Genomic DNA, 126,971 nt, shown 5'->3' with positions numbered 1-126,971 from the left:
GCTCCAGCTTCAACCATTTTTAAGGGTAACACACCTGTTAAAAATGGAGACAACTATTCATCCTTCAGGAGAACATCACTGCATGGAGACATCACTAGGAGACAGTGTTTGACAGCAGACATGTTTTTGTAATTTTTTTCTCAACCTAATTTTAAAGGCTCAGAGAGAGATGGTCTTTGGCTTTTCCCTACCACAGTAAATGAATTGTCTTCTCCTTCACAATTCTCTTTTTTAAGGCTGTGTCTACATGGAGCCATTTTAATGGGACAGTAGGGTTGCACTGAAGTCACAGAGTGCTCTCTGAAGGCCTGACAGATAAACAGATGGCAAAGAAAGGGAGTTCCTAGACACCAAGGAGCAGTAGTCAGCAGATACACCTCTGAGGAACAGCATGAAGTATGTCCTGAAGTACATGCAGCTACGTCCCGTTGACATTTCTCCTATATACACTGGAGAGAAATCTATTCTACTGAAAATTTTGCCTTTGACACTAAAACCGTCTGAACTCAGATCCTTAACTCTGGAGGAAAAAGGGTGCTTAAACATTGATATCAAATTAGGAGAAATCCAGCAAGAGAGACCTCTTTGGTTAATGATCTGTCTTTAAGAGACTCCCCATAGATTTCCAGAAAACATTCAGTAGATTCAGCTGCTTTCTTTCATTCTTGGGGGGGGGGGGTGTGTGCAAAAAAAAAAAAAAAGACATAGCTAGAGTTAGTGATCCCTCTTGTCTTTTTTTGTTAGGGTACAGCATATCTGTTTGCTTAGGACATTATTTTCCTTTCATCAAGAAGTATGGTTTTCACAGATACACTGTTTACATGGGCACAGGGGCAATCTCTGTGCATTTTCTTCCACCCCTACTCACAACAGAAAGAAAAGAAAATTGCATAATAACAGAATAGCTTTCACCACTACTTTTAGGGCTGATCCAATATTAGCATTTCTCTTTCAAGAATAACTCCTACTCTCAACATCACACAAGTAGAACTGCTCTTTATTCTTCATTAAACATCCAGAGGGCCAGATACCCTGCTGGAGTGCATTAGGGTAGTGGCCACTGAGCTCAGATAGAAAGAACTCATTCTTCACCATAGTTTCTTTCAGTTCATTGTTTTCCGCAGATGGAGCCTCAAATGCACCTGAAGAGGCAGATTCCTAAGCTTGAGAGGCAGTACCAGCTCCACATCCTTCATTTTCACACCTATTTCTTTAAACATTTATTCAGGATGACAAAGTCTTAAACTACTTGATGACTTTTTGTAAATCAAGAGCACTCCTGTTTGGTGACTATTCCATGGCAATATAAATTTGACCAAAAGGTTTGGTCAACAAGAGTACGTGAGGAGTCCCAGTGGTTTAGAGAAGGATGGAGAGCTCCAGCTGTAGACTTTGCGTCTTAAGGTTTGCTACAAATAAATTTATGCCATGTGAAGTTCCTTCTACTCCTTATATGGCATTTCAGGACATGTCCTATATCCACTTAAGATTTTCATTGATGTTCCTCAAATTTGTAATAGAAAGATTGCGCTGAACAGTGACACAATAGTTCAACCAGACTCCTCTGGTTCTTAACATTTCTGCAAAGACTGCACTCAACACAAATTTGGGAGCACTAGCTGTGATACACAGTGAGTGCAACCCACCAGTGGCCAGGCAGAGATAGCCAGCCTCTCTCTCCAAAATTATAGCAGTGGAGTCCTAGCTGCGCTTTCTCTCAGGTGTGTTATTCAGATCAGGGGTAGGAACAACCCATAATAACTGCCTGGTTCAGCTAATTTTACTGTAATCACATCCCACATCTTCTCTGACCTAACTGGGTACAAGCTGTCAGCAAAAATATGCTGGCTCCCTCTTGCAGTATTAATTCTGCAAGCCGTACAGATATTATTAAAAAAAAATGAAAACCTGTTAAAAAGAACATGTCTTTTGTCTCCATTAATAACAAAGGGTGGAATTCAATGTCATCTTGATGCATTTGTTGCCAGAAGAGTTTCCTTCTAAAGTATAAAAAGCCACTGAAAATCAATGTTTTTCATTGATACAGCACTGATACTAGAGAACTTTAAAACCTTTTGCCATGCTGCTTCTCATGTGGAGAAAGTGGCTAACTCTGTCCATATACACACACGGGTAAATGCATCAAGTTCCGTCCATAGCTTGTGCCTTGGGCTGCAGCAAACAAGCACTTCAATTTATAACAGACACTGGAGAATATGAATATTTTCTTTACTACTCAGCTCCAGGAAAGGATAATTACTGTAAGCAAAACCAGATGAAAATCTGAGAATATTTTATGATCCACTTTCATTAAAAAAAATCTCTATTAGCCTTAGAACAATGGGGCCAAATTCACACTTGGGGTAACATCACTGACATCAGTAGAATACTACAATTAATTTGGCCCATGGGATCTACTTGAAAATATAACATACTGTCACACGGATGACAGCCAAATGCTGTGGAGGAAATCTTTCTATACCGACTAATTTGGCTTTAAAAAGACAGCACAGCTGTACAAGCAGTAATCCAGTGGGCTGGATCTTCAAGTGCAACTCTGCTTACATCTGCAATATAAAGCTCAGTTGTAACTACCTGAGAATCTCTCCAAGTGCCTTTTCCAGACCAAATGGGAGATCACAGTATAAATATTATTCAGCACCAGAATGATTCTTATGTGACACTCAGAAAAATAAAGAGAAAGATACTGGGAGGTAGAATTTAAAAGCAACCAAGTAGCCAAAGATCTAAATGAAATGCTGATATCCCTTGCTAATCCTTTCTTATCCTGGCTCCTCTCTCTCCCACAAGCAGTCTCCTGAACCATATTAAGCTGCAGGGAGAATCAACAAGAAAAGCAGAAGGCTCTTTTGCTGTTTCTGTCATCATTTATTTATTTTTAAACAGAAAATTCTTGTCCGTTTCAGTGATGACATTTTAATGAATCCATCAATCACTGCAAACTCCAAACTAGAATCCTACATAAGGGAGACCTATTTGTAATACATGACCTAAGCTTATACCTAAGGAAATTAGTTCTCAGGGAGACAATGCAGGTCTTTCATTGCTGTCTCCATGGAATCGTAATGATTAAGCTGGACAGGGCCTTGTGGGTCCTCAAATCCAATCCCCTACACCTAGCATCACTTTATCCCTGCGTTGTTCCCTTGAGTGCATTATCTAATCCTTTGCTGACTGATTGTGACCTACCTTACAACTTCTCTTCCCTGGGCAAGTTTTCACTGTGTGTTGCCTAAGTAAGCTCTTGATCACCCTTAGAGGTCTTCAGTTCCCCTGTATCAATGATTTTTAGGGTGTTTGGATCCATGCTATCGCCTCTTCCCTTTATTATTTTAAGTCTTTCCAACACTGCCTTTTGCTTTTCTTGATTTCTCACTCCTTTGTCCTGTACATCTCAGTGCTGCAGGTTCTATTTCAAGGGTAGCCCAGCCAATGCTGCATCACACCTCTGCCACCATGTTGGGCTCCTCAGGGCACATTCATAGCCAAATCTTTGACTGGTTTTGCCACTGCCATATGCAGTAAATTCCCCAATTTCACTACATTATGACTCAATTCTTTGCTTCCCTTTTTATGACTAACAGACCCGTTACGAGTTGCTCTCATTACCTTTGCACCATTTCTCTCAGGTTGACATTTCATATTTCCCTTATGCCTCTGCTTTCTTACCACAGCACTGTTTTTCTTTGCTACTTGTCCTGTACCTACAGGATCTGAGCTTACTTCTTATACCCAGATTGAGAGGATTACTTAACCAGTTGGGTCGAGAGCATTCTCCCTACCAACTCCTCTTCCCCAAGACTCCCCCCAGTGACACCACTGAGATGCAAATCCCTAAGATGATTTTTAAAATAAAATTTGACTTAGAGAAGATCCTGACTCCACATTCAGAACTTCTGAGCTTTCCACTCTTCACTGACTGTTATTTTGGCTGCTGGTTTTAAACTTATGTAGATGATTTAAATGCATTCAGTGTGCTGCATCCATGGACAAATCCATGGACAAATATCCCTGCTGGCTTCAGAAGTATCAAAGAAAGCAGTTGCTGCTCCCTCGTGGTCATCAGCATCATCCCTGTTCTGAAAGTTACCATGGCCTAAACCTTGCTTCTATTTATGATCTTCTATCTACTGTCTGTCTACAGAGATACTTTTATCTATGCTTTTGGTTAAGTCAAAGTGAACCAAGGTAATGAGGACTCACTACTGAAACAGCTTAAATCAAGCCATGTCTGCAGCCTCACGTGATGACTCGACAAGACTCACATTGGGACGTTGTTACAAACAGCAGTTTCTAAAGCAACTGGGCAATCCTGAACTCCACATCCTTTTCCACTTTCTTTTTTACCACTTGGTAAAGTGTTTTCACTGACTACATCTCCTGTTAGTACTGTCTGGCACGACTATGAAACCATTTTAAAACTTAGGTGGCCCCTCAATTTTCAAAGAACAGAGACCAGAACACTTGTATACAATACAGAAATCAAAGCTTAGATGTTATTGCACAGCTGACTTCCTTCTGTGCTCACCATGGATGGCATCACACAGTAAATCTGCAATTACAATGTGAATGGCAATTTCAAAACCTTTAGAAAAAAATATCTTCATATATTGGGACCAGCACAGAATGAATACTTTGTTGTCAGTGTACCTTTAATCTTTTGAGGTCCCTTGACCCTTAGTATATTCATTACCAAGATATTTCTTTTCCCATCTGTTAAAACCCAGCATGAAAATCAGACAGGGCTTTTGTGCCCATTTCTCCCTGTTTTACACTTGAAGGCTGGCTTTACTCACTGTTGCCAATTTTAGTCCTGGAAGGCTAGTATAACAAGTGGCCAGATGGAGACCACCCTCCAAGAAGAATCTGCTTTAGCTGTTTGCCTCTCAGTGATCAAACGTGCCCAAATTTCCTTCACAGAGCTAGTTCTGAGGAAATATATCACTTTTTATTACCTTATCATTTTCCATTGGGACTGGAAGAGTTCTGTGGAAAAACTACCGGACCATCCGTATCTTAAAGCATTGTCCTCTCTCTGTTGGAGTTGTTCTTGACCTGTTTCTGCAGTATCACTCGTCCTGAATAGAAGACAATCCTTGTTCCCATCAGCTTTCCTTATTTTCTTTGCCACTGGTTCACATCTAACATTCCTAGTTATGGAAGAACAAGGCATCTCTCTGCTTTTTGGCTCCACATTGTTCCTCCCTTGTTCTAAACAACCAAGAGACCTGTCTGCTGTCATGGGCACCCATGTCATACTGGTGTGGTGGGATCTCCTCTTCTCTCCTGCTTGTCTGAAAATCAGTCTGTCTTTTCTTTCTCCCTTCATTCTCCTCTGGGGAGTCTCAATCCTGGCTGTCTCCACTGTCTTGTCATTTTGTCTTCGGGGGGTAGTTTCCTTTCCTTTCTTCTTTGCCTCTGAATTGTTTTCCTTCTCCAGTTGAACAAATTTGTTGTTCAGCTTCATCTCTCCTGCACTAGCTAATTTCATGCTCTCTCTTGCACTTGGGTAGGGTTCTCCCATGAATATCCTTTCCCACCTTTCTGTTCTCCAGGCCTTCTTCTTCTTCAGAAGGTGTTGTGCTCTAGTGTTGTTTCTGCTGTCTCCTCAGGATATTCCTCAATCACATCTTTGAATTCCTGTCTGAATTTCATGTTACCTCCACTTGCCTCTTTAGCACTCGCATAATTTCCTCCATGACTGTGGTCAAATTACATTTCATACATATGTACCTTCCATCATGTGCCACACTGCACTGATGTGCAACTGGGAGATTCTACAACCATCCATCATCTTTGTGAACCCTTTCCTCTTTTGTCCATTTCAAATTATTCTTCAGAAGAGCCTAACAGAGTTAGGTACCAAAATTCCACTGATGCTAGGTGCTAGGTGCATTGGTTTATAATACATGTTAGAGAAACAGGAGACTATCACAAGCTATTAAGCAATAAAAATCCCTGCAACATGATCTGTTGTGGTTGGACATTTTATTAAAATCCTGGATAGTCATTTGCAAAAAAGCTGACATGCAGAGTTTGGATTTAATCTTCACATTTCCACTCAAACTGTGGCATTGTTTGAACACAACAGCTTTGGGATCCTGGCAAAAGAGTAAAACTGTCCGAGCTGTTCCACTCTGGTTTGAATTATCTCTCTTTTTATTTATTTATTTATTTTTAGCTTTGAAATCTGTGTACTTTAAAAATCAATGAACATCATATTAACAAGCAGACACTAATTACATTTTAACAAACTGGAAAAGCTTGGCTACAAATCTTTGAAAAGATAAATTCACATTTTAAAAAGCTTCTTAATCCAACTGGCATCATTGTAGTAAGACACCGACAAAGCCTGCACAGAATGGAAATGTTAAAAGAATCTGTTTTCCAGAAATTTTTTCTATGATTTATAATTAGTCTTCATCATTGTGCTGTCTCATACACTAGGTCTGGTAAACAGAATACTCGTGACTTTTACAGGATTAATGGAGAAGTTCCGAGATGTAGAAATTAAAAGATCACTCAGATAATAACAACACTTAGCTCTTTTGTAGGTCTTCTCATCAGTTCAACTTAGTGTTTTACAAATAAATCAGGATCACTATCACAGTTTTACAGAGGGATAAAAATAAGGCAAAGAATGCTAAAGTCTCTCATCTGCAGCTACTTAGCAGAGCAGAGACAGATCAGAACTTGGGTGTCTTGCAACCAGTTTAGAGCTCTGGTCCATAGGTTACAGTGGTTTGCTGAGCAATTTTTAAAATACGGGTATTGGAGCATGCAGTGGGAGTCAGAGAGTTTGTATCAGGATGTTCTGCAGACTAGGAAATGCCAGAAGTGTAAATAGAAGGTCCAGGAACTATGAAAACTATCATGCCTCTTCTGACCACTCTGGCTGAGAGAGTAGCTGCATCCTTGGTGCTAGGGTTTTTTTGAAAAGCAGCTCCCACATGAAAGTAGGATCCCCAGCAACGTGCAAAACAGTTTCTGTACTGTGCAGAGAGCCAAGTCATCACGAGGGCTGTGTGGTAACAACAAGGGTAGAGTAGGACACACACAGGATACTTGTGTCAGAGCAAGCTCCAGGAAACACACAGGGGAAGCTATGCTTTTGAAATGTCCCCAGTGATTTCATCACTTCTGTGCAATTCCAAAACAGCTGCTGGAGAGGTCAACAGACGAGGAACCTGCTTCAGACGAGAGGCTATCTGCAGCACAGCAAAAGCCACCCGGTGCCAAGAAACACTTACTCACTGCAGTGCCATGAACCATTTAGGGTCATATTGGACCCAATAGGCTTAGCTGTCCACTTTATGGTGTGCTCTGAACTGGTAAGATAGACTTGCTGCTTGCTGTGCTGGGAGTGGAAATGGAGCTACCGAAGATAAGGACAATAGACATGACAGTACTTCATGGCATGAGAGATCAGTTCTATGCTCCAGGAACTGGAGTATACATATACATTGGCCCACTCACAGGATACTGGAGTCAGCTCACATTCATAGCAAATTCTCTGAGACCATTTCAACAGAGGTGATAGAAAAGCAAGCTTCACCCATCACATCTAGTACCATTGCTCCATGTCACACATACCAAAATTTCTCTGTCTGTTACTGCAAGTACTTGACTTGTGAGAATTGATTTTCTAGACTTCCTACAGTGTCCTGCTTTCATGGCTACACCTTCTGGTTGAGCTAATTTGCCAGAAAGAAACTCATCTGCTGGAGTGACCTACAGGCCATGTCCTTCTGTATCTGCAAAGAAGAGGACATATTGTCATGCCTGTCCTGGAGCCACATCAGTTACACCTGGCAGAGGAGCACAGGCAGTTGTCACCATACCACAGCCACTCCCAGCAGTGGCATCCCAGCAACGATGCCCAATGAGGGCATCACAGTTGTCAGTCATGCTGTGCACAGTTGTCACTAGAATGATGTCTGAACAATTTTCAGCATCAGCGCTGGTCTCTATAGATGGTGGCTCCAGCATTACTGCAAACCTGGTAACCCCTGCAGCACAAGTTTTTGAACTCAGGTATACTGATAACAATTAATACTTGTTGGCCTTGGCATAGCATCTGGCAGAAGTGTCTCTCCAAAAAAGATCTATGAAATGTAATAGAGTACCAAGTATCAGGGACATATGCTATGGCACCCTATCTACCCTGCCTTCTGTTCATAAACAAACTGGAGTAGCACTCATGGTGCAGTATTTCTCTTTGCCTGCTTCGCAGTCACTATTTTGATATTAAAGACCAAGTTTTCCACCTAGATGGTTAAAAAGATTTAATAACTCCCGTAACACTTGCACAAAAAAATTTCTTTGCACGTAACTGGATCTAGTCTAAGTCTCCAGGTCCACCATGTCTCTCCAGATCCTGTGCCTCTACATTACCCTTTTCATTTGATTAGCATGTGATATAAATGGATTTAACATTGCTCCCTTATGTCATTGTCACTGACATACTACGTATGTGGAAAGAAACCGCTCACCTCTTAGGTAGCTGCTGAGCAACCAGTCTGATTCAGACCCCAGACTCCTCTTCCGATGGTGCCGAATTATTATTTTGTGTGGTCAGTTGGGTGTGGTTTTGGGACCATCCTGATGGGTCTGAAGTTCTGTCTCACTAATGGATAGAGTGAGAATCTCATTATCTTGTGACTGGTCTGCAGTGAGCACAAAAAACACCGGATGTGTAAGTAAATGAGGGAAACACACAGATACTTTTTTTGAAGGCCTCTGGAGGCTCAAACGTTCAGCTGCCAATATTGGAATGACATCTGCCATTTTTCAGCTGGTGGTGTGGTTTCTTTAAAATTTGGTACTGATCTGTGTTTTAATTCGAAGAACAATTAAACTCTATGCACAAATAAAAAGCAGATCATATATTAGAGAATCTCTATTGGATTTTGAAGCAGGCTAGAAAGTACATAAACACCTTTAGTGTAGATTGCTTTTTTCACAGCATTACTTTGTTCCCTTTCTCAGCAGGACAGGAAAATATGTGATGCACCTTCAAACACACACATTTTTTGGAAAAAGAAAAAAAAAAAAGAAATAAAAGAAAATTGAAATCCTACCTTAAATAAATCCACTCACATATCTTGGTCTCCTGTGAAGAGCAGCAGCTGTGAAATAGTCCAGAGACATCAGCTTTCAAACCCCTCTGAAATAAATGCAGGCAGCTCACCTCACAGTGACAGGTTGCTCTCATGGTTGCACTCGTTTTAAACCAACAGTATTGTCTTCAAAGCAAGATTTAACCGGATCTACACTTGCATGAGTGATAGATCAAGCCCATTCTTCGTTCAACAGCTTGGCCAGTTCAGATTTGGTTCAGCTTAGAAATTTAGCACCATCAGTAGGAAACTTTTCTTTGAAAAGGAAAGATTGAAGTCTGCAGAAGCTGATGCGGATACCCGGAAAAGCAGGCAGAGTGAGGCAATGCCTAAAAAGCCAACTGTTACACTTCAGGTCCTCTGCAGCTGCCAGTGTGCTTTCCCCTAGACGCAGAGGACAGAAACAGAGAGAACAACATAGAGGCAAGAGAAGTGGATGGGGGAAACACCTTGACAAGTTTGATAAGCTCAGGAAAGGAATGCTTTCTAAAAGATGAGGTGGGATAAAGGTACAGGAAAGGGCAAACAATTCAGATACTCTGTCAAACAGACAACTCTTGAGTCTTCCCATAGCATGAAGGTTAATCAAGATTTTATGTACGATAACAAGATGCTGGAATTGCAGCCTGCTAACAAAAAGTTAGTGTATTCATACTTACATTTCCACTGGATTAAAATATGACAACTTGAGCAATTTTTATTTATTAAGGGCAGCTCTTCTTCAAAACCTTCTAAAACAATTACAGAGAACTCCATCTCCTGAGAACATGCATGCCTGAAGATGGAGTATATTCTAGGAAATATGTGATCCTTATGCTAGATGTACTAATTCCCTAATAAGTACTCCATCAGTTTTTTGATTAAGCTAGCTAAAATAGAGTCTCCAAGTGCTGATCAACTCTAAATCTATTAAAATTGATGTAAATCTGGAAGAACTCCACTGAAATTACACTGGTGGAAAAGCCAGTGCCAGACCATAACTAAGCCCCATGGGGAAAAATCTAAAAGTCTGAAGTTCCTGGGAGTTTATTATTACAGCAGTGGAGCAGGGATTTCTCCCTAACTGTTCCCCAAGCCCAGGGACAGTCAGCCTGTACTTTCTCTAATGTGTAAGGGATGGAAGAAATCAGAAGAGAGCATATAATAAATCAACTGACAGTCTCTGAAAAATAGCTGTCCTGTCTCCTTAATATGAGAGAGAGTAATGTTCTGAGGGCAGGAAGAATTTGGCTTTAGACAGAAAACATTCCCCTATAGGGGGACAAAAAGCGATCATTCTGTTGTTTAATCAATCTCAGGCCTCTCTCTGAGGGAAATAGCATGTTGCCTGCAACAGCACGTGTAATAATGTTTGCTGAAACATAAACTATGGCCGTATACCCCAAGATGGAAGGTCAGAAGTCAACTGAGGATCTGGCCGCAGATGTTCGACAAGAGAGATCAAAATGCAATATATCAAATTCAGTACTTTTCCTCGAGGAACAGGTTGCAGAAATTTCTCAACCTATCTCCTTCACAGTAAGTGCACTCACCCTGCATGTAACAAAGCTGTACATCACAAATTGCCAGGTTAGTCAAAGACAAAGTTCACTTATCCTAATTTCTCCTTGTCCTGTGCTTGAGTATTTTAGTATTTATACAGTGAGTTTGCTCTTATCCACAAACACAGCTCCCTTGAACCTCTGCAATGTTTTTCAAGTCCGTCTACCAAAGCGAAGAATCATATGACACCATTTAGTCCTCCCCCAGCCCTTGATATATGTTTCCTAAAGCCGACATTTGATATTATGGAATGTGTTGTAATCAATTCTTAAAGTTATAGCACCACTGGATTTTTATTAACTTGCACAACAACAACAAAAATCCAACAAAAAATGGGCCCTCATAACCAATCAGCCTTGTTATATCCTGAAAGCTGCTTTAACAAGGAGGGAGTAATATAGTGTAATTGGTATTCCACAATTTAATTGTTCTGTTCTTAAATCTAATATTGCAGCTGTGGGTTAAGTTTACACCACAGCTTTCAAGAGAACATGAAAGTGTGGTACATCTGTGCAACAGAAAGCTAAACATCTCTCATCTGATGTGTTTACAATGACATTTGATAGCGTGGAATGGTTTGGAGTTCATTCTTAAAGCTGCAGAACCACTTTTCAACGCTGCAGAAAAGGGAAAAAGCCTCCCATCTCCTTCAGACAACTCAGCCCACATAAGCCTGATGATAATGTTGCTGCAGGCATTGCAGGGAAGTTGCCAGCTGTAACAATTCCTTCAAGTATCTTTGAGCATTTGTCACTCAGGCAGTGGAAAAGGGGACAAGGACATCTTCCCCCTCAGATGACATAATCAATTATTTGAAAAACAAAGCACTCAAAAGTCTGCAACTAGCCAAGTAAAACAACCCTTGACATGCATAAACCAGACAAGAATATGTCAAGAAATGTTATTAGGTGGATGACTTTAGCACATTTAGAAATGGTGGAGTTTTCAATTTAACAGGTGGCAGAACTGCTTACGGCATCTTGATCTTCACATTCTGTATAACTAACAGCTTCAGAATTATGTACTTGTTAGTGAATTTATTAAGCCCATAAGTAGTTCAAGAAACTTAGGAATGGGCCCATAAATGTCATCTGCAGTTTGTGAACTGCAAGTATCTGACTGTTTTGATCAAGGTTTTTACGGGAAAGTTAAATGGTTATTAAAATTATTTACTACTGCTACACGAAAAGGGAGCAAGCCTGCTGAAGAGCTTACACCTTGATAAGATGTGATAGGCTGTGAGACAAATGCGTTAGCAGAAAAGCATTTCTGCTTATGTCTAAGCCCAAATTTTTGTACATTATGAAGCTTACAGTGTATTTAAATAGCTGAGAAAGGGTCTGAGGAGGGGAGGAGGCATTTTCCCTTTCCCATAATCTGCTGTCAGAAATACATGATCTGATCAGGCTACTTTTCTTGTTCTCACCATGAGCTGCCTTCTAATATTTTCTGTCCTTGGAGAAATGCATGATAGGGCAACTTAGTTAAAGAGGTTACTTTCTGCTTATTTGTCTATAGCAGTCCACACCAATGTCTTGATTTATGGTCTTTAACAGATAAAAGCAATCTCACTGATGAAGCTCAGCTATATTACCATACTACACTGGAATAAATTCAGTTTTTAAACTTTATTATTTCAGTCACAATTAAGACTATCTGAAGCCTCTTCATAAAAAGGGGCCATAACAAAAGCTGAACATTAGCAACTCGATCAACGGATGCATTCATTCTGCATCAAAAATACCATAAGAAGGACAGATCTCCTGGGGAGGCAAATCTGTATCAATATTTCAGTCTCTTGAATACAGAAATTTGATACAATAAAATGCAACACCTGAGCTTCCCCTCCTTTCAATTAACTGCGTAACAAAAATTGTCCTTAGAAGGGAAGAAATGCATTCGTGTTTTTTAGTTTTCGGGTTTTCCCCCTTTTCATAGCAACATAATGTTCTCTTCATGGGTGGAAAACTTAATCTTCAAGTTCAAGCCTAGTTTCTTCATACAGTTCAGGATGAGATGACTTGGAATGCCGGGAGTATTTCAGATGTAGAAAATCACCCAATTCATCCAGAGCATTCAAAACCTGTAAGACCATTATAGTGTGTCAATTCTCTTAGAAAAGAAATGAAGTTCTAGTAACCTCTACTTCACAGCAGAACAAGAAGATCATAAAAGCATCAATTAAAGAAAGTTTGAAGGGCAAACGGGCAAATTTTGCTTTCATTCTCCTGTAGTGAACATCAATGCAGTCATAGATGTACAATAGCATCTACAAGAACAGAAATTACTCCTTCAGTAGTTTATGGTTTATTAGTAGGTATATTAATTGAGCACAGATGAAAAAAAATGACCTTTTTCTAAAAGCACAGGGAGATAATAATCCAGATAAAAAGTTACCTTTGGTTGTGCAAAAGGGATGCGTAAGGCAAAACTTCAATATTTCCCTATAGATCCCAAAGACTCGAGTTGCCACTGCATTTTCTTAGATGAGACTCAGCCCACAGTGCTGATCAGAGTCATCATAAATAGTCTGAATAGTTTGAGATATTTTTAGTGCATTCCATTATCTTCTTGTATTAATATCACAGGCCTAATTAATAATGCATTAATATTGTAATGCAATTTGCTGAGCTGCGTCCCCAGCTCTCAGCAGATTCAAAAAGTAGCCAGGGAACACTACACCATAAAGAAGCAGCTCACTGTTTTGCAGCATCTGATCTACATTCAAAAGCAGACAACCTTTTGGCATCAAAGAAGAAAACGGCAATTTTGATTTTGAGCCTGTTTTTGTTAAGCCACTAAAATGAGCTCAAGAACAAAAAGGAGTAATTTAGCAATGGTTTATGCAGAGAGATAGCTTCAAGGTCATTAAGGAAGTTATTCTTGGGAGCTTGCCCTTTCATGGATTGTTCCTCTTTTTAGTTCCAGGCTGAGATTCAAAACAAATTTTGCCAAAGGGAAAAGTTTTCATTGTGCTTGTTACCTGTTGTTACCCTGGGTTTAGGCACATTCACAAAGTGTTTGTCCTAAATACTTTCCATCTGCAAGTAATTAAATTCAGGGCATTTCCATTCCCCCATACTGTAAGGACATTTAAAGAATGCCACAAATACTACGGCAATGATCCCACTTTCAAAGGCAAAAATACAGCATGTTCAAGAATGATGGCTGGGGAGTGTTTCAGATTTTCACTGCTACCGGGAAGCAGCAACGTGCAGGTAGCAGGAAGTGAAGATGCAATGATGGCCTCAAAATGTAATGGGCTTGACATTTGGGGGTGGGGGGAGAGGAAGAAAATCAAAGCAGTAACCTCGAGAGATTAGTCTGCAGATCAACTTCATTGCCTATTGCTAGTTACATAAGCCAAAATCTACACAAACAGAAAGCTGGCAATGACCAACACAAGTACATACCTATGCCCTGTTCCATGCAATATTATCTTTATGGTATTATACCTTGTTAAAAATTACTGCACCTTTAAGAGCAGCAGGAATTTTACACTGCACACATGTAAGGCAGATTTTTCCATGTTGCTTGAGAGGGGTCTGCACTGGCATGGGAACTGGTCAGCCGGGCAGGGCTCTGGCCTCAAGCTCCACATGAATCTCAGGATGCAAATGGAGAGCCAGGGGCTCTCTGCAGGCACAGGTGCTTGTCTGCATGAAGGAGTGGCATCTTTAACTCGAATGCCTTCCATGTTCATGGATTTTTTGCTTTGACCATCATACTTATGCAAAGAGAGGAAAAAGAAAGCCTGACATTTAATGTTAAGCCTCTGTGTTTCATGCCTCTAAGTTGGCTTATTCTGAGAATGAAAGAACGTATATCAAGCCAGGCCAAAAACACCTTCAGCAAGAAAGGGAGATGGAAAATTTCAAAGAGTTTATTTTAAACACATTTCTGACTGTGTTGGAATGGAGGTTTAAGATGGAAGTCTTAACATACTCTTAACAGTATTTCTGATATCAGAGAAAGATACAGAACTGAGACAGGCCAGACAGCACCAGTTAAACTTCATTAGGTTCAAACAGTTCCAAATACTGTTTGGTATTTCCACCTGTACCCCCAAGGCTGTCCCATATACTTCTGCAATTCAAGAAACACGTGGAAATATGGAATGAAAATAAGGTTATGGAAAACTCGATTTTCAATTATTTCCATATCATTGCAGGTTTCCTACTACTATGATAGTTTTGACCTAGCATTTAACTTTTGTCTTGCTGTGCTCTTCATGTAGGTCTCTATTAGTGTCGACAGATTTGGTCACTATTAGAAATAGAAGAACAAAACAAATTAACTGTCCCATAATTCATTTTAAAAAATAAAATATATAAGGCTAAAATGCCTTTAAAGATGAAGTGGCAAGGCCAGAAAAACAAATGTAAAAATGAATTACTGGGATTCAAAGTAACAGACACACAGCTTCTCCCAACCTCCTTTGCATCTGAAGTTAATTTCAGCAGGACATCTGCTGTGCTTACCGTGTCTAACATCTCCCGTGTATGTGCAGCTGACACACAAAACCGAGCTCTGGATTCTGTGATAGGAGTAGCTGGAAACCCAACCACAACCACCCCGATATTTTTTTCTAACATGCGTCTTGCAAAAGCCCTAAGGAGAGAAGAAGAAATAAAACAGAAGTAAATTATCTCCAATAAACTGACCACAGAGAGAAAACATTCAAGTATAATAAAACAATGGGTGAAATGCTGCCTCCAATTGAAGTGGATGGTAATATTCCCATTGAATTCAATAACAGCCAGAATTTTACCAGTAGGACTGAGATTCTTTGCTGTTTAACAGCTCATGAAGCCAAGTGGGTGTCAAATACTAGAAGCGTGATGGCAGAGAGAGTACTGTAGAACAGACATGATTCAATTATGTCAATGAAAGGCTCTGACTGCAAATCAAAATGTGTGGGCATTCACAGTCCCTAAGCACGGAAGTTGGGCTTCTGGAAGGTATGAGAGCTGGGTTCTTGCACATCAACAGGAATAAAACAATTTGTGTGATGGCTTCTTTGTTCTCGCAATTACTCTGCCAGTTTAGGAACCTTTTGCGTGGTATGTACTAGACCTAGAGAACATAGCCACCCTAATCTACTTGTAAATACTCCCTACAGCTCAACCCTTACCTTATGCTGCTACTGACTTCTGGTCTGCATGTCCAAGTCAGTGCACAAGTGCTGCTTGATAGGTACTGAATGGTAAAACATGCAAAGACCAGTCGAAGATCAGATAGGGAAAAAGAACATCCATCCAAAACAATTCATACATCAAAGACAATGTATCTCTGCTCATGATTACAAATTAAAAAAAAAAAAATCCAAATTCAAAATACTATCAAAAGTATTATTCCAGAGCAAGTTAAAAATGGATAGGAGAAATTTTAAAAATTCTGAATACTGGAACAGCTCAAAACTAAGTCCAGGGCCAAATTTAAAATAGAACATAACTAAATGATGAATTCACCTAATGGTGTATGTTTCTCTTGTGAAGCATCTACCACACATAACTACATTTTTCACAGTGTACACCAAATAACCTATGAACTTGGATAGTGTTTATTTTGCCAATAGTTTTTTTTTTTTCAGTACTTACCCTATCTTACCAGGCATATAAAGGAGTAATGGGACAACAGGAGAATCATCATTGCCATAAATGATGAAGCCCATTTCATGCAGTCGTCGTCTGAAGTATCTTGTGTTTTTCCCCAGCTGGCGCACTCTTTGGAGCCCTGCAATGAGTCAGTCAGGAGAACAGTCAGTGCAAAGATCATAACCAGAGTCTAGTAACGGGCAAGAAACAGGGCTGTGGGTAACAGTTCAAAACAGTTTGGCTGAAATGTATATGTTGCTATTTGATTCAGAAGAAAACCATGGAATGAGCTAAATGCAACTAAGTTGATTATTATGGCATTGTAGGACAGACGACTGATACTCCTGTACTTGTGAGGTGCTTTCCCACCAGCAGAAACAGTATGTCTTCTGGGGATAGATAGATGGACAATTCCCTTTATTGTATTGCGCTGAATAAAGCCTACTGAATGACATGCACCTATAGAGCAGTAGTTATATGTCTCTGTGGATACAGGACATGTAAATAGAGTATGGTCTTTTCAACATATTCACTATGAAGGGAAACAACCAATATCTACAGATGTTGATACAGCTGTCAGTATATGCATATCATTTCTCATTAACAATTTTCCACAGGGGTCCTCTTATATCTTAGCTAGTTCTGTGCATACACATTAGGGTTTTTTTAATTATTCTGTGACTGCAATAAAGCTTAAAGTAGAAAATACTACATTCTGGGTCAGCTCAAACTGATGCTTTTGTTGCAATTTTTTAGACAGAGGAAAAGCATGCAATAAACTTTGTTATTACACAAGGTTTGATCTTCTGCAGAGTGTTACCAACATTCAGCATAACTCCAGTTACTCTAATATGCACCTACATATGTAAACCCTTGTTCAGTTTCTCTGTCCTCTTATCTTGCTGTTATTACCTCAATATCATCATCTGACAACAGACTTTAGTCATTCAAGACTTTCAGACACAAGTTCTGTTCGCTGCATTGTCCCTGGCCTCATTCAGTCACGAATGCACTGATGTGTCACCCAGCAAAACTGACAGGAAAGTTGAAAACAATTATTTTTAATGAAGGAAAAAGACAAAAAACAGCAGAGAAAAAATGTGATTGAAAAGTCATCTCAGTCTTTTCTTTTGCAGTGTCACTAAGGAGGTGGTTTCTGACAAGTGCCGTTGCTTCCCCACCCATTGCATACAAAAGGGAAGAGCCACACTCAGCATCCCTGTAGGTAAGAGATATAGTATGTTCTTTCCCCATTCCACCTGCATTATATTTCATCAGCAAGCTGATATATGTGCTGCTCTTCCAATGCTGGAAGGTGCTGACAGGGATGGTGCCACCTACCCCATACCCACATGCTGCTCTTTCCCACTGCCTCCCCAGTACCAGTCCTAGGTTCACACAGCCACATGATGAATTAAGCCAGGTCCGTCATCTGCCTGACCTCGCCAGAAAGAAAACTGCCAAACCAATGTCAAACAGATCAGTTCTCTAAACCTAATCACTGTGCAGCTGCTTGCGCCAGCTCACCAGAGGTGGTGGGAACATGTGGTAAGACTGGGATTTAGCGGGACACATCTCAGCTATGCTCTTAACTTTCATTTTCCTGCCATTCATCAGCCCATACTTTCAATATCACTTACATTATGTCACCAGACATGAACACTGAAGCCTCCAGTACAACTCATTTCCTCTTTTTCTCTTTGCTTTTAAGGTGCCTTTGCACAGTTGTATTACATTTTCACTCTCCATTTACTTTTTCATCTTACTTTACTTTTCGTTCACTTCATTCTTCATTTGCTACTTTCTGCTGTCACCTTTCTCTGACTGGATGCCTGTTTCCTAATTTCCCATCTTCCTCCTTGTAACCACAGTGGCCAGTTAGGCACTTGTAGCTGCTACATACCACCTTTGGCAGATTTGTCCTCAGACCACATTCTGTCCCACTACCTGCTGTGGCTTTTCTTCCTATTCCCTCTTGGCTAAGGTGGGGATTGGCACACCTACATAAACCTCTTTTCCATTAATCATTTCTGAGCGCGCGTAGGTTTGAACAAGATCTACTGCTTCATCTGTTCTGTATCTTCCCGAGTCAAGGTTCTGTCAGTGTTCTGGCTGGGAAATTTATAGGGAAACTGGGACTTGCTTCACAGTGATCAGTGTTTTGCTGAACAAATTAAAAGATCTCATAAAACCAGTGTATTTGCAACTTTATGCACAGAACTGCCCACGCAGACAACCTGTTAGTTACAGTTTCAGTCATTCAGTTTAAAGCATTCAGTGGAAGAGATCTGCTGGGTTAGAAAAGGCCACAAATAGTTTAACCATCTCTCTAATGTTGCTAAAACAAAACCAGCTGTGCCAGAGCAAGGAACACAAATGAAACAAAAGCATCCTACTACAAAGCTTTCCAGTCACTAATAAAAACAATAGTCTGTGGTATTTCCAAAAATATTTTTGGTGTAGTAGATCTCAAAGAACCAGGAGGAAATATTGAGGAGGAGGAGGAGAAATGGGGGCAGGGGAGATGGCAAGGAAAGGGGGTTAGAGAAGAACCGCAGAATACTGTTTCTGAACTCTAAAGAGAGACTTTTTCCCTTGTTAGAATTTGTAAAGATGTTATTAGCACATCCTGAATGCCCAAATTACAAGGAGGAGGGTGGGAATTAACCTGAACTGGGGGATCAAAACCACTGCTGCTTCTTGCTATCTTAGCAGTCCCTGAGCTAGTTTCCAAACTCAGTCTACAGCATTTGAAACTACTAGATTTTCAATTAGGGAAAGTTTTCATAAATGCAGATGTTGTTGGCGAGTGCAGTTGAAGACTTGCTGCCTTCTCCTTTCTATTCAGCTCTTTACCACAAAGCTGGAAACAAAGTGTCAGCCATGCAAGATTCCAGGCCGCTCAGTATTTATCAAACCATATGCGCATGGCCCAGAGTTGATCAGTTTGTCTCTACTTATTTTAGGTACTGGAAAGTTAGACTCCAAGGCAAGAGGGGGAATCCAGCAGAGGAAACATTACAGCTGAAAGAGGAGTTTCAGGCAACCCCCCAAAAGTCGAACACCTCTTCCAATCTTCCCTCACTAGATCTATATCCTCAACAATTTTGCAATGGGACGGATCCCCTTTCGAGACTCGCTATGGAACTCATTTCAAGCCAGCCAGTGCAGATGCAAAAAAGCCACTTTAATGTTTTAGCAACATCCCAGAATAGTAATTTCATTTGCAGGGATGCATTAAAGAGCCAAATAAAAGATCAGAGCACTCACATATATCTGGAGGGAAAAAAAGCACATTAGGAGACGATTGCTACACACACTGTATTTGTGGGTGGCTGGCTGGGAGGAACCTATTTCTTTACCAAGTGTCAACACTTTCTTTTCTCATGTTAAGTTTTGTAGTCAAGGACCACATACATGCAACATATACACAGCCATCTTATATGCTGTCCTGAGAAGAGCAATAAAAAATCTTAAAGTTTGTAACTGTATTTCAACGCTCTTTTTCATTCCTTTACGGGATCCTCCAATGTCAGATAAGGAGGCAGATCTGAGCAAAATGTTTATTTTGGTCTCATTGGCCCAATTTTTCCCCCACACTGCAGATTAAACCAGTGTAAGAGTGATTAATTCACTTAGAATCAGATCTTAGTCCAAATTCACTGTGGTATGTTTAATCAAAGACACCGCATTTAAAAACTATTTTCTTTGATTCTTGAGGCTCTGATCTTGCATCCTTTACTATTTATTCAGTGAAAATCTCCAGAGTTGGACCCTTGAGGTAAAACGATAGAGCTGCATCTATCTGAGTATAAGAATTTACCTGTATGGCACTAACTAGAGGATCAGGTCCTTGGTAAATATATTTGTTCAAAAATTCTTAGTTTGCAAACTTCTTGAGGATTTACAGTCTATGCAAATAGCTTAGAGCACAGCACGCAGGATATCCAGATAGTTATATTCCATAAAACACGTGAACCACAACACAGCATATGTTCAGAGAAAACAGCCTGGATGGGGAAAACTGACCCTTAGCTGATTAAAACTAACCCCACTAATGCTCCAGAGTTTTCAGCGAAGGTTGAGCATGACCTTATTAAGAGCTCTACATCTTTTTATTAGCTGAATTAAGAAGGAACAGAAAGGGAGAAAACTGAACAATAAAGGATTCTTAAATTTCACAAGTTATCTTCACATTGCTTGGAACATACAGTGATACACAGCCAGCTTACTGGGATTTTGTTGAAATACAGGATTAATTACCTGGATGGTACAACAAAACCAGATTTACTGCATCTGCAATCCACTTACTGCTGGCAAATTTAGAGTTTACATTTGTTGCACTGCTTTAAAAATATTTGGTTTACTGCAAAGTTCTAAGGTGTTGGCAATTCTGGGAAAAATGCTGATTGTATTTTTATTTGACACACATTATTGCATATTGCCAGTTTTAGCTCATTAATTTCTGCAGGCTTTTAGAAGGCTTTATAGCTCAAAATTAATATGGTTTAGTTTAAGGTAAAATGCAAAGAGGAGGCGAGAGAGAGAAATGATAAGAGATAGTGGCTTGCTCATAATTTCTTTGAAGCAACGAGCTTTTTAAGAGAGCCACTTGGAGTAACAGACTTGGTAGACGCTTTGTCACATGTCAGGCTATGACTTCAGACCTGCTTTCATTGAGGAGCTGCTCTGGAGTTTGACAGCAGGAAGGCACCCTGACTACATGTCTGAGGGCCTGATCTCAGGAGGGTGTTACCTGGCACAGCTCCACACACTTCAATAGAGTTTTGCTATTTATGCCAGCTGAGGACCTTATCCTGGCAGCGAAAGAGGTAGTAAAACTATCAGCTCTCTGAAACAAAAATTTGTTTTCCTCCTTCAGAGATGTCTGCTTTTCACTCCTGCAAGATTTTAATAAGCAGAGAAGCTGGCTGCATTCAATTCCTGCAAAAACATTCTACCTTTGAACTCTTCCTGTAGGCTTCTACCCTTGGAAATTCTGACTCACTATATTGAAAACAGGAATAAGCAACCTGTAGCCTTTCATATCAAGTTCTCAGGTGTATTTTAATTGAAGGAGAGCTATTTTTCCTGAACCCGTTCCAGGAAAGATAATCCCACACCATACTTTTTTTTTGGCATGTGGTGCACTCTTCAAGACACAAATCCACCTGCTTTAATCTTCTCCAGCTGTTGTTTCACAGGGTCTTTCTAGATAATTAGTTACACAATCAAGCTTTTACATACTGGTGTCAGTGTGTCTCTTCAATCTGTGTTCCTTGGATGGAAAACTCCACTCCCTGCCCTCCTCTACTAACAACTAGATAGTAAAAAGCAAACTTTCGTAGGCTGAAAAAAAATTTGGAAAACAATAGCTCTTCCCCACTAAACTGTTGCAGATGGACAGATTTTCTTTTTTTCCTCTGGTTCCATTATAAGAGTAACACACATGTACTTCCATGTGTATTAAATCACAAATAGAATGCTATAAAACTGGGGTGCCTAAAGGAAATATGTTCTCAGATAAAAAATCTTTATAAAAAAATAACTTTGCTATGGATTGGGGAGAAGTGAAGACATTTTCTTCTACAATCTAATGCCAGCTAGAAACCTAGTAATTTCAACTTAATTCAGCTGCTAAATAAGCCCTTAAGGACTTACTTAGTCAGTCCAATTTTAACTGTGAACTGCTGCAAAACACTTTCCAGACCAGGTTAAGGGAAGAAAAAGTGGCAATTTCAGCTGAAACAGAAAGGAGAAAAATTGTACAAATTCTGTCATTTTTACCTTATTTCTCGAAAAAGTCAGCTTTGCCTATCCAGCACCTTATCTATATTCAGATATACAATGCAAGCATTCAGTGTCCTGCACAAAAGCGGGGACAGAGCAGCCAGCCTTGGCTGAGCCTTATTTACTCCCAGCACAGGTGATTAATCACAAAGCAGGTCAGTCCTGCTGCTGAAAGCCAGCCAGTGCACAACGTGCTCCATCTGTATCACATTAGGTGTTTCGGAAATGCCAGTGATCTAAATGCCGTTAGAAAAGGCACTTCTCTCCTTTATGCTCCTCAGGCTGATAACAGCCCTGGATTCCCTGGGCAGTGGCAAGCAGCATCTGGAACGGAGGAGGGATCTTCGTGCTCTATCCTGGCAGCAAAGACACCCTTAAAAGGTGACTGTGTTGCTGTCCCTGGGGAAAGCTTAGCTTGCTTTGCTGGGGGACAGGCTATGAGTCACATCCAAGTGTGATCGCATCCCTCCTCTGCCTGCAGTTAATACCTATTTGTGAATGCAGGGGACACCTATCCATGGCTAGGGTCTGCTAAAGGACTGGTTTAACTTTGAATATGGAAAAAGTGACTTCAGATGAGGTAGAATTTGGTCAATTCTCAGAGCTCTTGCAAATCACTGCAAACACTATTACTCCAAAGCCCCTGCTTGTTCAGATCAACTGACCCTCCACGGATACCTTTGGCTTCCTTTAGGATGTGGACCGCATGGCAGGTGGTTCCACTGAAACAATGTGTCTCACTCATTTTGAGTAAAGATGACAGAATTTAGCTCTGTTTCATCAGTCACTGCTGGGAGAACATCTGTGATGTTCAGGTTAGACAAATAATTATCGTGACAGCATATTATCATCATTAGCATCTTCACTGTCATAGTGACTGGGAGCCCTAGTCATGGAGCCAATGCTGTGCAAACAGGGAATAAATTTGCTTAAGTGCTTTAAATGTAAGCACATACTTATTGGGACTATTAACTTAAAATTAAGCCAGGGTTCAAGCATTCTGCTTGATGAGGACCCAAGAGAAGCAATCACCTCAGAATGAAGCAACAAAATGAGAATTTGAGAGGGAACAGTAAAAAGATGTACTTTAGTATGACTGATTCTGCAGGCTGTTTTGAGCAGGTTCAAGGGGTCCGTCACTAAGTAGCTTGCAGTATTAAAGCTTACAGCTATAGTTTCATGATCAGTTCAGTCTGGCGCAGATTTATTTTGCTGCAAATGGGATCATTCCTCTCAGCTCCAGCTGCTCAAGTCCTGGCACTGGGATTCATGTAGCCATATGGTAGATTGGCTTGGGGAACCAGTTTGGCTGTAGGCTAACCATTTGTGGGAGGGTCGCTTATTTTTCAGCTAGATCAGTTCTCTGATTCAGTTCATTGCGTGGCTGCACGAACACTAATGCTGGCATAAGGAAAAGGGGCATGAATAAGGTGATAGGCAGGGGGGAAAGGCAAAAAGGAGGGCAAGACTGCCCTTCCTTGTACCAGTGCTGGTTTATGCCAGGTTGTAGGGATGTGAAACTAAGGTTTTTGAATTTACAGAGGGCCCTGACAGGCAAAGCCAATGTTTTCAAAAGATTGCTGAGCACAGATAGCAGTGGAAAATGTTGGAAGCTGAGCATTTTAAGAAGCTGGTCCTCCAGTTATACAAAAATCTAAGGCAGACGGAAGTGTTTTAAAAATGAACCTTTTAAAAACAGATCTTTTTAATGCCAGGCCAAAACAGAAAGCAGCATTCTGCAGCTTCTCACAATCCGAATGAGCTCAAATGCAAGAACTCAAAGTCTGCTAAAAACAAAAATGAAAACTAGTAGTTGCAAAAAGATAAACCAATCAGCACAAATGGCAAAGTAAATTAACATTTTAAAGAAACACTTTCTATCTAAACAACCTCAGGAATTATCTTTTAACATAACAAGGACAGTAGATTCCTGAGGATAGGGTTTTAAATTTTTTCAGCATCCCATAAAAATGTACTAAAAATGCCTACTGTTGCTGGTGAACTATTGTTTTCCATGCATTAAACAGAAAAATGATGCCTTTGCAAATGCTGCAATTTGCTTTTTACACCACTATAATCTATTATTAGTCATCAAGAAAATTGCTTTAGATTTCCTAGCAGTCTTAACTCTGTCTGCCTATTGGCAGTGGTTCTATTTTTTACCTATCAAATTTAAGTGTAAAAATATGCTTTTGGTATTCTCAGGCAGAAAGAGAAAAAAAAAAAAAGGTCCAAGGTCACAGCTGGAGGGGCTGTGTTGCATGCAAGTAAGTGTACTTGAAAATTTGTGCAGGGTCCAAACACTCTGAGTCAACTACAGTCTCATCATGGGGATAAAACCGCTAAGGCAGCTGCTGAGTTTCCTGAGGTATCTCCAGTGGTGTAATGAGAAGCCATGAGGAGAACATATAAGGAATATCTATATTATGAATTATAAAGAGTAAATGGCATGGGAACTTCTGCTTCCCATATCTCCTAATAAATGAGGAGAGACACATTTGAGATGAAAAGGCCACAAAGGCTTAAGAGGGATAAAATGATTTTTTTTTTTTTTTTTAATAGACTATATGAACTGAACTGTGGAACTTGCTGCCTTATGACATTACTAAAGGAAACAGAGCTGCCAGAAGTTCATATGCTTTTGAACAACTTTATTATAGGAACTACGATACTACCTATGACATTATGTTACCAAGAATAAATGTGTCTTGTTCTACAAGCTGTTGATTTGCAGAGAGTCCTGTGAAACACGGCATTGAAAAACACCAGGACTTGTGCTCTACTAAAAATATGATTTTACATAAAACTGGAAATACATTTGCAATTTTTGTTGTCATTCTCTGACTATTCAGATGCAAGTCACTCAAGAAACAAAGGACTTGGTCACAGTGACCCCAATCTACCCCTCTCTCCCAGGCAGGAACAACTGTGCACATAATTTTTGAGGGAACTACTATCTTCTCCTAATTGACCATTTTTTGTGCTTCATTTTCTCAAGTCACAGCAGAAAACATGGCAAAAGAAGGAAACTGTAATAGCTGGCCGTGGGCTCTGCAGTATCCTCCCAGGGGCTCTGCAGTATCCTCCCAGTTACATTCTCATGACATTAATGTCTCACAACTATCACAAATATTGATATGGGACATACCCATATATTGATAGATGGTTTCTGTGGGAGATACCATGTCTTCTCTGTATCTTTTTACTTATGTCAGTGCAAGGCTTTTAAAATGAGAACTTCCCATCCAAACTGGAGTCTCCTGCTACAAAGGAACGTAAGCAGACATCTTGCTAGTACACTTCCACAGCAGTTTGCTGACCAGAGAAGAACAAGGAATGTCTGAGGTAACAGCACTGGTTTGGAAAGTCATGTGTTTGCTGCAGTTTCTTGCAGACACATTTCTCCCTCTTCATCTCCTTCCCCACAGGCCCTTTTTGTTCACAGCGTCTCCACCCCATCTTCTCAGCCTCTTATTTTGGTCCTAGTCTCCATCCTTATCACCCACTTGTTATCTATTCCCTGTTGTGTCTCCTTTGCTTGTCAGAGTCTCTTCTGTGTTAAACCTTCCTGGCTTACCTCCCTAAGTGTCTGACAGTGCAGGATGGATGCAGGTGCTCAGAGCCCCAGTCCTCTGCCCAGGCTCCAGGTGGGGGATGCTCTGTTCAGGCCCCACAAACTGAGCTGGAAGATGCTCCTTCACTCAGTGGATCTTGAGATTTGTCAATGTTAATTTCAAGTACAGATTTTTTTAGAGACTTGTAACATCACAAGACTCAGATGGTATTTCACAGACATGGCAAAAATTATAAACTTGAGTATCACAATCAAAATCTTCATCCCAAAGCCTAGAGAAACTGAAGATCTTCAGGGGGAAAAGGATGTTTAAAGTTGTTCCCCCCCGATTATCAACCCCCATATGTATATCTAGCCTTCTTCTGAGGAAGGACTGAACCTTTGTGTTGATATGAAAAAATTGTAGCCTGAAACTGACACCTGCCATGGATATTTCCAGCCAAACAGTTTAGGTTTCATAAAATTATTTTTAAAGTGCTAACCTGTTCCTTCCTTGTAATGAAGCCGTAGCCCCTGTGTCCATAAACATCTATTCATATCCTGCAGTTATTTATCCAGTATACTGATCCTGTCCTGGAAATGCACAACCTGATTCCTTTTCTAAACAACCATATTCTTACTAACTGAAAATGAAGGAAGAAAATATGGGAGATCAATCATTTGGATACACACCAGGATAAACACAAGCAGTATCGCTGCATTTCTGGCCTCTGGCATTACTCACTATATAATTCCACCTATGCTTCTCTTTTCTAGATCACCTGCTTAACAAATTAGTGGAGAATAACTAGCAAGAAATTGAAGGGAATGAGAAAGCATGATATCTGGGAAAATATAAAAGATGACTGTGTGAAGTGCTAAAAAAAATAGAATAAAGAGTTTTCAGAGCAGCAATTTCAATGACCAAATCAGTCTTCCTTCTCTTAGTTTTCTATTAGTCTACTGAGGAGTCAGTCATGAAGTTCAGATGTAAGAACATGCTTGTCACCCCGTTATTTTGAATACTCTTTTTCAAGAAGGACCTTCTAGTTAACACGGATCTTTTTAGCAAACTCTAATTTCATTCTTTTCCAAAACATTCCCAGTATTTTTTGCAAGGTACTCTCCCCTACAGAAATGCCCTCTGAAGGACAAGCCCATCAGTGGACATCTCTTATAAAGGATTCCCCAAACCATCCTGTGGGAAGAGAATGCCATTTGAAATAAATTGCAAAATAAGCTCCTTTTATCGATTCAACAGGCTTCCAGAGAACAGAGGGTGCATACCACCCTGTGGCAACTCTGGTTCACTTGAAACTTTTCTGCCAGGTGTCTCTGCTACATGGCTCATACTCTCACAAGGACGGCTCACATGCAGGATTCACCATTTTCTATGACAGCGGACCAAAAGAATGCAGCCAAGGCCACTGTTGTCCTTGGAAACAAAAATATCTAAGAAGACACAGTGCTTTCTTCTTTCTGTTCCCCCCTCCTTTCTAAGCCACCACCTTCCTCTCTCTGATGCCAAAGCAGCATTGTAGTGTGGTCCAGCATAACATTTTTTCCTGTGTTTTGGGTTGTGTTTTTTTTTTTGTGGTCCACAAGACAGCCTAATGAAGGGAGACCCACATGAAAGAAAATAATGAGTCTGGCTCAGAAGGACAAGAAACATTTTTTACACATCATAGCCAGTTTGCTAGCCTTTGTGCAATACTCTTAAGTTGTGATATACAATTTATTTATTTGTCTTTATATTCATTTGCATTTCATATTACAAGACAAATTTTAAAAAACTGACAGAACACTGATTTATTTCATAAAGGATTTGCAGAAGACTTAATAAGCACTTACTCTGTGCAGAAGTACAAACATCTTGTCATTAAACAACACTGCTTCTGGAAGAGAAAGGCTGCAAACTCTTAGCCCTAAGACAGTCTCGTCTTGAACCAAGTTCTCCTATTAGCTTGCCCTGAACTGCATGCAGAATCACGCTAGCTGAAGACCATTTTTAAGAGGCTTTGAAGGTTTGGAAATGCTCTGCGTGTTTAATATTTCACTCGCGGCCTCTGTGAGAGCCTGCAGCCTGTAACTGCGGGGCAAGCCCAGTGTAAGGCCGCCCTCTGACGGCAAGCTTTTCCTACAGCTTAGTGCGGGAGCAGCACAGGACGGCCTGCACCCTGGTTCCCAAGGCCCAACCACCGCGTCAGAGCTGGTCTCTTACGTTGAACCGGATGGAGGCACCAGCACACGCAACCTTGACCTTTCAAACCGCAAGTCGGAAACGGTTGTTGCGCTCTGACTTCTCTGCCAAAATGACAAAAGCATCGTTTCCTCATTGTCTGCACATCGCGCTGGAGTTTTGCTGCACTTTGTCATTGCACTCAGCAGAATTCAGTGCTGGGACTGGATTCTTTGTCCCTCCTTTGGTACACTAGGGTCTTGTAAATTCTGGCCTCGCTGAAGGGCTGTGATAAGCGTCTTAATAGCCTCGTGTCTATCATGGTTTGAAACTTCCCTCTAGGGCACTGCAACTGAATAGTGCAGAGCAGTACCTCACTTGCTCTCATATACCGTTTTTCCTTTCCGTTCCCACCTTACCCCAGTCATATCTATCAGGGAGGACTAATACAGAATTACTCTGTTAGTCCTACACAAGGTAAGGGAAAATAGCACAGCACAGTGCTGCTGGACCGGTGTAAAAGAGATTGCAATTCAGAGCAGAACCCGTATCTTCAACCACACGTTACACAATGACATGATTCTCAGGCATTTCTGACAAAACCTGTACAAATTCAACCCCCACCACTCTGAGTTAGGATTTAAGCCCTAGAACATTGAATACATCTCAGTATCACTTTGATGCAGTAGCAGATAGATATGTCACAGCTATTTTGCTGCTTGCTGCATAGAAAGCATGTTACGCAGAGGACTGGACAGTAGCTGCATCTGCAACTTCAGGAAAGGAATATAAATAAATGTAATTTTTCATAAAGACACCAAGTAGTCAATTCTTTTGGGACAAAATGTACTTCAAAATTAGCTTTAGGACACCATAATTAATGCCTGGGTGAGGTAGGAATTATTATAATCATCTTCTCATACTATCATTTAACATACAATATGTTTTGAAATTCTGCACCATGCTTGAGTTGCTTGCCATTTTGAAGGTTCACACTTACAAAGAAGCTAAACTGACAGCATCTAGGCCATTAATGAAGGTTTATCCTTATGAACCCCTCCTACAAAGCCAGAGAATCCACACAAAGGGCAATTTGTGTACTTCTATTTGTTGCTGCAAAGCAGAGTGGTAGCAACTACAGAGCCAGAATTCCAGAATGTTTCCATCCCTGCTGCAAGTGGATGAGTGTGGAAAAAGAAATAGAATTGATAATACTTATAAGTATGATAATTTGGATATTAATTTTACAGCAAGAATTATTTCCTTTGCATTGCATTACCATACTACTTTGCTGCTGGATGACATTTTGTGTATGCCTGTATGCAGTAGATGCTCTGGTAGTAATTGAAATAAGTGCAGTTAAAGAAGGCAGCTTACCTTGTGTTGTCCCGTCTAATCCCATGAGACATTTCATCGCCCTGATGATTTGCTCTGCTACGGGTGGACACATAGATGTAGCGTACACAGCACTGTGAGAATGAGTTCGTAAAAAGTCCACAAGGTCCTTACACAAGCAAAATAAAGCATGAATGAGCTTTGAGCTGGCCAAACAGCAGATCTACCTCTTAACTACCACAGGAGTGAGAACATAAAAAAAGAAGAGGACGTTTCACCAGTTATTGGTTTGCTTTCTTGGCTGCTACTGTTAATGCATGGCCTGAAGAAACATCAGGCAGGTGTAAATACTTTACCATATAAGTAGAGCAATTACAGCTGAAACAAAGGTCTGGAATAGAACAATGTTTACTTCTGTGCTAAGACTTACTATAAAGGAGCCAAAATCATTTAAAGACCAATGAACAGCTGCACTTAAAATACTGCTCAGTTCCTCTCTGGGGATGAAGCAAAGCCTACATGACATCAGTACAGCTTCTCTGCCACAAGATGTAACCCAGGAAAAGCAACCTTACTGGGATCTATCTTTGGCTATTAGCATATAAATTTCTTTCAATTGAAACTTCCCATCAGTGTGGCAGGGACAGTCATGTTAGAGTCAATATAGTTGCTTTAACATTTCCTTGTGTAACTAAGAGTACAATCTGTGCTCCTACAAAAAGCATTGCTATACTGTAGGCATGTCTAAAGCACCAGTAACTCCTGAATCCAGGGACACTGTAGGAATTCAGTGCTTGATTAAGACCATCATTGTTATGACAGCTTATACCTCCCAGTGCAAAATATCAGAGTAACAGTTACCACACTAAAAGCTGAATGCATGTTAGTGAGAAGGGGATGAGACCTGCTTGAAAACTGCCTTTGATAAAAAATATTGCCAGAAAAAACCCCAAAGATAGTAACGCAAATTATTGCCAAAAAAGCTGTATGAGTCTATGCCATAAGTCCAATGTTAAGGGTAAAGATTTACCTAACCTTATACAGGTTATGCATTGCTATATTGCAATTGTAATCCTATTGATCAAATAGCTGAGAAGGCTCCTGTGCTCTAGCTGACACAGAATAAACAGTGCCACAGTGAGTTTTTGGCTGCAGTGAATGTAAGTGTGCTAAGTGTATTGGGCGAGCAGCTGCCACCAAGGCCTGGAAGCCTGAGGCCAAGCTTAGTGATACACACAGGTGTGAAAAGAGCGACCCACTTTCATTTAAGAAAACTTCCAAGGATTAGATGATGAATTACTTTAGACTGCTTTTCACAGGCCTAGGCTTCCTGTAATTTCTAGCTACATTAGCCACATTGTCTTTGCTAAGAGTTAAACCCTCAGATACAAATTCAGGAAGCAAAGGAAACAAAGAAAAGTGGTTCTTTATGTATTATGATAGCCTGTTTTAAGATCTCCAGGGGCAAAACTAAAAAAGACAGTAAGAAATATACACTTTATACTTTCTTATAGCCCTTTTATTCTACTCAAGTGCTACTCTTATTAATTTTACCCTGACTGACAACAACCATATGGGCTGTCTAAAAAGGCTTCCTATGCATTCAGCAAACTACTTAAGAAATACATTCAGCAGGGTATGAAAAGGGTAAATAATCAGCAACCACTTGATATTTCTGACAAGCACCAAAACCTATGACATTTCACAATGGTGCCGATTATGCTTTCTCTTCTTCTACACCCCCGGTTAAAACAAGCTCAGCTCTACTTTTTGTTGACCTCTGTTGTTGCCAAGAGGTTGTTTTGTTAATGTACGCACAGCAACTGAGGACATGGATTTTAATATTGCAAAAGGCCCTCAGTAACCTTCTTTCTCCATTCTCCTAAAAAATGCAACTATGACAATCCACAACTGTTCAGGAATTTTATTATCAGCGGATGAAACTGTGGCTTTAATCTCTCAATATTGCTCCACACACTGTTTACACATGTGAAACAAAGTAACGAGCAGTCTGCATGCAAATTAATGTAGTGAAGTATATTTAGCCAACCACAATGTGTCTAAACATTTCCAAGACAAACAACAGTCATCAGGGTGGCACAGAAATACCCAACCCAAGCAAATTACATAATATGAACATTAGACAAAAATAAGAAAGTCTGACTGTTTGATGTGCATTTGGGATCCAGACAAAAATGGTACTAACTTTAGAATAATGCTCCTGTAAAGCAGTCTACGCGAAACGATAATGAAATATATCATACATAATAAGAAGGTACTTCCCCCGCCTTGATGTTAAAATGTTTGTGTTTTTCTTTTACCTTTTTGCCAGCTATGTATCCTCCAGCTGCGCCAAAGCTCTTTGTGAACGTTCCCATTAATACGTCAACATCATCAGGACTCATACCGAAGTACTCCACAACTCCTCGTCCTGTTGCTCCTACTGCACCGATGCTGTGAGCTTCGTCCAAGTAGAGGTAGGCTTTGTATTTCTTCTTCAAGGAGACTATCTCTGGCAGGCGCACAATGGACCCTTCCATGCTGCAGATGGAGAGAATCATGGATGAACGACGAATCTTGTACTCTCTTTCTCTTTAAGATCTTCCCAGAAAATATAGGCATTAATTGCCTTACTCCATGAAAGATCTTCTGGAACCTCAATTTGTATTTACAGTTCAAAGAAAAATTGCAACCCTTTCCCATCTGCAGGGGAGTATAAAACAGTCAAACAGTTTTAGAATTCAAACAATCAAAACCAGTCAAAAAGTCTTTGAACATTTGCAAATATTCAGCATGCCAGAAAAGAGAAGGAAAGCTATAAAGCAACGGGGAGATGCTCAACCAAAGCAGCACATTACAATTCACTATAACACAAATATTGTAACGAATTATAAGGAACCGCTATAATTCAGTCTGGTCCTTGCTTACTTCATCGTCAGCTACTGTGGCAATATTTGGGGGTAACAGCTCTAGATAAAATGACTCTGGTGCGGAGGAGTTGGGTCTAACATACACAGGATATGGGCCACATGAGATGCATAGGTGGTGCCATAACTCTAAGCAGCCCCAGTCTGGAGAGTGGACAGAATTGGGGATTAGAAAAGGGAGCTCAAATCGACTCTTGCCAATTCTTGCTCCCAATATCTACTATTTAGGAAATGTAATCTGCTACCTAGTACTCAAAAAGAAGAAAGTTTCCATTCATTTTCTTTTTACTTTCTTACAGTCATGCAGGAAAAGGAGATATTCTGAACTTGCACTAATGGTGTATTGAGATTTGCAGAAATAAGAAAAGATGATAAATCTTTTGTATTGTTGGTAATCACGTCAGTAAGTCAGAACGCACAGAGGAGGCGTACAGCAAAATGAAAGCCCATGGAGATAAATAAGAAATGCACTCTAATCCCATAAAGATTAAGTATCAATAGTATTGCTGTGAAGACTATTATGTCTTGAGAACCTTAGTGAGATGACTACAGCTATGCTTGGATATGCTCTGATGCACTCAGTATTCATTTCATAATCAGTTAAACATGTTCTCTTCCACTAGCTCTAGTGAACTAGTCTTTAAATGCTAAATGCTTCCTATCAAACACAAAGTGAGTGTGCTGTGTGCCAGGAAAACCAGTGCTCCACGGCTAAGGCCCACAGCTAAGGTGTATCTGACTGCAAATGCTACAAGAGTTTCAGCTAAGCGGAAACGTCGAGTCTGCTCCCAAACAGCATGTACAAAAGAGCAGTGTAATCAACACAACTTCTTGGCTATTTTTAGATCCCGGACCAGTGGTTTTCACAGATTGTTTTATTGCCACTCCAGCTGCACTATGCAGCTGGAAGTCTGGTACCACAAAAGGAGTAGGATGTGCTTTTAGCACTTGGGAAATTTCTGACAATTTTAGTCCCTCTTCATCCTTTGGTCTCCTGAGTAAGCTTGGAAACAGCTTGGTCTCCAAGTTTTGAAGGAGACCTGCCCATAGGCAAGTCTCCATTCGTTTGAAAGAACAGCACGGGGGAGCCATGGACAAGGGTTGCCTGTGCTGTTCGTACTGGGAGGTTCAGAGAGCCTGGCTGTGTGTGCCTGGAGGCATATTTTTGGCTGTCAGGTGACTGCTGGCAAATCTTGCCCAGCCATAGAAGACTGCAGCAAAGACGGGTTGGCTTGTACTGCAAGCTCCTGAGGACTGGGCTTTCTCACTTTTCCCAAATGGCACTTGGCATCGGGGGGAAAAGCAACTTGAACCACCACAGTTATTTTCCTAATGAATACAAGGGCAGAGCCCACAGTTCTCACACAGCCCAGAGTCAATGCATTAGCCAGCTAAAAATTATACCGAGCCACTGGGTATGCTTGGGCATGCAGCATTGTATGCGCTGGGGATGGCAGCTTTTGGCTGTGTCTAGTCAGCCTGTAGGTTGGCTATATGGTCAGAGAGTGAGAGTGGTGCCAAGGAGCACTTCTGCAGAGGGAAATGAATAGGCATCCCACCCTCCACCTTCCAGCAATACTTGGGCAGACCAGCTAGGCAGAGAAGGGCAATAAGAGTTTTTCCACATTTACGCAGACATCATTAGGCTTAGTGGCTCATGGAGATTCAGATGGGAGAGACAGCATTTAGCTTCAGAAAGACAAGAGTAAAAATGGTAAATTAAAAATACAGAGCTTGATTTGCTGCATATTTGTGGAATGGAAGCAAAGTTGTTGCTGAATCCCAGAATACAGAGCTGGTACATGGCTGTTGCAAGATTTAACCATTAAGAGGATTTAACAAAAACTTCTCTTACTTGTATGAGTAGGAGATTTCTCTTTGAACCCTAAGCTGTTTAGCAAAACAAGGCACTTGTATTCATTTTCAGTGTTGATTTACTGCTCTTGAAAGATGCTGGCTGACATAAATGTTACAATAGCTGACAGATCCTAACATGGCCTTGAAGTGTCCATGGAGTAGATAAAACGCTGCTGGTTTCGTGTACGTTTTCTCTGCTGCCATTCAAACAGGCCTCAGCCCTCCTGATGGCAGAGACGAGAGCTGTTTTGCTGCCTACTCTGTTCTTGGTCTCTCTTTTGACCCTGGAAGATGGTTTGTGATATGAATACCACTCTGTTTAGAATTGCTCCAAGATAAAGCTTACTTCACATAATGCCTTGGGTAGCCCAAATGGAAAGTTTACTGAATCCTTCTGTAAATATTGATGTCGACTGAGTTTAAACCAGGGAGCCAGAAGTGAACTGTATCATTTTATCTCAGTCTGGTTGTGTCACTTTTACAAAGCTATTGATCTGTTGCCAGATCTGCTCAAGCACACAGGGCACATCGAAAAAGCTGGGTGCAGACAAACATAAGCTGGCTCTGCCCAGGCCAGATGTTCTCATTATGTGGTATTACATCCTATCTTTTAGCAAAAATTATTAGTTTGGTGGCAGGGATCTCCCTTGTTCAGCAGGCAGGCACAAAAACTTGCTTCAGTACACATTCAGGTTGAATCTACTTCCAGATGTGAGGAGATAATCCAAAATTTTGGGATCACTGAATTTTGAAGCTTGATTTGATCCCTACCAAACCACTGAGATTCTTTCTGATGCAGCTGATGAATTGTGGAGCCAGGTGCTTTGAGAGACAGGAGGAGTAAGCTTGTGCTGGTCACTTTGCTTGGTACACGGGCTCGCTCTTGACAGCATATTGACAGTTTTTGTCCAGTTTATTTTAAAACTTCTCAGGAAAAGAGTTTTCTACATCCTACTATGGTACCACAGTTTCTTTTTTTTTCTGTAGGGAAAATTAATTTACTGATATTCAACCTATTATCTTCTTCATAATTGCATCACTCAACATGCCCTCTAGTTCCACCATCCTTTCAACATTTGAAAACTTTATCTGTTCCCCTTTCAGGCTAGTTTGTAATTGGGAAAATCCTTCCTTTCCTGACCTGTTACTCCCAAGACGTATACATTCCATTTTAATGTTTACTTTAGGTATTGTTTTCTTACATAAAGCTTGCACATTCATACAACAATCTGTTTTGTAGTTTAAAGCAATAGTTTTAAGGCAACCTTCAAACCCTGCCCTCAAATACAATCCCATACACTGAAACGATAGAAATGTTAACATTTAATGCTGGTCCCTGGTCAAAGACATTAAATGTTACCCCATTCTTTTCTGGAAGCCCAGTCACTTAATCCCAGGAAATAAAAAATAACCCTGATAAATTTCCTATGGTATTGGCATTGAATCCCAAGGAACTTCTAATGCACATGACAAGGCACTGGACAATACCTAACTGATCAGAGAGCTGTTTTCTTAGCTGGAAGGGAAAATACCCAAATTCAATTAAAATCAGGGAAAAACCAAGTGAAAAACAATCTGTTTTGATCAGTTTCTGGTGCCCCATAACTCCTGCCCTGAGCCTTGGTCTACCTGACTCCTAGGTAAATATGTGTGCAAGAGAGCAGAAGCCTACCACAAACCATGTAAGAATACAGTAACTGATTAATCCTGAACTGGAAATGGTGGATGCCAAGGAAAACATTAGCTGGAATTTAAATAATAGAAATATGATGTAGCAAGTCAGTTTAACTTGTGTCCTGGACACTGCCAAAACTTATGCATGCTTTTTGTACTGAAGATTGATGGCTAGATGGTCTCTCTCAGTTTGAAACACAAATGGAATATATTTGCTCTTAGGCTAGTCCAAGTTAAGAACCAGCTTTAACTAGTAGTTACATTTACTTCTGATGATTTTTGTTTCTCTTTAAAATAATAGAGACATTAAGAAGCAAACAAACATATACTTATTGCTATTTTTTGACATGAAGCTTGAGTGCTTCCCAAGTTGAGAGGCCAATTCTGCCTTGAGTTGTAACGAAGCAAAATCTGTGGCTTATGGTTTCAAACATAAGTCTGATTTCCAGAAATGCTCGTGTTGGCTAACAATGACCCTTTTCAAATTTTGCCAGCTGGTAAGTCCGGGCTTATGCTCAGTGTAAACACTTAAACATACTCCTAATAGAAACAGAAGGCAATTTTTTTTCTGTACCATCGGCTTCACCATACTAAGACTATGGTGTCCCATATAACAATATTTTTTTTTAAAGAAGGAAAGCTTAGTGTTTCTTTTGCATCTCTGGAAAAAGCATTTCTGTAAAAATTTGTCAAGCCAAACTTGCAAGTCAAGATATTTTAAGAATGGCTCTGACCAAGTTATTCAAATTCTCTATTAGTTGTCCCTGAAGCATAACCTAAGTCCTTTAAGGGGGAAAAAAAAAAAAAAGGTAAAATTAACTATTTTAAGAAGAATACAATAACAACACTCTACCTCCTCTTAAATGCTCTAGATGAATTTGGCATCTGTCAAATCTTCAAGAAAACTAACATTCTAACATTAGCCAATATGGGATTGGAAAATTTTAGTCTCTTTCAAAAATGATGGGCCAGGAAAGGAAAGAAGCTGCACACAAAAAAAGTGAAAGTATTTCTGATATGTCTTTCTCCAGCTTTTCTTCTGCATATGAAATGTTATTAGGTACTTACTGGATTAGACTACATGGCCTGTGAGTCTGTTCCCAGCAGTGCTGTAAGGACAGATGAGCTGCGTGCGTCTTGGGTTGGCAGTGATGGCAGGGATACAACACGGTGGGGTGTGGTGGTATTCTCCCTCAAGTCAGAGCTGACTTGCTTTGCAACCAAACCACAATCTTCAATTTCTGATCTGCTTAGACTATAAAAACAACTAACCAACCAACCTAGCTACTGCTAGGGCTAGTTTCCAATGAGAGACTATTAGAGAGCTGAGCTTTGTTTTTCTTTTACTTTATGCCTTTCACAAGCATGGACACTCAGGACATGAGTGGTCTTAACATTATTTAGCCCTTATGGGACAGAAGGAACTTTATGGTTCCTTTTTAGTGAGGTTCTCTGAGGTTTAACATGTTTTTATTTTGCATTCCAACAGAAGGTTCTTTGAACATTTAAGAAAGAAATCTCCTTTGAAAATGAACTGCAAAACTAGAGGAAAACTCTATATTGAATATACATCTGGAAATATAGTTACAGTTATTATAGTTATAAATATCTGACAGTGGGTTTGTCCCACTGCTTGGACCGATCTGTGCTTCTGTGTCACCAGTCTACCTTCTTGCTCCCTAATGGTCAATATCCAGGGTAAAGGATTTAAAAGTGAACAAAGCTCAGCAGCTGGAGCATTTTCTGCAGGCCATGTGACTGATGGGAATATTTGTCAGTAAAATGTTGGTGGTCCGCTTAATTTCTGCATGATCAAAGTCCTTAAATCTGAGCTTTCTTTTAGTAGTGCCAAGCTATGTTTATTTGCAGTTTTGATCTGTTTATTCTGGTTGAAAGGAGACGTTCAGCATGCTTTGGATCAGCTGATCTGCTGCCGACCTGTTTCAGTTCTGAGTGACAGGTGTTTAGATAAGGACTGATTTGTTCTCTTTGCAGATGGAAGATGTTAGGTAAAAAGAAAGCACTGACAACTATGAAGGTCTGATGACATGAGATTGTAAAAGATTCCTTATGAAAAAAGCCAATCAGCTCAACTCTGCTAGCATTTCTCAATAAAATGACATAAACGACAGCCCATCCAGACTGGCTGTATTTCAGCTACACATGATATGATCCCTACATAAAAAGTTTAATGTTGCTTTCATAAACCACGTCATGTCCTGTGAATGAGTGGTTCTGGTTCCCTTCTCTCTGGTGTAGGTGTCACTGCTCCCCAAACTACCCTTCTCCCACTCCCCCCTGCCTTGTCATCACCACAGTAGCCTTGCCTAGATCCCTGCAAACCCTCTTACTGTCCAGATCCCTGCTTCTTCAGCCCTTCCCTCTTCTTCATGATCTCTGCCTCTCCCTGCTCCAGCTCCTTGCCCACCAGTGGCTCCCCCTCCATGCCATCCACCAGCCCCATGGCTGCCTCCCCAGCAACCTTCTCCTGACTTGAGCAGTTGCCAGGATGAAGCCCAGGATGGTGAGCCTGGCTGGTGCCTCTGCTTTGCTGCTCAACTTTAGTGATGGTTCGTCTTTCTGGTTGGGTGTAAGGTGCACCACACTAGTGAACAGGAGCTATCTGACTAGGATGCTCTATAATTACATGGTATTATTGATGCTGATATTATCTAATGGATTCTCAAAGGCACTTCTCTCATTCAAATTCCTCCAGGGACTGGGGCTACATGAAATATCATTGTATAATTCTTTGAAAGCCATTTTTTAAATTGTTTTTCCTGTTAAAGTGTGAGTCCAATAGGTAAAGCACTAATTGCTAGAAAGGTACTGATATCAGTTAGCCTATGTTTACCTTGAGTTTTTAGATTCTGACAGCTGGGTAAGAACTGGGCATGCAGAACTTAATTAGTTCTGCGTAGTTGTCTTTTGATCTGCCCATGCATAACAAACAACTCCAGAAAACTCAGCTTACTCACTTAGCAAAACTCACCTACTATAGCTCCATGAATTTTATCGCATCTGTGACAACATACACCAGCTGATGATCTATCTTGCTCTCACATTATATCTCCCACTCCACTGTAATTTCCTAAATCAACATTCAGAACAACACACAGGATCTAACTGGAACAAGTTACACCAGGGCTCAGACTGACGTAATGGAAATCAACATATTTATAAGATCACAGAATGTTATTGTAACCTCCGCTCTCATTACGATTTCTCTCAGATACCTAGAGTCAATGTTCGCTTCACTCAATATATCATTCTGTCATGAGAAATGATAAAGAGTACTCATGTTTCTAAAACACAAACATACCTGTAAATGCCCTCCACAAGGATGAGAATTTTTCTCCATGCTCTGCGGCTTCGAGGCTGCCCATATATTATTGCATCCCTCAGCAACTTCTCAAGGCTCTGCATATCTTTATTTAAAAATGAGAAAAAGGAGGAAGGAAAAACATTGACAAAGATTTTTCTAATGAACTTTTGATTTTCTACTGGGCATTATTTTTCTTATACAGAAAAAGACAACATTAAAAAATATGTGTCCTGAAGACAAACTTCCTTTATTAGTAGACAAGACCCAAGGATTGATTTAATTTGCCTGAATGCAATCTAGTGACAAGGAGAGTTACAAAAAGCTTCCAGTTATGTACCTTATCTGGGAAACTTCTAGAAATTATTGGCATATGTTTTTATTTAAAGGCAAAAGGGAACCTCTTTGCTTACGTACTGAGGCTAATTGCCAGCAGTTCTTTGTATGGGTTGCTGATAATCATAATGTCTCAAGGCTTCCAAAGAGCAAGTTTTTGGTAGCTTTCCAACATCACCATGGGCTCATGAATAACATGCATTGCTTCAGCAAAGGTTTGGATCAGGCTGCGTGAAGCACATCAGGATGGCAGCAAGAGAAATCTTGTCCTTCTCAAGAAGGAGAGTTAGTGAAAGATTGCTGATGAGAGAGGGAGAGACAAGTGGATACAAGCACATGGCATGGATACACTAATTTGGTGCCAAAATGCTTGGCACTGGTGGGACTTTGATATAAGGAGGCCTGGAACAGTGTTAGAAACTTAGCTGCTTTCTCAAGGGCTGAGTGTGGGTAATCTAATAAAATTCTTGAAGGAAAGCCACTGAAGTTTTGAAAAACATGGAAGAAACAAGAAAAAACATCACAGGAATAAGGGTCAGACCAAATATAACTCTCAGTGCAGAGTTGAAATCTAACCAGCATTCTGGTGTCTCTACATGAATGAACACTCTCCAAAATGAAATATTCTGGTACTTTTCAGGAATGTGGATCGACATTTCAAAATGTTTTCAAAGAACATCTTACAGAGACTTGTAAAACTTGAAGGAACACTGCAGGTCAGCTCAAATTGTGGGTTGAGAAAATCAATGGCATTTTTTCACAGTATAACCCCACTGTTTCAGCAACACATCTTAATGCAGTTATTATAACCTTTTAAAATAGTACAAGGCTAATCTGTAAAATACAATTGTCCAAAGTGAAGAAAAAACACCTCAGATATATTAATATTGACCTATAGTTTGGTTTCTGCTTGACTGGAACCGGGCCATTTGCACAGTAACTGTCCATCGTGAATAACCTATGACCTGAGAGATGGCCAGGTTATGAGCTGAACCTTTCTATCCTGATACCTCACCTCTTGCTAGTACCATTTACTGATGTTGGTAAAAGACAAATTTCTCAGAAACACCTGTGCCACTCTGCACCTTACTGTGTAATCTCTTGACCTAGCAAGACCTTGCTATAACTTACAAAGCACAAAACATGCATGAGAAGTTGCCCCTTATTTCAAAGCTGCAATCATCTGCACAGCATAATGAGCTCCGAGATGGAAATGCTATTATGAATAATACGATGCAGAGAGCACAGTTTCCACTAGATGGCAATCAAGGAAATAAAAGTTCTTCGGTGCTTTAAAAGGAGAATTTATAACCCAGCTGAGCATTTGCAGCACGTGCGTATTTCATAGAAGAGAGCTGCTCACCTTCTCTTTTGTTTTGAGTAGATAATATTCAGAAAACCTTTTGAGTTCTGAGCATTAAAGGACTCCCGAGGATGACAGAAAGCTCACTCAGTCACATGAAGTAAAATTTGTGTGCCCCCTTTTCTCCACTGAATTATTTCTCTACTGATGTCACTGTCGTCTAAATCCTTTTGGGACCTTTGAAACTGTCCTCTGAATCACACAGGTCTTTCAATTCAGTATGCTGTCTACATGTCAGATTGGTTCTAGACTTCAGGAAAGTCAGTTTGCCCAGCCCTCTGAGCTAAAAGCATGGCTTGAAGATTCAGTTGTTTTAACATACATCCACATGAAAAAAAAGAAAGGAAAGAGGAGATGATAGAGAGAAGTGAAATGTATATAACCCTGTCTAATAGAGCTGTTTAAAAAATACATGGATGTGAATAGCTCCTCTATCCAAACTAGTGTGGAACATGAGTTTGCAGGTAGGGAAGAACCTCTCTGAGGGATGAGCTTGCCTAACTTTACACATGACAGTCCTGCTGGAGTACAGGCTAAGGACATGTCTGTTTGCAGAATCAGGGCTATCTCACTTTGGTTTTGATGTCTCATTCTGAAAAACATGTCTGTGTGACCCTTTCTTAGGCCTGTAACAATCAACACCTAATTTGTTTAGGTGCAAATGAATTTTACTGACCTTTTTACTCTGTGCTTGTAGTGCCTCATTTGGAAAGGGAAAATTGGGAGGAAGAGAAAATCTGTTACCTTTAATCTTCCCGCCAGAAGGCTGCTTCTGTTATTCAAAGTGAAGATGCAGTGCTCTCTATGTACTTGTTTTTAGACTTTCCAGAAAGTGGGATATACTGAACATCAGGAAAAACAACAGTGCAACCCCAGGTGACTTTTGGTTATCAAATTATTTGCCCATTAAATATAGTTAGACTGTGAAATGCTGGGACACTGAGATGATGAGTTGCATGAGTCCATCTTGAATAACCAGTTATGGGGAAACTAACTGTCCTTCCTTGTTTGACCATCCCCAGCCCAGGCTTTTCAGCAGTAATGGCTAACAACCATTCACGAGCCCAGGAGATGGTGTTAAGCATTTCACTTAATTGATTAGTCAAAGCACGACCAAATCTGCCCTTGTCTCACTTTCTACCTTCTCCTGATGGCATATTGTCTATATATGGAGGATAAAGTTTCCTAAGTGGAGACAGCGGATCGCCTAGTTTTTTTAGAATTTAATATGGACTTGTATAATCCTTGTTTGGGATGCTTCAGAGTTACTTCAACAGCAACACCAACACCACAAACTGCCAGTGGATCGAAGTGAGCCTGGACCTGGGCGGGCAGCCGTGTGTCATGCTGCCTCCAGTGCAGGTGGGACTCCTGGCTCCTGGAGAGGCCCCTGCCCTCTCCCAGGCACACTCAGTGCCTCCTTGCAGGGAGACACGGTGGCTCCACCCCTCATCCTTACATTGCAATGCTGGGGTTGTCATCACCATTCCTCTGCGTGGGCTGGAAATCTCCTGCGATGTCAGCTGAATACTTTTTAATTAAAATAAACAGGCTGCTACTACCCTTATCACATTCTTCTTTCCTTTGCCTTGTGTTTGCCACTCTCATTTTCAGTTTCTCGCATTTTGCACTCTCATGCAAGTTTATGCAGGCTACCTGTCCCTTTGCAACCTCCCACGCAACCACCTCTCTCTTGCTGCAGCGCATCTGCTGCAGCATCTGCCTCCTCCTCTCTTGCTCTCCCCCCATTGGTACCTTTCCTGGTCACTGTCCTTTCATGGGTGACTCAAGTGGCTAGGTCCAATGCTGTCCCTCCTTGCAGATCCCTAAAACAACAAAGGGAAACCACTGCAAGGGTTTTGTTGATCTAAACAGTAACTGTAGGACTGTAGAAGGTGGTTTTTGTTCTAGTGAAAACCAGTCTTTGCAAAGTCCCTGACGGCTGGCACAGCTCTGAACAGCAAAAGGATCTCTAGAGTAATTTCCCCGAAATCACAGCTTTAAATATCTTCATTTGGAATGGGCTGGTGGGAGTGGTGATTACTGCAGCCACAGTAACAGCCTAAGACTTCCCCCCTGCTCCTCAATAAATATATATCTCTGTGAGAGTAAAGAACACTAGCTCAGGAAAGCTTCCTCTTCACACTTGGCAAGTCAGAAATGGCTTTCTCAAATCAGAGGGCAAATGCAGACACAGCATGCTAGGAACAGGATATACCAGTCTCCTCTCTGTGGAAGCGTCTATATGTGTCACAGGGAAATACATGCCAAACTGGATTAGGCTGTGGTCCACCTATCTGGTGCAATAATCTTGTCTCTGATAGTGGCCAGAGGCTTCAAGGAGGACAAAACCTCGGTGGGTCATGAGCCTTTCATCCTGCTCTGTAATAGCTATAACACTGCCCTCCCTTCTTAAATTCAAGGGCCACTTACACCTTTGGGAAAAAAAAAAAAATTAAGGAACAATCTTATACTAAGCCACTGCATACTCTTTGTTTTTTGTGACCAAAGAGATTTTTCACTATTTTTTACCTGTTCAATTATCTCTTTCATTTTCCCCTCTATTTTATTTGCTTGCGTGCTTGCTTGCAGGCATGCGCTTAGAGTTTTCCACTTGTTTTTTCCCTTCTTTCCTTCTTTTTTGCTAGAGAATATATTTGCACTGAAAGGTGAGGGTCTACTGCTGCCTGAAAAGTCTTTCAGTGTTAACTACAACTCCTCCAGGTAGCTGTGTTTTCTCTTTAAGGTGTTGTCACAGCACATGTATCTGAACTCCAAAGCACTAATTTGAATGAGTAGACAAAAAACGCCGGAGTTGGATTAACATAAATTCACAACTGTTGTCCAAGTAGGAAATTATATTTTATGTGGAAACCTGAACAGCTCATACCTGCATGACACACTTCTGTCATCAACAACTTGATTTGTGAGAACCCCCCAAAAACCCTTGCTACTTTCACAACACTCTAAAAAGGTATGTAAGGAGGAGCTAGGAATGTACTACTGTGATCCCAGTTTCAGATGTGGGTTCTAGCACCAGATTAGAGGCCAGATTTTCATCTAACCAAGGTGCTTGGTTCTGCCTTGCAATTGCCTGCCCTCCTTGTAGTATCACTTGTTCTGATTGCATGTTGAAGTGCCCTTGCAATGAAAAGAAACAAAAATTTTTTTTTTACATGGCCTGATTTCTGTGCAGTCATGACATTCCCACAGACTGCTCATGCAATTGCAAATCTAAACCTGAAAATGTGACTGCAATTGAGTTGCTTGATGCTATATGGGAAAAATGTAGTAGAATTAGAAAGAATAAACAAATCCTAAGCCTTGTCCAGCACCTTCTTATACAGGCTGATATGAACAGAATTCACTTGGATGTAGTTAGTCAGTAACACACTCATCTGTCCACTGAATGAACAAAGATAGCCTTTCACCTGATACCGGTATAAGACCCAAAACCGCTGCACCCGATACCAATGTAAGACCCAGAACTGCTGTGACAGAAAACCCGTGATAAAGTCACAAGCTGATTAATGGTTAGCTATTTGGTTTTGCTTTTCAAGTTTTATTGGAAGGGTCAAGGGATTTTGGCTAATATTTAACCAAGATAAAGGTTAGAGGTTCTGAAAAAGTCATTTAACATATATGATATTAATAAAAGAGTGTCTCAGAAATAAAAAAGAGCAGGTGATAAGTCAGTCTCTCCCTGGGCCAGGAAATAAAAACACCCAAGTGTGTAGCCCTTATAGAGCTGAAGGACCCCCATGCAGGTCACTTGGGGAGGGTGGGACAGGCTTTCTGCAGCCAAGGCCTGGTAAGGGTAACATCAGACACCTCCCGGCACAAAACTAACCAAGGCCGGGCCACTACTGCCACAGAGGTGGGGAGATGTTTTAGCCTTCCACCTTCCTTCCACTGCATACTCGTTGTTGGACTGTGCTGCTGGCTGCATTTCAAGTGTAGAAATGTAGCTCTTTTCTAGCTCCCTAACCAAATCACTGCCTGGGAAATGGTAACTTAAATCGTGCCCACACCACAGTAGGGGAGACAAAAGGCAGATGCTTTATGGGCAGGTCAGAACAATTTTAGCCCACTAAAAACACTACTACATAAATTCAGGACTGCTCAGGTCCTTAAAAAAAAAAAAAAAAAAAAAAAAAATCCCCCTACACCCATTCTTCAGAGCAGAGGCTCCAGGGAATTGAGCTTTGCTGTTAGCATCCACAAAAACTTACAAGTCCCTGGACAGAAAAAGTCCCTTAAAGGCCAAATACTCTGTGGCATACTGGTGTGACCTTGGGAGGGTGAGGACTAGCAACAGTGCTAATGAGAGCCCATAAGAAGGGAATGCCCTTTTCAGTAGTTTTTAGTTATAGGCCTGAAATTCAGTATTCTCCTAAATTTCTCTCACATAGTTGACCTGTAGGTGTGTGCTTATGCATTTCTTTCAGCCCAGGCCTGTAAATTCCTGTCTGTTTACAAGGAAAGGATTGTTCACTGGGAGGCAGGATGCAGGGCACATTCCTATGTCCAAATAAAAATGGACTTATAGGTCCACAGCACATTTTTGTTCTATTATTCACCTTCTCATACACCTGTGCAACGTTTTTGTCAAAAAGGAGAAACATCCAGATGCCTTTTATTTTACTTAGGAGAAGCACAGAGGTCTAACAATTCCATCTCTTCTGGAAAAACTATTCAGATTTTTTGTGAAAAGTGTAATGCCTAGGACAGCTACCCACTTACTGAAATAGAATTTCATTAACTTTTGTAAGAATAAGCATTATATGATACATAATTAAGGTAATACGTAGAGATTAGTTCTTGGCTTAATAATGAAATAAACATAATTATTTACTTTTGTGTAATGACAAACAGATCCAGTACTACAGATGATATGCTTTGAAATAAAATAATATAGTTTTACAGAATTAGCTACAGCATAGCCTTTGAAGGATTAATGTGCTTCAGTAGCAAGTTTAAAATGGCAGGTTTTACTCTCTTTTCTGTGAAATATTTTTATCATAGAACAAAGTTTTCTATAATTTTTCTTTTAAAAATAGTTCTTCAGTAACAGGGGGGAAAAAGGGAGGGGAGAGAGATTTACAATGCCAAGCTTGTTAGAAAGGGAGGTTACTAGCACACACCTGTGCATGTTTTTTGTATAATATTCAGGAAGTAGCTGGTTTAGAAAATATATCATTGCTTCACTAAATTGTTACATAATTATTTCTCCTCGTTCTGATAACCATTTATAATAACTGCAACAAACATTAACACCTCACCCTTCTCTCAGTGTCTTTTATACACATGTGCAACCAACGAAGTCAGAGCCAAAGTAAATATATTCTAGGCAGTTTTATCAAGGGTATTACACAGCATTTCAAATGAGGCTGATGCAAGCAACAAGGAGCATGGAAAAAAGTCTGTTTCTCAAGCTGTGTTCTAATAACGAAAAGGTAACTTCAAAATCTGCTGCCTGATTTGAGTTTATTTTTGTTTCTTCTGCACAGAAAACATGTCTCAGGCACTAGTGGTGGTACTGCTTGGCATGTCTTTCATTGTCTTTAGTGTAGAGCAATACTGGGTCAAACAGTATGTGTGTGTAACTCGGCAGAGCTCCAAAGGAGATGAGCCAACTCATGCCAGCACACAACTTGGCTCTGTACATACAAGTAAGAATGAAATGCACATTAAACCCTAATCCTCTTTGGGATAGGACTCAGATTTATTCTTTGTTTCTGCACCTTGCTGGATAATCGTTTCAACTGCTCATCAAAGGGCCCTAGCCAAGCCTTTGACACAGTAATATCCTCCAGCTGATGCCCAGGGCCAAGCTCTTTAAAGGCTTATTGATTTCCTTATATGAAATGACACACATCAATCCCCTGTCCTTGGAAAGAAGGTGCAAAGTTTTCTATTCATCCACAGGGCCAACACAGCATAAAGAAGCTTTCTTGTACATCAAGTAGTATGACATGGATAATGGCTTAATTCCCCTGTTCATAAGCATGACAATGACAGCACTAACATACTCTGACAATTTGGGCATGTGTGTGCATGTCTGTATATATGCTATATATCTACATATTAGCAAGAAGGAAAGTCTGGGAGCATAAGCAACAGCTCTGATCTAACGAAACAAACAAGCACCTGCCTAACTGAAAAGAACCCTCCCAACACGAGCTGGAAGTTTTGGTTATGTGTGTCATTAATTAATTTGCTGTACTGACTTGTATTACACTACTCCCTGACAGAGCCACAGAGAACAACGCTGTACTACATTTTGGGTGAAACTGTGCATTCTACAAAGGCAGTGCTGCTGGATTATGCTTTCCACTGCTATCCTCCCCCAATGCACATCCTATTTTCTCCAAAGCAAACGGCACATACATACATTTCTGCACATGTGATTTTAAAAGTTGTTGGTGATGTGTAACTCATGAGTATGATTAAAGAAATATTAAAAAGAAAGAACTTTCTAACCATGGAAGTAACATACTGAGAGACTCACTGTGGGCCGAGAGAGCGAGCATGAATGTGTAAAGTTTCTTCACATGAAGTGCTCTCTAAATACAACTTAGGTTAAGAGTCAAGGCCTACAAAATTGTGATGACAAAAGGCGACACTCGAATTCCAAATAGTATTTGCTTAAGTTTCCACAGTTTCATTTTGAAAATAAGTTAAGGTGATGTCTCAGAAATGGCATAAAAGACTGACTTTGGCAAATCAGATCTCTAATCTAGAAAGCAATGAGTTTTTCCAAAGCAACCTGGATGGGATTCCACTGATATTTGCCAAGACCCTTGAAGGGACTGTCTACATTTTCCAGTGCTGGATTAGTGCTTTTTGGACAGGTCGCTATTATTTTTAGGTTCACACATTATTCAAAAAAAGTCAGCTTTAATTTATCATAAGCACAGCACAAGCGGGTTGGGTATCAGATTCTTGGGAGTGGAATGAAATGCATGCAGCATTGATGGGTGGAGAGGCTGAGAACATTTGGATTGGGGCAGTGAGAGGTCATCCTGCAAGATGTGGTGCAAACCTAAATTTGAATGGGATAAGGCACAGAACAAACTAAGGAAGTGAAGCAAGCTGGGGTATGCTAGAGGCTAATCTATAAATAATTACTTCTATAAAAACATTCAGGCTCAGATGACTTTTAATTCTTGAATGATCTTCAGAAATTACTTCTTGTCCAAATTATGAATAGATATTAATTATAACAACACCTTATACTATAATTATAGTGTACTTTCATTTCAATGGATCCTTAGGCCTTTTACAGTATACATGTAATTCATTTTTGCTCACCTCAGGGCTGAACACAACACTTAATAAAGAGAATGGATTGCATTAGCTATTAACAAAGGTGATCAGACCTCTTTTCTTGTTCCTTACCACTTCTCTAGCTTCTTAACCTCTGTTGCAATCACTGCCTGGTGGCAGCAATGGGGATGGAAAGGGGAATTGCAATGGGGAATAAGGGAAAAGAACAAGCTCTTGTCATCAAAGCCAGTCACAATGTCTCTGACAGTAACCAGAGCAGCATTAACTAAATAAAAGTTAAAAAGCATGAGTATTTTAGAAGATAATTACATGATTGCAAAGTTAATGTGTGATTTCTATACTAAAATTATACTTCAAAGAATATTTGGGATGATGCTCTTGATATAACCATCTGCATCTTTGGTATAGCCCCCTGGGAATTCAGGGTAACCGTTTCAAAGTAATGCCACATTAATCTAACTCTGGTTGCACTAAACCTGCTAGAAACAGAGGCAGGAAATACGGAGTATGTTTTTGTGTCGTGGTTTAACCCCAGCCAGCAACTAAACACCACGCAGCTGCTCACTCACTCCCCCCCCACCCAGTGGGATGGGGGAGAAAATCGGGAAAAGAAGCAAAACCCGTGGGTTGAGATAAGAACGGTTTAATAGAACAGAAAAGAAGAAACTAATAATGATAATGATAACACTAATAAAATGACAACAGCAATAATGAAAGGATTGGAATGTACAAATGATGCGCAGTGCAATTGCTCACCACCTGCCGACTGACACCCAGCCAGTCCCCGAGCGGCGAATCCCCACCCCCATTTCCCCGTTCCTATACTAGATGGGACGTCACATGGTATGGAATACACCGTTGGCCAGTTTGGGTCAGGTGCCCTGGCTGTGTCCTGTGCCAACTTCTTGTGCCCCTCCAGCTTTCTCGCTGGCTGGGCATGAGAAGCTGAAAAATCCTTGACATTAGTCTAAACACTACTGAGCAACAACTGAAGACATCAGTGTTATCAACATTCTTCGCATGCTGAACTCAAAACATAGCACTGTACCAGCTACTAGGAAGACAGTTAACTCTATCCCAGCTGAAATCAGGACATTTTGTAAGTATGTTTGTACTATTTTGGCTATAGTGACAATAACTATAAAACCTTTATGACAGCACAGAATCATTCAGCATGTCAAAAAGACACCAACGAGATTAAGACGCTGGATTTTGAAATTAAGGTCCAACCTGATGACCCAGATCATGCACAATAGCAATTATAGTATCACACTATTAATTTTTCTGCATCAGAAAACAGTCATAATATTTAACAGTTAATCCTTCTGCCTGGACAAAAGTATTATTTGGGAACTGACAGCAAAGCAAGCATTGAAAGGAAACATTCTTGCCTTTAAGGTGTGAACAACTCTGTTTCTAAATATTTCCAACTTCAATACTCACTATTATGCTTGAAGATTCTAATAGTAGCACCTGAAAGCCTTGCACCAAGAACGAGAGAAGTGTGGTTCAACTCATCACTTAAAATGAGGCAGCCCTGTGGAGAAGGAGTACAATAAGCATCTGCATGAATTGGGAGGCTGTTGACATGTGTGCATGTGTGTGTCAGCATACATGTGTGTCTATGATATAGCATTGCACCAATTAAGCCATAAGTAGTAAACACGAACTGGATTTTCTGCCACTCTTCTGAAGGTGCCAGGATGCACTGCAAAGGCAGGCAGAAACTGTGGGATCAGATTCTCAGGCATTCCCGGGTGGTGCAAAGGGGTCAAGTATTTCCTGTAACTGGAAAGTAGTGAATAACCCTAGTAGAGATTGACTGCTTTATAGTAAAATCAAGTGACATTGCTTCCTCTATCACCTGTCTACAGTCTACTTTGTGTTGCAGGGAAAATGCAGTCACCAACCCATATATAAAGACTGCATGACAGTAATGTAAGGAGGAGTAATACTGAGGCTGGACTCACATCATCACTTTGGGCTGCAGAAATGAGATCAGGACAGATCAATGCCTCATAAATCCCACCTCCATTAAGATGTGAGTGGAGCCTAGGCAACAGGCAGAGTCTTTCTCTGGTAAATGCATATACAGTTCACCTGTAGTATATTTTTCATTAATTATCTCAGTTGAAAACTTTCTTTTTAGAAAATAAAATAGAAATGCAGGAGAAATAACTTTGTATATTATATGTTAACAGGAGCCAGGATTCACAGCTGAAATTCATGCTGGAGCCCTAACTTAGCTCTGCTTTCTATTACACATCTTGTGCTCTGGTTTCATTACCCAAAAGGCTATACAACATTAAGTAAATACTTATTTTGGAAACACAAATTATGCCTAGGTTGAGAGGTAGTCACACAAATCTGCCTAGATACTAGAATGCAGAACTAACATTAAGAGTATATGCGTCCTGACAAGAAAATGTAGCTGCTAGGCATAATTATAGAGGAAAATTTAGGAATAAGTCTCCCCAACATAGGGCAACTACATAATAGCTGAAATATATATAATATATTACAATACTATATACTATTAATATATACTGAATTATTATAGTTATATTCTATATAACACATAGTAATATCTTTATTTGTGCCACTTATATCTAAATATCCCACCTCTGACAGAGGCCTGAATCTCCACATGAGGCCAGCTAAGTGAAGGAAAATTATTTTACAGCTAGGCAAGGGACAGGTATCTTATGCTGTTATGTAGGTCTGCAATTTCATAAATTTACCCTTATTAATTCTCTGTATCTGTTCCCTTTGAAATTGCTGGGCAACTTCTCCAGCACCACTGCAGATTGAAGTTCATGTTCTGGGCAGCTGAAGCAATTCTTCCTGACCAACCCTTGTATACATATACTTCAGAAACCTCCTGCAAAAGCTGGATTCATCTTCAATAGTGAGTGAAGAAGTGACTTCCCCTCTACACCGGTGCTTCAGAAGAAATCTTGATCATACACCACACAGCGAATTCATTCCGTCTCCACCAAGAGGGAAATACTGTTTCACACTTCCGTGACACACTTCACACGGTTTCACACTTGCATGAACTAAAGAGGAGCTATCCACTTTCCCAGCTAGCAGCACAGTGTATCTGCTTGTCAATCACAACTCCTGACATAACAAGATGATGGATTTTCATGCCTTTGTGTTAGGTACCCCAAATTGGAGATGAAGTCCCTTCAACACCAAATAAGAACCCAACTTTTGTCATATGGTCACAACTTTAGACTTGCATTTGCTGCCAGCTTTCTTTGCAGGGTTGGCTGGAGATCTGTTCATCAGGAATGCTAAACATTGTGCTTTTTCTTTTCTGAAAGTGTTGTAAAACATACCCTAATCATCATGTTTCACCACAGGCAGTTGGGCAATATCTCTGCAAGCAGCCCAAATACTTCATCCCACAACACCTGAGACATGGGATGCAACATTTGCTTACTTTTTAGGGAGAAGAAACTTCATTAAGAGAAGCTAAAAAACCATATCAGTCATCCTTAAATAGATGTTAGGTATGTGTGATAGTAACACCCAGAGCTAGAAAAAATGATGAAGGAGCATATTTAAGGTCACAAGGTCATCAGCCTTATGACTCATGCATTCCTGATATCAAGCTTTGTTCCTTGATCAAGCCTTTTCACTTAATGCATGCCCAGAACACTGCAACAGTTGTTAAAACAATTAATAAACAACTATTCTCTGTGCCTCTTAAGGAAGTACTCACCTTCCCAACAAGGGCTGGAATATTCATCGAGTTAGTTGCAAAGCCCATGCCAAACACCATAGCATCTTCCACACCAAGGAACTTGGCCACAAGTTTCTCTAGTTCTACATGTTTGTCTAGGGTGCCTGCAGAAGTAAGCACAGGGAATCTTAAATCTCATTAAACTGTGAAAGTTATTAATTCTAAGGACATGAAACATAGAAAAGAACAGGGTAGAACTGTGTCATTAAGCTATATGACATTAAGATCTAAGGAAGGTTTTCCATTGGTATTTTGTGCATGTGGGATAATGCAAGAGAAAGCAAACCAGCTATAACTAATGCTAACAAATACTGTTGCTGTTAAGGTAGCAAACCAGTTGCTTTGGGAAAAAGTTTCCTTTTTCCATAACAACAACTTTTGACATAGTTTATTCTCAAGAATAATTTTTTGCTTTTTTCTCCCCCTGCAATGAGGACAAAAATACCTCCTTTTTATACGAAATGTGGGACAAACATCTTAAGCATTCTTGAGTTCTCTCTGGATGTGAAAGCAAAACCCGATGACAACAAAATCCTTCCATTTTTTCTTGGGTGCCTATGTACGTGTACAAAATCCTTAATTATGATTTTATATGGATAGACAAACAAAAGTGTTCTCCACCTTTTTCTGCTTTGGAAGGTAAAAGCTATGCCACTCTCCATAATTGATGATAGCTCTCCTCTTTCCTCCCTCCCAACAATCAAACATAAATGATAAGGCAACACTAGAGAGCCTTCTTTATCACACATTACTTATCTAATATTAGTGCCTGGAGTCTCCAAACAAATAAGGTGCTCCAGCTATCCAACAAAAGCAATATCTTTCCCACCCAACTCACAATGGAGGATGACAAAATACAAAAGGCAACAAACAAAAGAGTGGTGTTAAGAGATTGAGATAACAAATAACTTTGAGCAGTAATGAATCATCTCAACTTGCTAGCTCTCTAGTCTTTGGTTGCCTGGCTATGCATTGCAGGTACCAAGGCAGAAGGAACTTTTACAGGACGATCTGTGAGGAAGAAAAGAGAGTGGCCTGTAGATTCTGACAGAGCATTTCCCCTATGAATAAGGCTGTAAGCAGGGAACAGAAGAAAAAATTAGGAAAGTGAGTATCATACCTCACTTGTGCTGCACAAATTGATGTCATAATATAGGCAAAGTGAATTACAATTGATGGAAACAAGAAATCCATGTTCACTGTGATGAGCAAAGGGCAGATGAATAGAGGAAAGCAGAAGCTTGGCTAGAGTGTCTCGACAAGAATGATTAGTCAGGAAGATGATCTTACCTTCATCATGGAGGAAAGCTCATTAAAAAAAAAAAATGGCAGCTGTACAGTTTCAGCAACAGTACTAACTCAGCTGGTTACAGTGAGGTAGTGTTTTCATTATTTTTTCCTCATTAAATATCCAAAGTAAGAATGGCATTCACTTGGAAACAGAATGTGAAAAATATCATGCAGGCAGGTAACTCTCCAATAGCCAGGGAGATAAGGAGCAAGGATCATGTGGTTTCTGGAAAAACCTGGATTACATGGACAGTAAAGAACAGTGGTGCCATGATTTTGCACGGAGCCTGCCTGGGTTCTGCTAGACCTAGCCAACTCCAGCAGAGCTTCGAGAGTGTCTCTGCACTCATTGTATCACATTGGACGTACATTGAGCTGGGTTGTCTCTGGCGCTGTGCTCTGATAAGTTAGGTAACATGATGCAGAAAATTTGGCTCTGCAGAACCTCCCATAGATGTAAGCTGATTCTGCATGAAGCTCTTTGAGGTTGGCTAGTTTTTGCACTTGTAGAGCCCGAGATACACAAGGATATGTGCTGGCTCTGCACACAGCCACCACTTAGTAGCCAAGCTCCATGAAATACAAAACCACATAGTGTTTCAGAGTTGAGCTGCTCACTGGAGATGTGTGTGAGAATCTATGTCTTAACTTGTAAGCCCAGTAGGTCTCAGGGTGTATTTCTATGGTTCAATATTTTTTGTATTTTGGGCCCAGTTAGTCTTCAACCTGGCTACAGCACTCATTGACAACTGAGGGTTCCAGCATGGCCAGCTGCTCTAGTGTTCCTTACAGATGTTATTTTGTTGCTTGAGGGCTATTGGCACGCAAACAGAACATGAAGTCTGAAATGGAAGCTTGAAGCCAACCACGCTATAGTCACAGCTTGAATTAGAAGGGGCATTTGTGAAACTTGACCTGAGAATTTGTGAAAGCATAAGAAACAAGCAGTGTGTGCTTTGCAAGGCAGGCATTTTAAGGCATGAGAAAATTGTCCCTAACTCTTGCAGGGGTAAATCTGACACTACTGGGGTGGAATTAAATTGCTTTTCGGGGTTGCGTCATATGTTTTCGGTTTTTACAAACAAGAGAAGCCTGACTCACTGCAGATTATTCTGTTCAGGCATCTATTAGATGAACCAGAAAGGAACAGCACATTTTTGACCTATTTTTGTTGATTTTGTGATGGTGAAGAATGAGACATTCTGAAAGTGATCGATTCCTACTTATTATTTACTAATCCTAACAGTGAATGCAGATTATATTGTATATTGCTATTGCCTACAAATCCTGGAATACAAATTGGAATCAGTGGGGTTTTGGTTTGCAAAACCAAAACCTAAATGACAAGGATTTTCAAAATGAGCCCTAGTTTTGAATTATTTTAATTTTAATGGCAATATTGTAAGTGGTAGATGAGGTGTGGCAGAAGCAATACAATACACATCAGTACTGACAGTGGGAGGTTTGTGACAGCGATATACATTGAGTAGAGCTGATAAAGCATATCAGCTTGCATTTTCCCAGGTTTAAAGCAAAAGGGGTATTTATTTAATAAATTATGCAATTATTTAATCATATCAGAAGATTTCTCCAGTATGAGTCAGTCCTTGGACATCATATAAACTGCACCAATTATATCACTTCTCTCCACGGGAGGAAACAAGGGGTCAGATATGCTCTGCTGGAATGAGGCTTGTCCACTAGTCATCCCAGCTGGTTACAGCAACCACCCCAACAAGCATAAACAGAACTACCAGATAGATGCAAATTTGATCCAAAGGAACTTCCACTGGCACAAGCTGCTACATTTCAAGCTACATAAGAAAGGCAGTAATTACACTGGTCTTCGTTAAATACAACCTTAGGAGTATCAAGTCAAGTTATCATGGCCCTTAAAATGTCTTGTATTGTGCTGGATTCAGACCAGCATCATGATCTGGTGAATGAAAAGTGATATACTAGATATATTTTTATTAATACACTGTATACACAGATACCTTCTATACTTGCCCTATACATAGACATTAGATTTTTTCCCCATACTCTACTTGCTCTGATTTTTATGCTGACTACAGCTTGGTTTGACCTGAGAAATGAGGATACAACTAAATAATGTATACCATCTTACTGGGAAAGATTAAGACAAAAGGGAAAAGAGAAAGCTACCTGCATCTTTAAGAGACAAAATGGAATACTTTCTTTTGAAAGTTATTCCTCCCTGCTGAACAGTTGTATGCGATAGAGTACGGCAGGTGTTATTGTGTTTCAAGATTATATAGGTGTTATGGAAAGTAAAATCAAAGATCTTATCAAAATTGGACTTTCACAATGTTAGCCACTTCCACAGATTCCTACACTTTTCAAAGCAAATCCGCTCCTTTTCAAAATCTGATGACCCAGGTCTCCATTAACTTGCTGCTGCACTCTGGGGACAGGGAACATGAAGTACACTGTATTTTGGCAGGCTTTCATAGGCTTATGATGCTCTTGGGTTGAAAGTCACTGTCAGTCTACTAGACAGATAAAGCTTGAAAATGCACTTCCCATGATCCACACAGCTCATTATTTAGCTTTGACACTTTCAGCTTGAACAAGGTGGTTTATGTCACTGGTTAGTCTGCCCAATACAGTCTTTCAGGTTCTTACATGCTAATGACATGTACTGGTTAAACTGCCAACACTAGCAACAGTATCCTTTAATAGAATTTTTCGTTTGGAATTCTGAGACCCAAAGAAGACAGGAAAATACCTGCTCTCTTCAAGTTAAGAAAAACCTGGAGGAATAAACTGATATAAGCAACAAGTCATTGAAAGAAAAGATTCCCATAAAAGCCACTTCCACATATGAGCAGCAACTGGGAATCCTATGGATCACTGATGTGACTCGCCAAGGTGAATAAGAACCATTACTCTGTGAAAATTATGGTTTGTCAGAGGTATTGTTAGGAGGGTGGGGAACAGAACAAAACACCTAAACTTCCCTGCCACATTTGAAACTTAAGGTCACAAACTCACTCTGGTAAGATATTTGTCAGAGATGAAAAAAAATCTTACTGAAACACACACACACTTTTACAAAAGCAAGATTGGATGAGTTATTACTAGAAGGATGAAGAAACAGAAGATAGAAAGTGTATTATTTATTTACACCATTCTACAAGAGTGGATGATGTAGATGGTCTCACTGTCCTACAGAGCCCACTGCAAGAGCAAAGCCTAAACTTGTAGAACGATACATATTGACGAGAAAGAGGGAGAGAAGGACACAGTAATGTTATGGAGTTGCCTCGTTTAACACTGCATGTGCATAGAAGAGCCCCAAAAGAAGTGGGTTTTGGGGAAGCATTTGAAAGAAAGGAAATGCTCAAGCTTTCTTAATGTTGCAACCAGCAGATAGGGCTTTCATATCACAAATATACTGCAGGTGTCATAGATATAATGATGTACCTGTGTAATTCACTGATTCTCAGAAAAGAGCAGATTCATTTTAACAAAGCTTCCAGTTTAATTTCGATCTTCCAGGTTTTTTTCCTTTTCTCCTTTATAAAAACACAAGGCTAAAATTTAGTTTCAGTCCAGCCTCTTCATGCCAAATCCTGGATGGCAGCATCTTAAGTGTCTGAATATTTGCATGTACTTAGATAACTTTATATATTGGAGATATATTTAGATTTTAGACAGGTCACACAACCCTTGGTTACTCCTGATGCCTTCAGTTCCACCTGCCAGAAGATGGACTGTTCAGAGTTAATCATGCATTGCAAAGTATACTTTTGCAATGGTGAAATACCAGGAAAAACTTGACCCTTTGATCGTAAGTTAGATCAGTTATTTATGAGAGGGTAGGCACAAAAAGCAAAATTATGTTAGTAGGAGATGACAAAGAGGGAAAATTCCTCCCGTGAACTGTTTCCTAATTTATAGCATACCCTATCAGAAAGTAGCCAAGATTATGATATATATATACACACACACTAATTCTCATTTATGTGGCTGTATTTCTCCTTAGGCTCCTACTTGGAAACTGTGAATTATGGGAACTTTAATTCTTTATCTCTTTCTCCTAACTGAAAAATGGACCATTTATTTCCCAGTACGGTACTGAGTTTAAAGCCCTGACCCTAATTAAAGTGCTGAAGTAGTATAAAAGAAAGAACGGTCAAATAATTATTTTTTCCTTCTTGAAATGCTTCTAGAAATTCATATTAGGCCTTAAAACCTAACAGAAGGAAGTGAAGGGGTTGGAGCTACTTTTGTAGTTTAAATGTTGGCACAGGTTTTCAGATTTGCTTTTTAGAAATCAGATCACAATCAAATATAAAAACCCCTCAAACAAACAAAAAGCCCTACAACTGAGTGCAAGCTAGGCGTTAAAAGGTAATCTCCTAACCATGCCCTCCAGAATGAATCACCCTGCAAGTGTTCTATGCAGGCTCCATCTTGTCTTTTGGTCCAAAGCATAATCACAGCAGAAGGATTTCAAAAGGCAGGAAACCTGCTTGGCTGCTTAAGTAGCACTAATGATACATTTGCTCCTGTTACTCATGTATATCATCTCCATGAGGAATAATGGTGAGTTAGATAAATAGAGCATTGGAACTACTAGCTGCTCGTGTGACAGCCCCTTCACCGCCCTGGTGCTAAGTCTAGGAGCATTCAGGGCATGATAATCTGCCTTACCTTAAAAAAAGTGTAACATTACTGATTTTATTATCATCTGCAATCAGCAAGCAGGCGACAGTGTTAAATAATAATTTGCATATTTCTCCCTTATAATTTTAATTTACGTTGCTTAGAAAAGGCTGACTATAAACATAAGAATGACAGGATGGGCTCATAGAATCATAGAATCATTTCGGTTGGAAAAGACCTTTAAGATCATCGAGTCCAACCATTAACCATGCCCCCTAAACCATGCCCTGGAGTACCCTGTCCACTCGCTTTTTGAATACCTCCAGGGATGGTGAATCAACCACTTCCCTAGGCAGCCCATTCCAATGTTTGACAACCCTCTCAGTAAAAAAATTTTTCCTAATATCTAACCTAAATCTCCCTTGCCTCAACTTGAGGCCATTTCCTCTTGTCCTATCTCCAGCCACCTGACAGAAGAGACCAACACCCACCTCACTACAACCCCCTTTCAGGTAGTTGTAGAGAGCGATAAGGTCTCCCCTCAGCCTCCTCTTTTCTAGACTGAACAACCCTAGATCCCTCAGCTGCTCCTCATAAGACTTGTGCTCAAGGCCCCTCACCAACTTGGTTGCCCTTCTCTGGACACGCTCAAGCAGCTCAATGTCTTTCCTGTAGTGAGGGGCCCAAAACTGAACACAGTACTTGAGGTGCGGCCTCACCAGTGCCGAGTACAGGGGAACAACCACCTCCCTGTTCCTGTTGGCCACACTGTTCCTGATACAGGCTAGGATGCGATTGGCCTTCTTGGCCACCTGGGCACACTGCTGGCTCATATTCAGCCGGCTGTCAACCAGCACCCCCAGGTCTTTCTCTGCCGGGCAGCTTTCCAGCCACTCTTCCCCAAGCCTGTAGCGCTGCATGGGGTTGCCGTGACCGAAGTGCAGGACCCGGCACTTGGCCGTGTTAAACTTCATACAATTGGCCTCAGCCCATCGATCCAGCCTGTCCAGATCTCTTTGTAGAGCCGCAGACAAAAGGCTTGTGAGCCTGCCTCCCAACAGTAGCCAACTCCTGCTCTAGCCATTAAAATACATTGATTTGCATGGGAAAAAAAGGACTTCACATTCAAGTTGTCATTCTTTAACTACATAGAGGGAATACATACCATTTCAAATTGATTTAGATTCCTATTTGTTAGCACTTCTATTAAGCTAAAAAGTAACACTTTTGAGAGGAAGATTAAAATAAATAAAACAGAAATAAAACATAGTATGGAGATTTTTTGGGGGTGGTTTACATGAACTACCCTAATGTTCAGAATACTCCAGTTACTTGAATAGCTGGTTTCCAGTTACTTAAATCGTTCAACATTTAAGAATTATTGTCTCAGACCCAACATTGATTCCTGGAAAACAAAACTTCCTGCTTTTTCATGTCCTGATTGGTTTCTTGACTTATAATGAACTAGCCAAAGAAATAAAAAAATTTACTTTTTCTGCACCTGCAGGAGAGACTGCTGCTGACAAAAGCTGTTTTAATTTAAATTACACCCATGGTCAGTATTGTCAGATATGGTAGGTGCAGATCTCTCTGTATCCTCCCTTGACACCTCACACAGTAAATGCAGCATCTTTTCTTCTGGCTTTGGTAAGTTTAACCTTGCCATTCTCAGATGCGCTCAGAATGCTCTTACCATTCTAGGTGAATGGTCCTGTCATTCCTTCCAGCCTGTCCCTCTGACCAAGAGGGTCATCATTCTACATCTCCAGCTGCTCCGACATTTTCTGAAGGATCTTACTTATGCTTAAATTTTTGCTGCCAAGATCTTTCAGGGACTACTTCCATCCCATGTACCACACAGAATTGAAAAGTCTTTCACCTCTAAGCAGACCATGATATCAGCGTTTTTTGCTCTCTGCCTACCATCTGCAAAAAACCACTTTCACACATTCACCCAAGCTACTGGTCTTAGAAGACATGCCCCAAGCATATGTGCAAGTCTTTCTTTTTGATCTCTTTTAAGTGTCTTCCTTTAATGTCTTTTTAATCTTAGTGTCCTCAGAAACACTGAAAACAACCAGGTTACTGCTTCATTAGTTCCTTATATGCTACCTTTTATCATAAATACTGCCCAACTTTATAAAAATATGAGTAAGTGCACGTTCCTGACTCAGGCTGAATTTGTACGATGATTTGCTAGTCCACAGGTCCAGTATTAATGATTGTACAGCAATGGCCACAGGCATATAAATAATAATAAAAATTAATACTAACCAACTAATTACATAAAATAATGCTAAACAACTAGTATTAGAGGCACCGTGCCAAACAAAACATCCTTTTTGCCCATAATCCTTCATCTGACAGTGGTCTTGTATCAATGTCTGGGGAAGAATGAAAGCAGGACAAACTATAGTTGTATCCCAGCTTCTAACTAATTTCAGCATAAGGACATCCTGAATCAGAAAATAGTTTTGGTATTTCTAGTAACTATCAATGATCTCTCCTCTGCATGTGGCTAGTGTCCCCTGGAATGCAAAGGAATGTAAAGTTTTAGCATCTGCAGTCGTCTTTGCAATGAGTTCCTCGGGTCTGCCAGGCTCCAGTATGAAAAGCTGCCTCCTGTATTTAGATGGAAACCTACCAACTTCATACAATGCCCTGTAGATCTTGTAGTAGAAGAGACAATGAACAGCCAACCCTGACCACTCTTCCATGCCACACATGATTTTGAAGATTTCTATAATTTCCCCCTTTAGGCTCTTTTTGAGCCAGATGACAGGCATTTCTGACAGCTGAACACAATTAGCTCAATAGTTCTTCATCCAGAAGCTGTCTGAGGCCTTTGACAATCCTTGTTGCCCTTCTCTGACACTTTCCAGTTCTGCTAAATGTTTTTGATGAGAACTGTACAGAGTACTCAGGTTGACAGCAAACCACAGGTTTATGCAGTAGCATACTGAGGTTCTATGGTTGGCTTTCTGTTCACTTCCTAATAATTTCTAGTATTTGATTTGCTTTCTGACAACTGAACAACAAGCTAATGCTTTCACAGAACTACCACTTATAACCCCAAGATCTTGCTCCTAAGGCGTAATAGTTAGCTTGGTCTTAAAAAAAGGAAAATATTTTTCTTTTGAATTGAAAGTCCCACAAAAGCCTCAGAAATGTGTCTTAAATGACACTGTTATGCTAAGAAAGTGATTTATTATTATTATAATAATATAAAAAGAGCATGGAATTAAAAATGGAGTGAAAAGCCTTAAATCTTCTTATGGAGGACAAATCCAGGAAGACCAGCCACTGTTTTTATCAGTTTCCTATGCTTTTGTGCTTAAACAGGAATGTCTGTTCAAGTGGCATGTGCATTATTATTTTAGAGAAAGCATGAACAGGGCTTCATGGTTCTCACTGAAGTTAATTTCTGAACTATGTTTACACACAGTCTTAAGTTACTTTTCTGGGAATGTAGAATAACTGGTTTACATTTAGCAAGGTTTAGCTTCACTAAGTTTCCTTAATAAAACACAGTTTTGTAAAGATATAAATAATCATGTTAAAACATCCATATTAACTTATTCTGAGAGCAAAATACCTGCAACAACATTCTGATATGACAGCATTTTATACCCACTCCACACTCTGCACAGTTATAAGAGGAGAAGTTTTGGCAGAAGGCCACAAAGGGCAGTTTTACCATCATGTATTCCTTCAAACATCACTCCAATTGATTTTATTTGTTTCTGTGTTTTTCCCCCTCTCTGAAATCTTCTCAAAGTAGTGGAACGATCCTTCTCAAAAAGACAGACCTATCACTGCTTTGAGAGAGATCTTGGTAAAACCCCGAACATGCCGGACACTTAAATGCAGATAAGCAGAACAGTACTTTCAAAGTCAATTATCTTGAACTTATAAATATGTTCAAGTGTTTTCTTGGATTAGGACCCCACAGGCAATTTATACCCTTGGCTCATACAGCTCACTGCATTTTTACTTCAAACCACTTTAGCTCAGCCACACAATAACAACAAAGGTTTTGAAATGTTATCTGCCCAGGAACAAAACATTCTGTTCTATTTTTCTAGGATGAAGATAGCAAATGATAATTAAAAAAGGTAAGAACTTTCATATAGACCCTTCTCTACCTCTCTCTTGAAAGTATATGTGTATATATACTTAACTCGGATATAATTTTTCAAATCTGCTCAACAGTGAATCAGAACAGAGCTGAAGGAGCACAAGAAGGTAAAGGAAAAAGACAAGAGGGTATCCACACTACTGATAAGAAGCTATTTTCCTCAGGTCGTTTCTACACAGTTCTTGGTGGTAGACAGGCTCTAACAGAGCCAGGGCCAATAAAGTAACTGTTGCTCAGAATTGCTCTGTGGAGCAACCTCTCCTCCACTGACTACACAAGCAAAGACTCTCTGTTAGCTGCCTAGGACAAAATGCTATGACTGCTCATCTACACCATCTAAGCCATGTCTTAACACCCTGCTTTCCTATTTTAATAAGTCTTGATGTCCAAGCTGCTCTCTGAAATTCACTCCCTAAAAGACTGATACTGACAAGACTTGTACGATGTTCTTTATTTGTAGCCCATTCTTGCACTGTGAATAGTCTGAATGAAGTTCATGGGACTATTTGTTGTGAAAGCAATTAGAATGAATCTAAAACTTTGCTCAATCTTTCAAGATAACTTTGAGTACTGCACAGGAGTTCAGATGAAGAGAAAGTCCTAGAAATCTGTATACATTGGCTCTCAAAACAGACTAGATTAAGTTAACCAATAAGATTTTTAATATTCGAAGACTGAATCAATCTTTTCATAAAGGGTTTTTCTGAGAATAAGTCAAAGTCATGCAAGTCCTCCGTATAAAAAATTCCACAAGCAAAAGATAAAGAATGAGGAACACGAGGCATATTCTTTGATGTACTGAAAACAACTCAAAATATTCTCAGACAAAATAGAATCCAAGAGAAAAAGATATAGAGAAATGTTCCTTCAATACCTGAGATGACTAGTAATGGTGACCACTTTCAAGCATGCAATTCAGGTTAAACAATATATTGCAGTCACCAGATGGGTTACCTACAAAAGGAAAGTAGGGTCAATCCGTAAGCCCTCTCTGAGTGGTGTCACTGACATATTTATTATTGGCAAATCAAACAATGATGACAAGATAAGAAGCAGATGACAAGGTTTGCATTATATTTTGACTGGAAATGAGACTTTAAATAAAAACCCAAATGAAATACAGTATTTTTTTCCATAAGATTTCTGGAGGAAAAGAGTTTGCTTTGAGAGACACAGAATGAAAATTTTTCAAGTTGCTGGATGAAAAAAAAAAAAAAAGTTTATAAAAGACTTCTTATGCTGGGAAGCCTACCTTTTTTTTTTTTTTTTTGTCAGCTCCCAAGAAAGATCAAGCCTGAAGAGAAACCTCCCCTTGCATTTCTATGGCTGGAAATTGTTTTCTCTGAAATGCAGGCTGATTGCATGATTAGGAATGCAAGGCTTTGTGTGAAAATATACAATTGAAGGTAACACTACATGCAGCCTACAAACCAAAAAAGCAGATAAATCATAAAGGACATATAAACCAAAAAAGTCAGATGGAGCCTTCCTGAATTAATTCCTTAGAGGCACACTAGAAATTTCTATGTTGTGCCCATTAATGTCTCATAAAACATTACAATATATTCTTAGAACATGGGATAAAAAAAAAAAGTATGTAAAAGCTCATTTTACTAATCAGAACACTCTGTATGTGGTAACTGATATAAATCTGTGATGCAATTAAATTTGCCCTAGAACAATTCTTGAAGACTCAATGTTTCTTTTACTTCTTTTAAAAAATAAGCCTGTTACCTCCATCATTAAAAATCCCAGGCCACTATATGACACATTTGTTTTTGCTTTTCCAAAAATCAATATCATTTTTCCTTTTAAAAAAATCCTTATGTGATAATGAATAAAACACAGCATCACTTTTAATAGTGAAACAAGTAATTGTTGATGTGACTAAAATTCTCTAAGTATCCAATTCCTTCAAGATATCTGTAAGAAAAAGTTATATATAGTTACAGAAACTTTGGTGGCCATCTAGCTGTTTACTCACCCATTTCCTGTCTGGTACTGCAGATTCCTGTCCCATATTTTTGTAACTCTATGGTCACAGTTTTCAAAGCATTGACATCCGTTTCTGCAAAGCCGAGGTAGTTATAAGAACCCATATTGATTACATTCTTGATAGTCCTTCCTGTAAACCTATAATTAAAGCAAATTTTAAAGAATAGTGCAACTTTCCCTCCAACCCCAAGCAAAAAGAAAAGAAAAAACCCTGAGTTTTCCTATTTGGGAATTTACAACCCTTATGCTTTAATGTCCTAAAAGTTTTTCAAGCCTTTCTGTTTTCCTGACTAAATACTGCATCCTGCTCAGAATATTTTCCAGATTCCAAGCTGTAGATGGCAATATACTGGTATCAGGTGAAATGGTGCTTTTATGGATGGAAATAAATAAACAAACAAAGCTAAGACTTTATATAGGGAACAACTTACAGACACTATTTTTTTTCAAGCGAATTGTCAACAGCTTCTAGAATGTCATGAGTGTTCACACACACACAGAGAAATTAAACATGAGGAAAATGGTGTGGGAAACACTATGACACATTCTCAATAAGCTAAAATATAGTCAACCTACACATTGTCTATGTGGTGAATTTCCGTATCTATTTAACTCAGTAATGGTTGTGATACACTGAAGTCTTCAAGATGTAAACTGCTTAAAACTCACTGCCAAAGACTCACTGTGTAAGTAAGAAGCCACATTTATGCAATACAAGAAATTATGTTTTAAATCCTAACCAAGGGATACAACAAATTTTGTTGCAATATTCTGACTAAAGGTCTGTTATAAATGAAGCGTAAGCAGTCTTTCTTGTGCTGACACAGCCAAACAAAACCCATTTGCGATAGAGTTCGGTCCCTTCCACACTGCATTTCCGAACAATATTCAGAAGAAAGGGTACAGATTATCAGCACGGTCCTGATTTCAGAAAAAAATATGCTGATGTATATTAGTCGAGGACCTAGGTATAAGGGGCTAGATGCAACTTTCTGTGCTTTGCAGATGTATCAGGAGTATTCGTATGAAGCTGACAGCTGCTGAGTGTGAGCTGACTCACCTAAATGTCCAGTTGTAATCATCTGTAACGCGTTCCATGAGGTCAAACTGTGGCCCTGGGACGCTGCAAATTGGACGATTCCAGTTATCCCGTATTCTCATATAGAGGTTTCTGGTGTAAAAGTTCTCAAAATCTTGATAAAGTGGCACAAAATCCTGGTTTGAAAACATGCATAGGGTTATGTTGCTAGGAGAATGTCTGCTTCTGTACCCAAGTCATTCCCATTAAAAAGGAAAAACTGATTCATTAGTAAACAAAGAGCTGTAACAGCCACATGTTCCTATGTCACAAACAACTCCAATCAGCAAATATCTTACTTTAATTCCCTTGAAATACAGTGTTGGCTTTTTTAGGGGGTGTTTTTTTTTTTTTTTAAAAGGTCAACAAATCGGCCTAATTCTCCAGTCCAATATTTGGAAAGTTGAAAACGGAAGAACTCATGATTCTTTCACTTGGAGAAACCAAATGCTACAAATTGAGCATTTTGCTATGTGTGGAGCAGATTGTAAAACTAGGATAAACAACTCATTACATTTCATTAAATGCTGGATACGTTATATTAAAGCTAGTCCAATGTAATTGATCTAGGCTTTATCGGCCTAGACTGGACATGCAAACAGCCAGTGAAGACAATTAGTTTGGTTGACAATTGATTTCTATCTATGGATTTTACTTGGGAATTAAAGTAAAAGAGAGGTATGGAATCTAAACAAAGTTTTATATGAAACAGCAATATAGCCATATTAGATACTGGATACAATAAACTGATAAAATAACATGGCATGTAGTTACGTATGTGGGAGATTGGAGAATTAAATGAACACAAAATCCATGGTGGATGGCAAAAAGATTTAACTGGCATGTCTGGAATCAAAATAGCTCAACAAATGGCCAAATCATGAAGTGAATTGAAAAGAATATTCCATTTTCCTCCATTATGCCAGGTGTTATTGTACATGATGGATCAAACTGCACAGAGAAGGAGGAGCAACAAAAAAAAGTTAACAAAGTTAGAAGGCAATTGAGCTTGCTGACGTGCAAGTTTCACTGAGAACTATGTGGGATGAAAAAATTTCTAAGTCAGGACTTGCAAGAATTCAGGCTACATTCACTTTGGGCTGGGGCAATGATTCCTAAGTGCTCTGTGTCCAGCAGTTCAGCAAATGTAAGTCAGCAATTACAAAGATGTATCACTACGAAAGACAAATTAAGACAGCCAGATGGGACAAATCAAAATTTGGGTTTAAGAGATTTGGAGAGATGATCTATTTAATAATAACACATTTCTGAGTTTTCTTTTTCTGTGGATGGACCTAATACACTGAGATTCTATTTTTCTGAGAGTATTCTGACACTCTTAGAACAAGGTGAACATCTCTCTGGGAGAAAATTATGATTTTACATATATACAGGCACATATTCATACACATGTGTTTAACTGTACTGCAGTGCGTGTCATTCCTCTCATCCCTATGCAATGTTCTTCTCTAAGATGAAAGTTGTCTGCCTTGTTGTTTTGGTAGGTTATTGTACATAACTTGCAAGCACGGGAAAATGCAGGTGTGGATACATAATGTCTTTTTCATACATACTTTTTGTTGTTCTCTCTCTGCAGCAACGTTACGTTTTTCTAGTCCCCAGGCTCTCATAAAATCTCGCAGGTAGCCAAATATTGTTCCCACTCCAAAACCCAGGAAAGTAAGAACAGCAACATACATTGGTGCCTGTTCAAAGTGCTCAGTAATTGTTTTTTTGTGGAGAGTTCCATTTGATATGCCATTCTTCTGAAAATATAGAAGAGAAACTTGTGATTAATACATTTCATCTCATCAAAGCTTAGACGTTAGACCTCTAGGCAAATCTTTTTCTCTAACACACCAGAAATTAGGAAAGACATTTAGACCTCACACTGTCAGCTGATGCAACCTATACCTGAAGAGGAGGACTTTTAACACTGCAGTTGTTACTGATCACTACAAGTATCTTCCATTTTCTCTCCTCTCCACCAATGTCCTCAATTGCAGGTGTCTTCAACACCACTCCCTTGTCTATTTTGAAACGTGAAACTTATGAAAGATTGGCAACATATTATTGTGTAATTGGACAATTATTTCAAAGGTGGTTAAATGGAAAACACAATACTCTGTTCTTGTGAGACAGAGCTATAAAAAGGGAAGGGCAGCATTAAAAACTCACCTACACTGCGCCTGACTCTGCTTCTAGAAGTCTTGTGTAACCCATTGCAGCAACTAACCTATATACAACAAATCCTGTCTAAAATAGGGCACCTTTAGTATGTTGTTCTTCAGCTCTGAGGAAGTATCCAAAACAGCTATGATCCCAGACTTCTATTTCTGTTCTGATTTCACAAATGCTTTTAGTCATATCTTCAGTGACCTCTTCCATACTTCTAAGGCTACTTAAAAAAAAAAAAAAAAAAAAAAAAAGGAGAGAAGAGATACACAGACACCCTCCTTGTTGGAATTAGTGACCCTATAGTAAGCAACTTCTCAAAATTTACAACCATGTGTGGACAAAATATTTTCTTTTGAAAATATTCTAAAATTTCCATTTTCAAATTAAAGAAGCTAAGTTTTTCAGTTGCAATCTTCTCAAATCAACTTATATTAAGTAGGGTTATCAGATTATTCTTTGGAAGAGAGGCAAATCCCTTCTGCAAAATATGATGACATTTACAGTTACTGTCTAGTAACAGCCAACCTGCCAATTAAAAATAACAAAATTTAATCCAGAAAAAATAATGTCCTCTTTAAAAAAAAAAAGACACAAGACATACATTTTTGAGCATATTATAAAGTAAGACTACCATATGAAGAAGTACCAGTAATACATTGCTGCCTGTGGGGTGGATGAACTAAAAAAGGTAGATTATCTATTTATGTAATGTAGCAAGCTGAAATAGAATAATCATATTAAGAACAACTGCAAATTCACTGTACTTGTCAGACCTAGAGCATTACTGATCTTCATACTGCTTTACTTGTCAGACCTAGAGTATTACTGATCTTCATACTGCTTTAAAATGCCTTTATCCTCAAAAGATATTGATGTCAGTAGTAACTTGCTGTCCAATCCTGGATTCACAAAGTTTTCTTGGGAGAGAGAGAGAGGAAAAAAAAAAAAAAAAAAGGGTGTTGGGCACAAGATAGAATATAAAGATTTTGAAGGAAACCCAAAAAGGAAAAAATTGCTGGTAGGGCTGAACAGAAACACATTTAGACTTTGGAAAGACTTATTGCCCTGCAAGGGAGAAGGAATGCAGGGCTGGCTCTTACCATGTGAGCGTAGACCTTTGAAGCAATGCTACACATGCATTCCTACCTCAAGCTAATTGGTCTTTTAGGGCAACCTATTTACCATGAAAAACATTTTATGAGGATGAGTTAAATACATGGTCAAGTCATATTTCACATGAGCCACAAGAGCTGTGTGCACACAGTGACAAGATAAAGTATTTATTTCATTAAGGATTAAGCTCAGTCATATTACCTTACCTTTGCCATGGGCTAAGAGCATACTTATGGTCACCTATGGCAATTCAGTTGACATCATAGCTTGTCAAGCCGTGATGGATGTGACAATGCATCTGAGCCCGGAGGAGAGAATTAGCATGATGATTCTCTTTATCAATTTTATTAAGAAACACTTTGTTGTTATATAACTTATTGGTAAAGGAAGAGGGAAGCTCATATCAGACTCCTGCATTGCAAAACTCTTCTTCCACAGTAAAACTAGTCTGTTGTGGAACTCTCATTTCAGCTGCTGCTGTTTTATGCAGTCAGTATGACATATGTATTTAAACATGTAATCACTGTCACCTACTATCCTTAATACAAACAGCTTGTAGTAAATGGTGTCAAAAGTAGTAAAGTACTAAGAATGCAGAGTCAGATAGTGACCCATATTCTCCAGTCTATGCATGATGAAAACCAAGAGTCTTCAAACAGTGCAAGGTTAGTACAAGGCTGGGAGAACAAATTCAAAAAAATACAGTGACATCTTGTCTAAAAACTAAAGTGAGGAAAGCAAAGAGCATTTCATCCCTCCCTAGCATCCCACAAAAAAGTAGAGAAAGAGCCTCAGTATATAATCCCAACTTCCAGCAACTGGTGGCTTTGAGATCTCATGAGCCTGTGTTGTCACATTTAATAGTCATCAAGGGATAACTATGAATTTGTTCATCATTTTTGAACCCACAAATACTGTAGAAATGAATTGTGAATTTTGATAATTGATTTGTTTTGTAAAAGGAGTATTTCCTTTTTTTATTATAAAATTGCCTGATAATTTCATTTGACAATTTACTTTGACCTCTGTTGTCCAGCTTTCCTACTCAACCAATTACACAACTCATAATTTTCTGTACTTAAATGACTTCTGCCTCTCCATTTGTCTCTTCCCAAGCTGAAGAATCTTAATCTATTTAATTCTAGCCTAGTCTAGTGTCCTTGTCCTTACACAGATTTAAAAAATAAAAAAATCTGTATTTTAATGCTCAACTTTCTCTTCCTTCTGCAAAGTCCAATAATATCTTTTTGAGATGCAGAGGAAGGGAATTAAAATTGCATACAACACTTGAGGGCACAGTATGGATTTATACATCTGTGAATGATGCTTTGTCTTGTTTTTCTGTTGCTTTTTAAAAAATTGTTTACATTCTATTTGCCTTCTTGCCACAGTTCACAGTTTCAGAAATATCTTTTATGATTACAATGTATCCTTCCTCAGTTGCAACAAATACCTAATTTAGAGCACACTGCTATTTGTGCATTCTTAGGATCATTTCCCCCTCCAATGAATTCATTGTTTTGTATTTAGTGACCTGTGATTTTGTCTACTGTTTTATCAGCATTACACACTACCAACGAGAACTTTCTGCAGTGCTTGTTGTCCAGAGCTTATTTTTCACTACCCTGAAGAATTTGGTATTGTGAATGCATATTGTCACCTATTTCTCCTTATCCCTTTTTCCAGACTATTGGTGAAAATGTGAGAGAGCACAGGTCCAATAAGAGATCCCTGAGGGACTCCATTCCCTGCATCTCCCTAGTCACCTTTTCAAAAATAGTATCTTATTTGTAACCCCCCCCATTTCTCTGGCAAAAGGGTTAACTTAAGCAGCAGCCCAGAGTTACTCAGCAATTTTATGTTTGGCTTCCTTTAAAAATCTCGAGTAACTAGCCTTCGTGATATACTAATCCACATTTTATTGGCTTGTTTTAAAAATTCTGCTGGCATTCCAAATCAAAATAGTTTCTCAGTAGTCTGCCACAGAGTAAGTATACTTTCCAGGCACAAATGCAAGGAATCTGCTAATGCAATGTAAAGACACCCAATGCATAAAGGCTATAGATGAAACTAAAAATGAACGGATGTTTTGCCATGGAGTTTGACAAATCTAGGATTTCATTGACTTCTCAGAAATCAAAAACGCAACCAGGATATGCAACTTCTGTGTGTTGAGTCTCTGCTTAGCTTATTAGATCATGCTGTCTTGTACTCTGATACCAAAGGCCACACTGGCAGCTCAGCCTTATAACTCTGTAGCACATAGTTATAGAGAACACGCGTCAACAGATTTAGCAGCAGCCTTAAACCACAGCTGCAAATTGGTTTCCAGTAAGACACTCACAGCAAGAGAATTCCTGGGCAAGATTTTGATGCCAAGGAAGTCAACAGGAGTGATGTCAATGCAGTAAAGTCAGCTTTGAGTGCAATACCTCCTAAATCCCCATATTCTGTAGTTACCCAAAGTATTTTGAAACTCTCCCCTAATGAAGAATCCCCTCCTAAACACCTTCAGTTTTTAAAATGGAGAAATTAACACTAATAACAAATCTAACAGTGCTATTAGAATAGGCATCAGTATAAAATACTGAATATAATGGACACACAATCTTAATCAAAATAGCTTGTTCTAATAATAATGTAAACTAATCTCAAAGTCTGTTAAGCACACTCCTGGTAACACCTTTATAAGGAAAAGTTACCAAACATGATATTTGCATTAGGAAAGAAAAATAAAAGTTAGCTACGCAATAGCATGAATAATACTTAAATATTTGTTCATACTACCCTTAAAGAGAGAAGTTTTCATTGCATTTAGGTCCTGCAGCCTCTGGAATAGTGCTAGCTGGCATGAGCCAGATTTGTATCAAGGGGAGAGCTTAGAATTGAACAGCATAGACATAGTGTCATGGTACTAAACCTGTGTGCTGGCCCTGATTAACTTACTAGCTAAGAGGTAACCACTTACGCTGGCGTAAGTTAGGCGTAAACCTTTGTGAGTTTGGTTGCATCAAGGAAACCGAGACCCAAGAACTCATGTTTTCATGCAAGTCTGTTCTGTAGAGACAACATAAACTCTAAAGAAATCCAGAAAACCCAATCTGCTTTTTGAAACCTCTCCTTAATTAAATATTTTTTGAGCTATTATGGCCACTTTCAATACAGCAGCAGTAGCTGCAGACAGCTATATCCTTGAAATAAAACTACTGGGAGAATAATAAAGTCTTTGTCTTTAAATATAAGTTCCCCACTAGGAAAAAATCTGATCCAGTATTGGATGAAACTTTATTTTACTATCCCTCAGTTTAAGAAGAGAGTTTCTTCTGTTTCTGGATCAGATTTTATCATGTTGTTGCATACAACCTATTAAAAAAGCCATGCAAGTTGACTGAGATATATAAAGCTTCCAAGACAGATATGTATGTGAAGAGAAAGGTGTTGAAAACTGTGAACCAAGTGACAGCCATGTTTGCTCAGTATCTGCCAGATTTCAAGATGACACTGAAGTCTTGAGCAAATTAGGACAGTGCATTGCTACAGCTAAAAACTGACGGGAGAACAGACTGATAATCACTGATGCAGTATCTGATTGCTTGCAGATGGTTTGGTTCTAAACAGATGTTTCCTCCTTAACATTAGAAGAAAACATCTGGGACAAGACCTTAAATGTAGGTGATTTTAGATGTCCTAGGATGTGTGAGACAGCCACATGGGGATGACAGGACCTATAGAGGCCCATACCTTTCTGGAGCAGAAGCTGAAGATGGAGTACTGCAGGGTTCCATTTTAGGTGTGAGAAGGGTATGGTCTGGCTGAATCCCACTCAGAGCTTGCCACTGGAGAGTCACAGTCTGAGGTGGCTGATGTGCAATTCTGTCCCCTATGGATCATTGTCACTGGAAGGTTGGGTCTCAAAGAATAAAACTGTAAGTTTCTATGCAAACCTACTAGGTTGACTGCCATAATTATTACATTTTCCCCAAATCACCATACCTAGGCATCCATTAGACACTGGGGGATTCTTAATAATTGTATGCAGTCCCCAGGAAAAGAAAAAAAAGAAAAGAAAGAAATTATGAAAATCAGAAGTTTCCTATAATGACTATACTATTGACACATTGAAATTACTTCATAAATCTCTTCAGTTACTGGCAATGATATCCTTTACTTTAAGCATGTGGTTTCTTTTCTGTTACAACACATTTCAGATCTTACAGGCTCAAGCTTCTAAGATGTAAACCAAAAATGGCTACATGGGGAATTCATAGCTTACTGAGCTATACAGACAAGACTTAAATGAAAAATGTTTGTGAAACTTATACGCCTAGAAGGTGCTAAAATGATGGTTGCAGCCTCTTGCAATGTGACAAAGCCACAAGAAGGTATAATCTTCACACAACACAAACTATAAATAGCAACCAAGCCAAAAAACTTTAGTTCTTAGTACTGTGTGTCTGCAGAATACTTGTTTAGCCTGATTATTGATTTCTGCTGAAGTTTCAAAAAAAATATATACCTGGTAGTAAGGCAATCGATAAGGACTAAGAGTAAAATTTCCAAGACTGTCCAGGAGGTTTAGGAAATATAAGACACCTTCAGAATAATTTAGGAATTCATATGCTGTTGAACTTGCCGGAGATTTAGAATTTAACAACTCAGGAACTCTGAAGTTTGCTCCCTGTAAACAGTATTAACTGCTGCTTGTTCTGTTCTGCTACTTGAAGTTTGTATGAAGATTGGGTCCTTTCACCATACTTTTCACAAGCACCAGGAAATGGCTTTTGATTTGTTAATCAACTGTCATCTAAATACTGACTAAAAACTTGCAGCTTCTCTGTACAAATATTCATGAAAGTGTACTACAGGCAAATACCAATAAAGGTATGAAGAGACAGGATCTTCACCTACCAGACTTGCACCATTTTTTGTCAAGCACAAGTGAAACTCCAACTTATTCACCTTATAATAAATTCTTTTAGGATCAAATAATCAAGTCCTGCAATGCCGACTGTGACACTAATACTATGAAAATACAGAAGTGAATGACAAGCACGTTAGACATATACTGTTAAATAGAAAACATTGTTATATAATTTGGAAAACAATACCCTTACTATACAATTTTCAGACTAACACTTTACTCTGATGCTAAAATGATACTTTGGAGTGCAACATAGGAGGTTGGAAGGATGCAGAAGACTTACTCATAAATAATGTTCAGGAAGAAAAGAAGTTGGTAAAAGTCTAGAGACAGCAGTGGCAAGAGGTCCAAACTAGAACAAAGATGAACTTAGAACGTGCACATTTCATTGTATTAGTTTTGTAAGTTTTTATGCAGATATTTATATTCATTCAAGAAGTCTCTTAGTCTGGTATGTCAGGATATGAATTTCTAGCCCTGCACACACTACAAGAAATGTGCATTCTGGCATCAGTGAATGCTTATTTGCAACTATTAAGTAAACTGTCTACTGTGTGCAATTTTTGCAAAACCTGTAGATCGGCACATATTTTCATCTGGTATGTATTTAGTCCAGCAAGCAAAACTGCACATTGCAGAACTGTCAAAAGAAAAGCCACATACATCTCTTCACAGCACAGAAGCTTAGAGGCATGCACACAGACTCAGGACAAATGCCAGTAGCAAACCATGAAAATGCAATGTGATGATGGGGACAAAAATTTAAGAAAACACTACTTTGAACTGTAGGTTTCAGAAACTGCAGTATAAACCGTAACAGATACTATCCAATACCAACTAACTAAGGCACTTACATCAAACAGTACATGGGAGATAAAAAAAAATTGCATAGTAAACTCTTCTCCCAATGGCTTTACATCTGTACATTGCAAGCAATAGCAAGAAACACTAGAAAGAAAAATGAATATGTATGCCTGATACAGCTATTACTCTGTTCACCATCACTCCCAGAAAATTCAAAATGGACTCAACTCAACATAACTAGGAAGGTATGAAGGCAAAGATGGAGCTTAAGAATTTCAAATTATTAGAGACAAAACAATGAAGTTCACCACCCAGAGAGATACTTACAAACACCAGAAGGTAGTTCCTAACCTTACAGCAACTACAGAGTAGAAAGCCAGGCACACTGAATCAGACAAAAGAACTGGATAAAACGCATAGGTTACAGCAATCCTGACATAGTTCATGGCGTCAAGTTGCAGCAAGTGTTTGCTATTATTTCCAAAGCTTATAGTAAGCTACGAGATTCACACTGCCTGGCCTCATCAGAATATCTCCTGATCATTCAAATCCTATGGCTTTGGCTTTAAGAATAAACAAACAAAAAAGATGATGATGAAGTGGTATCACTTCAAAGGCTGTCAGTTTCTGCACATCACTGGTAATGATCTAATACAGGAAATTTCTTCCAGAAGTGATTTAGCATTTAGAAATACATTCTATAGATCTCATATACATTTTTGATAAGAAACTAGTTTTTGTTGGGATCAAGACTGTAACTGAATGGAAGGATACCTGAAATTATCTAACCAGACTGTTAGTGATTTTGCCCAGTGTGGATTCTGAGCTAAAATCTACATGAAGCAATCCACCAATTCAATTTCCCTTGTAGTGACTTTGCAAAGAACACTGGAAAATGTTTTAACTAGCATCAAATTGCTCTCCCTGCAAAATTCCCTCGTGAAGAAAACACTGTAGGTGAACAGACAGATCTTATGGACTAACTTGCATAACTGAATCATCATTGGATCCCAGAGCTTTTCCCATTATGTAGTACAACAACTTCAGACAGGGCCAGGATTTTGCACAGGTGACAAATGGAAACAGTTTAATAATGACACACGTATCCCCTATCAGAATGGATGTGTCCCTGGACTTTCCTGGATCACGCCAAATACATCACAAGCTTCAATCTTAATGTGTTAAAACTTCAGAAACAGTCTCAGGCCATCACTGGTTCCTGAGACGACAGCACCAGTTTTGATGAAGACTTCTGGAAGGCTTAATACATCAGGTCCCTTGTTAAAGTATCACAAATGTAATTTACAGCATTCACACTTCCTACCTGAAAGTTGCATATCATTAGAATAATTTGCACATTATTCTAATTATTGTGAGAGTTATGCACAGGTTAAGTTAAAACAGTGTGCCCTCCAAGACATTCCTATTATTGCAAGGAGTAACGTATCATATTTTAGAAAGGTGACGACACAGAAAATCATTGCCAATTTTGTTAATGCAATCAGAGTCTTAGCTGGATTTATGCTATCTCTTCCAAGGTAATGGGCTACTTTTAAATGATATTTAAATACAGATCTCTTGGTATACCACGGACGGAGAGGAAAGAAAGAGATATGAAATACCATAATCAAGAAATTACCAATTTAATGATAGGGAAAGCAGAATTTCTCAAGAACAGCTGAGAATGAGGCAATCAGGATTTGTGTTGCTAGTTTTACAGGTAGGGGAATTAAAAACTCAGCAGGAAGATGACTATTTGGGTAGACAATGTCCTCCTCTGAGCTAGGACATTTTGAGCTTAAGCATCAAAAAAGAGCCCTAGGGGAAAAAAACCCATTCCGAATAAACTCACTTATTGTATAGCACATAGGATTTTAGGACAGAAGAATTCAAGGAAGATGAGGGAGACAGCCATTCTATAAATGTGCCAATAGTCTCACAGCACATTACGGTGGGAATAAAGTTGAGAAAATGAATAGCTTGACACCTTCAAACACAAAAGAAGCTGTCTTAAGCAAGAAGACAGGAATTCATTTAAACAATAGTTAGGCAGCTTGGCAGCAGTGCCATAATTAATTTCAGATGGGCTATACCCAAGCCAACATCAGAACTGGCATACATGATCAAATCAGTGCACCATTGAATTTAACACCATGACAAGGGCTGCAACCCACCTATCCTCAAATTATCTTGCGAGAACCCCAGAAAGTTTACAGAGTAACCTGGATTCACCAGCTTGTGCCCTAATGCAGAAAAGCTATGTATTTTAACAGATGACAACCAATTACTTGCTTTAGATTTTTTTTCCCCATCTAAAACTCTACAGAAACAGTAACATCCTTCTCTAGCTGGTTTTTTTTTTTAATTTGGAAAATAGCAAGAAAAGGTAGTTTCAATGTGTTATGATTAAGTAATGCCCACCTCTATACCTATGAGGAACTCACAGGTGGACTCCTCCAGGATCCCAGAAATGGTACAACAGTTCTGCAAGAGGCTGCCTCTTCCCACTGACTTCAATTTCTGCCTTGTACAATTGGAAAAAAATGATCTGGGCATTGATGACTTCTTAATGTCTACTTAATTGTAATGATATTCATTAACCATTATTAAATTGGCTAATTCAATCTCAGAGCTCAAAACAAAATAATTGTATTCTACTTCAGTTGCTTGAAGATTAATAAAAAATAATCTAGAAATAAATTTTTACATGATTTTTTTTTTTAGTGCACCATACATTAAAATACTCTTCATAAGTTGTTCCAGTAATTATGTAAGTCATAACACTGACAATGAGAATGACTGGCTTTCTCTCATCTGACCCTTCTGTAACTATCAGGTTTGCAGAAATCACCCTTAAATAAACGTTCTCCTCAGGTTTTATAGCAGCCTAGATATAGGCAAAAAGGAAAGTCCTCACCCCATCATGCACTAATTTTCATCAGTAGATCCACATCTACCTAGAGACAAACACCTAGAAGCTGCAGTTCTTGGCTGAAAATACAAGGATTGGGAAAAAGAAGCACACCAGAAATTCGAGAGACACAAATCAGGTGCAAGAAAACTGAGGGAAAGGGGTGACTGAAGCACGTTTTGTTGGTTCAGCAAAGGAAGACACCTTTTCAAATGCATAGCAAGAAGCAAAAAGTCAGTTGAATTAGCCTTTGGATTTGAACATTTTTAATGTGTTTTCTAAGAAAGCAATGGCTTATGCCCTCATGTTACCCCTCTGTCTGCAAGTACCCCTCTAGTAGCTTTTGAGCTCATAGACCAATTTCAATCAAATCTGATGGAAGAATAGAGGTCTTCAAGATATGAATTTTCCTGAGAGCTTCAGGAAAATCTGACCTTGATAGTATGAAGAGATCCAAATCCATGTGCTGAAGGAAAGACAGTAACAACTTGGCTCTTTAGCGATTCTTGGAGTGAATTACACAAGCACAAGTGTAATGACCCATAAGCGAGCATCTACATAGCTCTGAACAAGGTTCAGCACATTCTGTCTCTTGCCCGTCTGGAAGGTGAGGACGTGGTACGCAAGCTGGGATGTTCTGGGGTGGTAGAAGATGCTGGACATGAAATATGATGAAATCAGGCTTCATTAGACCCATTGCTCATGGAAAAAATAGTTGTGGACATTTCACAAGCCTTTATCTTACCTCCAATATTATTTCTTCCCATATTGCTGTGGGGCAAATTAAATAACAATACTCAAAACATTGCTGCACCTTGGAAGTAGTTTAAGTAGACATTAGGGTATCTTAACTCAAAGTTTTCATTTATACTGATCATAAGATGGCAGAAATCAAGGGACTCAGGAAAAGCAGGAAATGGAACAGCAGAATAACAGATTTCAGGAGAGCACAACTGTACTCAGAAATTGCAGGCAACTCTATAGGAAGCAATATTAAAGCTAAAAGGAGTTAGAAAAAACCCAGCCATCTCTTAAGAAAGTAATGTGAGGGCAAAAGGACAAACCCCTCTAATACTACTAAGCAGCATGCAGGTCTCAGCTGAAGTACTCCATCCAGCTTTGGGCAATGCTTTTTGAGAAAGAAGAGGTGAACCAAATGGAGGTTGCTGGGAAGAGAAGCATAAAGTCTGGTCAAGTAAGTTATGAGGAAAGAATGAAAGAATTTGAATTGTCTAGTCTAAAGAGAAGAGAAAACCCTAATGATGGCAGCCTAAGAGTCTTCAAACATGTAAAAGGTAACTGCGAGAGGAAGAGAATAATCTATGCTCTGGAAAGCATCAACATGCTTAAATCACAGCCAAGGTGACCTAAATCAGACATTAGAAAGAACTTTCTACTGATAAAAGCAGTTAAACATGAAGCTAGAGCAATGGAGGTGTTTAAGATGGGTATAAACAAACCTCTGTCAGGAACATTTTATGTACAATTGAAGCTAATATTGTTTAGCAAAAGTTATCAGAAGGCAGTGCTGTTAGTCTCTTAACAAAATCCCCAAACAGAGTGGCACAGCTTATGGGCTAAAAGGTTCCAGAATAGCCTTCAAGATATTCTAGCATAAAACTAGGCCTGGATAAAACTGAGTCTGCCTTGTTGTATAGAAATGGACTAGATGACATCTCAAAATAGTTGATACACATTTTGCACAGAGTGAAATGCAAGCAGATAGAGAGAACCTCTAAACCATGGATGCCGGAAGAAGGAAGTAGATATACTGAGTTTCTGTTTAAAGTTAAAATAAAATTAACATGACTCTGGCTTTTGGCAACTGTCCATATCTGGAGAATTTAAATCTGTTCAGCACACTTTATAAATCAGTGAACAAAGTTCTGGCTAACAAAGACTGTATAGAATTTTTTTTTTTTCTTTTGTGGCCACACAACCCCCCCTGTTATCTCTACCTCACTAACATCTTTATGTAACACCATTCTAGCATACCAGTCCTCTGAGAGATATGATAATGCTTCTCTGACTTTTCTGTTAGGATAACACTTCTGTTCACACATCTGTGCCTGTGCTCCTAAATTTGGGAAGTACGGAGACAGACCAACAGTAGCTGGCAAAGCAAAGACTAGGCATGACCATCTAGAAGGGATGTGCTGAAGCTCTGATCAACCATACACTTTCCTGAGCTACGTGACACACTTCAGGAATGACAGGAGATGCTTATACACCAATCTGATTTCTCAAATATGACCATTGTCAACAAAACCCAAAAGGAAGGCTCGCTCTCTCTCAGAAAGGAACGTAGTTTTAAAGCCTATTAAAATGCAAAGATTCTAAAGTACTAGTAAAACAAATAGTCTCATATTTCTGAAAAAGTTGTTGTTTAAAGTTATACATGATAAGCAAGTCACAGTAAAACTTCACAGAGAAGATAAATAAACCTTTTTCAGAAGACCTCATGTTTCACCTCTACCCTTCCACATCTGCAAAAAAAAAAAGAAAAAATTACAAACCTGAACAGAAGAATAACTTCGTGCCCTTCTATAATGGCTGCTACAAATATATTTGTGCAATGAGGCAAATAACGAGCAATGACGAAAGGTGCAAGTGTCTACTACTGCGGAGAGAGATCTCAAATTTGTTCTGACAATTTTAGTTCATCTAGTAACTACTCTGAGAGGGTGAACTACATACTTACATCCTACCATTTAGCAGAGAAAAATATAATTTATTTCTGAGGAATGTCCACATGTGCAAAGTAATATATATGATTTCACTAGCATGTCCCATGGTACAAATCAGTTGATAAAGAATTAATAAAGCTCAGTTACAGTGGGGGAAAAAAACCAAGCAACCTACCTGAGGTCTCATGCACATAAACAAATTTCAGACATAATGCTTCACAGTGAATTCTGAAACAATACTAATATACTCTGATAACTCCTTGTTTTACATTCTTTCCCATGCCACAGGGAAGGAAGTTCTGCACTCCCCTCATTCTCATATAGGAAATTAATCATCCTAAACTGAATTAAGAAATTTTATGTGCCTATCCTGACAGCTCCCTTATGGACTAATGGAATAACTTTAACCTGTGTAAAAAATCAGTTGATACAAAATCAAGAATGACAAGAGGGACATGCAGATTAACCATCATAATTCAAGAATATACCCCTTGGGGACCAAATTCATACCAGATAGTATGGCTGTCTCTTCCACCCCCCCTTTTTTCTTCATTTTCCTGGATCAAAGCTAATCTCTTAGAGCATAGCAGCTGTTGGAAGATAAAAAGTATCGTAAAACACTATTTGCAGTTCCTACATCTTAATTTTTTTTTTCTGCATTCTGCTCAGGAGGAAGAAAGTGGAAGCTCTTAGAAAAAAACTCAGGTAGAGCTGCCCAACAGCAGGGACTCATGAGGTAGAATCCAAGGTCTGTCAGCGGGGGAATATGGCTAAGGCACTGTGAGCTCCAAAGAAAGCACAACTCAGTACTCAGGAAACGCAGCTATAGGCACCAGCACAAGGCCCCAAAGAAACTTCTAAAAAAGATGAATCTTGCTTCCAGAAAAACAGAACTGTCAGTTGCAAAGGCTAAACTATGTAATTAGCTTGGGTTACCTGTTTAAATAATTGCCTGAATTATGGGAGGACCTGACATTTCCAACATTGTTTCTTACTCTTCTCTTTAGCCAGTAGTGTTTCCACTCGAGGCTGGCAGGAGATCACACATAATGCCCTCCACTATCAAGCTGCACTCCCTATTTTGCAGTAAGTCAGTCCATGTGGCATGTGATTTCTGCAATGCCTGAAGGCAAGGTCTTGCCTCAGTGACATGCAGGGGCTCCTGGCACACAGCTTGTACAGGAGCTTGCCAACTGCTTCCTGATGCTGAGTTTTCCAAAAGCAAGATAGCTTGGCAGTACCTTCCCTCTGCAAGAGCTAGTGGCCCTGCAGTCGGACTCAGCTCAATCAGAGCAGTGGTCTGGCTTGAGTCTCGCCTACATCCACACAGAAAGAGATGGCAGTTCATATCCCCATCCAGTTATAGAGTCTAATCTCTGAAGTGTACTATAAGCTCTAGCTTTAAGTCAAGTTAAAAAAGAGAAATAAATGAGAGGTTTCTCCTTTTGTATGAAAGGAAGGTTAAGGCAGTTCAGACTAAGCTCAGTGCTCAGTATAGCCATGCCCATTGGAGCTGTTATGTGGAAATGATATAGAAATGTACAGTGGAAGGCATTGACTTCCCTGAGGGACCTTGAAAGGTACCAACAAAAAGTTATACCCATTTCAGAAGAGTTGGAGAAAAGCATGCAGAGAGATTAAATCAATTCATGTCAAATACTCTAAAACATAAATTCTGTGTTCAGGTAGTTTACTTACAGGTTTGCCTTACCAAATGCATTGCTGCTTCATTCTAACAGAATGACTATAAGCCAAAGCACGGGGGTAAAATCCAGTATCCTCTGTTATTTGTTAATGAACAAAACAGATTAGAAGTTTTTTTTTTTTAGAAAGAAAAAACCCTGAACAACAGAAGAGTATCCAAACTGGGTTTCTACCATAGACACATTGCCCTAAAAGGTAGGGTTGGCTAGATCTGTCTCCTGTATGCCAAAATTGCTTGAGGACAGCCAAGTAGTAAGATTGGGTCCTACACCATGCCTAGAGAACTTAAAATGCAACTGTCAGGTAGTGCAGTGATAACTGAAGATATACAGGAAAGTATTTAAAATAAAAATATAATTATGCTTAAGGTTCAGATTATCACTTATGTCTTGACTGGAATGGAATGTCAAAACTTTAAAGTACCCTCACTCAGGTGCATCACACCATGTAGATTATTTGCATTAAAGCAGAACATAACCTCTGAGGGAGTAAATTCATGCCAAGAATGGAAAATATTTGACATCAGCATTCCTGGGCTGCCAGAAGAAAGGATCACAGACCACAAAATTTTGAAATATTTTTATTTTCTGTGGGAGCCATTCCAAAAATCTGACTGCTTAGTTTGCAAAGCAGAGCTGAATTATTTTGAAATTCCATATATGTCCCTGTGTCTCTGTAGTGAACGAGAGCTAAGTGTTACCAACTTTTTCCTGTGTTACAAACCTCAGTAGAATAATGTGGAAGGCTTGCATTCCTACACAAAAAACTGCAATTCTATCCTCATTTCCTAAGATCCATCTCAGTCCCACACAGCCCTCAAATCTGCTTCTGGTATCTTAAGAGACATACTGCACACGAGACCACATTTCCCCAGAGATACTACAGCTCAGTTTTGGATTTGGAAGGAAAATTGTAAAATTTAAGTATATTCTTGAAGAATGTATGACAAAATGGATTAAAGCACTCTTACTAGCCCAGACAAACAGAACAAGGGTGTTGCAAACAGTTACAAAAAAGGTTATGCTAGAATTTTCCTAATGGGAGTACAGTAAAAAGCTGGCGGTAGCAGCCACAGCAAGTATTGCTGCTTTTGTTTTAACTTAACGTTCAGTCAACACTGAAGTATTTCATTTCAGAGTACTACATGTTAGTCAGTACACATGCTGGCTGTGAACTAATTCATGTTTCTGTGTCTGTCTGCTTGCCAGTCCTATTTCTTTGCTATTTGCAAAAAAAGGAAGGAAAAATAAAGAAAAATCAATTCCCTTCCTTTGAGATTGCAACTGCTTGCAGATCTACATCTTCCCCGCCTTTCGCCATTCCTTCCCCTTGGTTCCTTGCCTTCATCCTGGCTGAGATCACCTGCCACAGACTCAGCCCATCCACCTTTCACCTCCTCCTGGCTTTCCCTCTCTAGCCTCCAGCTATGCCAGCACCCCCAGGGAGCTCGGCACTCCCCTGACCTAGTTCTCACAGTGCATTTTGCTCCCTCAGGCAGCTCCACCTCACTCCACCCAAGCACTACTACACTGCTGAATACAGCTTACTCCTACCTCACTCCTCCCAAGCACTACTACACTGCTGAATGCAGCTTGCTCCTCGGGACAACCAAGCAAGCCAGACTCTCCAGTTCAACCACTGCTTTATCTCACTCCCCCCCGTTTCCACACTGACTAGCCAATTGTCACTTGTGAGAGCGCTCTTCGTCCCTTCTAATACAGATTTTTGTTTTCTTTGTCCCTTGACTAATACAGATTTTACTGACCTTGACTTGAAAGTGAGAAGTTACAAAAGTTCAACTATGATTCCTTGTCCCTCGTATGGCCACTTGAATAACTGGAAATTGTGCCACGCAGGTAAGTCTTATTCACAAGTACGCTTTTCTCATAACAGATGTGAAAGTGGGTCCTAAACCAAACTGTTTATTTATAATTGTAACCTGCCTAGCTTATGACATACAAGGCTTTGTATCTAGCTGATGAGTAATCTGAATATACAAAACTAACGAATATTGGATAAATTAGATATTAGGCAGCTCGAGAATTAATTTTCCTATTCCAAAAGTGACCAGTATCCATACATGAGGACCTATTTCTGGCAGCTTTGGGGACATCCTTCCATTCCAATGTCTTGCATGTACGTGCAGTTTTGATTTTTTTTTTCCAATTTAATTGTCTTTTCAAATTTTCAAAACACAAAATGTTTCAAAGTCCTGGCGATGTTCTTACCTACTCAATTGTTAAAACAGTGTTGTTTATGAGCTCTGCTAAACCTTGCACGCTGAACAATGTGGGCTGAAAAAAACCCCCAAAATCACAAACTCCTGTTCAGTTTTGCAGTGATCTGCCAGAACATGTGAATAGATAAAGCGCAGGTGTATCTGCTTGTTTTAACCGTTGCTAAATGAGGCTAATAAAGAAACAAGACTCCAGCAGTTGTTTCAAGTTAAGAAAAAAGTTCTTTGTCCAATAACATGAATATCAGTAATACTGATTCATTTGCCTCTACTATGAGTTTCAAGAAATTGTGCCAGAAGATTTATCATCAGTCTTGGTAACTCTGTTTTTCATCATGATCTCATAGTAAAAGCTGTTTCCTATTCCAAGAAGGTATAGTTGACAAATACAATTGCCTACACATGATCGATGCCCATCTCTCATATGTCTGTTGAAATATTGCATTGCAAACCCTGTGTGAGTCCTGTGGAAAATGGCTGGGTTTTTTGGCCACAGAGCTAAGTGGGCACGCAGCACAGCCAAGAATGCAACACACTGTGCAACAGTGACTACATGTAGCCTTGAAATGTTAGCCATAAGCCAGGAAGGTGTACAGGGCTGGAAAAAAAGGAAGATAGGAATAAGCAGCAAACAGTGAAGTCTGCAAACAAATTATTGTCAGTCAACCATGGTGATTACTTACTGAGAAGTGTCAGGGTGCAGAGATATTTTAATTAGCTTCCCCAGTGAAGCATCACTCAAAACAACAAGAAAACTAAAGAACCCTCAAACCGTCCTCTGCCAGTCTTTTAAACTACATTTTTGAGGCCGAAGCCTTTCTTGGATATCTGGTTAAAAGCTCTTTAACAGGCTTTCCACGCTATTCAAGTTATTCTGTGCGTAGCCCTGAAAAACAAAATATTCTAATTATGATCACCTAAATCTCAAGGAAGTAGTCAAAGCTCTCTAAAATGTCTAACCATTCAACCTTCAGCGCAAGCTTACAGAAATTACCTGTCACAGAATGAGAGGTTTGCATCTGTTCCATTTCTGTCTTTATGCTGACATCCCGAAACACAGCTCCCACTAGAAAGCCGTTGCTGAGTAGGTGAGATACTTGATTAACAGGAGGTGAACTGAAGTCATGCAGCCTTTGTGAAATGGCTAAACACCAGCCAGATGACAATGGTGAGTCTGAATCTGCTCACCTTTGGATCAATGTCCTCTGAAGATGAAGAACTGATGCATGACTGAATTAGAATTGAACTACTGCAAAACAGTAAGCATAACATTTAACTTGAACTCAAGTTTCCTCTGTAGATAGACTGGTAGAGGAGAAATGTCCCATGAGAAATGAGACCAAGATACACTTTTCTATCCAGACTTACTAGCAGCAACTAGAACAGGAGATAGGTCAACTGCTTTACACAATACTGATAACAAATCACTGATATTTGAAAAAGTGGGAAGACTTTGATGAAAACTCCTGTGAATGAAGGTACACTTAAAAGATACTGCTCCTATGTGTACCAAGTATTTTACAAGAAGAGGACAGAAAATAAAGTCTTTCTCTCAGAAAGTTTACAGACTAAATAAATTCCAGAGAAATGCAATGATAAGATACGCACCATGCAGAAATGAGTTAGAGCAGAAGTAAACAGAGCACTGTGAACTCTGGGAATAATAAATTCTGGGTTTCTACATGTGTTGCATGTTGACTGACTTTGGGGTCAAATAAAGCAACACACTGACAGAAACTTCCTTCCTATTTGGGATGTAGACCAAATCTCCTTTCTACTGCAGATTCTCCAGGGTACTGGACGAATGAGTTCACACTACAGCTTCTCTTTCAACAGGGAATGTGCAGACCTTTTCTCCTGTGCCCAGCTGCCTACTTAAAGGAAAGAGTTGATGATACGCCTTTGTCAAATCTGACTGAAGATGGCTGACTAGTTCACAAGTTGTTAAGGAGCTGACAGACAGATAGTATCACTAAATAAGTCTTGTTCCTATAGGAAACCAACCAACCAAGATTGTATAATGCTACCATGCTGAAAGAACAAACTATGGAGGTGATTCTTCTTTTCCCCTCACACAACACTCGCCTTCCCTAACTACATGCATTTTTGACACCTATAAAGTGTTCAGCAGGGAATAAAAATAAGCGTGCCTACCTGATGTTTTAAGAATCTGCATAACTTGTCATTGAATGAAATTTTGTTTCCTGTAAACGTTAACATCTTTAAAACAAAATCACAGGATTACAACGCTTTGTTTCTCATCAGGTACATACTGACAGAGTCAAAAAAGCCAAAGTCTCTGATAATAATACTGACAAAATCCAAAAAAACCATGCTTCACTTCACTTACATAAACCCATGTAATTCTCAGCCCATGAGACAAGTTTTCAAAAGGTCTTCAGTTATACTGAATCACAGATATAAAAAATTACTAATAGTACCTCATCTCTGCAAATTTTAAAGTATTTTCCACATATTGATGGGCAAAGCTAATTTTTACCTTCTGATTTGCTTGATTTAATTATGCTGTGCTGAAAGCATAAAGCAGCTCATGCCAATGTTTTCAAAAGCATCAATTAATTGATACTTTGGGTTGGGGGTGAGATGGAAGCTGACAGAGCTCCATTTTTGATTTGTCATGCTTGGTAACGCCGTCTTGTTCATTACTAGCAGAGAGTGTTGACTTTCACTCTTGCATAACCTCCAGAGATGGCTCTCTAATGCAAAAGCCACAGTGATTTCTTTACCAAATCAAACAGGTGATGACAAGACTTCCTTTACATAGTAAGACAATAAAGAGAAGACATTTCTCTTGTCACAAGAGAAATTTAGGAAGAGCCAAGACAATAATGAAGTGCAGAGAAAAGCTTGTTGGAAATGGACAGGGGAACCTGTGTGCTTGAGAAGACATTGTACATGGAGAGATATGGAAGGATCTTGTAGACATTACTTTATGCTGAAAACTGCTGCTGTAACAACAAGTCCTCTGCAGGGTTTCTACACTGAGCACCAATGCCCAAGGGCCAGGATTTTGGGGCCAGCCTGCTCAGCTATCCATCCTTACAATAGACATACAAAAAAAGGACAGCTTCCTTGCAGCCCTTCTTGATCCTGTACATCTTTGGTTAAAGACAGTCATCTTTTGCTGGATTTTATTTTGTTAGCTTTCACTGGTGAGCAAGAGATGTGAGGAGGCCAATTAATTCCTTTTCAGGGATGCAATAAATTACACCTTTCCTGGGACAAAAGGTTTAACCCAAAGTGAAACTGAATTTTATTCAGTTCCCAGAGCACATCTCCTGTCTCCGAACGCAAACTTACTCATAATTATTTTGCCAAGTCTTATTAATGCACACAGCGTATCCAACATTTCACATACTGCACGTCAACATACCAGTTCCATTAATATACATCTGAAAATAAAGATAGATTACAGACTTGATAAGCTTTCTATCCCCTGAAACCATGTGTAGATTTTAAGAACAAGCAATTATACTTATCATATATCAGCAGCATACTTGTCACAGAATGAAAAACAAAAATGTTAACTTTTTTCTTTAAAAGATGTAGATTTTAGTAAATGCTCATTTTTTGTTTTGGAATCTGTACTTGTTCCTGCTTGGTTATGGGTAAGAATTAGATTTTAGAAACAAAGGTTCTGAGTTCAACTTGAAGACACACTGTTAAGAAATGTATTGAAAGCCAAAAATTACTAATAGACAAGTTCCACCCATGTGGGATTCTTCCTAGATTATTTGATAAAGTAATTTCATATTTCTGAACCTGGGATGAAACTGGACTGTACACACACACAAAGCAGAATCTTCTTTGTAACAGCCCTTGTATATTCATAGACAGGTGCACCAACCCAATACTTAAAAGGCTTATAAAAATCTCACTATTGGTTCTTTTATAACCTAAAACAAGTGAAAAAAACCCCAGGGATGATGGTCCATAGGTGAAGGATGATTGCAATTAGAAGAGAGTAAAAGGGGTGGAGATTGCATAAAAACAGTTTGAACAGGGTTTGCTTCCTCTGTGATCAAAACAAAACAACAAAAAACCAAGAAGATTTCCTCCTACGGGATTAACACACCCTGGTACCTGCTAGAAACTCTCAAACAATCTTACCACCCACATATGCAAACAAAAAATCTTGTTTATATAACAATGATGCAAGGAAAAAATTGCACAGGAAAGCAATGCCTTATATAAAGAAGATACAACATAAAAAGACATGCAGACATGTATTTTTGTGCCAAAGTAAAACGTTCCCTTTGAGCATGCCTGCTGTCAATAGATTGCTGGAGGTTCAAAAGCTCAAACTCATGAACTTACATGAATATGATCTTAAAAAGCTGGGAAAATATATTGAATTTTCAAATGCTTTCTTGGACCATGAAATGCCTTCAACAAAAGCTCATTCACTTTAAATTTTTTCGTTGTTTGGTGTTGGTGTTTGTGTAGCACCTGAAACTTTGAGGCTGATCAGCAGGTGGCCCAAGTAGGAAATATATTTGATCAGATCACAGGGCTGGGATTCTTTCAGGGAACAGCTTACAATGAGGTACAATGTGACAAGCATGGGTGGTCTTAAAATTATTTCTCAAGTTATATTCCCTGGCCTCCAAGGTTCCTGTCGAAATCATTAGTCACTGACACATGGCTGCTAGGACTGGGTGAAAACATCTGTATCCTGCCGTCTCCAGGCAGTAGCTTGGGTGATCTTTACAGATCTGCCCTACAATAGTGTGCACAAATGCCTGATCGCAGCTACCTTCACCTTCAGGAAGTGCAACCTGGGGACTACAGAAAGAGAAATGTTCCTTTCAGAAGACAAACACAAAGGTTTGTGGAGGCACAAGGAATGGACAGGAAATTGAAATACAGGGACGGACTGAGGCACTTTCTTACAGAATAGCCTCAAGAAACTCAAGAACATACAAATGGCTGCTGTGATTCCACGTGTAGGCTGACAGCTTTGCGACTGTGAGAAGATTAGCCAGATTGAAGTCTCAGATAGCTATATGTGAGTCACAGAAAGGGATATATGGCAGCTCTTCAGACCACATGAATCATCAGCAGCGACAGGGAAGCAGAAACTCAAATGGAAGTTACTGGAGGAAGCAGAGTACAGCATGATGTCAGCTGAAATGGCTACGAGTCTCAGCTCCTCACCACAGATTTGTCTTTCCTGTTGCTAAGTGAATAAATCCTCACTTCTTGGTAGGCTGAGGGGGAAAAGCAGATTTCTAGGCAGCGGGGGAAATGACAGAGCGCATAGCAAAGCCTGTGTTTGGCCAAGCAAATGAAGGAAAGGATACAGCTGAGTAATTTCCAAAGACTGAGATGATCAGAATGGACAAGGCTTTGCTGTGTTACACTGGATGTTCTCCCAGAATTTCAAAATACTTCAGGAGGAAGAAAGTCGCCTGGCCCAAACAGGTTAAACATTACTTTGTGCTGAAGACATGGGTGCACATAGATGGTGTCTGTCGTGGGAAGTCAGCTCTTCACCTTGCAGTTTTATACTAAAGGTATCTCACTGAATGCTCTAGGTATCTGGCTGAATCAATACATCCTAAAGTGCGAAACAGTCCAGCTCCTCTTCAGTTTGGCACGCAATACTGCTGGTTCCTGCTGCCTGCTCTTCTCCTTAAATGACATTTTTCTTCCCAATTCAACATCCATCCTATAAGGAAAACTCTCTCAGACAATAGTCTTACAAAACTTCTGGCTTGGTTGCTTTCTGAAAGTGTTTTCTGTGGAAAAATTAGCTGCCAGGAATGGCAGAAATTCTCTGGCTGAGCCACTGGTCATTGTAGGGAAATTTAATTTCCTGTTTTGCTGGTTAATGCCACAGTCCTAGCCACAACAAAAGGTAATTTTCTTTAAAAAGAAATTAAAAAATAATAATCCATGAGAGAGTTCATATGTCTGTTGGCGGCAGAAACAGACCTGCATATCATGATAAATTAAGGGATCTTTATGGTTGTCTAGTACCCTATAAAACAGGATTTGAATCACTACTGCACACTTGCAACAGCAAGCTGTGAGAGGCAGCATGATGTTAACCATTACTTTGGCGAAAATTCAGGTTTTATAGAGACTGTGGAAAAATAAGGGAAGATTGTCAAGAAGGATTATAAACACGCTCAAGTGACCTGCAGCTGAGGTGTAGAAAAACACATACACCATACTAATTATTGTTTAGCCTAGTGTGTTGGACAAGTAGAACATCTGTGTTTCAATAACATAGGCCTGTGATAGACTTGGAGGTACCCTATCGAACATGCTTGAGATTCCTGCCCTGCTGTGGGAAAGATCAAAGTACAGTGGTAAACTACGCCTGCGCGAAGCCCTGAAATACAGGTGAAAACAGCAGGTTCAGTGATCCTCTAGCAGGACCAAGCCCCCTGGTGCCTGCGTCCCCGCTTGTGTGCCTCTTCCTGGGTGCTGCTTTGGGGATCCCCTGGTTGGTGAGGTAACAAAAAGAAAAATTTACTCTGCATTTCATCTGTGGTTTTGTGGTTGTTTCTGCATCCTGCCTGTGCTGGCTTACCCATCTGGCATAGTCAAGAGGATCCAGGAACAGCCATGCCATAGCTGGCAAAAAAGTTGGGGACTGGAGATGCCACGATGGTGACTCCCTGTATTCCAGGATGGCCCAGTACTGAGTGGTGGACCCTCATGGCTACTTTCCTGGCTACATGGGCTCCGCCAGAAGCATGACCTGAAATAGATGATGGGGTGGTTGTTACCCCCCAGACAATTGAAACAGCTATGCATGGATTGCCATGAAAAGTGGCATTGGATTCTTCTCGTAAGTTAACGGGGAGATTGAGATGGTTATTAGTTACCGGTCTTAGAGGTCTTGACTGTGAAGTTGTTGCATTACAGAGTAAAATGAGAAAATTGGAAAACGAAGTTGGCACTTTACAAGATGCAAAGACGATCACGCAAGAAGTAATTATTACTGAAGCAAAGCAGTGCCATGGGCTGCAAGATACTGTAGAACAGTTGATAGCACATATTGCTAATAAATGGAGCGGGGGAGTGAGTGAGTGGTTGTGTGGTGCTTAGTTACAGGCCAGGGTTAAACCACGACAGTCCTTTTTGGTGCCCGACGTGGGCCATGAAGAGTTCAAGATAATGATAGATTTGATTAGAATGTGCTAGATGAAATTTATAGTTGTTATTGCTGTTTAGCTGTTAATTGGCAGGCTTCTGCGCTTGCCATGGGCCTTGCTTGCCTTACTGTATGTTAGAGTCTAGTGCTCGTTAGTGGCTGCTTGTTGCTTTTGCTGCTTGCTGTACTGCTTATCATCTTACTTGGATGTACCTGGGAACATTTTGATAACAGCAATGGCTCATGCGTTGATTTGGGGACCACCTGTGTGGGTGGTGAATAAAGGAAAACTGGCAAAACCAAAAGGAGTTACATCATAGGTGATGAGGAAACAGTTGTGGAATGATCGTGTACAAGCCAGTGTCCCATGATCAGAAATAAATGGGATTACAACATCAGAAATGTTTTGCCAATGGCAAAAGTTAGTGCCTATGCAAGCCAGCCCACTGCCCCTGGCCCCACCACCAACTCTGTGCCCACCCTTCACGCCTGCCTGCCACCTCAAGGCAAGGCACTACCTGGCAAATGCCAAAACAGCAGAAATGAAGGTTTGGCAGGTCCCTGAAAATTGCTGCCACTGTAGCCTTTTATCATGAGGGGGACTGACACCCTTATGTTACTTTAACTATAAAGTGGTGGTCTTGGGGGATTTTACATGTGTTAGCTCTGGTAGATACTGGAGCTGAGGTTACTCTATTACATAGTAATATTGATAATAAAGCAGCCACATCACAGATATGTGACTGGTGAGAAATCTGACCCCTACCCTCTGAGCTAAGGTTACCTTAATAATAGGAAATGCCACTCCATTTACCACAACAGTGTTAACAATGTTAACGGTGTTGCCTCAGTTAAAGAATATATCTTGGGTATTGATGTGTTGGCAGGACGAACGGGTGAAACTTTAAATAGTTACTTCTGCTTTGGGACTTCGCAAAAGGGATTTGCTATTCGATCTGTAATTGTCTTGTGTGGTGGATTCCCAAAGCTGGATCCTGTTGTGCTGCCTGTGCCTGCCAAGGTGGTAACTGTAAAACAATATCGTGTTCTGGGGGGGGAAGGAAGAAATTACTCAAACCATTCAGACACTTCAGCTAGTGGGAATCATTAAGGAAACCATGACTGCTTTTAATAATCCTATTTGGCATGTTCAAAAATGAGACAGCACTTGGAGAATGACTGTAGATTATAGAGAATTGAATAAAGTCACCCCCCCCCCCCCGCCACTTGCAGTTACAGTACCATACACGGTTACTCTTATAGAAAAAATCAGCAAAAATTTACAACCCTGGAAGGTGGTGACAGATCTTGCTAATGCTTTCTTTTTGATAGCCATTACGTATTTATTAAGTATGTGCACATAATTGTACTATTTGTATGCAGCTATAATTAAGGTCATTATATAGGCCACAGGGAAAGATAAAACAGGGTCAGTGGGCCTTGAATACCTGGCAGGTTGATTACATGGGTCCCCTGCCCCTGTTGAGGGGGTGGCGATATATATTCACTTCTGTGGATACAGTGTCAGGACTGTTTTTTCCTAAACCCACCAAATATGCTAATCAACATAGCACAACTGAAGCATTAGAACAACTCATTCATCAATACAGATCTCCTCACCAAATACAAAGTAACCAAGGAACACACTTTACTGGACGTAATGTTCAAGATTGGGCTCAAGAGCTAGGGACAGATTGGATATTCCACGTTGCCTACCATCCCCAAGCTAATTGATTGAAAGAATGAATGGGATGTTGAAAGAACGATTAAACAAGCTAACCAGTACTAAAACTTTACAACACTGGAGTTTGCATCTTTCTAAAGCAGTCTTTTTGTTAAACAGGCAAAATATTCATAATCAAACACCCTATGATCATATTACAACACCTCCAGTACAAAACATGGTGAGGATTGAAATTCTTCCAGATGGTATCTCTCCCAAAATATTAACTCCAGGGCAAATGGAATCATTTACACCAATGCATTGCATGGTGGGACTGCGACCTATTAGTCTAGATGTGAAGATTCATGTAATAACCCCTGAGAATACCATATGGTTCTGTACCCCAACTTCTCCTCTTATTTTACATCCTCTGTTGATATCAGATTCTTGAGTTCTTGTATTTCAGGTATCTTTGACAAATGCCTGTGCCTTATCTAGTGGAGATAGCATTGGAACAGTGTTATTGGTGTTGCAAACCTAACATTGAATTGAAGTTCAATCTGAAAAAGTGCAAGCCCATAGCTCTTCAATCTGTGTTGGCAATTACCCCACAACAGGTTATCAAACCCGGAGTGATATTAGCTGAAGGACCTGGAGCAACAGCATATGTATTACTACAAATAGATGACACTCCTGTTTTCTTCCCTTATCAAAGGTTGGCTTGTTGTGCTTTGTAGTCTCGTACTACAGGCACATGCCCTGGACACAGTTCTGAGAGATCAACATGTAACTACTTGGATCCGTTTGGCCTGTACTGTAACTAACACATCTGCCCTTTGTATTGAAAGAGGATTAATGGCTGCAGATCTTTTGACAATGTGTTCAATTGGCATGCCAACCCCAGTAGCTGTATTACAGTATTATGCTATGCTAAATGCTTTTGATATTAACGTTCCTCATTGTTATTTTTTCCAAGTAGGTAACAGCTATACGCCAAAGAACATTATACAATCAATTGGTGGTGGGCTATCTCCTTCTTTGACACCATAAACACTACTCCAATTTTGAAGGCATATGTTGCTTCAACATAACTTATGAATCAGCCAGCATAGAAGACACCATTCAACATCTCCAGGACTTAATGCATCAAATGAAACAATCTACTGCTGGTGCCTGGCTGGCTGAGTGGTTTAATCCTCTGACAGGACGAGTGGAACACCTGATTCAAAGCATTATTATATAGATATGTTTATTCCTTTTTCTATATGCCTCTGTAAACTACCCTGCCCTACACCCCACAAGCCCAAACGGACACCTCCAGCTTTGCCAGCCCCAGCGGAAGTGGTCCCTTGAGTGAGGGGGTGGAGCGTGGTAAAATAACGGAAGACTGTCAAGGAGGATTATAAACACACTCAAGTGACCTGCAGCTGAGGTGTAGAAAAACACATACACCATACTAATTATTGTTTAGCCTAGTGTGTTGGACAAGTAGAACATCTGTGTTTCAATAACATAGGCCTGTGATAGACTTGGAGGTACCCTATCGAACATGCTTGAGATTCCTGCCCTGCTGTGGGAAAGATCAAAGCACAGTGGTAAACTACGCCTGCGCGAAGCCCTGAAATACAGGTGAAAACAGCAGGTTCAGTGATCCTCTAGCAGGACCAAGCCCCCTGGTGCCTGCGTCCCCGCTTGTGTGCCTCTTCCTGGGTGCTGCTTTGGGGATCCCCTGGTTGGTGAGGTAACAAAAAAAAAAATTTACTCCGCATTTCATCTGTGGTTTTGTGGTTGTTCCTGCACCCTGCTTGTGCCAGTTCACACAGAGACCCAGACAGTCCCTAAGCAGCCATTATCTTATCATTCTGCCCATTATATTCATGAAATTGCTTCTGCAATGGAAGGCAGCCACCTACATCCCTCACTGACATAGCAGGTAGAAAATGCGTATTACCTTACTTGTTTCTGAAAGCTAGACTGACACAGCTTGCAAAGGTGATTAATTCTCATGCTGAAGGGACATAAGTAGACTGGCAATGGGAGTAGCCACTTCATGGCTTTCTTTTACTAATTATCTCTACTGAGCAAGAATAAGCTGCTTGCCAGGTAATTACCCACAGAAACCCTACTGGGTTTCTCCATCAATTCTGCCCATTTTTAGATCACTGCAGCTGACTCCCACCAGAGAAATGCTGCCTCCTTACACTAAAGGGTCACAGACTCACTTAGACCAGCTGCAGGCCCACCCAGTCTCTGATTCATCCTCGTGTTCAAAGGCAGGTCAACACCAATTCCCAGCAGGGTGCTCAGGGTTTTGCCCGGATGGGTCCTGAAAGTCTCCATGATGGAGGCTCCAGAGAAACATGTCCCAGTGCTGTTATCTACATCTTGATTTTTTTTTTTCTCCCATATATGAAACCTCTCTAGCCTCCAGGCAAAGTATAAACCATTAACCACCACCCTTTGACCCCAATGATCCAGCCAGTTATTAACCCATATAGCAGTCTACCCGTCGAGACCGTAATGTCCCAAGTAGCATATGAGGACAGTATTTCTAAAGTCAAGGTAGATGACATTCGTCACTCTCCCCTCATTCACAAATCTAGTCACTTCATCATAGAAGACAATCAGTCATAATTTATCTTTGGTACATCCATGCTTGCTATTCTCAATCACCTTCTTCTCTATGCTCTCAGAAACAACCTTTGCTAGAAATGATCTGTCTTTTGAAGACAGGTGGAACATTTGCCTTTCTTAAGTTATCAGGGAACTCCTTTGATATCCATGACCTTTCAAAGATCATAGTGTGTGATACCACTATGACATCAGCTAACACACTTGGATGCTTCCCTTCTGGTCCTATGCACTTGTATAGGTTGAGATTTCTCAAGAGATCCATGACTCAGTCTGCTTCCACTACTGGTAGTTTGATGACACAGAGGCTTGGAAGACTGTTGGTGAAAACTGAGGCAAATAAAGCATGGAGTACTTCAGCCTCACCTGCCTCTGCAGTCACTAAATCAACCACCCCATTCAGCAATGGGCCACATTTTCCATGTTTATTCATTTACTACTAATGTAGCAGTGAAAGATCTTCTTGCTTCCCTTGATGTCCCTTGCAAATGTCGACTCCAGGTGAGCTTTGGCTTTCCTAACACCATGCCTACATGACACTGCAATGTTTCAAAATTCCTCTTTCATAGCCCATTCCTGTTTCTACTCTTGTATACCACTTTTTTGCACTGGAGCTCCATCATGGGTTATCTGGTTAGCTAAGCCAGTCTCCTGATACATTTACTTGTTTTCAAGAGTACAATGATGAGCTGTTCTTGTGCTGAGAGGAGGTTGTCCTTAAACACCTGACATACTAGGTCTTTCAAGCCAAAGCAAATCAATGCATGCTATTTTTGTTAGGGCTTAAACTTCCAGGTGTTAACAAGGTAGTGACTCCACCCCTACTGGAAACTTACTTATTGTCCAATGTGAAAAATCTCTAGCCTTGCATGTAAAGTCTCATGAAACAAACTCAAAGCATTACTAAAAGACTTGTTGCCTGTAACCTGTACCTACACACTGGTCACATCTCAGTTTGTGGAAAGACGTCTTCAACATTTCCTGCTTCCAATGCATTGAGCTCATCACATAGCAAGGTAGATGACAGTAACAAGGGTGTGGATCTGAGACCTGTGATTATTAGCTGAGAGTGCTGGTGCAAAGCAACAAATTTCTGGGGCTCGAAACCAAGGAGAAGAGAAGGCAGGAACTGAGGATGAAGAGGTCATATCTGTGGTGCAGCTGAAGCAACAGGTGTAGTAATTGGTAGAGAAGTCTGAAAACCAATTCTCAATATCTTCCTGTTGTCACTATAGCTATGAAACCCAGAGGGCTTATGGGGATTGCACTTTCCACTAATACATGCACAATGGAACAGGCCCAAAAGGCTTAGGTGCTGCAGGTGAAAAAGCTTGGGTCCAGCAAAGTCCACTTTCAGTTTGTTTTTACACGAAGCAACACCAAAAAATGAAGATATTTCAGAAAAAAAATGATTCTGGTGGTAGATCATTATGGTTGCATAGCAGAGGCTGCAAACATTTGGAAAGGCTGTAGTCTGATCAACCTTAACCCTCCCTTCTTTCTCTTCTCTTATTAATAAGCCTTATCGCATGACTCTAATTGTGGCAATTAGCTTATTTTTTTTTTCCTGCAGCACTCATTAACATTTATATTGAGTTTGCGTCCAAAATGTCCCAGTTACACTAACTGCTGCAAAAGCACATGAAGTAAGTGCTATGTATATATGTGAGAGGACAGAGCACAAAGAAATTACAGGGGGCATTTACAACATACAAGAAAATGATTCCTGTGACAACAGTTGCATGGCATATTCCTTTCATGACTCTATTTTTAAACAATCAATGTTTTCTTTAAGATCTTCATTGGGAAGTAAGTGACATTGTAGTGCAGAAGGGAAAGGAAGAAAAGCAGGGGAGCCAAAAGCATGGAAGGGACTGAGACTAGATGCTGGAGTATTGAATCAATAGCAGAGCAGAACAGTTAGGAGGAGGTCCAGATGTCACAGGACAGAGGATAAATATAGTCATCTTCCAAATTTTAGAGCCTCCAAATGCTGGAGGCTATCACATTTTTGGGCTATCAAATAAGTGGGGCAGATATTACTGGGTTTGATCTCATCCCAGGCTCTTTTTTGCTTTCAGAAAGGAGCTTGAAAGCCCTGGAAAAGGCTGTAGTCTTGTTCACTGCAAGTTTCTTGCAAGCTACTGCCATTTTCAGTGCAGAACAGAAAAAAATGAATTTGCAAATAGCTTCATACTGTCTTGGAAGCTCTCTCAGGCACCCAAGGGAATGATCTATCAAAGAAGTAAAATTGTTGCATGTGTACTGTAGGAAAAAAATGTTTCCACCGGACAAACATATTTATTGTTTTAAAAATCCAATGTGCCCTACAATTGACACCCAATCAACAGCAATATAACAGCAGAAGAGAGCATCACTAGGAAAATACCTTTCCCTGGCTACTACAGTTACATAAATAAGTTAACTATTGAATTGTGCTTTGGATAAAGGCAAGTCCAGGTACAGGTTCTGGAAGAACACAAAGCATCTGCCTATGTTACAAGCCCTAATGAAGTGGAAGACGTGGCCCATGACCCACCTCCCAGAGTTTAGGTCTTACTGTGGCCCAACTTCCAATGCAGCAAGAATGCAGCATGGTTGTGGGGTTGTGGTTAGGCCTGGTGTCCATTACAACACGGGAGTCTGTGCTATCAGCTAGAATTGAGTGAGTCAGACTTAAAATAATCACAGAATCTATTCAAACAAGCACTCCCACCCCAAAGTGGTATATCTCTTCCCCAAAAGCAACAGCTTCTCTTCTGGTAGGATGTTTCACTGCTTCTTTATCACTCAGCTACCTCCTTTCCTATCCTTGGTATGCCACTGATTGCTAGGAGCAAAGAAAGCCTCCCTACTCCCCCACATTTGATCATCCCTAATTACCTTCCCCAACTCATTAGACAAAATCCTTTCTTTGGAAACCTGGGGGTTTTGCTGTATCAGAATTGCTTCTCTATTTCTGTCATGCACGCACAGACACACAAAATGTTCTTACATCATTAAGATGCAAAACACATTGTTCCTGAACCAGTATTTTCAAAAGCAGTCTTTCCAAAGCCAGCATTTCCTGAAGCCAGTGCTTCCTGTGTGCTCCCTAGACAAAAAAGGTTTATGGAGCTGATTTCTGCAAAGCCTGATGTTCCAGTCAGTCAATTGTGTGCAACTATTGCTACATGTTCCTGGCTTAGAAGCCTTCATTGTGTCATGCCCTCGCTGCAGCCCCTGTACCACCAGTTGCCTCTCTCAAACCAGAACACGTCTCCCTCCTCCCCTCCATGCAAAGTAACACAGCTGTAACTAACCCCAAGAGTTTCAGAACTGCCACAAGTCTCAAGTGCTAGAACGAGCATCACCAGTCACGTCCCCTGAATGTCCTAGCACTATATTTCCCCTCCTATGTAAGGTGTTTAATGGTGAATTAATTTACTGAATAGGCAGTAAAGTACATATACATGTGTGTGGGTGTGTGTCAGAGTGTTAGGGGAAATCAGGGCAAGGTGGAGAAAGAGCAAAAGAGAAGGAAAGGAGGAGAATGACTGGAATCATGACAAACTTGGGTCTGGTTCCTGCACAGGCTTCCTTGTGCACCCAGCTGCCATACTCCCTGATCCTCAGATCCCATCTGTAAATGGGAAGCACACTTTGTGTGCAGATATAAACACACTGGAAGACTGTGTGAAGTTGCACACCTACAGCAGTAAGCCATGTAAACAGATCAGGTAGGAAGGAACAGTATCTGTTCCTGTAAAATAGCATAAAGCATAAGTACTGAACAGGGTGAGGCAGCTGGGGCGGGGAAACAGACCAGACAGGAATGGGGAGATTCCTACCAGGAATGAGATTCCTGGTTCATACAGGACTCTAGTCTGTTATTGTTTCCTTCTTTCCCAATCTGTGTTTGAAGCAGGAAGAGAGGGGAAATGGTATGTATTTCGGAACACAGTGCTAGACCCAGACTTACCAAATCTGCCTTTGGTAAGCCTCCTGAACTTTCTAATGCTTCACTTCCTCACCACTTCCTCACCCATGGATGGTATTTACCAGTGGTTCAGTGCTTCTTTCATGTGTCACATGGCAGGGTAAAACTCCTTCTCCTCCAACCCTACGGTGCTTGTAAACTTCACTAATCTAGCAGGTACATCTACTAACATTTCCTTCATTTCTTTGCTACCCCTTTCAGGCTAATCTTTGTTTCCTTTTTGCTCACCCTCAGTAATATTCTACTTTACTTCTCTAGCCATGTCTTTCCTATTAAGAAGGAAATCCTAATTAATCCCCTCCTGGGAGCCGACTACTTTCAAAACAGTTCATTTGCAGCAGGTTAACAATAACTGAATGGCAAGGCTTAGTCCTCGAAATTTGCCACTCAAGCTGAAAGCAAGGATTTCAGGCATCACTGGGGCAAATAGCTAATATATAAAATGATGAGGGGATATATGTGATATATAAAAGGATGCTAGATTAGGTTTCTGGAAGCAAATCCCAAGAAAGGACTTTTCAGTCACTGCACAAGCTTTTTTGCTTTCCTCATCCTACACAAGCCAATGATTAGGAAACACCCACACCAAGGGAGACACCTAAAGCCAGACAATCATTAAGCATGACACTGGGCGTGCCTTCATTAGAGTCCTAGGTGCGTGAGAGCCCCATTTAGAGAAAGATATGATAGCAGTTTATTTGTAAAACAGCGGAATCCAGAACCCTCAACACAGTCGTCGTCTAAAGCTTTCAACAGGGATGGTCAGGTGAGCTCTCAGGCTCCAAAAGCAACCTTCTCCATCCCCTTCTCACCATCACACCACACTGTAAAGCCAGCCTTTTTCTAGTCACTACATGACTTTCTACTAATGATCACACCAAGATCCAGAGCTAGGACACTTCAAGACAGATAGTATGTTCCCAGTCAGAACAGGTATCACAGACAGACAACATTTAAGATTTGGGCTCTTTTGGCAAAAGCATACCTTTGGTTTTGTGGTTCATTCTTTAGGATGCTACATGCCAACTGTTCCACAAAACATTCACATAAATGGGAGGTGCCAGTTTCAAAGAGAACAGCTTGAGAAAATAGTAAGTAAACTGTCTTGGATTTTAAGCAGTACAAGGCTGGAGAGCAGGCATCAGCAAAGTACAGGCATCAGTTAAACCAACCCTGCAGTAATGTAAACATCAAGAAAAGACAGCTTCCCCTGCCTATATTTTTTTGGTTATACTTGTACAACAATAAATCACACTTTAAAAACCACTCCACACACACTTTAAGTTGATAAAACAGCTTTCCACTAGTGATTAATACATCACAAAGTCAACTCCACCATTGGTTAAGCTTTAGAAGGAAACCACTACATTTCAGTGTGCAGTTGTGTTTGAGATGAACTAGAGGCTAGTTAGTCCCTGGCACCAACAGTATGTTGCATGAACATTCACAACTCTCACTGCAGTTTAAGATGATAGAAAAAAAGCAGCTTCAGGTCCCAAGATTATAAAACTTAACACACAAGCCTAATCCATACAACCTGTTCAATGGAGACTAAGGCTGCCGTAAAACTAGCTTAAGTAATATTGCAACTACGTATTTGTCTTCAATATTGAGGCAATTAGGGTAAACAATTAAACCTTACCTTCATTCCTTTAGTAATTCCATTTTTCTTATAGATTCCACTTTTTAAGAGGTTGCTTTGTTTCTGATGATGATGATGTAGATGTCCATTGCAGACAGCACTGGGATTAGCCATCTGTTTAAATTAGTCAGATTCTCAGTTCTTAAGGGTGTCTTAGGTCTTTCTACTGTAAGAAAGACAGTGGGACAAGCAGATAAAGTTCTTGGTTAAGGCCTGAAAGGTATCCAACTGGTCTGTCAGGATTTTCCGGGATGAGAGGAGGAACTATCTTTTGCAATATCTTAGAAACTTAAAACTGTTTCTTTCATACACCTTCAACCTCAGCAAGCTAGAACGCAAAATACACAGCAGGAGGTGTGCTCTTAAAATCTCTGAAAAATACTGCTCATTGCTGGCTATTGTATGAACACGGCTTCTATGAGTCAACAAGACTGCCGCAGCTATCAAGAAGTGGGTGGATTCAGAGGCGGAGACACTTAAAGATATATTACCTCTTAAATATCTCCCAGTGAGGAACATTACATTTTTTTCTCCTGATTACACTGAACGTAGAGCTACGTTACTCCATTTACAGTAATAAAATGTTTTGAAAATTTAAACAGAGTAATCTTTAAAACTACATGGTTTATCTTGCTAAGAGTATGTTGGCTGGAAAAAGTAGTATTTCGCTGAGTAGAACAGAACAACTTTTTTTTTCTTTTTTTTTTTTTAATCTCTTCTTATATAGGTAGCATGATAGACACAACATTAACCCTGCAAGGAAATGGAAAGCATTTTAGTATTAAAATGCAATTTTATCTAGAGCTAGACACAATATATTTGGCCCTATCCTACAGATGCATGCACAGGTATTACTAGAGTCAGCTGTCCTTCAAACTCGGTTTGGCCAGTAATGGGAGAAATGGTATGCTATTATAATTAACAAGAAATGGACTTTTATAAAGTTGATTAATTTGGTTTTAAAACAAGTCAGGCTTTAATCACATGTGAAACTACTAAGGAGGACTAACATACATCCTTGCTTTTAAGACAAGAGTTTATTGATTGTGGAGATACTCACATATATTGTCTTTGCTGAACCAAATTCTCATGTTTCAGATTTTAGTGGCAAAACATAAAAGTACAAGCATCTCTGGCAGCATTTGATAGAATCCCTTCCTCCCCAAATAATTAAAATTAGTGTGGAGTCAGATTAAAGGAAGCTGTATTACAATATCCATTTTGGAAAACAGTAAGGATGAAAGGCTGTGAGAATAAAAATACCTGGAATGTTTTAATTAGAAAAAATTACTATGTCATCTTGGCAATGAAAGGTCAGTGATATACAGAAAAAGCAGCCTACAACTTGTGTATGTGGAATGCAGGAGATTAAATGTTAAATGAACCACTGTGAAAACATACAGGGAAACATGTTGCATCGGTTTTGAAAATATGTCTTAGACATGTATTAAGTTGCTAAACTGTATTTTCTCCTTTGAAGTGATTTGCGAAGTGGGATACCTTCAATGTGTTGGAAAACTTTTGGTCCCTACCTGAGAGAGACCTGAACTGGACTGTTTTTAAAAGAAATATCTGTGCATCTTTCCTTCTGCATTTCACCTCATTTCATTCCACCCAGTGGTGTGCAGAGATTTCCATTAAGATCTGTAGAAAACCTTCAAGATACACTATAGAGTAGCACAACTGAAAAAGCAGTCCATCTCTAACTAGGTTTGATTTTTATATCCTTGGAAAGAAGCCTTTTACTTACATATTCAAATTAATGAGACAGTCATAGTTTTGATCAAGAAAATATCCTGTTAACTGACTAAAATGACACAGAAGCAGTAAAACACCAAAATGTTTTGCTTCATGATTACACCAGATTCACCATCAGAACTCAGATTTCTTAGGTTTCATCTTTTTGTGTTTTTCCTAGGCAAGAATGCCTCATTTCTGCACGAATCAGTCTTTTTTAGGCTTTATTAAGGCATCTGTAAGGATAGCTCCATTACAGATTAATTGTGAATATATAGTGATAGGATACTTTGTTGATCATGATAAATGGCTAGGAGTTCATACTTGCAAGGAAAAGACTAAGATGAGGACAAGCCAGAAGTAGGTGGAGAGAATGGTCAGTAATACTTCCCTGCATAACTATCACGTATGGTACCGTGGTAAGTGGAACAAGATAATGTAGAGCATGCTCTCTGCACCTGGTAACCCCCTCCCGCCAAGAAGCATTCTTCATTTGGGAATTATTTCCTTGATTGTCACAGCAAATCAAACATATGTAAAACATGCCATCTGCTCCGTCAGTTACTGATCATCTTGACCCTGTTGTGTTAAAGGCAAGATAAGAAAACTTACCAGAGTAGCGTTCTTCCCCTTAACAGCTTCCAGTGTCTCAGCTAGCACCTCTGCCAGGTACACTTCCCAACAGACTCAGCACCTTCCAGGGCACAAAGTGATATAATTAACATCTCATATGTGTCTTTTTTTTTTTTTTTTTTTTTTTTCAGTTAGGTTTATGGAGGAGTGGAATCTCTGATTAGACAACAGTTCAGATGATGCAAATTCTGTCTCTAGTCCCGGGCTGTAAGTTTACACTTGTTATCTATTTCAAGGCCCACAAAATACCTGTGCCCTTATATGAATAAAATAGACATGCTATATTAATTTTAGTTTTCAATGTCTCTAACATTTAAGATCACAAAAAAGCAGCACTTAAAAAAAGAGACTACATTTAAATATGAATTTAAACAAGCAATTTTAAAAACCTCAGAGAACAGTTGTCCTTTCAGATTTCTTTTAACCATGCTCTAAAAGCCAGAGCTCACAAAACAAATACCACTAGGGGCTGAGTAAAATTCCTGCCTTGACTCCGTTCAGAGCAAATGATTTATAGAAGGGATGAGTCTGGCCAAATACACACAGATGATCTGTAAACAGGACGTGGTATTTCTCCTGTAAAAAAAAAAAAAGTTGAATTGTGCCTTTCAGAACTCCATCTTATTCAAAACCATCTGTTACTCAGGCTTCTACATCCCTATCTATCATGCTACCAATTAGCTGCATCTAAATCTATACTCAAAAATATGAGAGCCTATGCTGCCTGGATACTGGGGGAAGGACCCAAGAATTGTGTACTTTTCAACACCAAAACCACCATGAGCAATACCCTGCCTGTTTTTACCGTTCTAGGAAGTGGGAGGAAAAAATTTACTATGCTGACTGTACAAGAATTGTGTGTATTTAACCGCAGGGGACCGCAGTCCTACTAAGATTACATGTCTGCTTCACTTTAGGCTTGGGTACTGGTCAAAAGTAACAAAGTTGCTCTTTGTACATTGGCAAGAAGATGGCGAATTTCTAAGGTAACCAGCAGACCACACACAGTGTCCTATGTAGATGCTAGTAAAGTTTGTAAGACATGGCTACAATTAGTATAAAACTGTAAGAAAACCACCATTGAGTTCCCAGGGTCTAAGTTTTATTCCTTGCTTTGTCATTATCATGTTAACACCACTGGGTTTTTGCTGACTCACCTCTTGAAATTAGGATAAAAGTGTTTAAATCCTTTGTAAATGCTCTGAGACAAATTACTGAGGAGTGTGGTGCAAAAATGAAGTAAAATTATACAGTTAATTAGCTGAGGTTTAACAACAGAGAAGAGGGAAAAGGGAGGGGTAGGGCTCTGTCTAAGCAGTCTCTCAGTATTTGAAGAAAACCACTTTTCTGCTATGCACTGCCATTGTTACACAGGATAGGTTAAAAAGGTTGATCTCTGCTGATGCACTCAAGAAATGGGGACAAAAACATTTAACCTTCCATTAGACTTTTGGCCCAGTCAGACCATTTAGTGTCATTAGAGTGGCCACAGGATCCCCACTTATAATAGCACTACTGGATTACCTACCAATAAAAAAAAAACCCAACATGTTGCAAGAAAGCGTGAGAGCCGGTTCCCAGAAAACCGTAATATCATAGGCCAGGAGGATTTCCACAGGATTCCTGCTCATCCCAGAGAACAGTTAGTTACAGCATAGTTGTGAAATGGTCTTGCAATCTAGTTGCAAGATCTTGATAATTTCAGTTCACAACAGATGCAAATTTACATGCGACGTGAAACAATAAGGATCTACACAAAGACATCTACTAGCTTTATGCTTATTTTTACTGGACAGACAACAATGTCAAACAGCAGCTGAAAAAACTTGGAGCCTAACTCTATTCCTTTGTTAAAAGTCATGGTTCTAATAATATTTAAATCAGCTGCAGAGCATGCCCCAGTAGTGGAATACACAGTTAAAAAGCCTTCTTGCTCTCCCGATCACTTTTCTTAAAACAGAAGCCCATCTTATGAATTCTGCATACCATTGATGACTTATTCTCTGATTAGGATCCCAGTATGCTTGGTACCTGTGGACACATGGATATTGGAGAAAATTCCTGCCTCGGATATGTAAATGACTTAAGATACAGCAACACCAGCGAGGCTGAAATAAATGAACAAAGAGCGAGACACCATAACAACAAAGCAACGCAAGCAACAGCAAGTACCACGTATCAGCTGGCCAGTCATGTCCCTGGGTGTCTTTCCAGATTGTTCCAGACTTCATCAGCACTGGCTGTAGGCTAAACTTCCTAAAAGTTCACATGGAAGAACCCCTAATCCACGTTTGCTGCTTTAAACCATATCTAGCCAATACATATGTGAGAATGAGTAGGGATATCACCCTACACCCGGAGGTAAAACTGCACACCAATGCTGATGGATCCCCTCAAATGCCCTTGCACAACTGCGCCTTGAAGGATATACAAAATGCTTTGAAATTGGTCAGGAAATAATCCTAGAGCATCTCAGAACCAAGATGCATGGCATAGGTAGATGCACACAACCAGCATTGCAACAGAGAGGACACGGTACAACAGGCAGGGCTCCTCCAACTCTGGCAGGTTCATGCATCATCTGCAGAGCCCTGGGGCTGGCATGGCTGCCTTTTTTCACCTCTGCAGTCTGGGAGCTGGAGGGGAGAGAAGGGCACAAACAGGCTCCCGAGGGGTGAGGTAGAGGAGGATACATACTCCGAGTTACATCAGGTATCAGTGGCTGGGAAGATCAAACACAGGGAAAATTTTTTCACACATTTTGCAACTTTGCTGGGTTGTATGAAGTTCTAGAAGAGAAGCTGTGAGATCCCTAGAACAGGAAGGTCCTGGCAACAAGGTAGTCTTGGACCACCTAAAAAATAAATTTCCTTGAATTTGCTGCAAAATACTCACACTCTGGCAGGAAAAGCACAGCCAGAGGTGTAGGCACAGGTGCAAGAAGCCTTGTTCAGCTGTGAAAGCTGAACTAGCCCTAAGAACCAAGAGTCAGGGGAGCAGGCAAGGACTTCGAGGGTGCAGTCTGACATGCTTACAGCTGCTGCACTGCAGCCTGTTGTTGGACCCAACTGTTGAACAGACAGATTAGACTTATATAGTCATTTGATTGCTCTTTATAAAAACCTTTCTGGGTGAAGCAAGAATACCAGTTTAGGAATTTTATCCTGTCAGCATGTAGAAATGACTACTGTGTGCTAGGAAGCAACTTTTTTTTTCCTATTTATGTAAACTTTAACTTTTGCTCTACAAGTGTGTATCAAGTCTTGATGAGTTTTCCTTAACATTGCTCCTGCTCTGAGGGGCATGGTGGCTGCCATTCTGCTGGCAGAGGTCCCTCTTCCACACCGCAGACTGCAAATAAATCTTAAAAGGGATGGAGGACTCTTTAAGGGCTAGTGGATGGACAAGTGCTCGAAATGTGGCTCCAGGCTTCTGAACTGCATTGGTTTTTCCTAAGAGACATTTTTAGAAAAATCATTCTGGCTTATGAACTACTAGGGTGCAAGAACTTCTTAGGGATCACGGATATAGGTACCTAAGGAAAGAAAGCCTATTGTGCAAACTTGCAGTCTTTACACATAGATTCACACATTTGCAGGGTCTACAAAAGATTGAATATTTCATTTGGTACACTATGAAGCTACAGCACTCCATGCAGCTGTCTTGCATCACAAAAACTTTAACTGATTTTTTTTCCCCAAATGGGCCTTGAAAATTTTTTGTTATTTAGTATGGCAACAGCCCAGATGGATTTGTTGATTCTTTAATCACAGAGATGGGAGATTACTAACCTACTTTCAGGCTCATACCTCAAGGAGTGACACAACAGCATGATTCTATGGGAAGTCACATGTACACAGCAGGTACATGAAAAGAGCACTTCCACAAATAAAATACAAAATTCCATGTTTTTTCAGGCAGTTGGCATTTTCTCCCCCATCTGATCCCCTGTCTCTAAAAGGAAAAAAAAAAAAGTCTATAAGCCCCCCAAAATCCAGCTGTGAGCAGTCCTGGACAGGTGTCACCTTTGAAACCTGACACACCTCATTAATCCTTTCCAGTTCTTTCTTTGATGGATGGCCCAAGGAAGCTCTTGGGAAACAGCATGAAGCAGGCAGAGACTTGATCTTTTACATTTTCCATCTGAATTTCATCTGTATTGCTTTATCATTGCAATCTATTGTTTTTCTCTTTCCTTCCTTTCAACAGATTTTTGCAGATAGGCTCTCAGTAATGCACAACAAACTTTTGGCCTTCATCCTGCTTGCCCACAAAATTCTCAGTAGGCTCAGAAACCCCTCCCCCCAAACACAAACAGAGTAGCCACTGAAAATTTTGAGAATTCATATTGGATAGCACTAAAAAAAATGTTTGCATGGGTATAAGGGAAGAGATTTCCAGTTATGATCACAGGCTAGCAGCAAAGCAGTGATATATATGAGTATTTATTGGGAATCAAAGGTTTACTTTGATGTGAGTAAAGTCACTGAACTGGTCAGAGCATGAAATCTACAGTATGCAGGCATAAATCAATACACCCGTTGAAAAGACACAGGGAGCGAGGTGCCCTGTACAAACACTTGTTAGACCACCCAGGCTGGCAGTTCTATACGCTTTCAAAAACTTTCCTTCAGGCTTATAACTCCTATAAAGACAGGGGTGAATTCAGTTTAACAACTTGATTACACTAACTATGTTCATGAAGGGATCAGAAAATGTTTTAAAAACAAATGACCCTTATCATCTCAGGAACTGTTGGCTTAAGGGACTGAAGAGAAGTGCCAGTGAAAAAAAAAAGAATTTTTGACAAAACCACTGCTGAGAGAGGGATGAAGTGCTAGTAATTTAAATGAAGATAGGTTTCTACTAATTGTTTGCTTTGAGGAGAAAGGAGAGAAAGTTTCCTCACGCCTACGTGAAAGTACTTGTTTTCAAAGGGAAGCTCAAACATTGCTGACTAGAGCAGATGCTCTATTTATGCTGCTTGCACACCCCTGGCGCAGAACATGTTCGGTATTTGGCTTCCCACTAGCTCTGTGTCTCTTGTTTCGTATTTGTTGTAGGCTTTTCAGAACAAGGCTCTCATTTTACATATCAAACATAATGGAGCTCAAATCACACATCCAAGTGCTTATATAACACTGGAAATAATTTATATTTTCTTGAAAAGCAGAATAAACTACAGCAGATAATTTTGCTGTTTGATATCAGTGCAACCAGGACTAGTCGTGTGCTCCAGTGAAGTTAATTCAAAGCAGACAGCACCTCATGAATTGCCAGACCATCACTGATAACCCAAGTACTTTCAATCCCAGTGGACACATCTAAAAACCCCAAACCAAACATGGCATGCACAATATTTCTCATTTTAATGTTACATTCTATTAAACCCTTCCTGGATGCACTTAGTGTTAATGTTCCAGAGCTACAGGGAGAGACATTGAAATCTTAATGTACATTTCTCTGAGCAAAAACAGTGGCTAAAAGGAGATGCATGAACTAAGCAGAGCTGTTTTGCCAATTTGAGTTATGCAGGACACTAACGTATGTCTGAATGCTAGATCATCTGACTGTTGGATAGCAAGGCCTTTGCTTAGGTGTCTTGTTTCTGTCACTTTTGCTTTTACCACTTTAATATGTAGCTGTTAAAAAGACAAATACAACATATATTTTGCTAACCACAGATGTCATTCCCTCCTCGATTAGGGTTGAAGTCTCATTCTACTCTTGCACTATAATAATACATTATTTAAGTCAGTATATGTCAGTGGAGTAACAGCAGTGTGAATAAGTTACCAGTTGTGGCAGACATCTTCAATTTCTAACGATTTTTTAACCCTAACTTTTGTCAAAAGTGTGTCAGCAACAAGTATAAGTTTTGGTGGACTTCTGAAAAACACTTTAGATTATTAAATCCATAGATCATTTATTATAGGCTAGTAAAAGATGATAGACTGGCATATTATAACCAGACCTAAGCTTCATGTATCAGCATGCACACATCACTTTGGATGTTATTCTTGAACTATATAAGGAAACCACACATTTCAAACCTTCACTCATATTTCAGAGCCATTAATGATGAAATGTACTATCTAGGCCAGGGTTTAGATAAAATTAATAAACTATTTTCTTTTTTTTTCCTTTTTATAACCAGAAGTACATATCTTAAATATCCTAAGTCTGCATTAGCTCAGTTATGTAAATAAAGGAGGCTGTAAGTTTTGAGTAGTAAAAAAACAACACTAGGCTTCCAGGTAGCCAAGTTTCTACTAGTTAATCAGATGTATTATGTTATGAAGGAAAAGCATCATGGTCCAGGATAACTCAGTTACCGTGATTAGTAGTTTGGGTGTCTTCTTGGCATGTGATTCTTACACATATTTTTGGAGGTCAATTAATATTGTAGGGCTGTGCTTGTCTGGACCATTTAGATCTATTAGAACTTAGCGTAAGGTCCTCTGCTGTTTTGCTATCACTACCATTATTTTTGTCCTTCCTTTTGGTATTTTTAGTGTCTATAAGCTGGAAATTAAATTATAATATCCTTTGTATGGTCTAAAATGTTTGCTTGTAACCACTGACTCTGGATATTTCTCTGAGAAATGAGGCTTCTAAATTCTTCTTTCTTTCCCTTTTGTTTATTCTACCATAAAACTTAAATCCTCAAACCACATGTACTCTGTATTAACAGTCTGCCATTATCATAACCTGATCTACTGGAAATTCAGTCACGATTGCGCTTTCCTCTGAAAACACCTACTTAGCTTTACCATTTTTGGTTGTTATGTAGTTGACAATTATTTTATCATTGTTTTCATGATTTACTGGATACAGTCAATATCAGGTACTGAAATATCATAAAACAAGTTTAAAATAATAATTATTTGAGAGCTTCTCCTTTCCAAAACTTTTAGATGCATTTGAGTCATATTTTCAAGTACTAATGCAAAAATCTTATGTTGTTATTGAAAGCTGGGAATCTCTCCTGACAGAAAGTTAAGTTCTAACAGCCCCATATCACCATTGTTAGAAACACAATGTTTGCTGCAATATTCTCAAAGTGTTACCGTGGGGTTTGCAGGGGAGAGGGAATTTTTCTGTCTTTTTCATTTCAAAGAATTCTGCTAACTCTTGAGTGCAGAGAGAAGCTGGTACAAACATTTTTCTGAGATCTTTTCAGATGGATATACGGAACTCGAGTCAGATAATACAAGGAAACACAGAAAAAGCTACGCTGCTTGTAGAGAAAAAGTAACAGATACCACCCTGGGTTCAAATCCCCAAACTTTCATATTTGGGGAACTATTCCCACCCTTAGCACAAGAATTACAAGTTTACCTTTTTCCATTCACTGTACAAAATAGTCCTCTGGCAGATAACCTCAACACTGCTAGAGCAGTCAAGAGTAAAACAGGTAAACAGTTTACCACTTGTAAAAGGGCCCATCGGAGTTTATCCACATTTTACTTTCCAGTCTGGATCAAACAGTTAATTTTATTCACTTTTTATTTACCAAGCAAGTAATTTTACTCTTTTTTTTTTAAGTACATCATTGTGAATACTCCTATTCCTTCCAAACTGTAAGTATGCCCCTGACAAAAAAAATGTGTTCACCAAGGCACAGAAGAAACTTCATAAAGACTCATACCAACAAATATCTTACACTAAAAACTTGTATTTGGTGTTCTGTAACAACCTGTACCACAGGCCCAACAAGTTTCCTTTTTCGTGGAAAATCAAAATCTGCTCTTCTTTAGTTACAAATCCTACATCTCCTTGTTCTTTCATGATGTACAATAAGATGACAGGAAAACGGTTGCAAGCCATGAACATATAAATATACTGTCTGCCTAGTTTCTTAAGCAGTATTACCAGAACTCATTCTCTGAGCATATCCACACGTCAATCATCTGTGAGTACTTATAACATTAGGAATTTGTTGGGATTTTTGACATATGGTACACATATCTGGTTAGGAATCTGTACCCAACCCCAGGACATTTGTGGCACCTGACACTTTAATTTCCTTGCAAGGATTAAGACATTATAAGTTGCACAGCTGAAAAAGTTCTGTCCCTATCTTATGTCCCAGACAAAAAATACCTGACTGGAATGTCATGGTCAGACAAAATCAAGAGTAATACAGAAAATCGGGGCTAGACAAAAAGAATAACAGTACTGTAACTAAGAGCCTGCTGCAAAACTACAGCAGTAAGCACAAATAAGCCTAGTATACCCTTTTGCTCTAGCTTCTTCCACTTACAAGTATCACGCCATTACTGCATTCTTACCTAGTATTTGATTGTAAAGTTGAATCTGCAATTCTTACTCCTTAAATGAAAACCTTCATGTAGCTAGACCCAGTGAAGTCAATAGAACTACTCACCAAAGCCAAAGGCTGAAAGAACTTTACAAGCACCAGGTAGAGGAAAACCCTGCTTCTTGGGACATTTTTCTACTGACCTCTTTCACCAGAGTTGCGATCCATAGCCAGGTAAGCTCTATAGCTGTCCAAGGCAGATTTCAGTCTACTTTTCTAAGACCTCCTGCCAGTCAGGCAAATTTGTTTGCTGGGCTCCATAATTTGGAATGAGCCAGTGTGGTATTGTCACTGTTTCGAGTCATTGACGTGATGAATGGAGCAGGGACAGCTCTGTGCCATCTGTTCCTTCTCTGTGTCATCACCACATCAATTCAGACAAGTTGTTCTTAGCTACAAACATCTGGAACATTCAGACAACCGATACTTAACTGGGAAGACAAATCTACTTAGTATTACTAATAAAACTGAACCAAAAGACATAGCTTTAACCTATGTTTAATGATGAAATTTCAGTCACTAAACAGGAAATTAAGAAATGATTTCACACAAAGCTTAAAGGTTATTGCTCACTGTTCTTGTAATGTAATTGTTCGGTGCTTCTAGAAGCATGAGATTTATACAGGCCCAAATGAGAACTAGTAATGTTACCCAGTTTAAAAAAAAAAAAAAAAAAAAAAAAGTAGCATCGCAAAATACCCCAAATCCATTTTTTAATCTAACAAATGGCTCCATTTTGCAATTCTTACTCATTCAATGAAGCACTTCATATGATTAGACCCAGCAAGGTCAATAGTTCTACTCATCCAAGTAGTAGTTATGCTGCAACACTTTTTTATTAGCATTACTAAACTTAGTGACATGATACAATAGAATATTTACCTTCCCCATTGCCAGTGAATGAATCATTTCAAGACGTGACACAGAATTAGATTATTGTGTTAAATGTGACTCCATACATGGGCTATCTATAGTCTCATTTCCGTTGTCATTGCCTAGAGTTTTGTTATTCATCATTTCAGTTCTGTTCATCCTTTCTCTTAGGGAAATACAGGTTGAGAGAGAAAAAAACCCAAACCTGTGTTTGTTACCAGTTATTATGGTAAAGAGCTGGTAGCTAGGTTGCCTTATAAAAACTGAAAATTTTTCATTCCGTTGCCTCATGATACTTCACTATTGTTGACATTAGTTATTTTTACCCTACACGGTCAAACAGATGGAAGAAATCAAATTATTGTTCACTTTACCTACTTAGTGTAGATTTTCAAAAGGTTTTCCAGATGCATTTTTTTCTATTTTCACTTGTGCAGAACTTCTTTTGACTTTTGAGAGTTTTGCTCCACCTACGGCTCTGCAGACTTAGTTGCAATTCTGTTTTAAGCAGACTTAGCTGCAATTCTTTCTCAATTTCATGCCTCACTGAAGTTAATGGAGCTCTGAAGAGGTATGAAGGGTCAGATGGGAGGATGAAAGGGTGAGTGAGAATTTAAAAATTCATCCTAGAAATTGGTCCCAAATGCAGGAAGGGGCAACGTTACAAAATTTTCCCAAGAATTTTTAAAATCCACAAAGTTCTGAGATGTTTTTTGAAGTTGATTTAAGCCTTACATTTAATCACACTATATAATTTTGTTAACAAAATAAAACATTGTGTTCCTTACTTGAGGTTATTTGTATTTAAGATTTAGTGTACAAGTCTGAAACACCCTGCATTTGTTACAGAACTTTTAGGAACACACTCTGGTATTCCAAAAACACTGCCATGTTTCAGGAGCTAGGACTCCCAAGAGTTCAGCTCAAAGCTGGTACATATACCAGAGAATAAAATAATCTGAAGTTTTCCCAGAATAGCAGGTTCTATTTCAATACATTAGTTTCTGTCACAAGATTTTCATTAAACACACTCATATTCTTACAGGAAGCTATTTTATGATTGGAATCTTTTAACTGTCATGCCAAGACACTGGAAAACTAAAGCTTCTTTCCTATGGTGTTCATTTGTTTTTATATTCCATGTAATCTCTATTTTTAATATTACGCAAGGTAAGTTTGACAGATGTCAGTAAAGAACTGGAATCAAGGGATGCTTTTTTCCAATCTCTACAGTTCTCTTTTGAAACAAATCCCTATGTCAAACAAAGCAGCATATTGTATATCACTGGAGGAGGCTAGGCAAGTTGGGCCTTAGAGTACTTTTAGGCAGGCCTCATTCCACTCTCCAGCTACGTGCATTCATCCCTTAGCCTGGGAGGTGACTATTCCAGCTATACTTAGCAGCCTACTGCTAGCAGTGGATTTCAAAGCAACCTTTCCTATGCATGAGACTGTAACCCAGGATAGAGGTCTTCTGCTGCTTTTTCAGTGCTGTTAAAATTTCAAGCTATTAAGTGATCAACTACAACTTGCTCTGAGACTAGTGCATGTCCTTCAGTTCTAGGACTTTCACTGTAGCTAGCAGACATCTAACCCAGTCTTTTACCTTGAGTAGTTCTTTTCCTCACATGCTATTCACTATGCTGGCAAAGAGCAGCTGATATCATAGATTTACTGCAGCATTAATGTAGTTTCTTTGCTTAAGGTTTCCTTCCCTTCCTTTTCTTTGCTAGAGGAAAGCATGCTAAAAATAGAACAGGGGTGACTCGAGACTTCTGACTAGGATAGGGAAAAACTGAATACTCAGTAGGGAAGGAGAGCACTGTGAGTGGGAGGAAGCTTTATAGACTCTGTTTTCGTTGAAAAGAGGTGTATAGAGGAAAGGGGTGGAGCAGGGATTGAGAACTGTTGGGAGAGATTCTGGAGATTGAGGTTTACTATCGTACTTCTGGGAAAGAAATACGAGGAAAAAGGCCTTATTCCTTCTTTCCTTGCTACAGCAACTGCCACACTTCAAACTCCAACCTTTCCCTAGTCTGCTCTAGCAGCTAATTTAGCTCCTAAGGTTTCTAGTCCTGGTAATGGAGACAGCTGAGCCATGGCCATTTTACTGCCCTAGCTGCCCTAGATGATTGCCTCTTTTACATTATACTTAAGGTAGTCATTAAACAGATCTGGCAGAAGCACTTGTTTTTGGAGGCCAGTTTCTATAGTCCTATGAACCAACTGACTTACATCAAGAGCGTTAGTAGAGTATGTGCTACTCCTTGTCATGTAAGAATTTCAGAATTCTGATACTGTTTTTAACCTTCTAAAAACAGTGTGAAGATTACATCTTTATCACTAGATTTCTGAGGCCAGGAGACACCACTAAACTTGAATCATTAGATTGAAGATTAGTACAATTTTACTCAGACAGTTTGGTGCTCTCCTAGTCCATAACCTGGTGCTCTATTAGTCATCTGGGTTTGACATAAGGATCTCTCGAGAAAATTCTCTGATTTAATCAGAATTCCTCAACAATGGAAAATGTAATACTTCAGCAATATGTTCAGGATTATGCAGGTCCAGATTTTGATGTTTAAGACAAAGACACAAACACACACACAAAATCAGTAGTTCCATGAAAAAACAAAATCTAGAGGGGGAAAAAGAATAATCCTGTGATAACTCTGCAGTGAGTCATGGCCCTCTCCCTAAGAAAACACATGTGCCTCTACCGAGTTCTGCTGACTCTAGACACTCTGTGCAGATCCAGATTTACACCCAGACTCAGACCAGAGTCTATCTAGGCGTCGTTTAAGTTTGATTGTATTCTCACTAGCTTAATTAACTGTGTCTTACTGAAACTTGACAAGAAAGTTAAATATCCACCCTGACATCAAGCACAAAAAGTTTCAGAGCAAACCCACCTTCCACACAATGCTTAGGGCAATACTTTAATTATACTGCCTCCTGAAGTTAAAGATAAATCCCAGATTTCATATAGTATACAACAGCGAGCAAATAATCCACATATTTCTTCTTTTCCATATATGCTTAATTAGAATTGTCAGCGGACTTTACAAGAATTCAAACCACTGTTTCTTATCATGACCTTTTGATAACACAGAACACCTTTGAATTAAGTCTTTTTATCTAACTAGTCACTCCCAGAATACCAAAGCTTTTCTTGCAAACATACCTGCCTTCCTAGTGTTACATACATACTTTGAATATTTCTGATCAATACAGCTGTTCACAGTGTAAAGGTAAGGCTGAGAATTTTGTTTATAAGATACAGCAAAATTCCTGACTATTCTTATAATATTTCTCAAATCTGATTATTAAATGTGGTTACAGTTTGGATTCTAGTGAGTCTTCTTTCCAGGGTCATCATGGCCTTTCTTAGACTTCATAGAGTACCTTTGTCCCTCAGCATCACCTTCAATAAAATCCAAGCTGTTTTGCTGTCTTGTAATGGTACAAGATAGCTAATTATTGCTGAGTTAATACCAGTAAAAAGCAAAGAATTTGCGTTAACACTAGCTGACGTGGCAACACGTCAGGACACTGCCTTGTTTAGTCTTTGTTCAGATCGTGATGATGTTTGATCCTGATGGAGGGTGTATTTTATCAGATACTGGGATTTCCTAAATCATTCACCAGGACTATGAAGGTTTCCTAGTCAGTTCAAAGCTGGTACTGTTAAATATGTATTTACTAGACTCACATTTGAGCTAGATACTGTGAGAGGACTCTCTTCCTACACTCAGCATTGCCAACTGTCACAGTTTTATCAATAGTCTAATTGCATTTAATGTTTTTTCCTGTGGTCTCAGCTCCTGGAGCAGCGGGACTTTGTAAGATTAGCTTTATACTTTTTTTTTTTTTAATGATAGTAGAGGAACACTTGAGTTAGTGCTTTTTGCATTTTCATGTGTTCTTCTACAGGCACAAAGACAACAACATAGTGTCTTAATAAAAGCCGAGATTTTCAGATGATAAATGGCTGTGGGAACTAGGCTTCAAGAAAAACAACCAATATAGTGAGATCCATGTTGAACCTGAAGCCTTGGCAATTCTGATTATGCAACATTTTGTAATATTTATTACCCTCTGAGACTGAGTTTCTGTGTTTCTCCCAATAAAACCAAGTTAATAAATTGCATTTTTAATTTTCAACTGACCTTCTACACTTGAATTTTATTTTCATAGCTTAGTTACAGATAAGAAGCAGTTCACATTACTATTTCTGCTGTCCAGGGAACTAAAATCATATTTCATAGAATTTTTCTATGTTTCAATATTTCTTTTGGGTGATATGCAAAATTAAACCCATTCTAGTTATGTTTTGTCTACCTTTTGAATTTGTCTCTAAAGGGAGATGATCCCATAACTGATAGGCCATTTTTATAGTGGGAGACAGAGGTTCAAATTCATTCTCTGCCAGATTCATAACAGAGATTCTCAGCCCTTTTTTGCAGCAGGGACTTAAACCACGAGATTCACTGTCTTTCTTTCACTCTCCCACACTATAGTGAAATAAAATTTTATTCATGTTCCTCTAAGGAAAATTTTTCAGTGAAACAGATGCAGAAGGATACAGAAGTTAAGTATTGGTTTGGGAAAGTAAGTTCAAAACTTTCTGAACCTTCTATTCCTCATAGTTTTGTTATACTTTCCATTTTTAGCAGTTTATAGCATGTTTTTTTGAAATAAATATAGCATATAGTAAGATCAGTTATAGGTCCGCAGAACGTAGCCTTCAATCCTTCATTCTCTTTAACTGAAGACGATTTAGATTTTTTTTTTAGAGGGCACTTCACTATGGCCCATTAATATTGGGCTCAAATAAGCCACTGAAATAGTACATTGCAAGGTGTAGGCTCTTGCTGTAGCCGTCCTGGTGCTCGCTCTTAGCAGCTTAAGTTTCATAACCAGTAGGATCAATGTCAAACAGATCTCAACGAGGCACAAGCATTAACCAAAATCTGGAAGAGCACTCAGTATAGCTATTCCACTCATTCCAGTCCTTTGGCAATTGTTGTGTTATACTCCCAAAACTAGAACAAATATGAAGTGGAGCTTTTCTTGGCATACTATAAGGTGTAGAGATATTAGCATAAGCATATATTTTGTGTTCATTAGCTTTTTACAGTTCCCAAGAATCTTCTTATCTAATAAGATGTCACAGACATGACGGCTCATTTTCATATTTATTAAAAAATAGTTATATAAAACTGGAGGAATAAAGGACCTTAAAACTGCTCAGATGAATGAACTTGCACTGACCTCTGATGGCTGTGAATGTGTATAAAAAATGGTCCTGCAATTATCTGTGCTTCCTTAGGAGCTCCAGTGCTCTAACTAAAATAATGTTGACATGACAAGAAAATAGCTCATTTGAGATGGAAACCTAATGATTTATAAAGGGAGTCCTGGCATTATATTTGCTTTGCATCATCATTTTCTTTTGAAAGCATGGTAAAAATTTATACAAGCCAAGTGTTTGCAAAAAAAGTTATTTCCAATGGAAAGTCTGTTTTTCTCTTTCAGCTGTTTGCAAATTTCACGAGAAGGTTTTATTAAAACACCTGTCCACCTTATTCCTTCTTTATAAATGAGTTTATATTTCTGATCATAGGGCAGAAAACACATGAAGGATGAAAAAACTACTGCCAAGATTTTCATGGCTGCTGAGTTCAAAACACTACATAAGACCCAACTCCTAGCACTACTTAGTTGGGAGAAGGACATGAACTTAAATCACTGTCAGTATGGTAGAAACTGTCTTGTGATCTTTGGAATGGGCCCACCTGGGCCACCAAAAAGGTTGGCAGAGCAGGGGGAGAAGCCACCCTCACTCTGGCAAGATTTTCTTCCAAGGGTTTGTCCCTGAGGCAAACTCTGAGAATTTCTAGAGCTTTATCCAGGAGTCTTACTAGCAGAAACTTGCAGCCTTTTCAGTGGAAATATCACTCTCTATTAAAAAAACACAACCAAATAAACCAACATATGGGTCTTGTGAAGACAGCCTAAACAAGCCCCAAAAGCCTGACAGAAGAGCTTTGGGAATGAAAGAAACAAGTGCCTATGGTCCCTATCTGCAGGAAGAAGCTCCAAACCAAACATTTACTTGAGTATCTACCACCAAAGATTGTAGAAAAGAAACCACCTATGTTTTGAGTCAGCGCAAAAGAATCCCATCTCACAAAAGTGCAATGGCAGAAGTGGAACACAGTGTACCTCAGCAAAATTTCTTTTGCCTTTTTTAACAATATACCACTAAGTTTTCAAGAAAATCAGCTGGTCACCAGCATACAGTTCCTTTCTAAAAAGCTGCACTGTGAAAGTGCCATTTGCTCCCTCTATATGTCCAGAGTCATATTTGCTGACTTGGGTGACACAAAATATAAATTAAAAAGTGAGGCTTGATTCTCTGTGCTTAGCTCGAATGGCTGAGGAGTGAGAGGCTTTATTTCCTCTTGGTTCGCCATGTTGCAAAGAGCAAGGCAGAGCTGAGGAAACAGCAGGACCCCCATTACAGCACAGGATGGGGCATAAAGATGGTGATGAGAAAAGCACTTTGTATATGATAATTTCTTATGACTTCTACCTGTGTTACCTTGAATAGGCAGAGAAAGTCATGCAAGTGTGGTAGAAGAGGTGATATGGCCTCTTGTCCTGAAGTTCTTCTGGTGGCATCAAGAACTTGTTACCAGTGCTCAGAACCAACAGTGAACCACTGGAAGCAGCACACGTGAATATTGACATGTGACCAGTGTCACTTCTGTGCTCCATCTCAACTCCATATTGAATACCCCAATACATACAAGCTGCCTCAGGAAATCTATTCATTCCCTAAAAAAAAAAAACCCCTCCAAAACCCAAAAACAAACAAAAAAAAACAAACCAAGAAAAACCCCCAAACCCACATTGGAGCCAAGTAATGGTTCATAGCAGATTCCACTAAACTAATCCTCTGGCATAGCTGGGATTCAGTGTAGAAACTGGGAGCCCTCTCACTTTCTCATGTTGAGTTAAATGTGGATGTTCAGTGTACATTTCCTCCTGCCAGTTGGGTTTTCACAGAAGATAGTACCTGGAATATTTAAAATTAAAAGAGAAAGAAAAAACCTCTCGGACTCTATAATCAGTTTGAAAATTCTCTGGTCTTAAAGTTGAGTCCAAATTCATTCAATTCAAGAGAAAGATTCCCATTCGTTTTGGTGGGCACTGAATCAGGTCCTTGGAACTCAAAAGCACAGATGGGAACACAAAACCAGATACAGAATTTCCATTTTGTTGGATAGTCTGACTTTTCACAATTTTATTTTGTCCTACTTTGGAGAAAGCGTCATAATCTTGAAATACTAAACAGACTGGCAATTCTGAAATGCCTTTGATAATTTGATATTAAACCTAACAATATAGCATAATATTCTGTCCAAATGAAATGAAAAAGGCAAAAGTAAATAAGAAAATACAAACAAAATCAATGCATTGATTTTTTTGAAACATTTACAAACATATCTGTCAATGGTATAGTTGGGAGGGAAATATTCCTGCAGAAAATTATTATTCTGATGAAACTACATTTTTCCAAAGGAAATATAAAGGCAGCAGTCTTGGCATAGCAACCCTGATATCCTAGACATTGCCAAAAGCCTTTCCTGAATTACAGAGGTTCAGTTCCTCTGCAGGGAATGGGCAAGGAGGGTTTTATGCCAACTTCTTGTTGATAACACAAAGCCATTAAAAGGTTCTTTCAGTGTTTGGTTTAAATTAGAGGAGCCTCAAAACTGCACAATCTGACTGTATATGAAGACAGGGACTTTAAATGTTGAACTTGTCAGACAGGATCTGAATCCTTCTGAAAAGCTCTTGCCAATCACAGCTAGCTGGAACCTGATACTGAATAAAGCACTTTTACTCAAAAGAACCTTAAGCCTAAAGTGGTCATTGAGAAAAAACCCAGCCATTGAGGAAAAAAATCCCAGCAAAGTCACAGCATCCTTTCTGCACTTATTTCCACCTTCTTCAAGGCTTTTTATGCTGCCAGAGAAGCAGGCTTTGGCAAAATCAAGAACTTTGCTTGTCTGATGTATCTGAGACTTTTGTAGCATGTTGAAATATCACTACTTGTGAGCTTTAAATACAAGCAAATGTGATTCTATGTAAGAAAGGATAGAGTAAAGTGGTCATGAAAGAACATGCTCTTAGTTTACTTAGATTTTTGAGAGGCAGGCCATATTATGTGCTATAAATTGAGTGAGAAAATACAGCTGGCTTAGTACAGTACGGCACTTGGGTAAAGTCTAAAATCAACCAGAAAAGTACTCATTTGCAGGTGAAGAAACAGAATACCATGAGTTACTCAAGTAACAATTCCTTTTGCCAGAGAACTGTTGAAAAGTGGTGCCTGGGTGGCACCTGGAGACCTGCTGCTGCACAGACAGCAAGCATTTGAACTCGCAAGCCTTTGAACTACAGCCTGCTCTCACATAGATACATTTCAACATCCAAAACCACACCCATTTCATGTCTTACTTTAATAAGAATGGCACATTAAAGTGTCCTGAGAATACAGTGGGTAACATATATATGTGTGTGTCTAGATACTTTAAAATTAAAAGACAGCATATATACACACACACACATATACACATCATCTATGTTGGTTTTAATTTCTGCCCTGGCTTGGATTGTGCCAGCTGGATGGTGGGTTAATGTTGAGTGTCGTGATTTAAGGCTAGAAATTCAAGTGTATGTCTTCATTTAGTGGAGTGTCATTAATACTGAGAATGATTTGTACAACCTAAAAAATTAACAAACATCTTGGGTCAAATAACTGCTTGATCAAATGACTTTTACAGCAAAGTGTCACAAATGTATTGCAGAACATACAATTCACAGTTCATTTTCTGGGATAATCACACAATTAGCAGGAAAATTGGTCAATTTATCAAAAATCTGATTATGTTTGAGAGCATTATGCTAAATTCAGCTTCTGCTCACTTGAATTTTGGTTTCTGAACTACCACTGTTAGCACAGATTAATGCCGTTGCAAGAGTGGCATAGATCAAATCTATACCTAAAACTTTTTGAAAGAAGATGATAAATTTTGTTTTACCATTCAGGGGAGGAAGTAAAACTAAATTCACGCTTAGTGGAAGATTTTTCAGACAGTGAGGCAGTAGGCTTTTCTAATCTATATTGGAAAGGATTGAACACTCATCAACTTCTTTACTCTCTTTAGGAGACAGAAAAATCTTTCTGGTAATGTATTTTCTAGAAATATATAAGACCATTTGAGCTGAAACACTTCATGCACTTTGTTGACCTCAAAATTATGGTTAACCTTTGTGCTATTATAAAGTTAGACTATGAGCTAGAAAGTTCTTTATAATACTATGGCGCTCTTCAGGGCACTTGATGCAACTTAACCAGAACATGGGTTGTTGGGATATATGTCAAGAAAGGAATGGGTAGCCAGATGAACTTTTAAGAAAATAGGTGAGAGATGTTTCCAAGTTAGGGAAGCACAATACACTAATAGATATCAATCAGTGTTAGTACATAAAATAAGCCAGTATAACTTCTTTAATAGTATAGTCAGGAAATTCCAGGTGCAGTGGGAAGGGAAGAAAGATTAAGCATTTTTTTTACAATGATATACAAACTTTTTGCCTTTTTGTACAGTGAAATGAAGAAGTTGAATAGCACAGGAATAGGGTCAGGATCCTGACCTATTAATTCGTATTTAACAGACAATAGAAACAATTAAGTAAGAAGCATGGGAAATTGAGTTTGTCTATATAAGTGCAGGAAACTCAGAAAATCTCAGGCCTGCCACTCTGGGGTGGAAGGATAAACTGTGCAGAGGTATCAAATACTGTTCTTTTGTTAATTACACCTGCTTCAGTGGAGAACAGATGACAGTGGCACAGGAAGCCCACAGCTGGATAAGCACTTTAGAAGTAGCTAAATCTGAGCAGGTATATCTGGTAAGGACAACAGCAGAAATGCCACACACGAGTGAATCAAATTGAAATATACAATTGAGTAATGAACCAGGAGGAGGAAGATTGCTTGCCTGTGGGAAAAGATAAATTACTTCCAAGATAAGTATTGTACCATCAGCATTGTGATCTCCATACTAGCATAACCTAGGAATGCTGCAGTTAAAACAATTCATTCATTGATCAAGATGCGCTGTGTTTTAGCTGGGGTAATTAGCACACAGAAGGTTGTGTGAGTTTTTTTTTTTTTTAAAAAAAAGACAGCAATGTCAGAGTACTTCAGTTTTACTGCGAGATAAATTTAGCTGAGTCAATCTTAGGCAGATGTATAGCACTGATCTTGTAAACTGAAGTATCTTGCCTTCACTATATTTTACCACAGGAAAAGTAAGGTGTATTAGTTACCCTGAGGTTAAAAAGAAAAAAAAAAAAAAAAAAAAGAAAAGCTGCTTCAGCCATGGTGAAGACAAGTAGTCAGTTTAATTTATTGTAAGGCAAGCAGAAAGTTTGTGCCTAGATAAGAATATAGCACTGGCCTTACATACTTAGCAAGAGGCAAGCACCTGAAGTGTCACCTTCCCCTTCGGTATTTGTAGTGACATAATCCACATTTCTTATCTTGCTCTAACAAACTCAACTGTCTTGAGCAACGAAGGCAAAACCTTCTATTTTGGTTTTGGGGTCAAAGGCAAAGGTTGGAGAAGGTTATTAAGAGAATCAAACATATTCAGAATTGCTGGGAAACCATTCTGTTCTATTAAAAAAGATTGGTTTGTTTTTTCTCCCAGATTCCTGAGGGTTTTTCTTTTGCTTTCAGTAGATGTAATGTAGCTATTATCTTCTGTTGAAGCTGTTTTACCTTGCCTTCAACACAAACTGATACGTCAATTCCCATATTCTACTCCGAATTGCTTCTGAGAATGAAGTTATTTATGCAGGATAAAACTTGTACCTTCCTCTGAGGTTAGGGATCAGTCCCTCTTCCCCGGGAGCTTCTGGAAGTGAATATCCCCAAACAGCAGCAGTCAGCAATTTCAAAAATGGGTCATTTAAATTAAAGGGAAAAATCCAGGCTTTATAGATTAAAATGGAGGCAAAGTCACGAAATTCATATTAAATGTAACATAAAATCAGAACCAGACTAGGCCTTTTTTGTTACAATTTGCTGACTAAGCAAGTATAAAACCTTACATAGCAAAAAGGCCAGCTTCTTTTAAAAACAGCACACAATCTCTCAGGCATCTCCCTGAAATTGTATAACCTTTTTCTTCTATCCTTTTAGGGGCCTTGTGTTCAGGCAGGAAGACTCTTCATTAGCTAACGGAACATGAGGATTACTCCTATTCTGATGGTTGCGTATACGGAGACTGGAATGCCTTTCCAACTGAATTGCTCATTGAGTTTGGACTGAGACCTCAAGATTTACCTCCTATACATATTGTGAACATTTTATTGTATCAAGGGTATACGGCCATATCAAAGAGTAATTCTGATCCCCTGCTAGGGGCTATAGAATTTTTAATTAATAAATTCTGCCTATGTAATTTCAAAACTCTTAGAAAGTTACAACCTGAGTGGCAAGCATTCAGCTCACAGTAAGGTCTGTAGGGATGTTAACAAGTTGGCCTACCCCAGCTGGTACCCTTGTCCTTCCAGCTGTATCAGTTCGGTATCAGCTGAACCTTATTTAGAACATAATATTAATCTGCTGATGATAACTTATGGGATAAATGCATCACAGTCAGAAGCTGTCACAGTCTAAGCCAAACTACTGGGAAAAAAAATCCAGCACAGCAATTCAGAATATGAGACTTACTATTATCACATGGAATGCAGTGGTCAAATCCTCAGTGTTTGCAAACAATTTGAATATCTCCACCAAAGCAATCACACGTCAAATACTCACAATGGATGTCTGCCATAAAGTGTGGCAAACAAACCATTAGTGCAGATCAACCAGTATAGCCTTCTGCTCCATTATTTAGCATAACTAGTTATTTGGATACCTTTCTTATCGTTCAGACACCCTTGCCCGTCTCCCCTTTACCTTTTACAACCACTGGCTGTTATCCATCCTTGTGATTTCACTGACCTACAAAAGAACATGTGACAGAACTTAAAACAGAGAAAGAAACAAAATTAATTTACACCCATTTTAAATTACATTAGAATTAACAAGTGACCTTTTACTTGACTCTAATTTTTAATTGAAGTTCAATCTATTTGTACTCAGAGGAACATGTAGGGTGTGATTTTCAACACTGGCTCAATTTTTTTAGCTTAAGTGTAATTGGCCTCAGCAGAGACAAAAAAAAGGCAAGCCAGGGAGCTCTTGAAAATTGCAGTTCGTGCCAGAAAAAAACATTGATAATATTTCCATTCAATTCACTGTGGTTTGGAGCTTAGTCCTGAGGACCAGCATGCAGCTGTAATGGCTAGTGACAGCAGTAATATGCGAGAAGCTTACAACATCCCTGCCCAAATACCCAGCACCATGGTACCATATCAAGAGTTCTCCTTTGTGTTATTGTCACCTGGAAGAGAGAGAACGTGTTCAAGCATTACACTGAAGACTGAGGTAAGAGGGGCAGCCAGTATATCCACTATTTTGTCTCTATCTGCTAAAAAGATCTGGAGACAGACAGCAGAGTGACATTACCTCCTTTGTATTGGGAACTACTAAGCCTATCTAAATGGCCCCAGATCTAAGAAAGGTACAAAATCAGTTCAAAATAGAAGTCTGGCGGAGTATTTCAGATGGGAAAGAAGATATACTGGTTTAGACCCTCAGCATGAATGGCAATGACATAAAACTAGGCTGATTTAACAAATCATAAATCTGGATCAGTAGATCTGGGACAACTAAAGACCCAATTGCTGACTGTATCACTAAATGATCAATATGATGGAAAAGGTTTTTAATGAAAGCCAATAATATACAAAATATAAGGATCGAAGATATCTAATCCAAACTTTACACTAAACCCAACTTTTTAAAGCTAAATATGATTGTGATCTTCACTAATATGTTCTTTACAATATATACCTGAAGGTGTCATACAAGTCCAGGGACAAGCTAGTCTTCTGTTCTCCACTGACATGCATGTTGAGATCAGCTGCATGTTTGCTCTCCCCAAGCAGTGGATCAGTGCTGAATCCACCATTTTTGATGGCAGCTGGCCACATAGTCCTGCAGTATAGAATTGTTACTTGTGAAAAGATGCAGAAAACCTCTGTACAACCAGTAACATGCTGATGACAAAGCCTTGCTTGCATCCCAGATGTCTGCAGCACTGCTAGGACCCATTTTCACATGCGTACACTTTCTTTTTAGGGGACTTAATGCTCAGCCTGAATTTAAACTGTCCACAAACACCATCTGCCCTTGCAACGCGCACTGTACTTGTTCCTTTGTGGGCTACCGGCAGCCTACACTGGGACCTGGAAACCAGGCATGTTGCTGCGCAATCCAACAGATGGCTGTCTTGCATTTCTTTCCATTAACAATCACATTTGCTATATAGAAGCAACGGTCACTGTTCTCTGGAGCCTGTTTCCCATCATGATTCTACACGATTTTGCAAAAAGAAGGAATAAGAAATTCCTGAAACCCTTCCGCTTTGTATACAGAAGAAATTTTAACTATGACATGACTGCTGCACCGTTTAAATATGAGACTGCTACACTAAACATTCATTTTTTTCTCATTAGGCCTCATCAATTACAATACCAGATTTTTTTCTGCTTTTATTTAAACCATTTCAGTCTGTCTACACTCAGCAGAAATAAAACAATAAATGCACACAGATATAATCATCATCCAGCATAACTATGTAAGAGTACCTTGTCTATACTACCTAGGAAATCAGAAAAATGATCCAACAGTTTTACCTGGCCTTCAGAATCTACAAGTCAGCAGTTATTTATAGATCCTAAGCAGACTTGGCTAAACACCACAAAAAATAGTGAATAATTTTGTCATAAGCACTGTCAGCTCATTCAGTTATTATTTGTGGCTTATTATTATTAACTGCATATGCATATTTGCATGACAAATGTTTTTAGCCCTGAAGACATTTATGATTCCTAAATACTTCACAAACAATCAGTGAATAATAATCTATGATGAAAAGTAATATTGTAAGTCATTAAGGGTTACATGGTTTTGGTTATTTTCTCAATTTAACAGACTAAATTATCTAACCAAAGTGTAGAAACAGAAGACTTGCCTAAGCAGACAAATCAAATGCCTGAAAAAATGTCAGATTCTTAAAGAAATAGTAGCAGGGGATAGTTCATAAAAAACCTTTGTAATATTTTTTTTTTTAATCGGCAAGAGTTAGAAGATTTTTTTAGCAATTAACATATTCATAGAAAAACCTGATCAGTTCAGAAACAGGTAAAAGGAAAAAAAAGATTAATCAGTTCATTAGTTGATCAAGAATAATTTTGAAACTTCTAGTCCATAATGGACTTGAAAAGATTTACAATTGATCACCATTGTCAGAGTAACCCCCCCCCCCAACTGCATTCTGGATAACTCCATTGTTCAACAGACATAATAAACACAACTTGAAAGAGTATTTAGATCAGATTAGTAGAAAGAAAAGCTGAAGACAAACTGAAACATACTGCTTACAGATATTTGCATGGATACCAGTTTTAATTCAATTTTGCCTGTATTCACATTTACAGTTGGCATTCCACAGAGAACATGCATATCAGACATATACCAGCAAATATTTCTGTAGTGGACACTTGAAAACACATCAACATTTCTTCTTCATCACCCTCTGCCCACAGAAAACTTTGTGGAATAATCCTCCCTGCCCCATTCTAAATGCTTTAGCCAAAAGCAATAATATTTTGGATTTGAAGCACATTCTTGGAGCTTCACAGAATTTGCACCCCTTTATATGCTGGGGTCAAAAAATAACGTGCTTTCTCCTCTTAGGAAATACATGTAATGCAAGATAAAATGTAGACTTTAGGAAGAGAACCCAGGGAGAAAAA

The 126,971-nt window shown here is 39.4% G+C and overlaps 1 protein-coding gene across 3 annotated transcripts; it reads right to left on the bottom strand.

Annotated features, from left to right (window-relative positions):
- Positions 1–10,956: 10,956 nt before the first annotated feature.
- Positions 10,957–102,844, bottom strand: SPTLC3 (serine palmitoyltransferase long chain base subunit 3). 3 transcript variants are annotated; one of them, XM_052784103.1, is made up of 13 exons: positions 102,737–102,844; positions 100,388–100,553; positions 66,364–66,555; positions 64,772–64,926; positions 63,701–63,849; positions 51,636–51,760; positions 49,349–49,442; positions 38,917–39,022; positions 31,458–31,677; positions 29,179–29,305; positions 16,283–16,418; positions 15,164–15,293; positions 12,296–12,765 (listed from the first exon to the last, which is right to left on the bottom strand). In XM_052784103.1, the coding sequence occupies exons 2-13, from the start codon at positions 100,499–100,501 to the stop codon at positions 12,652–12,654; spliced, it is 1,662 nt and encodes a 553-aa protein (XP_052640063.1). In that variant the 5' UTR covers positions 100,502–100,553; positions 102,737–102,844; the 3' UTR covers positions 12,296–12,651. The 3 variants fall into 3 exon arrangements, with proteins under 3 accessions (XP_052640064.1, XP_052640063.1, XP_052640062.1); XM_052784104.1 differs by lacking the exon at positions 102,737–102,844 and having other exon boundaries at positions 10,957–12,765; positions 66,364–66,552; positions 100,388–100,867; XM_052784102.1 differs by lacking the exon at positions 102,737–102,844 and having other exon boundaries at positions 100,388–100,865.
- Positions 102,845–126,971: the final 24,127 nt, after the last annotated feature.

Source organism: Harpia harpyja, chromosome 4, assembly GCF_026419915.1.
Source record: "Harpia harpyja isolate bHarHar1 chromosome 4, bHarHar1 primary haplotype, whole genome shotgun sequence".
NCBI classification, from domain to species: domain Eukaryota; kingdom Metazoa; phylum Chordata; class Aves; order Accipitriformes; family Accipitridae; genus Harpia; species Harpia harpyja.
This window is presented reverse-complemented; position numbering and strand designations above follow the sequence as displayed.

Coding starts and splice junctions, on each gene's coding strand:
- SPTLC3 (XM_052784103.1), bottom strand. CDS start 100,501: ATGGCTAATCCCAGTGCTGTCTGCAATGGACATCTACATCATCATCAT. Junction 64,927..66,363: donor CAGAGAGAGAACAACAAAAA/GTATGTATGAAA, acceptor TTTTCAAACCAG/GATTTTGTGCCACTTTATCA. Junction 63,850..64,771: donor GATTACAACTGGACATTTAG/GTGAGTCAGCTC, acceptor CTTTAATTATAG/GTTTACAGGAAGGACTATCA.